General features: G+C 34.5%; 7 protein-coding genes across 7 annotated transcripts; 1 reads left to right on the top strand and 6 right to left on the bottom strand.

The window, feature by feature from the left end:
• Nucleotides 1-1019: 1019 nt before the first annotated feature.
• LOTGIDRAFT_131512 (hypothetical protein) lies at nucleotides 1020-1403 on the bottom strand (the record flags this gene model as incomplete). The annotated part of the gene is made up of 1 exon (XM_009066259.1): nucleotides 1020-1403. A coding segment is annotated over one exon (384 nt), but the record flags the coding sequence as incomplete, so codon positions are not given.
• Nucleotides 1404-5025: 3622 nt separating this feature from the next.
• On the bottom strand, nucleotides 5026-6048 carry LOTGIDRAFT_221814 (hypothetical protein). The gene has a single exon (XM_009066258.1). It carries the CDS (start codon nucleotides 5965-5967, stop codon nucleotides 5620-5622), a length of 348 nt encoding a protein of 115 aa, XP_009064506.1. The 5' UTR covers nucleotides 5968-6048; the 3' UTR covers nucleotides 5026-5619.
• A 2330-nt stretch (nucleotides 6049-8378) lies between these two features.
• LOTGIDRAFT_196341 (hypothetical protein) lies at nucleotides 8379-19333 on the top strand. Its single transcript, XM_009066257.1, has 16 exons — nucleotides 8379-8557; nucleotides 9999-10194; nucleotides 10559-10681; nucleotides 11005-11168; nucleotides 11532-11609; nucleotides 11848-11979; nucleotides 12396-12562; nucleotides 12894-12988; nucleotides 13397-13527; nucleotides 13915-14054; nucleotides 14502-14570; nucleotides 15497-15643; nucleotides 16387-16470; nucleotides 16856-16932; nucleotides 17242-18525; nucleotides 19056-19333. Exons 1-15 carry the CDS (start codon nucleotides 8477-8479, stop codon nucleotides 17307-17309), a joined length of 1752 nt encoding a protein of 583 aa, XP_009064505.1. The 5' UTR covers nucleotides 8379-8476; the 3' UTR covers nucleotides 17310-18525; nucleotides 19056-19333.
• A 3998-nt stretch (nucleotides 19334-23331) lies between these two features.
• On the bottom strand, nucleotides 23332-34517 carry LOTGIDRAFT_236092 (hypothetical protein; the record flags this gene model as incomplete). The annotated part of the gene is made up of 16 exons (XM_009066256.1): nucleotides 34413-34517; nucleotides 30178-30298; nucleotides 29709-29887; nucleotides 29036-29269; nucleotides 28675-28884; nucleotides 28047-28160; nucleotides 27594-27739; nucleotides 27157-27352; nucleotides 26892-27014; nucleotides 26423-26583; nucleotides 25872-26055; nucleotides 25270-25395; nucleotides 24660-25001; nucleotides 24251-24428; nucleotides 23758-23830; nucleotides 23332-23487 (listed from the first exon to the last, which is right to left on the bottom strand). Exons 2-16 carry the CDS (start codon nucleotides 30267-30269, stop codon nucleotides 23332-23334), a joined length of 2514 nt encoding a protein of 837 aa, XP_009064504.1. The 5' UTR covers nucleotides 30270-30298; nucleotides 34413-34517.
• Nucleotides 34518-37574: 3057 nt separating this feature from the next.
• LOTGIDRAFT_168377 (hypothetical protein) lies at nucleotides 37575-54205 on the bottom strand (the record flags this gene model as incomplete). Its single annotated transcript, XM_009066255.1, has 3 exons — nucleotides 37575-37665; nucleotides 39475-39742; nucleotides 54046-54205. The coding sequence occupies 3 exons, from the start codon at nucleotides 54203-54205 to the stop codon at nucleotides 37575-37577; spliced, it is 519 nt and encodes a 172-aa protein (XP_009064503.1).
• Nucleotides 54206-63175: 8970 nt separating this feature from the next.
• On the bottom strand, nucleotides 63176-85771 carry LOTGIDRAFT_221805 (hypothetical protein). Its single transcript, XM_009066254.1, has 25 exons — nucleotides 85672-85771; nucleotides 80915-80989; nucleotides 79899-79964; nucleotides 79370-79447; nucleotides 79114-79166; nucleotides 78596-78701; nucleotides 77877-77987; nucleotides 77546-77612; nucleotides 76931-77066; nucleotides 76048-76126; nucleotides 72992-73090; nucleotides 72449-72612; nucleotides 72024-72114; nucleotides 71356-71493; nucleotides 70798-70887; nucleotides 70257-70415; nucleotides 69755-69838; nucleotides 69298-69359; nucleotides 68787-68880; nucleotides 68275-68367; nucleotides 66096-66140; nucleotides 65513-65704; nucleotides 64920-64991; nucleotides 64688-64774; nucleotides 63176-64386 (listed from the first exon to the last, which is right to left on the bottom strand). The coding sequence occupies exons 1-25, from the start codon at nucleotides 85744-85746 to the stop codon at nucleotides 64273-64275; spliced, it is 2430 nt and encodes an 809-aa protein (XP_009064502.1). The 5' UTR covers nucleotides 85747-85771; the 3' UTR covers nucleotides 63176-64272.
• A 2604-nt stretch (nucleotides 85772-88375) lies between these two features.
• Nucleotides 88376-108820, bottom strand: LOTGIDRAFT_204683 (hypothetical protein). Its single transcript, XM_009066253.1, has 6 exons — nucleotides 108746-108820; nucleotides 97695-97734; nucleotides 92182-92325; nucleotides 90803-91045; nucleotides 89838-89967; nucleotides 88376-88445 (listed from the first exon to the last, which is right to left on the bottom strand). The coding sequence occupies exons 1-5, from the start codon at nucleotides 108746-108748 to the stop codon at nucleotides 89939-89941; spliced, it is 459 nt and encodes a 152-aa protein (XP_009064501.1). The 5' UTR covers nucleotides 108749-108820; the 3' UTR covers nucleotides 88376-88445; nucleotides 89838-89938.
• Nucleotides 108821-124572: the final 15752 nt, after the last annotated feature.

Genomic DNA, 124572 nt, shown 5'->3' with positions numbered 1-124572 from the left:
AGGAACTTGAGAGGACCGAGAACTGAACCTTGAGGCACACCATTTTGAATGATTTTTAGGTCGGAATTTATAACAACAGCCTGGTTTCGGTTGCCGAGGTAACTGCTGAGGAGCGAATGAAACTGGCCTCTTATACCAAGTTGGTACATTTCATATAAAAGACCTTTGTGCCAGACGCGATCAAAGGCCCTGCTGATATCACAGAATATTGCCTTAACCTCAGTTCCATCGTCAAGATTTCTCAGGATATAGTCACTGATGTCAATCAGTTGATAGATGGTAGAGTCATTAGGTCTGAAACCAGATTGGAACGATGTTAAGATGTTGTTTTCACACAAGAAATTGTAGATGTACTTAAACATGCATTTCCTCGCTTTCTCGCTTTATCGCTTTTTTCCTCGCTTTCTCGCCTTTTTTTATTTTGCATTTTGTATTTAAAATCGGTATCCATGTCGGTCGGTCCGTTCAAATTATTGGTAATCGAATGAGAATCTGGCATTAAATCGATTTTTTTTATTAAAGAATAAAAATTGTATATAAATGTTTACGAAATGGCATGGGCAACAAACAAATGCGTCTCATTTCTATTATGTAACTATGGTCCTTGGATTCGATATATCAGTGAAATAAATATTCATTTATAATGAAATATTGAATATGCCTATCAATTGACGTCTTATGCCATGTTAAACATGATCTGGAATTTAGTTTTCAACCAATTATAAATCTTAGGAAGTATAGGTTGTAATTTGGTACTAATGACATAGTTACGAAAGCACAGGCACAGTTCTTATAACTTAGTGTGTAATTTGAAAGGCAAGAGTATTTATAGTGTTATCGAATATCGCCTTTTTCCTCACTTTCTCGCCTTTTTCCTCGCCTTTTTCCTCGCCTTTTTTACCCTCGCTTTCTCGCCTTTTTCCTCGCTTTCTCGTCTCTCGACTTCTCGTAATATGGCCGCAGCCGGCTTCCATACAAAACGACACAGAAAGAGGAGGTACAGAGCCCTTGACGAACGACTAAATGTACTTAAAGCCAAACTCCTCAATAACTCCTGTACAGTATGGCGATGAAGTTGGTGATAATAATACCCTAACTCCTGTACAGTATGGCGATGAAGTTGGTGATAATAATACCCTAACTCCTGTACAGTATGGCGATGAAGTTGGTGATAATAATACCCTAACTCCTGTACAGTATGGCGATGAAGTTGGTGATAATAATACCCTAACTCCTGTATAGTATGGTGATGAAGTTGGTGATAATAATACCCTAACTCCTGTACAGTATGGCGATGAAGTTGGTGATAATAATACCCTAACTCCTGTACAGTATGGCGATGAAGTTGGTGATAATAATACCCTAACTCCTGTATTGTATGGCGATGAAGTTGGTGATAATAATACCCTAACTCCTGTTCAGTATGGCGATGAAGTTGGTGATACAGAACTTTAACATTGTAAGCTATTTTGTAGTATATTAAAATATATTAAACATACATTTACCGAGTTTGTTTTTATGTTATATAGGAAATAGACTATAGTTTTAATCCTATTGTTTACCGGATCATCATGCTTCAGTAGGTTTAATACTAGAACAATAGCGATCAGCGAAGTGAGAACCCGCCATCGTACATTCCTTGTAACAATATTAAGTAGTTAACATTACTACAAATAATTGTAAAATCACAGAATGATGCTTAAGACAAAATACAGTAAACAATTTATAGTGAAAATTAAATCATTCGGGGATATATTCCTTCATCTCGGTTGGTACCTTTTTATGTGAATTGCTTCTTTTAATTTGTTTCTAAGGTCTTAATATTTTGCTAATTCACTTTGTGTTGACGGTGTTTGGGAACAGTTGCAAAACATCTAGACCTGATTGTTATCCATAAAGACTTATCTTCTATTTTGTGTCAATCACTAAATGCCTATCAAACAGTAAAACCAACCTGGTTTTAATTTTTATCTCCATTTTAACATTATGGAGTTATAGTTATCACAGTGTGTAAAGTGGCGAGGCAAGCATACCGGGCCTGGGTGTGGGGTGGTTGTGGGGCAGAGACAGACTGAACGAGGGTACAAGTACCGTCGAAGTTGATATTAAAAATTCGGCAACTCCGAGGAAGTGATTTTTTATGAAATGCGATGGGATACAATTGGGGGCTAAAACTCTTCTTTAGCACTCCACCCCCCTCCTTATATTGCTACCTGAGTATCACTCTGTTAAATCTCTGGAAATGCTTTGTTGTTTTGACATGAGCTTGAAAACAATCTGCACCTGGATGTTAATCACAATTGGAGAGTTGTGGAGCCTATCTTGCGCATGTCACGTTGCTATGAATTTCATCTGTATATAACAGATTAGTTACCATAATGAGATTTCTAAAATACAAAATGTCTTACCTAGAAATATGAAACATTGCCACATGTTTGATTACCCGTCAAACTATGGTTGGTTTGTAAACATTCGCTTCCAGCTGAAGATGATACCACAGACTTGGGAGTTGCTGGTAGATGACAAGTTTACGTCCGCTTCCAGCAGAAACTGTTATCACTATTTGCTGGTAGATGATATATATTAATGTCTGCTCTCAGCTGAAGATGATATTACAGACAAGGTAGTTGATAGTGAATGACAAGTTAACGTCCTCGTCCAGCTAACTGATATTACAGACTAGGTAGTTGTTCGAAGTTAACAAACTAACGTCCGCTTCCAGCAACTGATTTGGCAGACTATCCGAAACCTTACATCATAGACAGCTTTATATAGTAAAGATAATTGATACACACATTAGAATCGTTTTGATTTTATCGATCGAGATAAATACATGTATAACATTTTTAATCATTAACCAATTTATCCAGATGGAATGTCATTCCGTTCTGGTTACTTTACCTTGTTTCTTGGTTTATTATTGATAGAACATCAATTAAAAAAGAATTGTCTCAAACCAGTGACGTTTTGTCAAAAAAAGAATGTGTGGCCCCTCACTGATGTTTTCTAGAAACGCCACTGTCTCAGATTATGTATGGTGGTATCTGGTCGCTGATAACATAAAGCCAAGATATATAGAAAACAACTAATTAAACTCGCGCCTTCAATCTCAGACTTCATAACTCACTTAAAGCTGTAATCCCATGCCAAAAATGTAGGTATAATTCCCTGTTCCCATACGTTATTCATCATCTTCACAATGTTAAACTCGTACTAGGCTGCAATAGTCACCTTTCTTGTATCATGGAAGCTAGTACATGAAGCAATTTGATTGGATTGGAAGCAAGCAAATACAGCCAATCAGACAAAGCGATAAAAGTTTGTGAACACAGCGCCATAATGTTTTCATCCTTTCTGGCACGGGCTCGAATTCTGCAAATTGTAATGAAAAGTTAATAAAAACGTAACAGGGCAATATAAACAATTTGAAATGGGAAATGGTTCTTGTTCTACAACCTGCGCAAAAACAAAGGAGTTTACAATATTCAGTTGCAGCTCTATAAATGAGGTCCAGGTACATTGTATAGACGCGATTTGCTTCCTCTATAATACTGTATTGATAATCTGGCACCTTGTACTTAACTTGGACGCACTGACCTGTCTGTTTGCGCCTTTAGTGTACTCGAGACATTCAATGACCCTTGAACAAAAGACGTTCTTAGAATTTTAAGATAATGCCGTTTTAATAATCTCTATGATTAAGCGATTTACCAAGACTTGTGGGGAATTCGAAGCATCCAAAATAGAACATCGTCTTATTCGGTACATTTATGTATTCTTTGGATGGCGAAATTAAAACGTCAATCACGCCATCATAACATTTTGAATAATCGTCAAGCAAAGATTCACATTCGAGTCCCAATAAAAAATTGCACAGAGCAGTCCACTTTGTATTGAGGTAGCGTAAGTAGTAATTGACAGAATAGGTCAAGCTTGTTTAGTTTCAATTTCTATTCATTCTACCCATAAGTAAGTGGGCTGCTCGTATTACTATTTTGCATTGAACCATGGTGTGCCAAATATCTTTGCTAGAAAATACGTCGACACTTTTCCTTGATGAGAATCTCAATTCGGCAATCCTCGGCAGTTTTCGTATATCGTATAAGTATTCGTATATCGTGAATCTATTGCAGAGCGCTAGAAGAACTTTCATGGTAGACCGTTTGGATATCTGGTGCTTCATTTCCATTACTTTGACTTAATGACCTTAAGGTCGTTTTATGCTCATGTTTTTGTTCATCTATTCGATAAATCAAATGCATTTTCAATGTAACTTTGCATTGCATTTCCGAGATTAAAAACTTTTGACAGTAATTATCGATCTCCTGGGAGTATATTATTATTACAAAAAGTAAAAATATACCTTTGTTTAAAATCATTCATGATAGACTTTATTAATAAGATTTTTTTGCTATAGGGTCTCTTGAGTTCATTTGGTTTGTGGGTTTAAACATTGATGTATTGTGGCTGTCTTGTTATTTGGTCTCATGAGTATTTAGGGATTTCCGTGCTGTCGGTGATTGTCTTGAGATTGGATCTTGTTGCTTGGGGCCGCCTCCATGGCCCTTTAACAACGGTAAATATTATCCGAATGTGGAAAATGGTCGACTCGTTGGATTGTTTTTTTTTATCATGGGTTTATTGGAACTGTCTTTCTTATGAGTGTCTTGTTGTGTCTTGTAACGTTAACCTAAAGCTTGATAAAGACAGTTTTATTTCAACCAAGACGTCAAATCACATTTCAAGCTATTTCTATACTTTTAAACGTGATTTGAAGGCTTAGTTGAACTATTAAAGCCTAATTGAAAATTCGATTTATTAAATCCAAAAAGTGATTCAAAATGGTTGTGAACTACGTTCGTGTGTGTTTCATGTATATACATGTAAGAACCATACGTAGTATCGTTTGAATACCTGTGCTGGCTTTTATGAATTCTTGTAAGAATTACTGTACAAACGATACATGTCTATACCCCTATAACCACATGAACAAGTTAATACACGCTTATTTTAAGAGAAAAACAATAACATTTTCAACATATTATATTATTATTCATTCAATTCCACATCGTTGAAGATAAGCTATAAGCTTTGTAAAAAAAATCCAAAAATTAAACGGTAAACAAGAAAATCAATTATCTTTTTTATTTATCATTATAATTATTATGCACTAGGCTACTCTCTAGTTTGCATTCCATACACTTAAACGAATACTATCTCTCTCAGAATGGACATGGAATTTTTAGTCTCAAACTTGGTCAATAAGAGATAATTCTTGACACACGTGGATTTGAAGGCTCAAACTTCGATGGTGAGCTGTGAACACTATTAATTAGCTTAGCTAAACAATTCCAATTTCTGTAACTAAGGTACAATTGGTCAAAAAAATGGCACAACTGTCCTTTTAAAGTATGAACCATTTGAGAGTCTCGAATTTAGTAGCTAAGCATATCACATGTAATTACTCAAATTTAACATAAAATCCGCAAAAAAAAAAAAAAAAAAAAATACAATCATATACCGGTATATAATTTAAGACAATATTACATATTTGTGTCTATTACAGGAATCCATTCTGAAATATCACTGTTTGGTTGTGTTTAGAATAATGTTCATAACTCATAAGCGTCCTATTTTCTGTAAAATTTTGTTTTGTTTCATACAACTTTGTCTATTTTCCATTTGTTTTTCCACAATCACATTTAAATCTGCTACGGTGAAATATTGGGCAGCGTATTCTCGTATATTCTCAGGTCGTTTGGTCAAAACGTCACTTAAAAATCCATCGAGCATACACTCTATTTCAGGGTGTTCCCTCATGTACGCTTCGTTTCCTACGCGAGTCTTTATCTTGAATGAGTTCAATTTTTCCTGTTGCTCTTTACTTAAAGCACCCAGTTCTGTAGGCCCGGACAAATCATATGGTTCCATTCCATGGGCAGTCGTGTGCTGTGGTGTATCAGCCATAATTTTTTTCTTCAAAAATGTGTCCAAATGGTCTCAAAATGATCAACATTCAACGACGCTGTCCTCACTTCTTTATTATTGTGATAGTTTTGACAGGTATCTGTTTACATTAGTTACAATAAACAAATCTTCAAAACGAAAGAGCACTGTGTAATAAGGGGCGCAACTGGTAATAGATAGTAGACCTTACTTCAGACAACAACTAGATCAATTCGATTTCAGTCAGAGCCGTATATATACGGCTCTGGATTTCAGTTTTAAATAGCATAAGGTAGAGGGTTAAAAGCAGATGTTTACGTAGCTCTGTCTGTATTTGCTTACTTAAACTAGTTAAAGTTTATAGCAAAAGAAGCAAATTATCTGCTTTGTATGGCGTATGATGGCTGATTGTGGCCACTCTGCTTCTTCGCATGGTATTCACTCAATGAAATAAATAATTTTACAAAACAAAGATGCGAAATTCCATATCTTCAACTTTTTATTTCTTTGGAGCATATAAAGATGCAGCGACAGTGAAAGTTTTGGGATATTTGCTTTGGAAATTATTCATTTCTTATCACCTGGAACAGTTTGTCAAAGCTATTTCAATTCCCTTTATCTTTAATACTTTTCAAAATGTCTACACACAATACGTCTACAATTAGATAAAAACGTAAAATGACTCAACTATAGTTTAATAGTCCGACAAGCATTACCCTTGTATAGTGCAAACGTTATCCATAATAAATGATCTGGAAAGTTTCTCATATGTACATAAACTTACACGGTTTTATGAAGTAACTAAATTCTATGACAAATTAAATTTTTGCAATTCTGTCGGAATCTAACCCACTTTTTTGTAAAATGTCTTCGTATTGAATTAATTTTGAATCAAACTTAACCTGAATTTCATGCGTCTTAAAATCTGGTGACACAAAATAAGATTGGGGGAAAACATATACGACCATACAGAGTTATAATAAGACTAATTTTTTCAGAGCCGTATATAGAGTCTGGCCAACTTGTGATCTCGCCGCGCTGAACCATGATTGGCGCAGAGCGGTCACGTGATTGAAGGCCGCCATATTGTTACCCTTCCCGCGACGTTTAGGCGTAGGAGCCTGGGTATTCTTTACGTTGTTTAAGCCTAATTCCTGGTCTTGTCTGGCAACAGAATGCCTCAAATTGTGTTAGGTTCAGGTCTAAAAACTGGATATAATAGATATGGAAACTTTGTGAGAGGGTTTCTTTCCACGCACTGGCTATCTAAGCCTAGGCCTAGACGAGGAGCATGCACTATGTCTATGGCTTCTGAGACACTGTCAACATTTCTGATAGGCCTACACTTAATCGATCGATTTATGTTTTTCTATAAATGTGAAATTCTAAGACTATTTACTTATTTAGTATTGTTTACTTCCAATCACCAAAACAAACAGTATAATTTAAAGGTGTGCTCCATATTGGTGCTTGTACGGTGAGGCAAGGGGCCATGGCTCCTAATATTTGTGATGGTCCTGATTTTCAACACCCCCCCCCCCCCCACCACCACCATCCTTCTCCCTATCAATATCATTGATTTCCTAAATGCCTATCAGTATTACCCCACCCCCTTTAGAGATCAAATGAAACGCCACCATTGTGTATGTTATTTCATTATTGACATTCGCAGAAAAATATGGAAGGGCAATGTAGACTGTGGGTCTAGACTATAATGTGAACACTAAGTCTTTTGGGCTAGACACTTGTGTAAATTTTGTTTTCTCTTCCAGAATCACTTCGACGACAGTCAAAGAGAAACTTTCTGTTGATAACGATTTATAGTGCACATCTTGCTTTGAGCAATTTTCATGATGACTAAATTTCTTCGGCAAAGATGGAGTTCAGTCCTTTATACTAACTTCACTATATTCTAAAGCTTTATGTAACAAAACTCATTGGTTATAGTTTATGCACCGTTTTGACAGTAGTCAGGCACACGGGCCTATTGATCAAAAACAATATGAATTATATTATACATTATATTACTTATAAATATGTTGCATAAACTATAACTAGTGATTAGCCTATTGTTCCATATAGCTGTAGAATATACAGCTAGGCCCTAGCTATTTTAATATGGAAGATTACAGGTTTAATATTTCGGTGATTAATATTTGGAAAGTGCTAAAATTCAAAATTTGTCTTCTTTTTGTGTTTTTGTATAGACATACCAAATTTTATCAAAATCGGTTAAAAACTGTAAATTCTAGAGAGTTTACGAGGGATAACGTCGGCCGCCTTGTAGCTAAGAGAGGGTAACAAGATGGGGCCTTGTGACGTAATTGGCCAGACTCTCTCTATATACGGCTCTGAATTTTTTTATAGTAGTTATCTGTGGTCATAATTTTGAAGAGTTACGTACCCTGAATTCCGTCTACGTGGCCAATGGAGGCAGCCATTTTTGTTCACTAACTGGGTCGTCAAGTGTCTGAAAATCCACTTTTATCGCAATTTAGCCCAACCATCGAGAAGTGCATACTGCATTAAAATGTTCCAGAAACATTTAAGATTTTGTCTCCTGGTTCTAGTTTTGGTTTATGGTGCCGGTGGGGACGAACATACGCATATTGTAAGTATCAGTTTTGAATAAATTCAGTTTTAGGAATTTCGGCTGGCAAAATGTAAACATTGAATATGAGCAACCAATTTTTTTCCCTCCGTTAATCTAATGCATTTTATCATGTATTGGATAGGTGTTACATTGCTCAAGTTGTTAATCTTCAAATGTAGGTATCGGGTATGTAAAGGTAGATAGGTTGATCTACTTACTCCCCGATTTTGGTTTGGCCTTGTGCATCGAACTTTTACACTTTCTCGTTTCCGCTTTTCGTTAACTTTTTTTGTAGGTCCTATGTGAGATTCATGTAATGTCAACTCAAATGTGTAATCTAAATGAGTATTGATACTCTTACAATAAAGCAGTTTAGTATCTTATCTCAAATATCAAACTAAATTTGAGACATTCTACTTGGTTGGATTATGTTTGTATTTGTTGAACGTAAAGTCAGTGTTATACTCTCAGTCTAAAACTTTTCAGTAAATCAATAAAAGCTTACCGAAACTAATTCTTTAAGAAGACCTTGTACTGGTATTTCAAATGTTATAGAAGTTGAAATCACATTCTCAATTATTAAACCAATTTTTGAGAGATAACAACAGTGCAGACACGAAACAACATTTGATTATTACATGAATGTAGTTAACAACTATTTTGAATCTCTTTTTAGACATTAGTCGAATTTGAAAAAGGTTGTAATATTCAACGAAGCCTTCAAATTACATTTAAAGCCATTTCTAAACCTTTTTATGGTTGTGAATTATGCTTGTGTGTGTTATTTCTGTTTAAGAACCAAACATAGTCTCCTTTTTCATTAGATTTGGCTTTGGCCTGGAAGCCATGTCTTCACTTGCAAAGCAACTTTTGCACTTAATCTTTACCAACAAAGAAATAACTTTATGCCATATTTACGGTTCTGAATGCCTGAATAAAAGATGTCAGGCTCTCGTGTTTCCATTCAATGGAACATGGGATAATTTTGACCACGAGACATCTTGACCCTGCATGTGTATTGAGACCATTGTATAGATAACATTGTCTTACATTTATCAGTTTCATATAGCTAGTATTGTATGCACAAGTCAAAAAGGGTACATTACATCTGTCATCTGCTACCACTTGTTCATATTGATCAATTTCATCCGCAAACATTCATGATTGAGTACATTATATATTTCTATTTCACAAGTGATAACAATAAGTGTCAAAAAAACGTGTTTCAGTAATGTCACAAACACTTTTTTGTGTGAATCCAACAAAACTCAGACGATAGTGAAATTCTAAAACTGGCCTGATATTTACGGCCTGCTGTACTGGTGTTTGACCCTAGATTTATAACCGTATGATAGGCCTTTAAAGCTTTTAACCTGAAGTTTAATTACTATTTTTCAAATAAATTCTATAAGTTTCACAATCAACCAGTATTTTGATGGTCTATTTGGTGTATTTTCAGTATAAAGATGCTGAAGAAGTGGTGTTATGGATGAATACAGTTGGACCTTACCATAACAGACAGGAAACTTATGAATATTTCTCTCTACCATTCTGTCGAGGGTCAAAAGAAAGTATCGGCCATTATCATGAAACTCTGGGAGAAGCTCTGTTGGGTGTTGAGTTAGAGTTCAGTGGAATAGATATTGATTTTAAAGGTGGGTGTTCATTATGGGTAATTAAATGGGTGTTGCATGTTGAGTTTTTCTGACCCAAGAAACTTTTAGATAAGCTTATGCCTATTCCAAATTTTTTCTCCAGAGGAAGTTTTGAGGATTGTCTTATCTTAAAAAGCTTTTAAGAATCAACTTAAAAAAGAAATCCATGAACCAATTTGCTGTGTTTTAAATAAATGAAGTTTTGCTAAAATCTCAATGATGACCTTAAGGCTTGACTTCACTGTTTGAAATTCATAGTTGTATATATAAAATATGGTTTGATTTGTGACATTGGAACCAGAGGAAGAGAATAAACATTGTAATGTTTCTACCTTTTTAACATTGTATTTTATATAAATTACAGGTGATATGAGTAAAACAGAGTACTGTAGTGTAGAATTAAATGAAGATAAACTACAGGCGTTCGTGTATGCTGTTCAGAATCATTATTGGTATCAGATGTATATTGATGATTTACCTATCTGGGGTAGGTAATCAATGGACACCTTGACAATTGGCTTTTTTTTTTATTCATGAATTTATGGAATATTTTGTATCTTATCATTTAAAAACTCTATTTCTGATTAAAGGAATCAATAATTCAAAACTTGAAGAGATTAAAATCGGCAATGTCATTTGTTTGTTCATCGAATTGTCTCAAATTTGCTAAAAAATGAAAGTATGCCGGAACACCAATACTTTCATAGTTTGATCATTCTTTTTCTGCCATACACAATTCTAAAGATTAAGTTCAATGTTGAGATGTTAACAAGAGCTTTTGATAATTCTTCATGTTTCTCATCATTACAGGTATAGTTGGTGAAATTGATGAAAATAATGGAAAAGAATACTACATCTGGAGCCACAAAAAGTTTGATATTGGTTATAATGGTAGGCAGATAGTTGATGTCAATTTAACTAGCGAAGTTAAAGTAAAACTAGAAATGAATGCTAAAATACCATTTACATATGAGGTAAACTGGCTTAAAGTATTATTTCTGTGTACAATTTTACATGGCTTTAAGAGAAGAGAATATTTTATGACAGCTGATAGAGCTAAGGTTTTACAAGTATGACAGATAGCATTTCATAATCTTATGTCTTGTACGGGTTAAATTCATTTAAATCTTTTGACACAAGCTGAGAATATTTTATACTGGTTTATGGAAGTGGAGTTTTCATGTATACATAGCACTTTAATTCCTACAATGAGTAGGAGAACAATTCTAAAGACAATTTAGTGACAATTGTCTAAGTGATAAGAATTTTAATAATTGTCTTCCAAGCAGAAATTGTTGCTTAAAAATTTATATATGAAATATGTCTGTTTATTACAGATTAAATGGCATACATCTAAAATCCGATATGAAGACCGATTTGATAAATATTTAGACCCCAATTTCTTCCAACATAGAGTAAGTATTATTCTTCCACTATATTTATTATGTGTTCAATGGCAGAACAAATATTTCCTAATCAGAATTATATCTCAATTGGAAAAATCTTGTCTTTTAAAGAGGCCCTGTGTGTTATATGTACCCCAGCATTTCAGGGTCAATCCCCTTCTGATAGATAAATTTAGATATCTGAAACAATTTTTTAGCCTCTTCAGCCTAGAATCCTATTCTACCATGAATATTATTATGTTTTTAGATTCACTGGTTCAGTATATTTAATTCGTTTATGATGGTAATATTTCTGGTTGGTCTAGTCTCTATGATATTAATGAGAACCCTACGTAAAGATTATGCTAGATATAGTAAAGAAGAGGACTTAGATGATATGGTAGGATATAACTTTCTATATTCATTTTCGGGGTGCTTTTTTGAATATTTTTCTAATCGAAAAATCGCACACTGCATGATGTTGCCTGTCTTCATTAGTCCAGAAGGTGCTGCTCTTTTTCGATTTCCAACTGTTGAGGGATCTTTAACGTGCACATAAAATAAACCGATGCACATGGGCCTCGGTTTATCGTCCCATCTGAATGACTAGAGATTAGAAATGAAATAAAGTGTATGGAGTCTTACTTTACCGTACGCCATGAACGAAAAGAGTAGTCTTAAGCTGAAAATTCTCATTTTTGCTGTCTTGAGGCAACAACTGTAGTTGTGAAATAAATATTTATCAAAAAGAAGTATATATATTAGATTTTTTCAGTGACACCTACAACTGATTAAAACCTTATTTTAATATTACAGGAGAAAGATCTAGGTGATGAGTATGGTTGGAAACAAGTTCATGGTGATGTATTTAGACCAGCCTCCCATCCTCTGTTATTCTCAGCCCTAATAGGTACTGGTTACCATATTGGAACTGTATCACTCTGTGTTATATTGTTTGCTATAGTTGGTGAATTATATACTGAGTAAGTAGGCTTTCTTTGACTTTAGTAATAAATCTGGCCAAAATGTTTAACTAAATTGTGGATAAGATACTCTTAGGTGATAAACCCAGTTGTATAGTGGAATTATGAGGAAGCATAACTATTTTGTTATTAAACCAAATCTTAGCTATGCTGGTTATGACATGATTTGTGAGGAATTATATATTAGCCTTTATCAAACCATGTACTATGAGTTTTATTTTAACAATCGTCAATAAGTTATTGCTTTTATTATATATATCTAAAATTGGTTTGCTCAGTCTTGTCCAGTACACCTGTTTAATGATTATTATTAACTTTTGTGTTTATTCAGACGTGGATCGTTATTAAGTACGTCTATATTTGTGTATGCTGCTACAGCTCCTGTCAATGGATACTTTGGAGGTGGACTATATTCTAGAATGGGAGGTATGATATATTAACTTACATTGTTGATTGTGTATATATTGGTGGGCTCCTATTTACATATACTGGACACATAAATCAAGATTTCAAAAGGGTACATGTTCCTCTAAGTTGTTGAAAGAAATAATTTTATAATCATTTGACATTCTGATGTGTTTGTGGAAAGTTCCCATTGTGATAATTATTTTTGATATTAGTGAAGTAGACTGTTTATATTTATAGGCCCTGCCCTGCCCTGCCCTGCCCTGCCCTGCCCTGCCCTGCCCTGCCCTGCCCTGCCCTGCCCTGCCCTTATAATCTTAAGTTAAAAAATATCTTCATTCAACTATATTATACAGTGAGAAAATCCACCAAATTCTCACTTCTTATTTTATGAAAGTATAAACTCTAAAGATCTTTTCTTTCTTGCAGGTAAACTATGGATAAAACAGATGATGGCTAGTGCATTTTTGATGCCAGCATTAACCTGTGGGTTGGCTTTCTTTGTTAATTTTATAGCTATTTATTACCATGCCTCTAGAGCCATACCCTTCGGTACTATGGTAAGTTTACATGTAATTTAAAGCTGTTCAAAACATGAACTTGAATTTGAGGTACAAATGGACATTATCGAGGATGGAGTTATAGATGAAAAACTGGTTACTATTCTGTAATACATGTACCAGGATTATTATCTTGGTTCACAAGGATCCTTTCTACCAGCTGATCTTTGGTCAGACCTCCTGGCATGGATCTTTCTTTGAGAATGTGTACCTAATTATAGCTTGATCATTGGAGGAAAGATGAATTATTCAAGGTCGCCAGACTTTCATACACCAAATTTTAAACCTTCGACCACAATTCAGACATCCCATTGCTACCACAATGTCAAAACTAATGTTGTACTAACTCTGAAGAGTTCTAGTATAAGATATTATTATATATTGTAGGTTGCTGTAACTTGTATCTGTATATTTGTTATCCTGCCTTTAACTCTAGTGGGAACTGTATTGGGTAGAAATCTGGCAGGCCAACCTAACTACCCCTGTAGAATCAATGCTGTACCCAGACCTATACCAGAGAAAAAATGGTACGAAGTTTAAAATTCTTATCTTATTAGTGGAAACTATTGATATTGTCATATTTTGCCCTATTTGGGATTTATTCCTTCTTATTCCAATCACAGTCCAGCTCCTGTGGAAAATAACTGACTGTTTCTCAGGCGTTTTAAACTGTGTATATAATATGATCATCTTTTTACAATCTATTAGTTTATTATAACTTCTAGAAGAGAACTGAGGGCCTACACATTTTCATTGATTAAGGATCTCCTTTGGCTCAGTGAGTCAAATGCTTGCCTTATTTTATAAAACAAAGTGTAAGATGTTCGTCTAAAAGCATTTTCAAGCTTGATGTATAAAACTCGTTAACCTAAAGGTCCAGGGATTGACCCTCGCATAATCAAGATAATGTTTTCAGAATTTTCAACCTTCAACAGATGAAGAAATTTAACTCAATTTTATTTTCAATATTACAGGTTTATGGAGCCAGCTGTGATAGTTGTATTGGGTGGTATTTTACCTTTTGGTTCTATCTTCATTGAAATGTAAGTACTGTTAATCCTTTTCTACTTCATATCTTACTTAAAATTACTTGTACTCAAAATATGTTAAATGAAAAAAATAAGAACCATCACAGTCCAGCTCCTGAGGAAAATAACTGACTGTTTCTCAGGCGTTTTAAACTGTGTATATAATATGATCATCTTTTTACAATCTATTTGTTTATTATAACTTCTAGAAGAGAACTGATGAACTACACTATAGACAAAATTTCAAGCCTTGTTATACATTCAAGGAATGATAAGAGATTTTTCTTTTATTCATCAATAGAGAAATAAATCTTATTATTCCTTGAATGAAGGAATGCCCAACTCTCTAGGGTCAAACCTAAGGACTTTGGAGTCTATTCTTGGCATAATTTAATGATAGAATTCTCTACACTATCAAAACAACTAAGACATTTTTGACACATCAGTATGATATTACCAACAGTAAATTGATATCCCATGTGTTAAAGATAAAAATGTGTAAATTTGAAATTTTCTTCATTTCATTCTGCATGGTAATTTCCTCTTCATCAGCCCAATTTAGAGCATTTATTATGAATACGGGTTTTGACATGGTTTTATTAACCTGTATTAAACTAAATCCACTTCACTTTGTTTTGGGGGCAAACAAATGAAATTGGTGGCATTTAAATCTGACCAATCAGATCGATAGAACAGAGGTCTTGTAAACAAAGCGTCATAACGAGTGATTTGTTTTGATCGGCTGATATTTTGCTACCATTACAGTAGGGCCAATTTTGATTGGACAATATTTAGCTATGAATATGTAATTTTTCTCATTTGTGTTACCACGGCCCGGCCATGAGGAAGTATGACGAGCAAAAAGTAGGATGTAAAATTTCGGTTCATTCCCATTTAGTCATTTATTTATTGGTTTATGATTAATTTTTCCTCTATTTCAGGTATTTCATCTTCACATCATTCTGGGCATATAAAATCTACTATGTTTATGGTTTTATGTTACTGGTGTTTGTTATATTAGCTATTGTTACTGTCTGTGTTACTATTGTGTGTACTTATTTCTTACTGAATGCTGAGGACTATCGCTGGTACGTATCCTTTTATTATACACCCACATGAAATGCCGTCCACAATTGCTCGTAAACACTCTACAAGACACAATTCTCGACGGATTTTGATAAAACTTGGTATGAGTGTTCGTAATCACCCAAGGATGAACCCTATTGAAAATCAAAAGAATCGAAAAATGTTTATAAGTCATTAGTATTGTCAAGTAGAGTGGGTGAGATATTTGCTCTACGAGTATGAATGAAGAGATCACGTGGTTGATTCATTGCTCATGTAAGATGCATTATAGTAGGATTTCAAACAAGTTTAATAACTTGTAGACTCCTTATGATAAATACATATATAATATTATACCATCACAGTCCAGCTCCTGAGGAAAATAACTGACTGTTTCTCAGGCGTTTTAAACTGTGTATATAATATGATCATCTTTTTACAATCTATTAGTTTATTATAACTTCTAGAAGAGAACTGAAGGTCTACACATAAATTGGTTTCACTGTGGCATTTTTTCTGGTTTAGAAGCCTTGTTTTCGATCCCTTCATTTGAAAGGTTAACTGCTGTCATTTCAAGCCTGTTAACATTCTTGCATCAGAAAAGACCAAAGATTCCTAAATGGTTATATCTGCGCTTTAGAATAGTAAGACAGTTATCTGATTAATCAAAATCAGGCTTGACGGTCAGATTAAATAAAACTTGACAAAATTTGTCCAAAACTTTACTTCTTCACTGTTTAACCAGACAAATATTGTATAATTACAGGCAATGGACAAGTTTTCTAGCTGCTGCCTCTACATCAGGATACGTCTATCTCTATTCATTTTATTATTTCTTCTTTAAAACAAAGTAAGTATATGTTTTTATCTTTTAATTCAAGTAATACAGTTGTAGAGAGAGAGACAAAAATACAATCTCTTTTGAGAACAATTGTTAATTGGTGCTAGTACTGGATACAGCCATTAGTGTAGAAAAGCTCCTTTACGAAAAAATAAAAAACCTTAAGACTAGGATTCTTCATGATCATTGGTGTTTTCACTGAGCACTGATTAATCTTTTACTTAAATTGATCGAAAATTTATTTCTCATAATGGCTGTATATTTTGAAAATAGGACTCGTGTACATATCAGTAAGACATCAAATCTTTATTATAGAACATCTGTTACTCTTGTTAAATGTATAGATTTGACATTGAGACAAGTTTTATAAGGTAAATACTGTATTTTATTTCAGAATGTATGGATTTTTCCAGACTTCGTTTTATTTTGGTTATATGGCTTTATTTAGTGCTGCTCTAGGAATAATGTGTGGTAGGTGTCCTTATTTTAATCTTCTATGTCTGTAGCTAGTAATTTTTTACTCCCAAGGGGGGGGGGAGAGTAAGTTTCAACTTTATGAAATCAAAAATTCTTTTTCCCAGTAATTATTCATATGAGTTTTGTTTATTCCATGTTTATTCTTGGGGATATTTTAGAACAGGTTTATATTTATATATATATATACTTTGCTTTTGCCCATTTAGTAAGAATAAAAAACACAATAAAACTCACCACAGATAGTAGGAAAGAACCTGCTGATAAATTGGTTCTAATTTCAAATCTTTCCCAATCTTGTTTCAGGTACGTTTGGTTACATGGGAACTAGCATGTTTATTCGTAAAATCTACTCCACAGTCAAAATTGACTAAAAATATGGTTGAATCTGGATATCTGAGACTATTTACTGAGGGACTTGATAAATGTGACTATCTTACTTTTTATGTGAACTAATATTATGAATCTTAAGTGGTGAAAGACTGAACCAATGCAGGAGAGAGTATGTCTAGATATATCTGTGGTTATAGTGTTGATACAAGTGACATTGAATACAGTGAGCATTCCAATGTTTAGAAAACATCCTCAAGTCGCCTTGCTGTAAGCCTGTGATAAGGTTGAGATGCAACTGTACAGAAAATGAAAGAAAATGTTTTATGATTTTATTACAATAACAAATAGTCTTGCTGCTGAATTTCAAACTTTTGAAACATCTTGCAATAATCAGACAGTAGTATTACCTATAAATAAACAACTTCTGATGTCTGGTGTACAAATATTGACTCAAAAACAGACCAACACGATATCACCTAGAAAACACAGATTTGATATCTGTTGACTCCTAAGTTGCTTGCTTCTTGGATTTTGTGTTCTTTTGAAATATCGACCTTGATTTCAGTGTTTTGATGTATATCAATTTTCTCTGAGTGATGAATGGCCCTCATAGGTTATCAAGTTCAGGAATAAAGATGAGTGTCTTACTCCTCTCAGATTGAATGGTTCTATCTCTCCTGCATTGTAAACATGGTGTGATATAGAATAAAAGTGTAAGTAAATGGACCAGAATATGATTCTGAAGGAAAGAGGATGTTTGAATTTATTTACAAGTGTTCACTCTACAGTCATGTTACATAATCCAATTTATTGAATATTGATGATTGTTTCACTTCAGTGAAGCGTAGTATAAATCCAATGAAATGTATTTGGACTTGCCTCTTCAAATATCCAGCAGATCCAATAAGCATGAAGCTTTTCTAAAATGAATATATATATATATATATATAGCAGAAAATTTGAAGAAAAATGAGAAACCATAAATTGAAACAGCCAGGTAATTTGAGGCCTATGAAAATAAATAATTTGTTATTTACCAGTATATCGTATCAAATTGGATCATGTGCCAGCAGGTTGTAGTGTTTATTAAATAAAGTTATTTTAAATGTAAATTATTCTACTGAGGTTAAGAGTAGAACTGTGGGATGTAGACGTTTAAACTGTATATATATAGAAACCTGGAACAAATGATGTTTGTGATAAATCTTATCACTGCATCACATTTTGGTTATTTTAATGTATTTTGTGAGTACTAGAGTGAATGGAATTGTAATGTGTGAGATTGTTGAGCAGATTTTCCCTGGATTTATTTGTTAAGTCCTGCAAGATATGTTTTTCTCTGATTATAAACATGACCAAGGACAGTCCTATATTTTGAAGTAGAATAGTTCAAAGCCAATATTGCATGTGCATTGTGTTCATTACCACTTAATCAACCTAACAGTTACGTGTTGATATTTGAACTTTGACTTGAATGCACTAATATTTTTGTTTGACAACACAAGGATAGTTTATTGCATCATCACCTGGTAAAATGTTAACTCGTCCAGGGTTGGTTTCATCATGAAAGTCAAAATATGCTGTCTAGCTTCAATGCTTGGGTATAATAATCTTAAGATTTCTTCATTTGTTGTGATTTTGGGTCAAAGGAAATAAAGAAAGCAAAACCTTATTCTCAAAAATTTCACTAAGATAAAATCAAGATTTTAAGGAACACAGTAATCTGATTATAGAATAATTGAATTTAAAATCGATTTTAGTGATCGACCAATTAGATGACTGGAAAAGTAAAATCATCTTCAGTGAAGTTTTCAAGAATAAGGCCCATGAGCGTTTCTCAGTGAAAATTTAAAACATTATGTGGTGAAGTTTGTAGGAATATAATTACTGAGTGATAAATTATAATAATTACAATTTTCTATTTGATATGGTTTTTACTGGTGTTTATTTTGGTATAGTTGAGTAAAGAATATGTTCTTATCTCAGAACGATTCAAAATATGATCTGTCCACTTATTTTTAGGTGGAAGTAATGTTGATTTGAAAACGGACAACATTCAAAATTCTTAATTTTATGGGTAATTTTTGCGTCATGTGGATATTTCATGTGCTGAAGGAAAACTTTGTGGAAGAGATTACTACTTGTTACAGTGCAACAATGACATATAATCGATTATGAAATTTGATAATCGTTAATCGAAGTTATAAATTCCATGTCAACGATAATTGATTATTTCGATCATTTTACCCAACCCTAATGGATATAAACTGCTGTTTATTATATACAGGTAACCTTATCACTTGAGAACGTTACCTGTATGTGTAATTAAACATTGTGTTTAAATGATAAATAGAATTTTATATCCATAAAACTGTTGTTTCTTAAATTTACTTAGGCTGTATAAATTAACTGTTTATTGGACATAATTAGTTTAACACTTATTACATGTAGTACATTCCAAATAGCTTAAAATATCACTATCACCAGTTAGTTCCAAAGATATTTCAAATCCTGCCTTATATCAATGTTTTATTAAAGCTGAAGTTGTTGCTTCTGTATGTTTACTGTATGTTTACTGTATGTTTACTTAACTCCAGGCATAGATGCTTGTTGCTTTTGTTTTAATAAAGCTCAAGTCATTGCTTCTGTACTTGACTCAAGGCATAGTTTTATACAAACTTTTTTGTGAATCACGTTTGCTATTATCAGTTAGAGATATATAATGTATATTGCCCAGGTTAGTTGTTATAGTATCCTATAGTAGATGTTCCTTATTTTCTCATACCACTTTCATTATATTTCAATTAATTTATTCATATGTTAAAATTGCTATTGGAACAGGAAACTCATAATTTGTTGAATGACAGGAACCACATATGCCTTTCAGGAAATATAAATGTTGGAATTTGAAGCTCTATGGGTTCCTGGTACACATACAAAGGCAAGAGAACTTATTATTTGAATCTGTAATAATGTAAATGAATTGAATTTAAAACAGTTGAGGTCAATAATAGGTTGAAGTGATAGCTAACTAGGCTATAATTCTGTGTAATATATATATTAGTATGAATGTGATAGGGATGTATGAATGGTTGTAATATTATATTGTATATACCAAGGGTGTAAAATTATTAATATATTTACTGTAAATTATCATTGTCATTTCAAAATTATTTATTTCCAGAGTGTTATTGATGTCATTTTTTGCACTTCAACATATAAAAAAGATTCACTTCAATAGGTAACCTAAGTTAATTAGTCAGATCTAAAACTCCATTTCATTACATCTAACTTGGTAAAATTAAGCTCAGCTTTTACTGAGCCATGAAAGCTTTATGAAAAGGAAACATCATCCAGGCATATGCTTTATGTGCTTACGTTATCACAAACGCTAATATACCAGTTTCCATCATGTCATAGAGGCTCATCAAGAAAATTACATTTGATAATTAGATTAAGACTTCACAGTTTGTCAACTCTTTATTTCATGATACCAAGATAGTCCCCATCTGGTGAAACATCCAGTCCTAGTCTATGGTAATTAAGCAACAGTTTATTTATTAATAAATTTTGGACTTCATAAATAATGTAAACAAGAATTGTTATCTTTGGAAACTATTATCATGCTTGTTGGTTGTTTTAGGGACAGATAACTGTTTATTATTATTTGTAACGTACTGTAAGTCATGTATTGTATTATCTGAGGGTAAATCCTATTGTGTATAAGATTATTATTATATTTTATTATATGGGTTATGTATATACAGATTCATTTGTAAATAAACTTGTTTCAAATATCACCATGCTGTTATGATAGATGCAGATAGATATACTATAGACAGATAGACGCAAATATTTTTCATTTCCGGAGAAGCAAAAAGGAAGTCCATTTTGATATCAGGATTGATGTTACATGTGTGCATATACTGAACAATAGTAGTCATAGACTGGACTGGGCTGATCAAAATAAGGCAGGAACTGATCAATTCGAGCCATGGTCTGATCAACATGAGTCATGAACTGACCAATGCGAGTCAAGGACTGAGCGATATGAGTTTAAATTGATACAATCCTATGAGTCATGGACTGATCAATACAGGTTATTGGCTGATCCATTGGGGTCATAGATCAATATGAGTCTGAACTTATCATAGTTATGGACGATTCTATCGGAGTGTTTGCTGATCAAAATGAGTCATGGACTGATCAATACGAGTCATGGACTGATCCATTTAAGTTATAGACTGATCAATTTGAACCCATCAACATGAGTCATGGACTTATCAAAATTAGACCAGGACTGATCGATATGATTCAATGACTGATTAACTTGAATTATGATCTGATCAATATAAGTAATGTACTGATCAATTCGACTCACAAACTGATTAATTTGATGGGTCATTGCCTTATCAAGATGAGTAATGTGCCGATAGACTGATCAATACGAGCCATGGTCTGATCAACATGAGTCATGAACTGACCAATGCTAGTCAAGGACTGACCGATAGGAGTTGAAATCAATACAATCCTATGAGTCGTGGACTGATCAATATAGGTTATTGGCTGATCCATTGGTCAAATAGTGTCATAAACTGATCAATAGGAGTCATGAACTTATCATAGTTATGGACTATACTGTCGGAGTGTTTGCTGATCCAAATGAGTTATGGATTGATCAAAATGAATCATGTACTGATCAATACGAGTCATGGACTGGTCAATACGAGTCATGGACTGATCAATATGAGTTATGGACTGATCAATATGAGTCATGGACTGATCAATATGAGTCATGGACTGATCAATATGAGTCATGGACTGATCAATATGAGTCACAATTTGAAGAAGTATTTGACTGTTTATTGGATTTGAAATACTGTAAAAAGTTAAAACTACATTTCCTTTCAATTCTACACTAATTCTACAATGTTTGACTGTTAATATTATCAAGAAATATACTGTACAATAGAGAGTAATATATAAATTATTAAACAGTATTTACAAATAAAGATAAAGATAATGACAGAACAGATTATAAAATACACTACGACTATCTCCTCAAATCAATTTTAAGAAGACATTGGTTTATAGATGAAAATACGTAAAATGTAAGCTATTACTTCACGATACACAAAAGTTGAGTCGAAATACAATAAAATATCTAAACCAAACTAAAAATTTAGAATTTGGCTATAAATGATAATATTAAAATGATAATTTCATGCTTATATAATTCAAGATATCATTATGATGAAATATCCCACGAGAATTAACAACCAAGATGGAGCAGTTTAAAGGATTTTACCACCATCATAAGATTTTAATCAGCGATGTATGATCTTATCTTGACTTTAGAAATTATGAGCCCTCGGGTCCATTGTCGACTCACCCAATTCTTTAGATACATGAAAAGATAAAGCGCATTGACTAGATTTATAAAAAGATAAAAAGATTTTAGAAATAAGAGTAATAGATATCAGTAAAAGATAACTAAGCTAAAAACTTTAAAACTACAAAACTACAGTCTACAGTGTCGATACTTTACAATTAGATAACTTCATATCAAAAGATAAAAAAACAATATTTACAAATACATAGAAGTCAACTTAAAAACATATTGATTGGTTAAACATTTCACAACTTTTGTTTCCAAAGTGGTTCCCGCACACACTCAGATCCTGCTGCCAACTCTTTCATGTTGAGACAAAAACATAGGCGTCCGTAGTACTTAAAAACCAAATGCTTTTGAGTTAATGAGATATTTTTATAGCATTTGTGGGCTTACATGTACGCCTGTGTTCAGCTCGGGTTGAGTACGGATCATTTTAGGATATATTTAATAACAGATTACGACCCTGCCTTTATTATATAATAACCACACTGATTGGCTCTCACATTCAAACAATCTGTAAGCTCAACAGTGATTGGTCAATATCCTCCACAATGTACATCTTGGGATACCTTCTGACGAGTAACGCAACACTCGGTAAACACAATAAATAGAAACAGCTCACACTATGGAGTCACTGAGTCAATGAGTCAATGTGTCACGGAGTCATGCTAATTGAACTCGGTGTCCAGCTCCTTTAAATCGTAGTCAATTTGGGCTGGATGAGCAAGACTATAGACAGCATGGAATCCCTTCCAGTTAATCGTATCGTCTGATTTGAAACGAATCATCAAATATTCTGTTGAGGAGATGATTTCTTTAGGAGCCTGGAAGTACAAAAAATAATTACATATAGAATGAAAAGTTTTATGAGTGTGAGTGAACGGGTTAGTTTGGAAATATAAAAACTTTGTGAAAATAGGCAGATTCATAAAACTCCTCAAATCTACTGAAAATGTCTACATCGTCATGCCTATGTTTAAATCGACCAACAAATCATTTTCACTACCCCCAAAGGGCGACCACTTATCTCATTTAACCTCTTGTCATTACTGAATTCACACTCTGATTGAAAGATGAAATCTGTTATAACTTACCGCACTACCACAGTAACGACCTAATACTGTACTGTCATCTTTTATACCATCTCTTATTTCTACCAGATCATACCTGAAAATAATCAAATGATTGTAGAATATGCAATGGCGAGATGCTTTGGAACCGACTATCTCAGTAATGATGGATTTTGTGTACAATTAAAGAAAAGGGTGACCCATGGAATCTATACATCAGCATCGTGTATATCACCAGGATGAGCAGCACTATCAACTGAAATTTATGGAACATAACTCATTCAAAGGGTGACTCAATATGGCAAACACCTGATAGTTGGGTAGTTTCTAGGGGTGGTTTATAGTCAAGAAAGGTGATTCACTGTCGTACCGTTGCAAACTTAGTAACTTTTTTTTTAAATCTATAAGGCAAATGTCAGATTTTTTTTCTTTTTGTGATTTGGATGGATCAAGAGTTCCACCCCCTTAATTCGTTAGATAATATCATATATTAATATCTCACAAGAATTTCACTCACGAGCAATCTGTTTCGTCTTCTATCTCAAAAGCTGTAAATTTGAGATGTATCCTGAATCCTTCTTTAGCTTGAAGTGTCCATTCACATTTAGCTCTATTATCATAGTTCTGATCACCATATTTAGAATGAGAGTAGACGTCTTGTAGATTTTCTGTGGCAACCAGGTGACTTCCACAAACTGAAACAGAGGCATTTGATTTTTTTCTTAGTTCATATTTATATGAACTCCATTCACCGAGGGTAATAAGCGTCTTTGATCTTCTTCATTAATGGTACTAGAAAGGTAACGGAGGTAGGCCTATTGACAAATCTGAATAATATGTCAATAACACAACAGATACACCCAATCAACAGCACCGTCAGCACCGGTCCTAACCAGAAAGCACTTGATGAATTTGGCTTTACTCACCTGAATCGTGCTTGGCATGGAATCCCTTCCTCTGTACAGAAGCATCAGAATAGAAGACCATATACATTCTATTACCACTAGAGATAATTGGTTCAGGTTTATCTCCACCACAGAATCTTCCCAAAGATCTGGCACTATTGTCATCACCGTCAAAGACAATGATATGATCGTACGTACATTCCTGATGGGGTTCCAGTTCAAAGTCCTCAAACTCGAGCTTAACTCTGTGGCCAGGTTTGGTGGTGAAGTGCCACACGCAGTCTTTACGACTGGGGTAAAATTGCGGCCAGTTGGGACTACTGATCTCTCCTGATGGCACAGTAATCTCATGTTGGCATCCACCTGAAACAGTTCACAATAAAAAAAAAATTACGATCAATAATTACTTTTGAATACTAATCGAAATAGATTTATCTGTGTTAAAAATTCAATTGGACATTCGTTGATACATGCTTGGAAGAAGCTAGTACAGTTTTCTTGAATTATGGACGAACCTGAAAAATGCATACAAGCTGAATATGAGCTATCAGCAACTGAACATCAAAGCAAGTCCATCCGGAACATACCACAAATAGTCGGTGACTCACAAAGAAATCGAACGATTACATACCTTCCTTGCAGTCGAGTTTATTTTCATGCAGTGTATAGCCATTATCACAGGCACATTCAAAACTACCGATATTATTCTTACAGATATGTTGACAACCACCATTTTCTTCTGCACATTCATCTTTATCTAAAAAGAGAAAGAAGGGAGTTTTACGTCTCATTATTCAGCATCCTAAGGTGTCTGGCGATGGTCTCTGAAAACAACCCCACGGCAAAGTATTCAGAACATTATAGGGTAATCGTTTGTAATACATATGGGCTCTTAACATAATGAAATGGGGATAGCTGCCCTAATGTTCAACAACAGGAAGGGTGTATGATGATGCCCTCCAAAAGACCCACAGAAGCATGGATTGAAGGATATTTTTAATGGGTACAGGATTTGTATACTACTGATCCAAAGTAAAGCAGAAAAGTAGAACGTAAAACTACATTCATTTCTTTTCATTTTTACTGTTCCAAAGCAGATTTGACTGATTAAGAGGGTTAGCTCTGTCAGTTCTTCTCCTGTTTGTCGATTTATGTATCAGCTGATAGACCTTTGTTGTCCCCACATCAATCAATATATACGAGAAAAATCTAAAGATGGATTCAGGTGCTTACCAGTCATGAACATGGATTTAAAACCAGTTTTCTGGACAGAGTTGTCTGAGTTGAACTCTATTCTAAGAACGTTGCCTTCTGAGGTTACTGGTGTAGGTAGAGTGGAACCACAGAATACACCATGTAGAGTAGAATCTTTACCAGTTCCACTACTAACTCTGACTGAATCATACTCACAGTCTTGCTGCAATGGAAACAATATCTATTCAGAACAACTGCAGCTGCGTTGCACTGGTGAGACCGGGGATGGTTTGAAGTATTTAAAATCTAACACTTTTGAGTGAACGGAACTAATTTGTTCTATTAGGGATCATGTTTAACTGATTTCTGGACCATTAATATGAATACAGTTTATGGTGTCCACAATTTGTATAGTTTCTCTCAGAATTTTCAGGTGCATTGATACTGTTGGGAACGATGCGAATGCTGCTACAGAAATATACATAATTTTGCATGAAGTCACTGTCCGACAAAGTTCGCGAATTTTAGAAAGTACAAACATCGTCAACATAATTTTCAAGATAATCTTGGTAATAAAAATATCTACTTACATTGCTACCTTCCAGATCAAAGTGTGTAAAATTGAGCATAATTCTGTATTGATGCAAGGCTACAATTTGCCAGACACAATTTTTGTTGGGTGGGTAAAGATCTGGGAACGAGGGGCTCTGTAGAGATCCATTTTGGGCTTTAATATAACCACCACACGCATCTACAACAAAATAACTTCAATGAATAACAACGATCAGCATTGCCATTAATTGATAACTAGAAACAAATCATGAACACGGGCACCGTTTAAGGTAGTTGGTGGTGAAGTTGAAAAGTAGAAAGGTTTTAAGAAGAAAATTTAGATGAGTTGTTCACTCATATTTAAGTTAATCCAAATGGCTTGAAGTCCATTGCTTGAAGTCCAGTTGTTGAAACTTCTTCATCTAGTCTTTGGGGGTTTACTTCTCCCTCCCAGTCAATCTAAGCTATGATTATGTTAAACGGAGTCAATGTATAAATATCACGTACCTTCACATCGTTTGCCATCAGAATGTAGTTCAAAGCCAATATTGCACGTACATTTAAAACTACCGAGAGTATTTTCACAATTATGATCACAACCATGGAGATCTGTCTTACATTCATCATATTCTGGAATAGATTTTTACATTAAACAATTTCACAAGTCCATTTAAAATTTTAATATTGGTCATAAATTGGTAAATAAAGCAGCAGGCTAAATAATGATGATATGCGTTCAAATAGTTCTAAAACTCATTAAAAGAGAACCAACCTTTAACGAAGGAAGCAGCAAAACCAGCTTTTTGTACTGAACCATCGGAGACAAATTTAACATAAAGTTTATTTCCGGTAGATTTAATATCTTCTGGAATTTTGTATCCACAGAATTTACCGATCAGGGGTGAGGAATCTTCATGTCCATCTCTTACTTCGAGATAATCATAGACACAATTATCATGGTTCTCGATCTGAAAGAATTAAGGGTACATTAATAATATACCAAGGTCTCATAGGGGGAGGAGGGGGGGGGGGGTGAAATCTATACAAAGTCTGCGCCTGTATAGTGCGATTGCGGTTCACTCATTTCCCATACACTTAAAACACTGGCCTGTACTATGTGAAATAGCCTATCAGTGTTTGTCCTGATGTGTATCGTTGGAATTTTCATCGCTGTTCTAAATGCTACAAATTTCGTATATCTGAACTTACCTCAAAAGATTGGAATTTGAGAGCGACTGAGTATTTTTCAGGAACTGTTATTTTCCATTCACATTCTTTATTAGGTCTGTATTCATCTGGGTAGTTAGGTGATGTCAGGTGTCCCGTGTCTTTTACAATTTCACCACCACAGATAGCTGTAAAGAGATCGATTTCAGATGTGAAGCAAATAAATGACTTAATGAAGCCACCTTATTGAAGGACAGAACTTTAAAAATAGAAGAATCTTGAAATTATGATTTTGCTCCATGATCTTAAAAGTCATTTGTCATTTGTATAGGTACATCACGTGCTTTCGGATTAATTTGCTCTATTCTGAATACATCAACCCCACTCTGGATAAGTGTGTACAAGAGCGTTGAACGATTTCAACTCATTAACGCCAAAAGCCAGGATTAGCTCAAAATACCAAAACTAAGTCAATAGCACAGGTCTTTATCATACCTTCATATTCAGCAACAAAACCTTTTCCTAGACCATTATTAGTTCTATATTCTATCCACATTCTAGTATCTGTTGATACCATAGTTTCTGGTATTTTATCTCCACAGAATCGTCCTGAAAATGCAGAAATAAACATATTAACACACAAACACAGAATTGATGACAAATCGAAAGGAGGCCTATAGAGATAGTCAGTCTAAAATCTCCACACTGATGGCATATTGAGCTCACCATACTTCATATTTGTCTGTCTGTGAGGCAGCTATATTGCGAGGAAGCATACCAATTGATAACATAAAAAGGTTATATAATAACTATCTTTGAGATTAAAATACAGTAAAGAATGCACATGGAATACTAACCTAATTATTGGCGATTTGATATAATAACCATCCCTAACTTCAATATAATATGTTTGACATTTACATAAGAGAGTGCACGTGCATATTGAATACTAACCTGATATAATAAACTCTATGAATTCTGCTTCACACTTATAGCTTGAGAAAGCACGTGCATATTGAATACTAACCTAATAATGGTGATTTGATATAATAACCATCTCTAACTTCTATATAATGAGTTTGAAATTTACAGTAGAGAATGTACGTGCATATTAAACACTAACCTAATAATGGTGATTTGATATAATAGCCATCTCTAACTTCTATATAATCAGTTTGACAGTTATAGGATACTGGTAGTTCTAGTCTTGTTATATTTAGTACAATTTTTTCACCATGAGTAGCTGATATTCTCCATTGACAGACCTCTCCCAGTCCTGTTTTAGGATCATGACGGAATCGTCCTGCTGATTCTTGTAATGTTCGTCCACAGGCTGAAACAAGAGAAGTGTTAATAAAGAGATGGACAACTATCGCTATTTCTTGATTCATAATGGTGTATTGCGGAGAGCAACATTTACCTAAGAGGTTAGGAGACACAGAGGTACAGAGGTTGATTTACCATGTGTTTATAACTATACTTACTTGGACATCTATAAAGTTTTTTAGCTTGACGGATATCACCGGGACTAAGTTGTATTCTCTGTCCAATATCTGGTCTGACCAGTACTCCTGGTTTACGACGGGGTAGAATGGTATCCAAAAAGGTGTTCCTGGCGAAGGTATTGCGAGCATAGTGCATAATACTACCATAATCGTATTCTTCGCCTAAACTATTTACATCATTTGATGTTAATTTATTAAAATTGTATTCTTGACCTAGAACAAGAAATCATGAATTCTGTAATGTAAGACAATTTTCACAATAAAGATGTTTGTTAAAACTTTTGGCAAGTTATTATGGTACAAGAGATCGCGAGCATTGCTGGGCCTAGCTTCAAATCAGAATGTGATCTAATGATGTAATGCTCTGCCGATTTTGATAGTTATTGCTGCTGACTAGTATCTTACTTGTAATACCGATTAGCAGAGTTTCAGCTACAACTCACACTATGGTTCAACTCCTTGACATTCAAAACTGAGAGGTTTTTTTGAATGCTTAATTTTATTACCTGAGTAACCATTACATATTTATGCAGGTATACTTTAGAAATATCTTTACCTCCGACGGGACCCCACCCGTTCCCCTAACAAAAAATATGATAACACTCTTGTAGTCCAGTCTACTTGGTATATGCACAATACAACTAAAAATTACCTGGCATGATATTCTTGTATACAATCTGAACATGGTCATCTCTATCAGTTCTCGTATGTTCATGCCAAAATCCTATCACGTGACCAAGTTCATGAACAACAATACCGAATTTATCACAGTTTTTACCAATAGAAATAGCCTGAGCTCCGTTACCTCGTTTACCAACAAATGAACAACAACTGTAACAGAGACAGGTATCATAATAAACATTTGATTTATTATTGACGATGGCGAGACGATCTTTGGTGATAAAGACAAAAGAAATAAGGATTGTCTTGCTGCAGCTGATTATTGGTGCCAATAAGAACTGATGGCTCAGGCATTGGTGAGACAACAGTTGCTTCTGTTGACCTGATGAGGACAATGTAACTTGTTGAAACGTTGTGTAGAATAACAAATTAGGTGTAGAATACCATAAAATTGCGTTATGTTATTTGAAGTGTAATACCAGTATAAAACATGGACCTACCCACAAGGTCTTTCAGTGAAAACAATATAGTTCTGATCTTCAGGTTTCTTCTCCACAAATATAACACAAGTATGGTTCTCCCAATGTCTCATAGCTAGTTTAAACAGGGCTTTATTCGCACCTACAATAATACAATACAAATATATAACATACGAAAGGCGGGGTGTGTCTGGGACAATCGACTGTGACATGCAATACAGATTTTCCATTTTGGTAATGTATTCAAGTTGAATCTCTTGTTAAAGTGATATCTTACTTTTACTGTATGAAAGGTTAGGAACATAGGGTTAGTTCTTCGGGTGCTTGTTAGGGTCCTTTCACGGAAAATAAGGTTTGACAAATGAAAACATTAGTCTGTTTGTGATGGTAATATTGACTTTCTGATATACTTTATATCGTTTTCAGTCTTTATAATGTAGCCACATAAGATTCCGAAAAACAGTATACGCAAATTTAAATTTGGTTTAACTGAGTTAATTTAATCAAGTATTGGGTTTTGAAGATTATTTGTTTGATATATTCGTCTAATTTTCTCAATTTTCTCAAAAATATTTTCAGTTTGTGAATATCTTATTAGAATATTTTCGGCTGAGTATGCAAATTTTTTAAAATCTATGTCGGTTGTCTGGATATAAATTCCTTTATTCAAAACAAGTTTTATGTATTATGCAGGACACACATGTGGTGGTAAGAAAATCTATACAGACATCTGAAAACTTTCAAAAAATACCGTCTACAAATTGTCAAATTCTTATGTTTTAAGTTACAATATTTATGTGTGTACTGCAGATGGTGTACTTTTATTCTTAACGACAAGTCTAACGACCCAGGCTATGAACTAAGCTTGCAATTTATATTTCTTATTGTTACTCCCAAGTCTATGAAATTTGGATAATGGGACTGAGATCACAAGGAGGAGTTTAACATTTGTGAAACAATACAGCATTATGTATTATTATCTGGAGTATACCCAGAGTTATGTGATGCCTTCTTTGAGTTCATGATAGTACCACATGAACCACGTTCTGGAGTTACAGGGAATGTGATGCCTTGTATAAGCTAACTATACTCTATTATAGTGTATAGTTGACCGTTTTCGGGAATATAGTCCAGTCTTAAATGTTGTCTTACAACAGGGCAACAGGGCAACAGTTGGCAACTCTCTAGAATCTATGCTAAAGTTTAGCTGTAGTACAACCATAGTACAACAGTGGGATCAATCCGGAGATTAGAAGATGTCTGGCGTTCCAGAAAGATTTAGAAGTTACTTCTGTCTATGTGATATGTAAATAAGTACACATTGGTAAGTGTACTTTCAATTGACATGGCTTCAATAAAATCACAACACTGTGAAATATAAAAAATTTTGATTATTTTACCAAATTCTGATCTTAGACCTAATTCAACAGACATAAATATTTAAAATATAATGTATAACATCATTACTTGTATATTTCACATATAAACATAGATTATGAATCAGAAAAAGTTTTAATCGAATTTCCTACACTTGAAGGTTTTCTTGATAGAGAACCATGGTCGTGATAAACAGATCAGACATACCCCGAGGTGCCAACAGGTTCGAATCCTCTAATCGCAACAAGTCGAATAATGCTTTCTTGAAGTTTTCTTTTCCTGACCAGATACGCCAACTTGAATTTGGTGGTATAAAGCCGCGCATAGACGAGATACGGTGTCCAGTATGGGATTATCCATACAGAATACATGGGCAATAAAAGAAGCCAATACTCGAGGTGCGGGTCCGATTCTCTTCTACAATTACTGTATCGATAGTCTCAAACCGTGCACCGTACCAGACACATTGGTGCAACGTACAGTTTGCGGCTTTAAACTGTCGAAAAGAAACATGGAAATGCAAAATGCAATTTACAGACTACAACACAATTGACGCGTGCATTGAAAACAAACATGTTTATCGTCGAGTGGGATGCTGTCAAAATGGAATCGACAGAAATGAAAACAAGAAGAGAAACTCTAGAAGTTCATTCATATTAAAACTTGAAGGTCGGTCGGGGTTGTGAAAGTAATTAGTAATTTGAACCAAGTGTTGGTTAACATTTTTTAATTAAAAGTGAAGTTAATTAGATAAGATATGATAAACATGTTAATTAGGTAGATGATGATGATGGAATAATAACCGCCCTGTTTATACCATGTTATTACAGGTTGGTCTGACCTAGTGCCAGATATATCCTCTACTATACTGCTTCTACATGTTATAATAAACATAGGCATATCAAACAGGAGCGGTGGTCCATTGATGTATGCCGCTTTCAGTTTAAGAATTGGCGTTGAAAATGATCTGATAGTGGTCACTTTGTTACAATGATAAAAGAAGGGAGATCAATTTGAATTTTAAAGCAGAGTGGCCCATTGTTAGATGTTGTGTTTCATTCAAGAATTTTTAGGTAAAAATATACTGACATCAATTGATCTCATTTTTAGAAAATAAAATAGTCAATTTGGGTATTACATGCTTAAAATGTCTAATGTGGTAGCATAATTATTGAGATTCCCAATGCATACGATACTATTTGCGTGACGAATTAAACCAGAGGCCCAACAAGATTCCACAGCAACCGCCCAACCAACCAATCGTACCAAATGGTCCAATAGAATCAACTGGGTAACCGGAACGTAACAATTGCACTAAAGTTGGCAATGTTTACATTTTAGAAAACTGTTTGATTTAAAGAACTAATCTATGATGTAAAATCTATTTTTTTTAATGTTAATTAACTTTTCTAAATTAGTTAATTTAAGTCTGCTATATGAAAATCATCACTTTTTTGTCTACTTCCGGAGCAGGGTTAAATTTAGATTGAAAGATTTGATAAGGAATTTATCATAACAAATTTTAGTTTTGGCTAACGGAGTTAAATTTTGATTGGCATTTCTTAAAAATTTGGTAGAAATTTTTAATGGTCCAGTTGCAAACATTCAAATATACAATTTGATTTGATTCGCAGATTGTCGAAATGTTAGTTTTGGCTAATAGAATGAAATATCGGATCGCAAAACGAGTCATTTTGACTCGCAAACTGCGATGCGATTCCGTACAAATTTGAATCCTGTTCCATAAATAACTGAAATCTGCACTCTGTCCTGTTTTTGTTTCATCAACTTTTTCTTATGATAGTAAAGTTAAATTTATATTAAGCAACGAATGATAAAAAAGTGTCGCTTACTGAAAGTGGTAACTTACTGATGAGTCCTTAGTCTAACTCTTTAAGAGCCTAGTGATATAATATTAAGAGCTTAGTGGTATATTATTAAGAGCCTAGTGGTATAATATTAAGAGCCTAGTGGTATATTGTTAAGAGCCTAGTGGTATATTATTAAGAGCCCATTGGTATATTATTAAGAGCCTTATGGTATATTGTTAGGAGCCCATTGGTATATTTTTAAGAGCCTATTGGTATATTTTTAAGAGCCTATTGGTATATTATTAAGAGCCTAGTGGTATATTGTTAAGAGCCTAGTGTTATATTATTAAGAGCCTAGTTGTATATTATTAAGAGCCTAGTGGTATATTATTAAGAGCCTAGTGGTATATTATTAAGAACCCATTGGTATATTATTAAGAGCCTAGTGGTATATTATTAAGAGCCTACTGGTATATTGTTGAGAGCCTAGTGGTATATTATTAAGAGCCTAGTGGTATATTATTAAGAGCCTACTGGTATATTGTTTAGAGCCTAGTGGTATATTATTAAGAGCTTAGAGGTATATTATTAAGAGCCTAGTGGTATAATATTAAGATTCTGGTGGTATATTATTAAGAGCCTACTGGTATATTATTAAGAGCCTACTGGTATATTGTTGAGAGCCTAGTGGTATATTATTAAGAGCCTAGTGGTATATTATTAAGAGCCTAGAGGTATATTATCAAGGGCCTACTGGTATATCATTAAGAGCCTAGAGGTATATTATTAGGATTCTAGTGGTATATTATTAAGAGCCTTTTGGTATATTATTAAGAGCCTTTTGGTATATTATTAAGAGCATAGTTGTATATTATTAAGAGCCTAGTTGTATATTATTAAGAGCCTAGTGGTATATTATTAAGAGCCTAGTGGTATATTATTAAGCAGGCGATCAGGGGAATGTATGGATTGGCCCATACTGAAGGTGATTCATAAATGAAAACCCAGATCTCAACTCCACAGGATACAGGATACAGTTTGTATGATATGATGCAAGATTTTACTTACCAGTAAAGTTCAGCTCTATTTCATACGGTATAACAGCATAATCCCACAGTCTCTCTGGTCTGGCAGTAGCAGCTCGCCTTGTTCTCTTTAATTTCTTCGATAATTTCTTCATTTTATGACTCACATTTGTTTTCTTATGAAGTTTTTGTCTTTTTGTTTTATTCTTGGTTTTGCCTTTGACTGTTTGATCGGTTACTCGTTTATTGTGTTCTCTCTTTGCACGAATTGACTGTCGTAATTTTCGTAATTTTATTCTTAAGCTTTTTATTTCATCTTTGGCTTGTCTTCTCTGCATTCGACACTTTTTCCTGAAAATATACAAAATTGTGGGTTAGTCATGGGACTTATGGATGAAGTATAGTTGAAATTGGAGGTCATTTGTACAACAGTGAAACATAATCTGAAAGAAATGCTGGCATAGGTCATGAAAGGTAATTGAAAATTTAGTCCTGACTTTTCGATGCAACCATAGAACAGAAAAACCTAGACAATTTCCAAGTCAAAATTCTATGTTTTTCCTTCCGTCTAGTGATCATTCTTTGTTATTGCTTTTGAATATAACACTCTTCCAAACATCCAGTTGCATCAATGAAGAATGTTTCGGATTACATGTATTTGTTATTAAGAATGAACGCGTCTCTGGCAAACAGAACTATTCACCAATTTAAAGATTAGGTTCAGGTTTAACGAAAACCAGATTTAAACTCGAAGTAGATTAGAAAAATAAATAAATTAAAATCTCCTCCATTAAAATTAAATTTAAACAGAATTTTAAATCCACTTAAATCAATCAATCTTTTAGTAAAAAATATATTTAAATGAACGATTCACTGAATGTGCCCAAGATTTTATTGGAAATTTAATTTAAGGTCCAGACAAGAAAGCAAAATTTATAAACCTTGATCTTTATCTGAAGGTCATTTTAATAAGTCAGATCTGGCTGCATTTCATCAATGGGGGAGTGGGAAATTTAGGAGACCATGACTGTGCTCCCTGTATTGTGCTCAGAATATTGAAATGTGACAATACCATGCATACGAAATTTTGACCAAACAGCGTGTGTGGTCTACAATTTTTTCTGTGGCTCGACAAGATGGTAATATTTTTTTCAACGTATGCTCTCCTGCATTCTGAAGATTTCTGGGAGTGGGCCCGTGGACTTTGTTCAACCAGTCCCTATGGTAGTTAAGTCACTGCTCTTTGTGAATTTCCAACTTTCACCGACCGAAATTGAATAAAGTAACTTCAGGTTAACAAGTAAGCGTCTAACTCACTAAGCTACTGCGCTGCGGCCCTAATAAAGTTCATCAAGGTTGGTGCTGACGTCAAAGGCGATTCTCGTTCTTGCTGGTACAAGAGTTAAAGATAACTCGCAACGACAAAACATTTTTTTTCACCCTTTCTGAACGACTGATCAACTCAACATTTTTCAGCTTCTACGAGCCTTATTACTGATAAGTACAAATGGCTTTCGACCTTGCTAATTGGTCTAACACCACACACATTCATTGAAACCTTTCAAAGAAATACATGAAAGAATCAACTTGGCAATAAAAACCAGTAAATAAGAAAAACACTGACTGTTTCTAACTGTCCAGTTGTACTGAAAGATATCTCATTAATACATATTGCTTTAATAGATCTAACATTGTTTATGGATGTTTTGGGTTGTTTACAGATATCAGTTAAATGACGAACTGTTAAAAGATATAGATCTATTCTCAGGTATTCCTGTGGTCAAAATAACATGTACCGAGTCTTTGATGATGACCATGGTCTCTTTAAAACCATTTAGTATGTTTGGTGTTTTAACTATGTTTACCAACAATATCGTATTCAAAAGTACTGTTACTGACTAGAATTTGGCCTCTGAGCCACACATGATTTAAACTTTTATTAAGATCATTGGACACATTGCTTATAAACTGTGTATGAATCATAACATCCAGATATACTGATCATTTCATAATGCTCTGCCATTATAATAATAATAATTTCATTAGGTACCCAGTTGCACAAGGCAATCTTCCCTGGCATCTTTCTACATACAACTACAATAACATATTTACGAAATGATAAACACTGGGTTTGTCAACATATCCCTGATTGATTTTTACTTTGCTAATGATATCATTTGGGTACGTTTTAATTCAAATTTTGTGTTTCATGTAAGGTAGCGCCAAAGAGTCAGACCAACGCCTCATATTTTTAATTTTGATCCCATCTGCTTGAAATTGAAACATTGCTATTTTGTCCAGTAAACGGTGGCAAGTCTTAAATCACTCCCTACTTGCCAAATTCAAACCGAAAATCATTGTGGCATTACCATCTTTTAGGTTAACTCGTAATGGTTGCTGAAAACACTTCAAAACCTCCAATCTGTGGGCAAGACGCTTATAATGCTAACCAAAACCATTCTGTAATTAATACTTCATTTGAATATCTCTAATAGTAATCTTAGGTATTGAACTGGTTTCTGTATTATAGATTTCAACAGGAGTAATCGTGCATCAAACCGTTTAGCAAAACGTTTTGTCATTTAAAAAATTCTAATAATAAATCTCAGGTAACGAAGAGGTTTTATACTGTAGGGGGTGGTATCTAACTATTTCAAGATTAACTGACAGATGAGAGTTGTTATCTGTCATTATAACATGTGTAAAGGTTCTAGATCTATCATCGTCAAGATAGTTGATAGTCTGGGATGGTAGTTGGTGATGAAATACGGTTGTGTGGTGAAACTATTGTTCGTGGGGAGTCAATAGGTTTGTTCATTGTACATGGAGCTCTATGCGATCTCTTGTTCTTGTACAGACAATGCCATGGTGGACATTGAATGAACTCGTCTTTTCCGTAAGAAATCAACCATCTTCCCCCTAGTAAACGGAATTTTCCCTTGGTTTTTATATTGAGTCATTGAGCTAAGAAAGGCGAGGATGGACTTTGTACACGTTTTTTTGGGTGGCCGATCTATATCGTGTATTTTCTTTATTTTTCATTTTATGAAATATTGGTAGAACTAGCTTCAACTAGCAGTTAAATAATAGTGCAATACAAACTGTCGAGTGTTAATCTCATGTTTAAATTAGTTTCTTAGAACAACATGCTTCTTCTCTTAAAGAAAAATAAACACATATTTCATACTAATTACAAGACCATCCATCATAATATATTCAAGTCTAATAGGTAGAGGAATGGTGAAATAAATTTAAAACCAACGGGAACCTGTCTTGTGTAAACTACTGTTTGAAATCTGAAATATTTATGCATTAAGATTGTCGGTTCAGATATAGAGATGCTATACATGATATCTTCTTTCATACATTTTACACCAAAATATTCTACATCCTTATACTATAGTCTGTTTTCTATAACTGTCAATGCGGGGAATTAGAAGTGGACAACTTAAAATGTTTTTGCGAATTCTTTCAAACGTCAAAAATGCAGCAATGAACATCCAGGTACGTGGAACGTCGACACGAGCAACAATCGCCGTGATATCGATATAATATAATAAATACATTGTCGATATAATAATTATAACTCTATGTAGCAAAATGTTTCAAATGTTTTATTACAAAGTGATGGGCGATAAGACCTTGCACAAGTGCAGAATTTAATCTTTTTGATTTGACAAGTATGACCTCTTGAATGCGTCTCTGAGATGCTAGCTTGTTTGCTTGTGCAGTTCAGTACATTATCCAAAAAAACGCTTCCTTATTCTTTTGACACCTCAATTAGAAATTCATTTCCACTTTGGATAATCCAAGATGATTATTTTCCGATACTCTTTATTGATTTCGTAGGAATCCGAACTGTGAATTTTGAATTGCTATTAAGATAGGTACATAAAGACTTTTCTCATTGTGATAGACATTGTTGATCAACAATTGGTATTTTATTGATTTCAGTTTTACGTAACAGAATAATTATGTTTACCGACAAATCTCCAGTATAATCGGTTTTAAAGTGTAAATTGAAGATTTATTCACTCAATTTAAACTAAGAACAAGTTTTTACTTAACGAAAAGGATGAGATTGTAAAATTGCCAAAATAATTATGTATGATAATCACATTGTGCAAGCCTTTTTGCATTTTCTAAATTCATTCGGTACAATAGGTGGGGCTTTCTCCACGATTAAGTATTTTAGGTAATTGTCAATGTGTCATTCTCATAAAATTTTCCAAAACTACACATATCTGTTCAAACTCGTTATGCAAGGTATCTTTACATACAATTTCAGTGAGTTATAACACTGAGTAATAAAATCCTGCTATTATAACATGTTTATCATACACAATACATGTTCAGTGAGTTAATAATACTGCATAAAACATACTGTTATTAAAGTATGTACATATCGCTAGACAATTAGTATTTTGAAATTCGTACTTTAATGTAATGACATTGTAAACCAAACTCATTTAAAAAACCAAACCACGCCCATTACGAAAAACAAGAATAAGGGTATGCAAGCTTATAATTATAATATTTGTAAAATGTATTTCCTAATGATGATTATGTAATTGAATAGTTTGACATTTCTATTACTAATATTTATCAGTGTATATCAAACAAGTAATTACTGATAAAGACCTCGCCCATACGATAGAAGGTACAGTTCTCATCAATTTCTTTAACGATACATAAATAAGACAATTATATGGATATATACTTCTGGAATATCTATTACTTCAACGTTTCAATGTGGTTCTCACACCGTCATCAGGAATACAATGATAGTTCTCATCAATTTCTTTAACGACTACGTCTGAATGGACTAGGCAATTTGACAGCATCACTTTCACCTACCCACAACTGAAAACGGAACTTGACAATCATCACAACATATTTTGCTTTGCATCCCTAGATGGAAATCTGTACAATCCGGATCAAATCCAGAATGTGTATGAAAATGATTTGTATATTGCAGGCATTAAGTAAGCTAAACCTTGTATATATCTGTTGGTAGAGAATCTACAGTCCTCTGTTCCCTTCTTTCTTTATACTTTATATAACAACAAAGTTTGGAAAATAATACAACGAAAGCTTCAACTTACCCCTTCTTACATAAAGATTTTAAATTTTGTTTTTTCTCTTTTAAAATTTTCCTAAGATATTTTTTCTTTTTCACATCTAGTTCTGACATGGGAAGTTTTTTAAGAGTATTTTCTGGTTGACCTGAGTATTTGGAAGGTTTTCTACCAATATAGGTGGTTCTAGGGTCCTCTACTTGTAATTCAAACATTGTATTGTTCATCTGTTGAAGATATTTCCTCTCTCGTTTAAATTCTTCTTCTGATAGAGCTATATCTCCCATAAATCCAGCTGAAATATACAAAATGTATAAGTATTAATTTACAAGCATATTTTACAAAGATAACAACTTAGATTCCTAATTAAGTTACTACCAGCTGGTCTGTGGACAAGCATTGATTGTTCAAAATTTTCGGTACACATTGAACTGCATGTGGTGAATATTTTTCAAGGCCATCATGAAAGGATTTCTATTCTTTGTATTTATATGGTGTGGTGCACCCTGTAAAAACTTTTCCACGGTGGAGCATCCGAAAAACGTTGAATATCCATAGATTATGGCATGATAAAAGGATATTTGTGCTGTACCATTGCTGCTCTGTACTTGGCAGCGGACTTTTATACCGTCCACAAAGCAAATGATATTTATTGCAAGATTTAAAGATAGGGTTGTTTAGTCTAAACCATGGAACAATAATGTCTAGTGAAGACATCTGTATGTTTGTAGATATGTAAACGACTCCCACCCTTGAAAACAATTACAATATTGTTTTTAGACAATACCCAATAGGTTAATTATGAAGCGTGGAACCGTATTGTGACCCGTCTGTCATTTTCAATTGACTTGTACCAAAACACCACATATCAATTATTTTTCCAAGTGCCTGTTTGTAAATGGAATTGAAATTGTTGTTTTATGAGATTTCTTTGAACTTATTGTCACGAAGAGAATCTTAAATATACATATTAATATCATTTGAGAATTTTAAACAAAGATCTTCTTTATAATCAGTCAACATTCAACAACCCTCTTCTCTTTAAGATAAGGAAGTGTATTTCCCAAAATAGCGAGCACAACTTTCATCTGTCTGTTTGAATGCCCTTCGAAGACATATATAAAGAACATACAAGCGTACTATAAACACCTCAGAGACTCCATTAAGGTGCGGGCACACGAGATTTTTGTGCCCAATTAGAGTCTTGAGAAAAATATTAAGTGATTGGTAATTATCGCCGATAGTTTTATCGTTGGCAAGACAGACCGTCATCATCCAATCAGATTCATTTTCCTTTCCATTGCATGCTCCACACGTGATTAAACGACAGACTGGAGATTTTTGCCTCCTCGTGTGCCCGTGCCAGTCGTTGAAACTAAAGAAAAGACTCTAATCGGCGACAAATGTCTCCGACCAAGACCTCTCGTGTGCCCAGACCTTTAACGGTGCATAAAGACCATATCTGGGCCATAAACGAAGTCGACAATAGAACGATAATGTTACGATTCATATTGTACTAAAACGATGGTATTGTGTTATGGTTTTAGGGCTTTACTTCACTTAAATACACTTATGGTAATGCCAATGAACTCACAAGCTGCCCACGTTACCAATATATAATACAGATTTATTTTGAAGAGGACCAATATCGTAACTTATAGTTAGAGTATTTTTTAATTTACAGCAGAAATATCTCTAATTTGTAGCAGAGCTGCCGAGTCATTCATTAGACTGTCTGTATTGAAAGCTCTGTCATTATCTTGTCGACTGATGGCTTCAAGACAAGACCAAGTTCACGATCTGCTACAAGTTAAAGTCGGTCTGTAAACCATCAGGGTTCAGTCTGTAGAGATCTGGTATTTCTCCATCACTAATAGATAACTAATTTATAAGTTCTACTGATTTATAGATATAGCTCTTAATATAATGCTGCTTTACGTTTCACTTTACTCAATATGTATTGCAGTATGAAAGATGCTATGATATGCAATTTCATGTCCTACCCTACTCTCATATAAGTTGATATACAAGATGATTTCGAATATTACGAATCTAAAAATATATTGAAGCAGCGTTTTATAAAAGATTTTGAATCAAAACCATACACCGCCTGACCTTAACCTCTTAAATAATCTACGTAATGATGTAGTTCCTGACGATGTTACCTATGATATAGTATATTCACAAGACTATAATAAATATAATCTCTACTATTTTCTACGCCTCGTGGATCGGAATTCATAACAGAAAACTAATGTCATCGTACTCGGCTACCTTCTTCATTGTAAATTTGTCTACCTTCTGTCGTACAATGAGTACAGGATTTACTCCAAACGACTCAGATACGACCATAGCTGGCATACCTATTAGATTGAAAATTTTACCATTACTGGAACTATTGTTACTGAAAATATTTTAATATTGGTCTTTACTGACTACACACTGAAACCTACGTATTAAGAGTTCAGGTACACTTCCTTAGATTTTCCTCGAAAACTATCATATTGTGAATTAAACTTTATTTTAAAACGGCTATCTTCTGAAACTATCGTGTGGTGAATTCAGAAACTATTTGTATAAAACTTATATACCGACAGAAATTAACGAGAATTGAATGACGTTTTCTTGTAACTACCCTTTAAAACTATCGCGAATATATTGTGAAAATAGATTCACTCTCGAACAACGTTTCACTTCAAAATATCTTTTTTAGTGCCACTAATGTACCCCAAAAGACTTGGTCGTGTCCATAATTCAGAATATCCACAGGAATGACTTGTTGAATTTTCCTGACATACCGTCCAGTTATTAAGAGGGTAGAAGACCAGGCAAGCGGAATAATGTCATCTAATTGAGTGGTCCACTGTACATTGATATTACTATTAATCATTCACTTGACTAACCTCAGATTACTATACGGTTAACCTCTCTGAATGGACAGGCTAATTAACTCCCTTTATAGCCAGGCATCAGTATAACCTCTATGACTTCACTAACTCAATACCTCTTGTACTAATCATCAATGCGTCAGCACTTAGCTGATACTGGCAAGCACGGGATAGTAAAGAAGTCTTCTAAAAATCAGTATTCAAGCATCCCTAGGAAAATTGATAATACAAAAGAAATCCATCCCATGGTTTTAATGTCCATCAATGTTAATCGTACATCAGTGGATTACCTGGATTACCGCCATATCTGAATCCTGAGATTCTGACACAACCCAATGATTGAGTAGATATTTCTTACTTACAATGAAGTATCGCTTCAAAAACCAATTGAGATGGTAAAAACATGCTCATCAGATTAATGAGTACCATGATGTAATCCCTGGTGTCCAGTTAACATTCTGATGATCTGGTAATCAACTCCTTGGTGTATTATAGCAGACAAAGAGCCAAGAAACTGTATCATTATCATGGGCAGAATCAAAGAGTATCAAAGGTGTGAAATGAAAAAAGTTTTACGCCCTACATTTTTGAAGGGTCGAGACTTGGGGCCCGTGGTTTAGAAAGTTGACTTTAGTTAGTGATGATTAAATTCTGGAGTTAGAACCTTGCCGGGGATGGATTGTTGTCTGTTTGGCTCAAAGCTGGCTCAAATTGAACTGGACCTTTTTTCTAGGATTGGTTGCTCTGATAAAACCTCTTTCAGTTGTAGGGGAACTTAAGAATGGAAGAGTAATATAACTTTCCTTTCCATAAACCTAGTTAAGTTGTTCGAGTGGATCAACTAAAAAGGTTGGATCTGCTGGGACAACTTACCGACGGACGCAGGAGGAATTTACAACCAATTTTCTAACCCCCGATTCACGGCGAAGTGGTAGGTAAAAGATAGCTTGCCAGGCAAGGTAATATACGCCCACTGAAAGCTTTGATTTTGAATAAAAATATTTAGCAGTACCGTAAGAATCACCAGTATGAAATATTCATCCTTCAGTCATACACTTCTTCTGAACTCTTTAGGGCGATACTGAATAATATTGAGTATGAGTTATTGCCCTTGTTCTTGAAATGTGTTCAATTTTGCCGATACAATATTTAATCCATCCATTGACAAACAAAATCAAAATCAAAAGAACCTGTAAAGAATTGTCGCCTGTGGATTTAACACGAGTTGCACAATATAGCTAATAGAGTGAAACGTCAAGTCAGACACGATATTTCGGTGAAAAATTATCCGATCATCACCCATCTTATGTGTGGGCGTATAAAAAGTACATAACAAATGATACCATAACCTAATAAATTTACAATATCTACACAGAGAACAAATAACACGGCTTTTATCGCGTTTTTATATCGTGTTTTTCATTTTCTTTTACATTATTTTCATCTTCTGCTCCCCTACAGATTTATCTATCAACGTGAAATTACTTCCCCAGATGTTTTCACTATCTTCAAACTTTCTATATTTTTATTCTCCCATTTACACGATTTTTATGTGTTAATTCTTATTTCAAGGCCGAGATTAAAACTAGAACTTCAGCTAGTTTGGAGAAGCTTTATAGTAGAGTACTTCTCTGGCTAGTGCAACCTAGAGCTAAGATCGTTTTGAGAATACGCGGTCCGTAACTACAGGGGATATAAATCAAATCGACTTGGATTTCGGGAAAGGGATCGATTGAACGGTTGAAGAACAGAACTGGTCTGAAATAGTACTTACATATTATAATATTATAATCGTCAAAATGTTGGAGCCAAAACATTCCTAGTAATGAACCAAGGTCCATTCTCAAAATTATCTTAAACAGGAATGAATTCAGTACGTTGTCCAGTGTGGTGTTTGGTATGGTATTGTCGATACAGTCCGGTGCCGCAATTGGCGTATTCGTTTCTTCTATGTTCTACTGTCTCGGAAAGCTCAGAGCGATACAAAGTACCGTTGCCATAACTTTGCCCATGGACTCAATAAACGTTCTTACAGTTTCTGCCTTTAAACCTAACGAAAATATCGCACACTTGTTCATGATGGCATCAGCATGGCTTCAGGAGAGATATATGGAATGCAGAAATTACACAGTCAGGTCTTTGTTGTTATAATTCATTCAGTATGTTCTGAATCAAATTGTAACAAACGGCTGGGTCAATGGTCGTTTCCTGTTCGACATGTTTCTAGATGGCAACCATATCTGATACCTGATAATTACATGTGCAGAATATACGTTTTTCATGTGCATTTTAACAATACTGAAAACAGTAAAATATGTTCTAATTAATATCGTTATGGTTTTTGTCCTACGTTCTGAAATCTCTTTGAGAATTTGGGTATCGTGAGCAAATCACAAAGAACAGAATCACGAATACGACCTTTCGTGCGCTCAGTAATTCGTTCGTATTCTCGGTCAAGGCTTTTCAACAATTTTAAACAATTCAATCAGATCGTAACCAATCTTGTGAGAAGGTTAATATTAGCACGGTTGTGCCGTAACTGTTGTAATGGATATTCTGATATCTGATGTCGATCTACAAGATGGTTTGAAAGATGAAAGACTAAACAACCTGTGTGTATGATAACGATACGATATATTTATTATTCTTATTATCTATATTACATACATACATCATCTATATATAACACGTGAATAACATGTGCGCTCTGTCATTAAATAGGTTAAGTGTAGAGATTAATCAAAAAGATACTTCCTCGATACTTTATCAATAAACCAAGAAACTTTAGATTTCCTATACCTGCTATATATAAAACCACCATAAAGAAGTAAGTTTCTAAGACTTGTACAAATATATACCTAAAAGGCGCTCATTAGTGTTCTGTCTGGTTTACCAACAAACCACGAATTGGTAGATTAGGAATTGCAATTGACCACCTGTTATATCCACTATTTCCTTACCGAGATATTCAGCAAGTTAAAAAAATGACACAAAAGTAATTTGAAGCATCAAGCTGCTCGAGAGTTTGTGAAGACCTGTAAAATATTGTATTATTGTCTTCAATTAGCCCAAGTGGGTGCGGAAGTATAGGTCGTTACACTCCATTCATTTCATATTAAATATTGTATTAAAGGCTCTTTTAATCCGTATATAGCTTAAAGGGACAAGTTCGCCAGTGTGGGGTTCATTTTAGTCTTGACAATATGTAAATAGTCTTCAGGCCCCCGTTTCACTTAGGTGCGTAAGTATAAAACTCACGTAAATGTAAATACTTACGTACCTTAGTGAAACGTGGCCAGAAGGTAGAAATGTACGAAAATCGCATAATTCTTTAAAAATACTTCAAACTAGAAATTTTACTCAACATTTCTTTATTTGTCTTTTCTATAAATCACAAAGTTTCTTAAAATAACTAGTCGGCATTTTAACATTCCAACGCAGATATTTTTTGACACACATGGATTTGAAGACTCAAATGGTGAGCTGTGAACACTGTTACTGATTGGCTTGGTTCTGAGACTAAAGTATGATTGGTCAAAAAGAATGGCGCACATGTTCCTTAGTACACGAAGATTGTGCTTTAGCTTCTTGAATACTTTGACAAACTCAGCAAATACCCATTTAAAATTGTAGTCCTTAAAGCAAGCGAAGTTGGGTTAATCTTGACCGTAGACAATCCCGAAAACCACAAGGCTTGAAATCTCTATTTATCATGTATCATGTCCCATCAGTAGTAAAGGATCGAAAGTATTATCATTCGATAAAGCCCCTTTAGACACTTTATCTACCACAGGCTTGGTTTGAGTGTGAATCTATATACTTATTGAAAATTTTCAAAGTGAAATCTGTGAATTAAAGAGTGCAATTAATCTACTTCAAGGTTTAAATACTTCCGTTTTGCATACTTTTCTTGAATTAAATACGTAAATGTCTTTGATGGGGAAATTTTTGTACAGGTCAGCGACAGTTTAATTCAACGGTTTAATTCGGTCAAGGGTTCCCACTTGAAATTTATCAGGTTAAGAGGAAATGAATAATGAACTGCGTGACGTCATAATTATGTTAAAATTGTTCATGGTTTCTGAAAAAAATATCACAAATTAAATTTTATGTTTGGACATACTTATTGGTATGACCAACTGTTCGGGAAATTTTATGGTACTCTTTACAAGCTCCTTCACACTTACAGTTGTTTCTACGGTTTATGTAACTTGCAGGCATGCTAAACTTTCCAGAACACTGATTACATTGGATGTCATTGACTTATGTGCTTTTTCAACATGAACATTGCGATTGCGTTAGTGTTGATATATAAATTAACAAAACTCCTCTCTTGCTCATCTTCACAATATCAAGCTGTTACGAACTTCGTATTTCCTATACCTTGGCTACGATATCGACCAGGGAAGTTTGTGCAGCCTTTCTGTAGAGTCCTCTTATAAGCTTTAATTACTGACGTACAATTCAATCCAATCAAATCGCTGCATTCCGTGATACAAGAATAGTGGCCATTGCAATCAAGGTATCAGAAAGAAGTTCGTAATTTAGCTTGACATTGTGAAGATGCTTCTTGATATGTTTTAACGTTACAGTAGACGGTAAGGAGATAACTATCTATGTTAATGATACTTGACAAGTTTCAAATTGACAATTCAAGTCAAATTAGGGAGTAAGTGTTAGTAACTCTAGATTAAATAATAAACTGGTATTCGTGAGAAAATGCAAGAATCTGGGCAGATTTCAACATATAATTAGATGATACGATTCTTTATGCATTGTACATGAAGTATATTAAAGATGCATCGCCCTTCATTAACTTCGCTTTTAGTCGTCCAATGTCGTTTTTAATGAAGGTAATGGACAATAACAACATAAGGATTCTTTAATCACGACATGAAAGCTTTTACATGATTAAAATCAGTAAGATTTGGGTTATTACTGTCAGAGAGCTGTAACAAGCTGTAGATATGAGACCAGTCTCTTGGTTATTAGTTACGGGAAACACTTTGTCGCTAACTGACCTATGACCTCTTGGCAAGAACATGTAAGAGAGTTCGTGGTTACCTACAAGCTGTAACACACCCCTTAAAAATTGACTGTAACCTAGCTCTTGGATACAATAAGTAAGAGGTTTCTTAGCTGCTGGTTGAGATCACTCTTAAAACACTCTTGATAAGGGAACGTTCGTTTTCTCTGATGCGTAAAGCTGAAAGTAGCCTACACCCGAATTTGGTGCAACCCAACTTGAAATCAAAACCAACTGTTTAGATTGAGTCATCACTTCATTCATAAAACATTCTCAATTCATTTTAAATACTTCGAAAAAAAAAATATAAAAAAGGAGCAAGTGGTTTTATAATAGACTCGTTTAACTAGTTTGAAAAGATCAACCTGCCTTTACTCATTCACTCTGACTATCGTGTGACATTTTGTATTTAATATTTGCTCTAAGTCTAAAGCAGGGTAGTTAAACACAATGGATATCACATCCCATCCGCCCTTTATACAGCATAGAAGAGTAATGAAACATATTCGGTTTGCTTATCCTCTCAGATTGACTTACAAACTAAAAACTAGAAATAAAGAGTATCAATGGTGTGCCTAGAGCAGTGGTTCCCAACCCTTTTCAGCCTTCACACCCCTGGAGCAATCACCGGGACCTTTCACACCCCCAAAAATTTGTTTCATCCACATTTCCAGAATGTGATGAAGTGAGGTGGTCTCTCAATGCAAAATAAATTCTTCTCCTACACCAGTTGGCCACACCCCTGACACCCCAGACCCACACCCCCAGGGGATGAAAACACCCCCACGTTGGGAACCAGGGGCCTAGAGCATAGAGTAGAGAACTTCATGGCCTAGACATATAGATATACATTCATAAGCAACAGTGATATTGTGCTTACTCCCTCTGAAACACCAAGCTAAGTGATCAATCCAGATGGAACACGTTGCACATTCTATTTAAAAATATGTAAATACTTGCGACTTAAGTCATGATTAAAACTAACAACAATTTACAACCCAGCACATTGCTGCCATAAATGCTTAAGAACAATCCAATAAACTATACTATGGAACGCATTTTGGAGTAATCCCAGTCTTCTGACGAACCACCAGAAAGGCTTTGTAGAATGTATGAAAGGGTAAGGGCATCAGATCCGTAAATTGACGACTTTTCATTGTTCCTGCCATAGACTAAGTCTGCGGTTCTATATTTAGCCTCTCATATGGTTTTCATTTATTTAAATGCATTAATCGTGAAAATTTCAAGAGAAACGAGAACATTGACATGAATTCTGCAACAGGTTATTTCAAACCGGATATGAGTGTCCAATGTTTTAAAGAATGGTTTATTATGATAAGAGATTGTGGTTGTAGGCGATCAGAAAAAATTGAAACATCTTTCAAAATTAATTTAAATTCTGAACTCGATCTACTTCATATTATGTCAAACATAATATATCTATTAATATACAGAACATCAAATTGTGTCTCATTTACTTCAGGTTGGCTGGAACAATAAGAAAACACGAGCCATTTAAAGGGATTGTAAAGAGGTTTTCTAAATGTATTATATTATCGGGGACACTGATAGCAACAACTTGCACCATTCCAATTCCAATGTTAGATGACGTCACTAATCGCGATAAAGTGATAAAGCATATTTTCCTATCATTTTTGTGGAATTGCAGGAACCACAGACGTAGTAGTAAAAATTAAAATGGTGCAAATTGAGGCTATCAGTGTCCCTGATTCATATTAAAAGTTTAGAAAAACCTATTTACGATCCCTTTAAGGTTACCTTAGGTTCGAGTACACAAACAGGGATAAATACCTGAACCGCATTATCACGTAACTCGAATAATGACTCTATGAAGCTTCAACCATTCTGACTGATAGAGCTACATCCCCCTCTATTTCAGACAATATCAAATCGTTTAAAACATGAGTTTGATTTAAATTGGTCAAGCGTAAAATTTGTGGACAATTAAATTTAGGTCGTTCTATTCAGTCAGATTGCATTGAAGGCCGAAGAGAAAATCACGAAATAGTGAGAGGGAAAGTGTTAATACAACCGACAAAGGACCCTGAAAGGGGTGATAGACATAAAAAGGTTGAAAAACCCTAAAATCCATATATTCGTGTACGTGCGTCGCTGCTTTAACAAATACCTTAATACCAAAAACGTCACAACGAAAGCAGCGCACTTATATGCAATCAACTTTGGCACGTGTCAATAGATTTCTGCATAAAATATGTACAGAAAAACCTGTTAAAACTTGCATGGAAGAGAAACAATATTTACATTACAGTTCGATAGCCTTTATTGATAACTGATATTATACCATGAATACACAGTGCAGAAGATCTACAGACAAACAGCACGTGTCTGACAATGGCCTACTACGACTCGGCAGATAAAAAAAATGTCCAATAAATAAATGTATTGATATCATTAGACAGAACATGTTAATTGAAAATCAGACTTTTATGATGTGATGTACAGACAATAGCCGACATTGATTCGGTCTAATTCCAGATAACAGATTAAAGTTATTGTTTGGGTATGATGTTTTCTTACATGATGCAAAAGGGTATTAACGGTACAGGTTTTGCTTCGGTACCATAAGCAACGATCATGCTGTACATTGATGTACTACACTGTACTTGAGCGTGACGAACGTACTCTACTTGATAGAAATGTTTCGTTCAAGTCCAAATCTAAATAAGAATATTGCAACGGTCTCATGTACTCTGTACGTGAAGCTATGACAATGTATATGCAAATACTGCAATCTACATGAAAGCCCTGGTCCTTATAAAGAAGCAATAGTATAAAACAAAGGAGCAATTCATGGTTCACGACAGTATGTTGGTGATACAGAACAGTTCAAACCCAGAGAAAATCAATTGAAATTCTACAATAAAAAATATTAGTAAACCCAAACCACAACTTTAATTTTCAGCATCAAGATATTGTTGAGTGAAATCAGTGTATTAAAAATAAAACAATAAAATGTCAACTCATCAATATATCAATATTAGATTCTATTCTGAGTGGTTTTTATCATGTACAATTCTCAATGACTGTTCGTTTCTATAAAAAGAGGTCAAGAGATAGACCAATGTGCTGAGTCAAGGAAATTCCATTCCGGAAACTAGACTAATAGTCACAAATTGGCCATGTTCATAGTGCATTGTACACATTTTAACACAATACCTGATTCCCCATCTGCTAATGTTAGTAGAGTCAAGAATGTGGCAAGAAGAAAGATATAGCAAAGTGCCCTCAGGTATTGCGCGAGGGGTGCTATTACGGTTGCTCCCTTGGCTCCAGTAATGATCACGATAAAAACTTAAATTTGGACGAGGAATTACGAAATACACATAAATTATTAAATCTATAGCTATGCCTGTTAGAAACAGGTGTATATTTTGAAGACAGGTTTTTTGCTTCAAAGGTATAATCCAATTAAAAAAATTCCAGAAGATTAACACGAGAAGTGGGCTGGAACAAGATTCTGAAGACGATGGCAATGACCTACTTTTCAATTTCTCAGCAGTCATAACTTCCGGTGTGAACGGAAGTGACTGGTCGCCATACTGAAGTAGTGAAGAAGGTTGTTCCGTTATAGCTAATGACTGATGAGTCAACGATCGCTTTGATAAATTTTCTACAGTCTATGTAATGATATATACTAACCACAATGTCACATGAAATATAGCATTCTTTGTTGTATCGAGAATACAAGTTTCTGATACAGACTGTACACGTTCGACCTCAACATCTCTTGGGTGTTTGATTGAAACGAAATTGTCTTTCTACCTAGATGTGCATTGAAATGATCCATTTCATTTCAGATTATTTCCACAGTCCATAATGCATCAGGTATAGAAATGGAATCTGAGCTTGCAACACCTAGCAGCTTCCGAGAGAAAAACCCAAAAAGTAATTTTAGAAACTTATATTGGATAATTGAAGCATTCCAAATCTATGCTTCTCATATAAAAATAGCAGGGCAAACGACCAGGAGTGGGTGAAACAGGGTTAGTTGTCTCTAGTTCAAGTTCTTTCTGACAGTCCTAACTTACAAGACAAGAGTCATCGTACCATCGATTAATAGGGGAAATCATTTACAGATTCATCATTTGATTTCTATAAACCTCTTTATTATCTCCCTTGCCTGTCAGCCTAGACAAAATATATGTCGGTAAGGGAGACAGAAACTCAGAAAATAACAATCTGGTGAATGTTTATAGGCGTATTTGACTTGGTAAACAATACAATTGTCATTTCAAACAAACAGATAAACATACTAACGAGATACTATTTTCGAGGGCGTAGACACTAACCTTTTTCTACGATAACGACACGAAGGGCCCTCTTTGCCTGAACTTCATATCTTCTCACTATCATGAATTGCCAAAGTTTCAGAATTTTATGGCCAATTACCTACCAAACGTGCTTCTTAAGTCTTCATAAAGAGAATACAGACAAGAACAGTGTTCTGAAAAAGGTTCCAGCAAGTTGCATTCCGTTTGTTTGATACAATGACCTATGTCCATGTTCACTCATGGGTTGCATTTGTGCCGTTTAACTGAGCAACAGAATTTAAAATATTCCATATTTCGTTTGATAAAAGAAATTTGTAGAAGTATTTAATGAATGAGGTTTGGACTAGAATATCCATTCAAAATCAGTTGGGAGATTCTTACGAGTTATTCGCCGGGCAGCTGCTCACCAAAGAAGTGGGACAACTGCAGTGAATATTCAATATTCAATGAGCACTACATGTTGACTGATACTGCGTCAAAACTCATGAGCAACTAACCGCCTACTTACCACAGCTCTAGCAATGAATACAAGATAGAAACAGACAGTAAACTTAGCCATCCACTAGTGTTTTATTTTATCGTTAAACTGCATGTTTGTTGTGATATATAATATCCACTCAATGTGCAGATAAAACCCTGGATCTTATCAATATACCTTCAGCCAGGTGTTAGCTACATGTCTATCATACTGATAACACAAACGAGGAGTGACATTGGGTGTAAATAATTGTTAGATCAAATTTCTAATTAACTTCTTAATTAAGAGTGAGTATAAATTATTATGGTTATCACGAACAAACTGCATGATGCTACCATATACTACAGTTCTACAGGTGTATTAATATCTCGTATGCAACTATCAAACTAGAATAACTTTGGTGCTGAGCGGTCCAATTGCATCAAAGTTATATAAATCATGATATCGTATGCAGCTGTCAAACTAAATAAAACCCACTGAAGATGACACTTGTATGGCAGGATCTAGAACTGATATTTGTATTACCAAACCGTTCCAGTAGAGGCCAATCCAGATCAATGAGATCATGTATGCAGCTATCAAACCTCAACCTACCAGACCTCATTCTTATATTTTCAAACCATTCAAATGTTTCAAAATTGAATGAATTACCAATCTCTTAAAAGGTATTAATCTGAAACAGGTACAAAATACCTAAATTTATCAAGATCTTGTATGTTGCTTTTAACTTAGCCCGCCAGCCTCTTTTCGCATATTGTTGTCAAGACTCTATTCCCTTTCCGACTGGTATTCGTCAAAATATTAGTATGTAGGTAGAGTTTCGGCTTTTCTCCCTCTACATAATATTGATCTACATATTGGTCATTAGACGATACAGAATTAATCGACTGACAGTAAGAGACTAATGACAGTAAACATTGTATTCTACAAATGTCACAGACGACAGACGGGGGTGATGGAGGATAATCGCCATCAAATACTATTCATATAAAAATACGTCTTGTCTCCGTCGACTTCGGATGATCCTACTGCCAATCTACTGAATTACTACTGAAATAAATACAATAGGCATTCCGACTAACAGTTGTGAAATTTACGTGGCCTGCAGTATCTTTCATCCTCCGATTCAGAGGAATTGTTCAAACTTCCGATTTTACTTAAAGATGGGTTCTCTTATTTTCTTTTATGAGAATGAAATACTTATATGAATAGAAAGTGTTGTAATGACTTGGAAAAAGTTTGTCTCACATGTCCATAATTAATTCATTTTAAGTGAAATAAGAAGAGAATTACCAACAGAATTACAATGAGTGACCGATCCAGAAAGGTCAAAATGTCTTTTTTTGTTTATCCAGATTGTACATTCATGGACATTTATGAATGTCTCCTTATTATATGCAATAATAACATAATGATATGATAAGAATACATGATAATTCATTAGAAACACCAACTAATCAAATAGTTTGCTTAATTTGACACTTAAAATAAGGAAAACCACCTTTAAACCCTTTACCAGAATAGTAGCTTTTAGCCTCTTTTCAACCAGTCAGTAAGGAAGTAACTTATGACTGTGCAATCGATCAAACTTGTATTATGCTGCGACGTGCTCTTTAGATTTTATATAAATCATATTTTGAAGAAGTCAGACTCAAAGGAACCAAATACACAACAGCAGAGACAGTCTATACAACCTGCTACTGTAACGTGGCTAATTTTACTTTTAAAAATAAACCATCGTAAAGTATTGGCTGGTATCTGCAGTGCTCGCCATTCACCTCCAAATTTTGTAATATCGTTCTATTGAATACAACTGGCAGGGTTTTGAAAAAGAGTTGACTGCCGAATGGTTTTGTCACAAGAAACGTGGAGAAAATTCAGAAAGAAACTTACCAGCCTTACAGGGATCCATATATACATCGTTAGAAGTTCTATGGGGGACTAGTTGAGCATATGTTAACCCCCTGCCACCGTCACGTGAGGGCAATAACACAGATATATCACAGAGAAATGTAATAAAAAGTATAACACACTGGGTTATATGAGGCAACATGTTGAAAAGGTTCTCAATGCTAAACACTTGTATTTTCCTTAATAATAACCTCTACACGGAGTAGGCCACGATTTCACTGAGTACAATAATACACAGACTGACGTTTCTTAAAGTTCACTGATATGGCATACAATCTAGCTAGGCTAATTTCTTCTATCCAGTATCAGCCTTTTTCTATTAAATTTCTAACAGCAATTCTTTATAATGATATAAGTTCTATAAAAATTAAAATACTTCAATTTAAATACATCAAAATGATAAAATCACAATATCCTACTGTATTCAAATAAATAATTTTAGTATTTAAACTTCGACGAACTCTACTGAGAGTTTTTAACTATTAAGTTGTCGATCTGTTAAGCGATAAACCCTTCAAACACAATTCGTTAAACTTAATTCACAGTCATATAATTGATGTGAACCACAGTTATATATTTAAATAAACTCACATAAGTTTTTTTTAACATCCATTCACAATAACGACTGCAGTTTTTATTGACGCCGATTCACTTATATACGTTTACACAAGTTTTAGTATAGGCCTGTTGGTTTATGATATATACTTATATATCTCTCATATACTCTTCAAGACGCACTTGCAGGAACTCTAACACAAAATAGTCTTCTACTGAGAAGTCTTTAAACACAGACAAATGTTGGAGGATTGAAGTAAGTTTAATAAAAGTTTTAACTTATATTTACAATAATATGCGCGGGAGAAGAATAATAAATCGTTGCATCAGTCGCTAGTATTTTCAAATTCTGAATAAATTCCAAATTCTATATTCCACTGTTATTGCAGTTAGTCTCTTATATTTATTAATATATTCCACAGACACGTGTATCTTGAACTTCAATTGGTATATTGAGTAATCGTCATATTGTTCGTGTTAATATTGAATCCCAACACCCACGACTGGCCCACTTTTTAAATTGTCATATCCTAGAATTTAACACGTATCCATTATATATCACTACACATACAAACACGTATTTTATTGTCAAAATATAGCGTATTTTGCAAACAGGGCACCTTAAAGACCGACAAGCCAGACCGTTTTGTACCCGTGACATACAAGAACTTTACAGCACTCGTTGCAACTTACTGTAACACAGCTACGGACGGAGGTTTAGTCATTCTCGTCTCTATCACAAATCACAGCAGGGTTCCACTACAACTCATTAACCACCGTCTTGTATCGTTCCAAATTGTTCCTGATACTCTACAAGCCGTTCCTGGCTAATTTCTGGCTTTTCAATTCATTCCCCAGCAGACGAAATCACTTTGTTGAAGATTGAAGTCAGCTGGAACAGATTACAACCTGTCAATAACTATTACTTTAAACCAATCAAATGTCAATAAATATTACCAACAGCCAATCAAATGTCGTTAAAGGCGTTCCATATATCGTCTTGGTTCTAGCGTATGATAGATATAAATTGCCCCACGGTCTCTCGGCCATATTACAGCCCAATTGAGATTGCAATGGATTCCAGCAATTGGTGTAATCAAGCAGCTAAAACTTTTTAATAAAAAAAATACTGAAACTGAATTGATTGCTCAGAGTTAGCTCCCCTTTTCAAACGAGAATTTCGCAATAAGCACCATCTGATTAAAGTCCAGATTTGTATTTTTTGTTTTGTGTTTTGTTTTTATGTCGGTTACTACACTTCTTATTCTTGATCTGACGAAATTCTTCTCAAAATCGTGTTCTGTGGAATGATGATCCCAATAACATCAAAAGTCAGCATAGTGTATGATAAAATTGTTGAAATTGACAATGAAAGTCAGTGATTTAACGCTAAATGTCTAAAAGTTTCTAACATACAGTGACGAAAATCTTTCATTGAACGAAGCATTTGATTGGTTAAGTATTAAATGATTCGGGTTTATGAGATGCATATTGTAAGATCATCGATGGTAAACGATCTCAACGACAGTCAGAACACGAAACGAATCATTCCGATTCGCATTTTAATTAAATCGTTGTAGACAGGTATTGTGATGATCATTTAATCAACTAAATCAGGTCGTACGGTGGAATAGTTGTCCAAATTGTTAAACGGACAGATTCGCCATTTTCGGGGGTTGATTTGGGTCTTGAATATGCATGTATATAAATAGTCTTCTAATGTACCAGAATTGTACGAAAATCAAAGATACTTCAAACTAAGAATTTTACTGCCTATTTCTATATGTGTGTTTTCTATATATCACAGAGTATTTTAAAATGACGAGTCGTCTTTTTAACTTTTAAAAGCGGATAATTCTTTACACACATGGATTTGAAGGCTCAAATTTCGACGGTGGGCTGTGAACACGTTTACTGATTAGCTCAACTAAAAAAATATCCAGTTTGTGTAACTGAGGTACGATAGGTAAAAAAAAAAAGTGTGTCTGTGCCTTTAAAGTTTAGTGTTGTTCAAATATATAATGAATAATATTAACATAAGTCTTTGATATTGACAAGGAAGGTAATCTAACTAACCGTCGATAGACAAGAAATTAAAACTTGTTAGCATACTGGTTAATCAATTTACTTTTTACTTGAAGTCTCGCTTGACCAGACGTTATTACAATTAAACACGGTTCATTGACTATTATTAACCTCTATCAATAATATAAGTCTGGTTATCCGAGATGCCTTATTAGGTTAGTCGCGGTTGATTGGGTTTGTTATTGATCTCTATTAATTATTAGTAAAACAATAACAAGTGGAAGAATTAATGAAGAAATATAATAAAGATCAAGCTTTCTTTATCGACCATCAGACTTTACATTGTTGTCACAAGATCATAGGTTTTTTATGGCACAGAATATCAAACAAAAATTCAAAAACTAACGGTACATGCTATCGTAATCTTTATTAAAATAAGTTTCCTTTTTGTTTTCTAATACTTATTGTCTCAATAGTAATCTAACACTGGCGTTATATTTAACCAATGAAAGCGTGTCAAATAGAACCGTCTCTTCATAACTTAATGAGTAGCGGGATAGCGAAATCCAAAGAAGTGACATTTGATAGCCATTTTTGTTTAGGTTATCCTACAATTCGTCATCCATATAAGAAACGGGTTGCAGCTCTCTATGAGTATCACGGGACCCTGAAAGTTTCTATTTGCACCATTTCACTAATCGATTTCTATATTTCCAGGAGACCCAGAGAATTTTAGACTTTTACGTCAGTATCGCAAGTGCTCTTAAAACTAAATGGTGTCGCCAGAATCAAGTTTTTTTCTCGAATAACAGGAACTCTTACAGGAAATAGAAATAGTATAGATAGAAGGATATAACGTATATATAATATAACATGTAGGCCTATGCTAGAAAACCATTTTTGAGCCTACGACTTTCAAAAAAAGTTCTAAAAGATTAACGAATTATTCAAGATTTTTTTCAGTGTAAAGATGCATTAACGTTTCAACGATTTAGATATATTCTCTCGACCTATGAGGCTTTTGAAGTCCGAATGGTCAAATCCCCTTCATAATGGACCAAAGTGACCGATATATCTGTACATGCCTTTGTGACCAACATTTGACCGATGAAGTGTCGGTGGGAAGGGTGAAGATTGTTTAGTCTAAGATGAAACGTTTTAACGTTAGACACCTCATTACAGACTGGTCGTTAAGACACAATGGCTGACATCAAGGCTAATATTGACTAGGTGATCTTAGGACTTTCTTATCTATTGTAGACCATCACATAGATAGAGAGGCGAGTTGAATAGAGGACCAACTAATCCTCACCGCCAATATTTACCCAGCTTCACCATTGAAAGAAAAATCAGTGTGATTAAGATGACGAGCTTGATAATCAAGACTTTGACATGCAGTCGAGATTAACAAGTTGTGTACATTTAATTAAGACCAGTCCAGTGAATAATTATCATGAAGTGTAAAGCGAGGAAATCTTTAATTATTTTTCACCCTTTCATCCTGGGTGTTTAATACAGTTGATGTTGATCAATTGTCGTGAAATGTACGTGTATATAATTATATATATTATCACTATAATTACCACAACTCGCTTGATTGACTAAGATACATAAAGATGTTAGCGAGAGCTTGGTAAAATGAGAAGTGAGAATATTTCTGCCTCTGTATTACTGTACGGGTTTTAGTTTCATCTTCTACAATTTCTATATATAGTTACTTACTCGACCAATGCTGATTGTTTTATGAATTATAGCCACGTGTATGTTAATAAAATGCTTTCCCCATTTTACGAGGACTAGTTTTACTATTTTGTAAAGGACCGGGGTTATCTACAATTCCAAGATATGTATTACATCCAACAGAACAACTCTCAACGATCCGTATCAAGAGTCACGAATCTTATCCTATTCTTACCGATTTACCGAAATACAGATCTTTTGAACATTTCACTAATGTAACATTTTATGCCCAGTCCAAAATCTAATATCAATAACCTTTTCATTCCCAGTCTTCATAAACTTAATGATCAAAGTTCGGTTAGTATTTAGTAGAAATTTGCACTTTTTGATACACGAATGATGTAAGAGTTTAGGTTGAGACGATAAACTTTACATTTAAATTTGAGAGAATTTCTCCTTATTGAACATGTAGCGCTCTACAATCTCATTGAAGCTGGGTTTTATTTTACTTGGAGCAAAGTTCACTCATATTAACTTTTAAATTGGCATCATAAATGTCATTTTATTCTTTATCTGTTGAAATTGAAAAGAAAAGGGCACCAAACAGATGTTAGTTAGAACGCAGAAAAACAACACAAATTTCAATGACGTCATTCAAACAGGTGCCCGTTGTCCGGTATCTCAGATGACAAATTGTGATGACGTCATGTGTATTAAATGTTTATCGGCAATGATCACGTTTCTTTGAAAAATGTAATTTCTGATGCTAAACAATAATTGGCGTGGTTTTATTTTAATTACTGGGCGTATACAATTTGAACATTTTCCTAAATCTTATCAAATTTGATCACGAAATGTCACCTCTCACTGGGTATTTAAGAATTTTGAAAGGTCTTTGTTTACGTTTAATATCTGTAATTATGTCTTAAGACTAAAACAATCTTATCATTCTGTTTGTCTTGCTGTCACTTGTAACTGTTCTTAAGATTTTACACAAACATTGTCATCAATGGGAAACTTAAAAGTTATTAAAATTCTGCATTTTCATGAACAAGTCAAGGTTTCGTTTCTTGTAATAGAGGCCTATTGCGAAAATGATCAAATTTATCAAAACACAGATAGTTTATTGGTGAGACAATCGTTAAAAATAGTATAACATTTGGTCAATTCAAGATCTTGAACCCTCTCATACGCTCAATACATCTATGCACTTTTCGGAGTTGTCGAATTTTGAATCTCAACCGTTGGCAGTTGTCCCCTATATATTACCTTGGGAGGCTGGTACCACCACTGCTTCCTAGTCTGATTATTATGCAGACCCTGTCATCATCTTGAGCATACCATGTCAGAGTCCAATAATTGACAATGGGACTTAATAATAGAATAACGCAATGAAAAATTAATAAATAACCCAGCAGTTTGATGACTGTATAGACAATAATATGAAGCGATGTATGGAAGGGGATTTAAATCACAAACAAAATTGTTGATTACTCCCCATTCTCAACTATTTTTTTTTTATAAACAATATTTTATTAATACATTAAATGGATTGGGGAACAGGCTTATGCCTATATAACTATTCTCAACTATTTTACAAGCCACTATACTAATAACTTGATATACTGGTATTATTTTATTATTACCACTAGGTCTGCTTGTCCCGGGGAGGCAACTTTCAAACTAAGAGCGTTATCTTATGTGAAACAGTTTACCTAATCTACTGAAAGCTTGCCTCCATTCTAAACCCCGTTAGTAATGATTCTCTCTATTATAAAATAAAATGCAGACTCCCACTAGATGAGGGATAGCTTACAAGAAGCTGAAAAGACTTCTATATCTCTACCACACGATAGTTGTTATTATGATAGACGATATGACTTGAAAGTATAGTTGTACGGATTTTCCATAATATTACAATAATATTTTCACAGGTAAGCAATTGCAGGGCGAGAGCGATAGACATGCTATCATTAAAACAATTTTATAGTGTATATTGTTGCTTCTTAATGCTATACAGTGGCACGAATGCCCCGCCATAATGATACGATCATTAAAACAATGGTATATATTGATAGCCCCAGTGGGAGGTGAAGAAGGTCAATAGAACTGCTCTGATAATCTTCTAATCTCATATTTCAATTAAACCCACAGTATTGATCAGATAAACCATGATACTGCATTCAGATACCTTGTGGTCATTGATTTTGTCTGGGTAGATAGACGTTCAGGGAAATGCCAAGGCTAATTTGAAATGTTTTTTACTGTGTGTCTGACACCAATTACAACCTAGACTTTTCGTATTTTTAAAGGGATATAGTGGTTTACATATATTGCAACTCTCTGTAATTCAAATTACAGTCACGTCTAGGGCGTTATTACCAATTCTGAGTGAATGTATTTCCGATATTATGACATCGCCGATATCACTGCCATTGAGGAAATAAATATCACCACACCACACTACAATCTGTTCTGATCAATGACATCCGCACCAAACCTTGGTGTTTTTTAATTGCGAGAGAATGTAAATTGCGAAATTAGTTACGGTACCTTATCAGCAACTAAAACAAAATTCTAGACTTCTATATCCCTTTAAATATTTTTGTATATCATAGGTACCATTTGCATGCTCTTCAAGTATAAGATCCATGTCAATGACAGGTGTTTCTGGTTTGGCAATATAATAGTTGATTCTAGTACTCAGAATGAAACGGTATGGGATCTGGTTATATCAAATAATATTTTATGGTTAGTAGAATACATGATTTATGGAGGTGTTTTTATTATAGAATCTGACGAAACGAAATCAGATGTTGTAAGTTTTCAGACCGACTTTTTATGATTTATGTAATGTATTTCTTTTCCTGGCTTTTCTATTAACCGATTATTGAAAACTAATTGAAATCATTTCACTTTTCTTTTTTTTGTGAAAGGGGCAGTCTTACCAGTTTACAAGTGCATATTTTGTTTATCATACATATACGCGATAGGAAGAGTTACATACAGCTAAACTTTGAAAATCTGTTGTTAAAATGTGTGTAACCAATGATTATAGACATCAATGAGAAAACCAAAATTTACTTATCATTCTTCTTGGAGAGGGGAGATAGGACACAATGTAATAACTTTGATGATGAATTCTTAAGTCTTATTAACCTGTTTTTAAACTATGATATACATGTAAATATTTCAAAATATAACTTTTAGATATGCCATAACAACAACTTCTACCATGTCGTGTCCTTTACCCCACCTACAGTCGTGGCTTCTGTATTCAACCATTCTTTTAATGATGTTTCAAGGCATCGAAGTTATTCCACGAAACCGACTTTACACTATGACGTCAATATACTAGCACTCGATTTTCACTCAATGAATTCACAGATAATTGAACAAGTTGATTGCGTACAATTCATTTTCTTCGTCAAAACTTTGAAATTTGAACCAAAATACAAACTTGTAAGATTATCAAGACGTAAATAACATCAACTTTGTTGAAATGATAAGAAGGACTTGATAATCGTAATATGTTATAATATGAAGATTGACGTCATAATGTTAATTTACGATTATGTCGACCTTTGTGCGATGTTTTTGTGTTTAATGAAATTTTATGATAATATGAACTTTGATTTATTCCAACGGTACATCGATTTAAAGAAATCTACCCGAAACCGCATGTTAGGAAACATCATCGATGTTCTGTGTTTCCATAACCCGAGGTAAATAATGCATCTATTAACTGTACAATAATGCACTATGCTGAAGAATATAAGCTAAATAAGGGGATATCATTTGTTACTTATCATATTTACTGTGTTTCTTTTGGCATATCGATATTACCGTCACTACAGGCCCCTTTGTGCTCCCCGTGTCTTTTCCCCAATATCAGCAAATGCAGCCGATATAATGAATTTATAAAATAAACTGTGTTTGGAATGTTGCAGTGTACACACACGTATGTTCTGGCCATTGCTAATCTCTGGAAGCTATGCGAATGAACTCGAGGTATTACCGATTACGCTCACGGAGTATAGCAGAGGACGGGTAATGGTCACGTCACACCATCCCAGTAGGTTGAACTCCCAGAATCCGTGACGCACCTTTTAAAAAGCAATTTGGCCGGACGTTTTAACTATACTATGTGATGTTTTTTTTTCTCTTTATCTATTTTCTGTTTTATCAGTTATCTTTATAGTAATAATTTTGTGAAGTGCCGTGAGACGCCGCAGACATCAATATATATTATTATTGTTATTAGCATAAAGCTGACAGGTTGAAAAATGAACTGGAAAACACAGTTATGTTCAATCACCAGTCTTGCGATGGAGTATAAAGCCAAGCTAAGAACAATGAGTTTTTCAGATTATTATTTAGCTGCTAGATTCCTATGCTGTTTGTAGTGCTAGTTTAGAGTATTATGGATTATTTTCATGATTATTGTACCAAGTTTGGTTGTGTTCACTTTTGTGCTATAACAAAGACTGGATTTCATTTATTTGTGCTAAAAAGATCCACTTTGTTATTTGCCAATACCCAATTCTCATATCTAACTTAGAGATTTATTTGAAGTATATTTTGAAGGGGTTTATGTGTTTTCTAATAAAAGCTGACTAATATTCACGAGATGTCAGATTCAATCGAAAAATATAATCTTGACATAAACTGACAATGGGTAAGGTACACTTACTCGTGGCGCAAATTGATGCTTTCATTGTCCCAGATGCACATACAAAATTTAGAAAACCTCTTTACAATCCCTTTAACTAGTTTCATGACCCTTCGGATTCACCAAGTTTTCTAAATCTCGGTATAAAAGAGAATATCTAAAGAGACACAAACGCTTGGGCAAAGAAGAATAAACGTTTTAATAAAGCTAACAAGATAATATATAAATAGAAAAATATGAAAATTCAACGGCGTGCAAAAAGAAAAGATTAACAATAAAATGTTTCAAAAGAGCTTGAGATGAAATATCCATATTTAATTGCAAAGTATCTTAAGGTTTTAAAAACGGTAAATATAAAACTTCGAAGTAAACACGTTTGCTTTGTGGTTGCATAAACAAACGCATTCATCCACATTGCAAAAAACAAAAGTCAAATTCTAATAACATGCATTTTAGTGATTATAATAATACAGTGTATTATAATTATATACATCACAGCACTCTGAGCCAAGTAATATAAGTAATAATATAAAGATCCTATTAAGGTCTGTTAAAAATATACAATTTAAAATAGAAAGCAAACACCTCTTAAAAAGATTAGGGCTTTCGTCTCCATAAGAGATTAACCAGGCTCTACATTGTTATCTAGTAGGTCGTTATAACTTTAAGGTCGTTATAATTTTAAGTTATCCGTAAGACCTTATTAGACATGTAGATGATAAAGTCGCAAAGGGTCGTTGAAATCAATTAGTATACTAGTAATTGAAAACTTCCATATACAATGAACATCGGAATATTAGAAAAACATAAAAAAAAAACACAGGCACTACAATGAGAAATTCTAAGTTTAAAAAATTAAGATCCTGGAAGACATAATACTCATGTAACACTGTCATAAGAATATCAAGACGTATCATATCCAATAAAGCACCATATGTCTTGGAAAAATCTACTCTTAGGAAGACGAGGAATAAACGATGGGAATGCGATAAAGTATTTGTTCTGTGTACCATACAGTTTATGTATAGCACAGAGGTAGATAAAGAATTTGACCAAAAACAATTGAAAAAGGCTAATTGTGCGTCAAGGTATTTTCAAGTAAAAATAACAAATATTATTCATTGTGCCGAAAATAAATATCCCTTTCCCCGTGGATGGCACCAGGTAATTTTGATAACCACAAACGTCAATAAATGACCATCAGATAGCATGCCTCTGACTATAAAAATGTATGAATCTCTCAGTAAACCACATTGCAACTATATATTCTTCCACCTTTAAAATAGTCCCACTTGTTTTTTCATTGCGGTTCGCTTCCATTGTGGTTTTGCTAAATACTCTTCTCGTGACATTTTAAAAACCAACTTAAAATCATCATCTGATAGATGGGCCTGGAACAAAGAATGAAACAGTTAATTGTATTTGCCGTTTGCAACTGTTTGCAGTTTGCAGTACACTTTCATCAGGTTTCGATAGTTTCGCTTCATGTGCTTAGTTTCCCATTTAACCAAAATATAAAACACTTATCACTTATAGCTGAATAAAATAAAAGCAGGCATTAGATATGACTAATCGTTCTCAAGGCAACCTGTTTTTACAATGGCTGAATAGGATATGTTATAAGTGTTTCATTTGTATATGAATAAAAAGAAATGTTGTCTCAGGATTTTGATATTTACAATATTTACTGACCTCTTTCTCTGTAGGATCAACACCAGGTGGTGGGGTTCTCTTCAGTAATTCATCGTAACTATATGCTTTAGAAAAATTGGCCAATTCCTAAAAGTATATAAAAATGATCTTGTCTATATTGCGAAGAATATCAAATATTAATTTTTCTTAAAAAACATGTTACTTCATGACTTAATTTAATACAAAGTTAAATGTCAAATTAAAAAAAAATTAATAATCATAAACCACTCACCTCTTCTACTGTTGTAGTTGCTACATTTTCCTCTCCCAGTTCTTTCTTCAGCTCTTCATACGTTTTACCATGCTGTTAATATAAAATTATATATGTACATTGATTATATAATGATCCAAGAAAACCAGAAATACCCCATGAACAAATTATGGTAGTTAAGGGATGTAAAGAGGTTTTCTAGCAATGTGCATTGAAGCTATTTTCAAGGATTATATTTGCATCATTTCATTCAGGAATCACAGACATCTACAGTGTCCCGGATACCCATAAAAACTTTAGACAATCTCTTTACAATCCATTAAAACAGCTTACTGAAGACTGACCTCATCAAATATGTACATGTATTTTTTTTAGGACACGGCTTTATGGAACAACAATCACTGGTTAAAGTTTTATGCAACGTTTCGACGTGTTTCCCCCGTCGGCCTCAGGCACAGAAGGTCAAAATGGTTGGTAGTCTATATATTGGTCAAATCAAGATCAAAAACAACCAGAATTCTAACTGCTTATAAATGCTTTCTATGAATGCTTGAGGTCAACAAGGTACATTGAAAATAGTATGACTGTAAGAGTCTATATAAAACATGACTTACACTCCATTTCTCAGGGTCCCAAGCATGGAAATGTCCAGTGAAATTGGGAGGTTCAAATCCTTGTTTAATTTGTACTATTTGAGTATTATCTGATGTTCTACCAGCAGGGTCTGTTCTAATATACTCTAGAGCAGCAGTTAAACTGGCTTTCTTCTCTTGATGATTAGCTCCCCTTCCTACCCACACAAATATCTGAAAAATAGTTTTAAAAAAGTAGAAAGGATAAATAAATAACTGTTTTTGATCATTCAGTAGTTTTCCTTTAAATAAATACCTCATAGTCTTAAAATTCATATAGCGTACGATTGAAATTCTCAGAAATATCGCGGGAATATGCTTGAGTTAGCTTCATGTTAGCTGAAATCAACTGATAGTATGTATGAAAAAAAAAACACTTAAATAATTCAAAATTATAACTTGGTAATATTTGTTTTTAATCTGAAATTTAAACGAAATGTTTCTGTGTCAATGTCCTTCCATACATTTAACACAGTAAACTGTCAATATACCTAGCACAAACAGCTAGTCCAATAACCTCTTGTGTGGATATGGAGTGTCAATGAAATAAAATATGAATAGTTACCGCATCGCTGGCATCTAATAACATTACATCATCTTCTACAAGATCCTATAATATACAATACATATTAATATACAATTAATATCACTATACATAACATACAGATATACATTTTACACAACTATACAATATACAATGCACGTAAATATGCAATTAACATTACTATACGATGCACGTAAATATGCAATTAACATTACTATACAATACACATAAATATACAATTAATATCACTATACATAACATACAGATATAGATTTTAAACAACTATACAATATACAATACACATAAATATATACAATTAACATTACTTTACATAACACATAAATATACAATACATAATATCACAATGTACATTATTAAATACTACATATAAATATACAATACACAATATCACAATGTACATTATTAAATACTACATATAAATATACAATACATAATATCACAATGTACATTATTAAATACTACATATAAATATACAATACACAATATCACAATGTACATTATTAAATACTACATATAAATATACAATACATAATATCACAATGTACATTATTAAATACTACATATAAATATACAATACATAATATCACAATGTACACTACATATAAATATACAATACATAATATCACAATATACATTATTAAATACTACATATAAATATACAATACATAATATCACAATGTACATTATTAAATACTACATATAAATATACAATACACAATATCACAATGTACATTATTAAATACTACATATAAATATACAATACACAATATCACAATGTACATTATTAAATACTACATATAACTATACAATACACAATATCACAATGTACATTATTAAATACTACATATAAATATACAATACACAATATCACAATGTACATTATTAAATACTACATATAAATATACAATACACAATATCACAATGTACATTATTAAATACTACATATAAATATACAATACACAATATCACAATGTACATTATTAAATACTACATATAAATATACAATACACAATATCACAATGTACATTATTAAATACTACATATGAATATACAATACATAATATCACAATGTACATTATTAAATACTACATATAAATATACAATGCTACATATTTCAGTACATTACACCTAAAAATACAGGTTTATTATTACAATAGATTGTTACACATTACGCGTTCATTGATTTGAATCTAGGCCATTGAAGAATTTCTGTAAAATGGCGTTAACTATTGTTCAAATGGAACTCGTCAGTAGTTTGAACTGAACGGAGAATCAAAATGCACACTTTAAGTTCTGAAGGACTCGACAACACGAGTCTTTCTATAAATTAAGAGAATATTTACATAACGTATATTTTGACATAAACTTTACTTTTCAATCTCTTTCATAGAAAAAAAACCTTTCAAAACATATGGAAATATTTATCCGTTTAATATTCTAATTATATAAAGTAGAATTTATGAAACTTTTGTTTAAAAACACAGTGTGTGGTCTGTTTTGCTAATGATATAATTAGTAACATGCACGCGCATCAATCACACACCTGTAATGTACGGACTTTATTGTAAATAATTATTAACTTTAATGTTATCCAGTACAATGTCTGTTAAAATGATCAGTTCAAATATTTTCTAATGAATGGACCACTGAAAATTTTATACAAACATTGAGAAATTGCGTTAGTATTTTTTGTACATCTTGTTTAAAATATGAAATTAGATAATTCGGTTACATAAGGAGTAAAAGTACATGATGTAATGACGTAGGAGTTAGTTCCTGATGTTGTAATAGCATTAAAGAGCACATCGTATCCGGGTTCAATACAGGATTGGAGTCCGATTGGAACTAAACTCACGTAACATCTGATAAACCAAATTATTTCCAAACGAAGTCCAAAGTCCAATTTTATTCACCAGTTTTCAAAATAGGTCACAACTCGTATTCAATTACCATACCAGTATAATATAGTTAGAACAACGTTAAAATACGATTTCACTATCTACAAGATCAATGAGTCCACTCCCTCCCTATTCGTTTTACGCCATGCCATTGTACATGATGTGAGGCGATGTCAAAGTGAGACATAGTTCTGCTGAATTTTTTAAACTACCATAGAAGAGGAAATACATCAGGGAATCAAATGAAGACTGTTCCTTTAAAAATAATATCAACCTCTTACCTCTTGATCAAAGTTGATAATTTCTTCTAGTTTAAACTTTCCGGAGGCATTGGAGCATTGGAACAATCGGCTTGGTAAACCATTTTGAGCACTCTGAAATGTAAAAGGTATGTATCTACAGCACAAGCATTTCCGATCCAATGTATGCTGTTAAAACAGCGTTAAACTTCTCTACAACTTTCGGACCTATGCTTTTTGTCGATGACACGGGAGGGGGTATTTTTGTGCATAGAGGGAACATTGCAAATACAAAAAACTTGATGAAAATCTACTGTATCTTCATCAAATTGGTACGGCTTAGAATGGGTGTTTCACTCCCTAGAGTTTATATATGAATATCGCACGTTCCCAGTGGCGAGGCCAATGGGGGAGGGGAAGACGGGGTAGCCGCCCCTCACAGCCCCGAATGCCCAAGTTGTTCGGGCATGCCTCCCACCCTCGGACGTCAACCTGGCTCCGTCACTGCACGTTCCTTCCCCTTCCAATAAACCACAGTGAACGATTGTACTAACCTCAAGTCGTGGACCTGTAGCGTACTCTTCCTTCTCACCAACAATTCCCCAGAATTCTTCAGTTTCTTCTCCTTCCTTGACATCAGTTACCTCTCTACAAGTAATAAAGTGTATTGTAAGGTATGTGGACGCTTGGAAATGATGCCGAACTTTACATCTACATTCTGTTTTTCACCAAACTGAATATAATGCAAATAAGGATGTCTCCTTAAAGTATAGTTCTTACACAAAAACTACTTGAAACGTACCATCTAGATTTGAATCTCAATATAGACTCTCAATCATTCAACCTAAAGGAACAGAACACATTTGCTGCCTTTTGTGAAATACACAGATGTTTGGTGGAATGCATGGCACATAAACATGTTCCATACAACAACAGGTTCATTCGTTTAGTAAAAAAAATAGTAGTGGTGGAAAGGACAACAGTCTTGGACTCCATAAACGCCCAATGCACTAAAGACAATGGGAGACAATATCTTAATAATAATATCACTTTCAGATACTGTACCTATTAGGACAAATAAACTGGACAACATTTCTGGCTACCGATACTTCGTCGTCACTGGCTCCCTACAACAAAAATAACGATATGAAGAATATTACCTTACCTAACATGGTATTTTGATTAGACATTGGTAGAGTTTATATTTCTTGTTATGTGAACAATAAAAATCTGTACAAGCAAGACATTTCCGTCAATCAAAAACCTCGTCATAAGAATGACCACATCGGGAGTAAAAGTTGCATAGTAGTGGAATCCTCCAAAGAGAAGTACCATCAGGTGTTTAACCATAACGCTCGTGGTTTTTGAAATCGCACAATGATTCAATGTCCAAAAGAAAGCGACAATGCTGTGTCTTTCTATTGGTATATTTTGTGACGGGTTTACAAGTTTTGTGGATTTTGTTGACTTTATAAAGGTCACCATGTTTCATACCAATAAATAATATTTTAAGAAACCATACCTTTCCAATCCAGACAAATAACTTGGAATCATCATGAACAACAAATACATCGTTAGAATTGAGAGAAGCACAGCGACATGGCACCTAAAATATGGATTGTATTTAGATCAACGTAATCAAACCGAATGCACTAAACATATGCCCAAAAGGTGCTGATCTATCTAACCAATGTTTGAGATCAGCAACTGAAAATGTTTATCTGTTATAGATAGTCTTTTGGAAATCAAAAGATGGATTCAAGACGGACAGTATGTTAACAAACGACTGTCCAACCATTTATAACTAAGGGTAGCCTGACAAATTCGGCCTTACACGTTCCTCGGGAGTGATATCGCATCCGTTTATTACACCCTAGGAACGGGTAGGGCCATACGTAATTTCGTATGGGGTAGAGCTAGTTTTGACGGACTAAAGTGAGGGTTAATGTTTTGAATACCAACTATTAAGTCTGAATATGTTATTACTAGAAGAAAATCACAAATTCAGAGCATTGACAACTCACCTGAACAGCACGTGTATTGACATCATTTGTACCTCGGATATGAAACATTTTGAGTGGTGTTTCTTCAATAACATTGTTAATACCTCCCATTAGTATCAACATCTTTCCTTTGAATAACCTCAGGAAGTGTTCCGGTTCTCTCCCTTGTACGACACGAATCTGTAAAGATACACTATTATATAAGTCAACATCTACAAATTGATATCTTTCTAAATCCACTGCTAAAGTTTAAATTTGCCATGGTGATGCCAAAGCATACACTGACACAGTGGAGTGTATAAACTATTCTAACCACAGAATATTTGATCGCGACTAATATCTGCTTGATGAGAACAATACATCATGTGGGTATATAGTGTGATAAGTGGAAAAAAAAATGGAAACGTAATTTTCTACAAATGCTACATGGAACATAAAAACGTCAAAATATGTACTGAGAAACTCTCAACAAGGGATGTAGACTCTGCAATCCTATCCCACAATGATATCAATCCTGAAGGACGAGCATGCCCCGTGTTTTTGTTTGTTAAGAACAGCCTACCTGAACTGCAGCACCATCTAATTCTGTATCGTCAAGGTTCTGAGCCAGTAGAGCTGAAGCTCCACGTTCATCAATAGTACTTTTATTACCCTGTTTATGAAAACAATAAAGAAATATGGATATAAACTTCTATTTATTAATATTTAAACACAACGTTTCATTACCAATACAGGCATCGTATCCCGAATATGGGTACCGTCCATGACACGCTGCTTTCGTTTTGTTTAAGTTCGCGAACACAGCGTCATAACGAGTGGTTTAATTTGATTGGTTGTGATTTCCTACAAAGATTCCAGGGCCAATTTTGATTGGACAATATTTATCTATGAATACGTAATTTTCCTCACGAGAATTACCACGACCCCAGGGAAGTATGGCGAATGGGGGTGTGGTTTGGACACGATGCCATTCAGGTAACGTTCTAAAGTTACCTGTATGTGTAATGAAACGTCCGCAATTAATTTTATTAATATTCTCTAAATTCGGTTATTAATTAAATTTTGCATCCTAATTTTTCAAATCATGTCAAAATCAATAAAAGTAATTCCTTGTGCTTACCTGCCAAAAGTAGATTATGTAATGATCTCGGTTTGATTTTTGATATGTATATAACAGAATATAACAGTCACCGGAATAGAATACACCATAGGTATCTTCTGGTACAGCCACTCGTTCTCTGTTCTCTATTCTCCAGATCTACATGACAAGAAAGATAGATCAATATCACTGGCAATAATAGTAATATTGACTCTCCAAAAGATATATGGAGTTGACAATCTTTGTAGCACAAGTATCCTTAAGTTGATATACATGCGTCCAAATTCCCGATGGAAAAGGCACAGATTGGTGTAGATAGATACTTTGGGATTCCCATCAAAGGGATAAAAGGCATAATCTTATTTCAATAGCCCGAAAGCTTGTTTTATCTTATATCTTTTAATGATATGTGATAACAAAACCAATCCGAAGCATACATGAGAACAGGGGTAGATAACCGCCTGGAAGATAACCCAGAATTTGGTTGCGTCTGGTACTTTCTATAAACTGACAATATAGTTAAACAGTGGATCACCAAGATAATATAATCTGAATATGTGATGCCTGGGGTTTTCAAAAGCCACAATAAGTACAACAGTAATTATGCCCATGCCTGTTGGTGTTTATATTAGCTAAGAACAAGACAACAGTGAACCACCCACTGGGATATGGGCCATTGAATAACGCACCTTTACAGTCCCAGATCCATCATCAGGCATGAAGCCATCACATTTGGGAGCAGGATGAGAATGGAGTTCAGAGACATCAAACTGTTCATCACTTTGTTCTGAAAATGAATTAGGAATTAAACGATTATTCTTAACCTCTGTATGTCTATCAGGATCACTAATAGCTTTCACCGATGCAACTAAGGTTCAAGAGCTGGTACTTGGACAAACTTGTTAGTATTGATCTTTCCCGTTTTCAGATGGGTCGTCTTGAATAATGAGGATATACGACTTCTGGAAGGTTAACAAACTTTCACACGCAGGCCCAGATTAGAACCCATGATGATTACGTATCTGGGGTGTCTTTATGTAGAAAAGGATCCAAAGGTTGGATATGTAGTGCAATGAAGCTTATTGACGAGTTAACCAAGATATTAGAAGTCTACCTACTCGCTATATTACTGCCTTCGTCAGGGGATACATGGCTGAAATCAGTCAATTTCTCAGTTTCCCATGAAGAGAAATATTGTTTAAATAGTGGTGTTTCAGCTCCCTCTACCAGGGAACTGATTGGTGTCCATTTCGGATAACCTCTTTGATTTAAAAACTCCTGAAATTTCGAAGCAAATAACGAATAACATAAATGGAAGTCATGAAAATAGTGGGTTAGTGGGTTCCCTTGTCCAATAGATCCAAGCCCGTATTAACTGAAGGTCCCGGAATTATCTATTTGAATCGACAGGTCAATCAAAGAATACAGCATCGCATAACCTGTGTCTTCGATTATATGATTGTAATTAATCATGGGGTCTGTGCCAATCTCTTAGATACAGGCCTGAATGGATTTAATTTATATTTTGCGGCTGCAATGTCCTTGAGTGTGTATTTAATCTCCTGTTATTCGATCAACATGTTTTACAATCTCCAGTTACCAAATAATAATCAATTTTTGTTAAATTATTGTGTACTCTGTGACCTTATGAACTTACCAGAGCATTTTGCCACGCTGAATTCTTTTCGTTTTTAGTACAGTTTTTACCAACCCAGACAAAGATACCACTGGGTCCAGAATCCAGGATAAAACAGTCCTGAAATAAAGGATCCCTATATTATAATTAACATAGACCTTATTTAAAGTGTGAATATCCAATGTATATTTATAAGCAAGATCGTTAGTAGCAAAAAAAAATTCCTTTGTTTCAGACATTCTTGAGACAGGTCTTTTATAATAATATGACGTTTGCAAGTAAAATCTTAAGAACCGTAAATGTCTAAGCTATGCATTTGTTTTTAAATTGTTGTGTGAATGTTGGATATTTTCGAGTACAAATCAATGATAGTAAATCGTTTCTTTCTGTGTTAAAGCTGCGATAAAAAATATGTACATATGTACGCAAACTCAAGATCGAAACGTTATTATATGAGTGCGTTCGATGATTCCGCAAAACCTTTAATGTATACAGAGAAATCGAGTGGTATTAGTTCTGGAAATAGATGATAAGATGTCATAAAGGGGATTCCTACATTTTTGGCACCTTGCAGACGAAAAACATCGCTCCCGTAGCCATCCGTTGCGCTTACGGAGGTGTTGAGTTTGAGTTTGAGGACACAGAGAGAAATTGGATTTGCTAAGGATTTGGATAGGATTTGCTCTTGTCTTTTTTTATTAAGTATGTTTGAGTTTGCGTTTAACTCATCAACAACTGTGCCCAGGATCACATTCAAAATTTACGTTGAAAAAAATACTGTTTATAACCTAAAAAAGCAGGTCGAAAATTATATCGTATTCATTATGTCTGGAATTGACACATCGCTTATTCTATCATTTTCGGCATTTTCCATAATACATGACGCATCTACGACTAGACATTCAAATTGTCATAAAAATAATTACTCACTAATTCATTTAGAGATTGAAAATGAGAATATTTTCCTGTTATACCAGATTCATTCAAGATTATAAAACAAAAATCATGTTTGACATTTAACATCAAATAGTCCAATAGCCATAATTGTTCATTTGTGGTCGGAGTTTCCTGGATGACTCGACACTAGGCAGGCTGGGTTTGGTCATAATTATTGTGTCCTTCTGTCAATGAATATGTTGTATAGAGTACCTGTCTACAGGTCGTGTGGGGGATTGACAGAAACTATCAAATGGATTAAATGGAGTTTTACATCCTACTTTTCTGTAAGATCGGAAGAGTGATTCGGGTGTAAGAATTTGAAATTACATCTCGACCCATGCATAGATTGAACCGCAGACATCCAATTAGGATCTAGAGTAGGGAGTGGTACGGGTATGAACAAGTCGAGCGTTTGGTTGGGAAGGACATTTGTGATGTTTCTATTTATAGGCGCTATCTTTTTTTCACCACAGGTTTAATACAAAACGCACTACGATTGTACACAAATCTTCATTTTTTTTAGGAATCTAATCAATAGCGAGAGAAATGACTTTTGCGTCCTTTTTTCTTCAGGGAAGTAGTGAGATTAATGTTTGTTTTATGAACATTACGTTTATCTTATAACTTTGTTCCAAAACAGGTCGATTTTCAAAATGTTTGCACCATTTAAACTCTTCTCATATTATGATAAGAGTCAAATCCCGGCCAGAAAAGTCGCTAGAACAGACGTTTATGTAATTAAACATAAGGATATTATAAATTAAATAATCAATCTGATAAATTCATCTATATATTTTCTGTATGATTATTTTCTATAGGCTCCTTCACTCATTCCAAAACATTTATTTTGCTTCATCATGTCAGGTGAGTCACACCAGCAAGTGACTCATTGAAGTTCTGTACAAGATAAGGATCGGCTACAGACCACGGTAATGAAGGCGATTAACATTACAGACATGAAATTAAGTACACACAGACTTGCTACAAGTTATCTTTTACTAGTTAACTAATCTCTCGGCAGGTGGCGTCTCACTTTATTTGAATATTAGCCAAATGTGATTAAGCTATTAACAGTTAATTTCGTTTCTTCACATCAGGGGGGCAGCACTGATATAAAAACCAGTTCCGCACTTAATTATGTAGCCTTGATCCTGTTTTCGAAGTGTAATAGAGTGGCGCATGTAATTGCTGGCTAATCTTGTACGTGAATATAAAACAGTGTGACGTCATGACAATGTGTAACATGAGCCAGAATACAGAAGCAAAATATCTAAGTGATACTTTATTTTGTACAGAACTCGTGGTTTCGTTGCACAGAGTGGTTGAAGTGGTAAGGCGTTGGTTTAGTGAAAATCTTTTTTGAGAATAATTATGATCCGTATCTGCAATCAAAGTATTCTCTTTGAGGCAATCGTACAGGTTTTCTGGTCTTTACTTTGTAGTGTGATACGCTAATTCACTAAACTCACATAAACTCAAACATCTGATTCAATCTGGATTTTTTTATCAGTTCATGCACGCATAACTACTTTAAAAAAAATAGGAGGGGAAGGCGAGTATGGGCACCATGATTTTCATCTGTTACGACAAATATTTTACAAATACATAGAATGATGTCACAACTGTCAATAGACCGAAACATCTTTCTCTATTCCAGCCCCTTATAGCTATTTGAACAGATGTCAGCTGGTGTATAGACAGAAATAATAAGCCCTGTTAAATGGGGACATTCCGCACCTCTGCAAGTGCAAGGGTTTAAACCTATTTAGATACCTTGGATCTGCAAAACCCAGGTATATTTGGAAAGATGAATATTTTTGTAGTTCAGCCATACCATCATTGTCTCCGTAAACCATTTATTTCATGTCTCCGGTTCCATCAAAGTTTTATTTGGCGAAACTGATCTAACAAAACGAAAGTTACGATGATGCCCAACACTAATTTACAATCATCTTAAAGGTAATTCAATATTATGTTAGAGAAAAACGCATCTTTGGAGGTGTGGAAAATCCTGATTAACAGTCTTTTTCTTCTGACTCTTCTCCAGCTGTCAAAATATCCATCAGAGGCTAGAATAGGGGTAGATGTTTCAGACTAAACTGTCAATTAAATCTTATTGAAAATTCTAAAAGACTTACATTTGAATCTAGATCAGTTCGTTTCAATGGTTTACTGCCCTTTTCTTCTATTTCTAGTTGACCAGAAGCATCAGATACTCTGTAAAAACAAGAACCAAGTGAATAATCTTTGACTGTGAATTGTGGTTAATGGCTAGAATATTGGTTTAATTGAGGCTAATCTCATTTTCATATCTTGATCGGAACTTACTACCAAATCACATACATAAAACGATAGAATTTAATTTGACTTCATACAATCCTTGTTAGGTATAGCAAGTGTCAGATTATGATCTTTGTTTTGATCATTTCGATTTATCAAGGCTTCACTGACCGATAAGATGAATTTAATGCATGATGTAGATAGACTCTGGCGCCTAAACTATACCTGTCTATAAACAGGATATAGTCGTGGAGTGTTCATTGAAATTGCTGTTATATTTTATGGAGCAAAAAATTAAAATTTGAAGACATTGGTCATAATAACTGAAGTATTGTAATTAATTTTCCCCCATTACCAAAACGGAAGTGGATTTTCAAACCAATCAGACTAAATAACCAATAGAGCCTCGTTCAATTACAAAGATATTAAACAAACCAGTCCAGGCCCTCTTTTGTCCAAGCTGTGCGTAGACAAAGAGGGACTGGATGACAGAGGTCATGGTGTAGGTCTTCAGATTGGACAATGTCTCAACCAATTCGTGGAAACAAAGCATTCCTCCAAATTGACTTTGAAGTCACCAATTCTTGCTGGCAAATATATGATACTATTATCATTTGGCAGATTTGAAAAATGTGCCCGTTGTATTATTGGCAAGACATTGTTATCCATCTTCGGTATTATCAAAATGAATTAAGATTTTTGTCCGTCATTCATTCAATCAGAATGGAGATAGTTGCATACCTCATCAATTTCACATTTTCCTGTTCCATTCTTTCAAACTCGCGATCATCACCACCATTTTCTTCATTTTTGATACTGATCTCGCCTTCTGAACCAAGAGCTTTAAAAAACTTCTCATCCGAATCCCATTTCTCATCTGGAATCAAATGATGTTTCATATCTTATTTTTTGCACCTTGGGCTGATGTACATAAGCATCACCTTGCAGTGTGTGGTGAGGGAAATTTTGACAGGACTCTTGGATGAAGCAGTATATACTCTCATAAAAAAATATTAAAATGCTGATTATGCATATTTAGGTTAACGATCTGAACACTTACTCTTATTCAGTGAGGTCGCTGTTTGTTTGTTATATGTGTGAACTGGTATAAAAAGGTCAAGTAGAATCCTAGATAAAATTGCTCAGATTTTGATTTCTCTCTTGAAGTTATTTTGAGAATGCTCTAAGCTAAAGGGGTTTGACGCATGATATTATCCATTGAGGAACACAGTTGACCACAAAACTTGAGACCCACTTGCATTAATGCGTTGTAGTCTTGTACACAAAACTGTAAGTACAACATGTATTCTGGAGTTATGTCCCATTATGTGGGGAACATTACCTGAAATAGCTTACCTATAATGTATATCTGAGCCTTTCCACCTCGTTCTTCATCTTTGATTCTTTTAGCCACCTCGGCTCCCTGGAATTACGTAAGATATTTGAAAGTGTTCATCGATAATCGGTCAATTAATGAAAATGAAAACTTGAAACTTTTTGACACATGAGCATCGTTATAACGTTAATAACCTAGGTTCCAAGGATGCTATTTTATCAATGATCTTTGCAAGCTCACGCATAATCATAGAAATATTCTGAAATATTAGAATCAGCTTGAAGCGGACGTTAACTTGCCATCTACCAACCAAGAACAACTATCAACCAGAAAATGGAACAATAAAAATACCTTGATTTTCTCCATCATACTGCTACTAGGACCATTCCAGATATAAATAGTGAGACCAGCGTCCAGTATAAATACATCACCTTGATTCAGTGAGCTTACATCACATTTCACCTGTAATATAGTCAGACAATGCAGGGGTGACCTTTGACAGTCTGAATTCATCTTTATGGTTTAGCATCCCCGAATTGGATGATGAGTACCCTCTTACTACAAATTTGAACCAAACTCTTGTAGATGACTTGAACTTTCTGAGCAATTCCATGTATTTCTATTTAAAATATGACTTTACATTTTTTAAATAAATACCTTACACCAAGGTCTCAACTGGCGGCGCGCGCGCCATTTCTGGCACATCAGCGGATGGCGCGCGACGGAATAAGAAAAAAAAAGGTTTTTCGCCACATTAGTATTCTAGTACGAAGAGTTTAGAAAATAAAGAATCGAGATTTCTTAGTTCAGGGCCTACCAACTACAACAAGTGCTTTTCACGGTCAACATCGTATGAGCATGAGCATATCGTCCAGTGTCCGTGGCGCTTTAGAAATTCCAAACAATGGAAGTGGCACTTCAGCTTATTTACTTGAAAAACCCCCCTCTACAACTTTCATATGAAAACTTGTCCGTGCATTTTACTGACATATTATCATTATTGATATACTGTTGACATTGTTGGCATAACCAACGATAGCTTACAAAACGTCTATGTCAATCTTCCTTACCTGTCTCACTCGGACATTACGTCTACCTTTAATATGTAATAACCTAGTTTCATACACATCTCTTTCAACTTTCTTAAAACCCGACTCTATACCACCTTCTAAATATCTGGAAAATATCAACAACTTTCTTGATACTACAATCTAGTGGTGGAAAGGGAGGGGGTGCATGGTCCAACATAAAACAAGCTGGCCCGGTCTCCCCACTTTCAAATTTTTCATCATTTTACATAGTGAAAGAATAGCCTGCGCCCCGCCCCCTGGACAATTTTGTGGCCCCTGCTCGGCCCCCTCACCTCATGTTCCATAGAAATGCCACTGAATATACTTCAAAGGAAGTCCTTCCAAAATTAGGGTAGTGAAGACAAACATATATCTACAATGATAGAATTATAAGTTCAGGTTCAGGTATACCAGTTGGTCCGTGGCCATACCTCTTGCATTCAGCTTTCATGGATCATCCGTTCCCATTTACAGCCGGTTCGATTCCAATGCTCTAACCGCCAATGAAAACTACTTACTTAATGCCTTTCTTGAAGTAGGACATAAACAATTTACTTTCATGATCTTGTACCTGGAAAGTTCAAACATCCAAAAATACATCTCAAGTAGTTTTTAATCTTTTTTATTTATTATAAGTCACGCAGCAAGGTTCACATTGCATCAGAATTGTGATCGGGAATTATGTCATATTATTTATGCACCTGATTCTTTATGCCCATGAATACATGGGGCTAATTGTGTCATTTACTATTTATGTTTTCAGGAAAAAGTTACCTCTCGATGTTGTACTGGTGCTCCTCCTAAATAATCATCTAATTCGACAGTTTTATAGGCTGCTATACCTTGTTCATCCTATAATATAATTACAATTAAGCTGTTGGTTCTATATTCCGTAACGCACTTTTGGTACCAAACCCCATGAAACTAGATTATTCGGTAAAGCCTTGTATGTAGATTTGTAAAATGAAGTCTTGTGCAATGATGAATCCATCAGCAACATCTTGTAACTAATGTTTTATTCAAAGAGAGAAATTACACTGTAATTTATGGAAAGGTGCTTCCTTTTATAATAACTTAAGGAAAAAAGTTGTCTCATACAATAGATCCGGAGAGTTCTTATTGACTTCTAGGGCCACTTATGATTGTACAGTTATCACCAACCGTATCAGCTAATGTACGCTATAAGCTACTGTACAAGAGCCGTTGTACAGCACTTTAAGCTAATGTGCCAAGAGCTGTTGTACAACGCTATAAGTTACCGTACAGAATCACTGTACAACAATTATATTGATAACCATCTTACGTGGGTTGTGGTGCTGCCTAGCCAGAAATGTATATCCCATTCCAATCTCGTTCCATTCTTCTTTGTCTGCAAAGGTAGAAGGATATTTTGTAATTGATGATCAAAGCAGTCTTGGCAAAGACGAGCTTGTTATGTTTTGTGTAAAACACTCAGAATATAATCTGTTATATAGAAATCTTTACAAATACCACAGTAAAAGAACATTCTAATGGTGATTGTCCTTGGAAAACCGTTTAAACATTAACAAAACCCAATTTTGTTGAAAAAAAATGTATTTTCGAAAAGATAAAGCATAAATCGAGTTTGGCTAGAATTTTGCATAGCTGGGTCGGGGGCCCGGGGACGTTTCTCAAAGTTTCTATTTGGCTACCACAGTCTGTGGAAACTGCAACTGTGATTTTAATCAAATTATAGTTACAAATAAAATATGCTTGACTCGTTATAATGTGAGTTTTATAGGACAACATTATTCAGAGTATATGTATATTCGACACTTTCAGCTAGATGGAGATAACTGAATAATGTGTATATTAATATAGATATTATATACATTATAATTACATTGTAGAACCAGTCAGCCGCAGCATTCCTATAGACCTAGTCAGCTTTGATATATTTGATAATACCTACAAAAATTTCATCCCTAGTCGGCCGTTTTGTCATTACTATATGTTTTCAGTATTGACGTAATGACGTAATAAATATTCACGAGGTCATGTGATTTTCAAAAGGGCCACTGAACACCCCACTATGTATCCATTTAAAATGTGAAAACAGGTACGAATCTCATAAATAACATAAAAATTTAATTCTATAGTACGAAGCTATTTTGGATAGAGTGAACCACAGTCCCATCTATTATTGATAAAGGGGCGTGGTCTAAAACTAAAAGACAATGCCGCAACATCCGTTCCATAGTTCTTACTTACAAAACAGTACCATTAGGATATCAATTCATCATCTGAACTCAGTATAATTCAAATCCCCACCAAATAATTCAATTGAAGCACGCTTACCTTGAGTACGATATAGGAGTCCCCGGAATAAAATACACCAAATGTTGTTGGTTCTTGAGGCACCACTTTCAATTTCTGAAATAGATACATTCAATTTTTCTGGAAGATGGTTGGGTTTTTAAAGCTACCATGAAGGCTACAGAATAGTAGACAAACAGAGAAAAAGAATTTATCTAGCTTGATATTGGTTTTTTCATTCAGATCCAATAAGTACCTACGAAAAACTGCAAAAAAGCGGCGAACGTTTAAAATATATAGAGGTCTAAATATTTGCTTTATCGACTGGTAGTATCTGCTACACTCAAGAGTTTCCGTAATGAAAATTTGATGTCTGATTTGTCTATAATTAAGGGATTTCTGCAAAAGCGTAGACTAGCGTTGACAAACTGGGGTTTGGAATTTCTATTCTAACAAGTCATGTAGATAATTGAAACATAGCAGAAAAATGTCTAAAACAAGTTAGACGACTCTGTTTGAATTGAAATTAATGCTTATTTTAGAACTATTCGATATGGATTTACAAATTAAATAAATTTCATTTTATGAAATGTCGTGTGGGATACGTTTTCACCTTCATGACAGCTTTAAAAGATTACAGGAATAAGAAGTGTTCAAGAATAAGGATTCTAAACTACGAGGTAAATTGTAGAAGCATTCAAAGTGGAAATTGAGTCATAACTTTCGTTCTAAAGGGCGAATGGCACTTTATTAATTTTTAGAAATATGTTTTTCTGAATAATCAGTACGTAATTGCCATTGACCCTCTAAATGCATTGAAACGATGCTTGCCTCGTTCTGATCGGTACTAAGTTTAAAAAGCAATTTAATGATTCTGTAATATATATCTTTTCTTTCATTTTCCTCATTGTCCACGTAATATTTCTGTAACAAAAATTGGGTAAGTGAGGTGGGGTGGGACAGAGTTTCTACAATTATGTGCTGAAAAAAAGATGGTGCAGAAGTGGAAATCAGTTTAGAATGGGTTTCTCAACCCATTTATAAAAAAATAAATAAACGGAACTATTGACTTGATGTAGTAGCTTAAATTATTCTGAGGAATGGATCTAAAATAAAAATTTAATTTTCACTGTTTGGGATAAGATTTGTCAACTTCATCATGGCTTGATTACAGTAATAGGAAACGTAACATAATAAGGATTCTAAACTACAAATGTTATTCCAATGTTCGTAGTTGATTGGCCTGCAGCATATCTCTAGTAATATGTCAACAATATGTCCTAAGTCAGTTGAAAATATATTACAATATGTATCATGTTATGATAAATATGTCTACAATATGTCTCATGTTAGTGGTCAATATGTCTACAATATGTCCCATGTAAGTGGTCAATATATCTACAATATGTCCCATGTTTGTGGTCAATATGTCTACAATATGTCCCATGTTAGAAGTCAATATGTCTACAATATGTCCCTTGTTAGTGGTCAATATGTCTACAATATGCCCCCTGTTAATGGTCAATATGTCTACAATATGCCCCATGTTAGTGGTCAATATGTTTACAATATGTCCCATGTTAGTGGTCACAATGTCTACAATATGTCCCATGTAAGTCAATATGTCTACAATATGTCCAATGTTAGAAGTCAATATGTCTGAAATATGTCTCATGTCAGTGGTCAATATGTCTACAATATGCCCCATGTTAGTGGTCAATAAATCTACAATATGTCTGATGTTAGTGGTCAACATGTCTACAATATGTCCGATGCTAGTAGTCAATATGTCTGAAAAATGTCTCATGAGTAGTCAATATGTCTACAATATGCCTCATGTTAGTGGTCAATATGTTTACAATATGTCCCATGTTAGTGGTCAATATGTCTACATTATATCCAATGCTAGAAGTCAATATGTCTGAAATATGTCTCATGAGTAGTCAATATGTCTACAATATGTCCCATGTTAGTGGTCAATATGTCTACAATATGTCCTATATAACAGGTCAAAATTCCTGAAATATATCCATGTCGAATAAATAAAGTGTTATTATAATTTAACTATGAATTGTATGAATTTACAGTCATTGAACATTTATGAACAATAACCTGAATAACTTGACATTCATTATTTCAAGTTTATGTATGAATTTTATATTTGAATTTAAACTATACAACATTCTACGTTTAAGTGTAAATCTTTGCCTCAGTAAAATTGTAACACAATAGCAGTTAGTCCGACAAAAGTATCTGGCCCTACACCCAATTCCTCCCCTGTGATATTCGGATGGGATATCGGAACTGGGTTTAGGGCAAGATTTTCATGTGAGTTGCTCCAACCCATTTTTGGGTCGGTACATTTGGGGAATTTTGGGTGTCTAAATAAAGCTGAATGAGTCCATAAAGATATTTCAGATCCTCCACAATCCGTATTGAGGCTGCGACGCGAACGAGGCTGGATATACTCAACTTAATGCCAATCTGCCTGGGTGTTTCAACTGGGCATCCCTTAGCACTAGACAAATTTGTTAACGAAGTTAATTTGGTACATCCTACTGTCTTACAAATTCTTATATGATCTGCATTTTCCAGGCATATGTATGATCAAACATGGCTAATATAGACATGCCACGCCAGTAAAATTATCTGCTGCTTCTCTGTATCATTTAAGAAATATTTGTATACACAATATCATATTCAAATAAGCAATGTTTCAGGTCGGTAGCAAATTATCCTAAGTAGTTGGGAACATGTTTATCATGCTACATAGGTTATGAAATATGTATTTTTCAAAACAATTGCAGTCAATTACTGTCCAATTAATTTGTCGACAAACGTCAGTATTGAAATTAATAAATTGATATATAGATATATAGTGGAGCATCAACTGCTGTTGATAACTCAGTCTCTATTCAAACAACCTTGATGATATATTTTGCAATTTTCTAAACGTGTTGACAGCGACTGAGCGTTATCTTATATCATTATCATGCACCGTTCATTAAAATGAAATAAAATAAACTATACACATCTTTTCTAGCCCTTTCCATACACACAGACAGACTGTATGAGGAGATTAAATTTGATTTGACCAATGAGGCGTAGATATTGTTTAACTTTCTTTTATTGTCTCCCTACTGGTGCATCCTGTTGTATTTTATCAGCTCAACAATGTTCGTTTTACATTGATTCATGTATCTGGTTTATAGCAGAACGAAGTCACCTGGTGTCAATTTGCTTCAAGTACTAAGCGAATACTTTCAAATAATATCAATGCAATCATTCAAAACATAAATTGCTGAGCATGATAAATAATTGACCTAGTTCGTGTGGAGAGTTGGTGAACAGAACGCAATGAAAATTATTGATTTCATTCAATTAGTCATTTATATTGTTTATCTTGTGTGATATTTATTACCATGTTTATGAAAGTCAAAAGCGATCCGGTGCAAAATATACGCGTTCTATCGTAGGCCTTCAAATCTTGCTTATATTTCACTACATCATAGAATATATTCGAGTCTTTCATTTTCAAGCTCAGAAAATGTCATATAGGTCAAAATGCAGCTCTATAGATATACAGGACCTTTTGTTTAATTTCTGTTCTCCGGGCTCCTCATGTCATACCAGACCTGAAAACACCCTTCCTTAAATCAGACTTGACTCGATGACCTGATCGACGTTATGAAAACTTGAACATACAGTACGACAATGTGCTACGCTGGACATTTTAGAATCGTTTACGGTGATGCTTATACTGAATACACCTGAAAGCCAGATCAAACCTAGGCTTGCTTAGATTTTTTAAATCTGTAGAATTCTTATAGGTACAGAAGTGGTGAAACCGTTATTGATTTTTATTCTTCAAATTTATTACTTATCATTCAATAGACTTCATTCATTTCCAATTCTTATTCAATAGAACTATTTCTAATGTAAACGGGCACCTGTTATAGTGCTATAATAGTTAATGATCAGTAGGTATAATGAATACCATATAGTAGAATATATAGGTCATATAACGTGGCACATCTCACATGGCTTCTTTTAATTTCCAAAAATCACTAGACCTTTTAAGGTTGAGTTCCTCTATTTTATTTTTACTTAAGAAACAGTAGTGTGGGGTGGCAGTGCCCACAGTATTACCCAAAATTTGAAAGTATATTTTATTGACTAAATACGGCAGCATTAGTAAAATGAACAATTTCAACAATTTTGCAAATTTTTAGATGTTATCATTACTAGCAGTCACCCCTTTACATCTTAAAAATTGCAATTATTTTTTCCATCTAAGAAAGAGTAGAAACAGAAGTATACAATCTGGTCGACAATAACCCAAAGATTCAGTCACAGATCTCGACGAACATCCGATATTTATGTACATTTTTCTGCGTACCATAGGCTTTTTTTTCACTTCCACAAAATATAGTACATTCGAACTGAAGGCAAATTAGGATATCTATGTAATATCTGTATCTGGCGAAATTACGATATGAAATACAATGTAATCGGGATATTGGAAATATTTCGATAATTTGAGCAATGGTGTTTAACTTAATACTTGAGCTGTATTCATTCTTAAAATACTATTGTTGAAGGTTGAAATAAATAGTAAAATAAAATCTAGAATAGTATACAGTCTATAATAGTCAATCTAGAGAAACTAAAATACTAAACGCCGTCATTAGTTGCCGACTCCAATACAATATGTTACATGTTTAAATTACTTTTAGCTAATCAATAATTTGATAAATATCTGCCCGTATTTAGATTTATAATAAATCTAAACTTCTTACCTCAATTCTCCAAATTTCTAGCCCTTCAGTTTGACCGGCATTCACAAATGCTGGGTCTACGTTCGTCGTCGCCATTTTGCCACACGAGTAACAATAAAATGGAATTGAAATAGTAATTACAGACCCAGCGATTTGCGTTTAGAAAATCGACAATTTGAGACCATCTGTTGCCTATAATGGAACGCATCGCTAATTTGCATATTCTATATAGTCGCTTAGAATTCTATACACTGTAAAATAATAATGTTTGTTTTACATTTTTGAAAGTTAATTAGCAACTTTTAGGAGTTTAAAAAGCAAATTTCGTATTTTTTTAGTGAATTAACCAAGAACAAACGAAGCGAAACCCCAAAACGAAACCGGAAATCCCAAACAAAATATTGGCATAGCAGCCAATGAACTTTTCAAAGAGTTTATTTGATGGAATCGAGGCCTTGCTTGAGTTTCATCCAGTTGCTCATCGCATATTCTTTGATCATTGTGTATCATCTAGATAAATACACCTCTTGTATCAATTAAAGATATTAATTCTATTTGAGATACGATGGATAAGAAAACCAGAATAAAATTTGAGATGGCGAAAGAAGATGTTTCTGTTGTATATTTCTAAACTGAGAGGACAATAAGAAGAAAATTATGAGAATTACCATCTCGCAAAAGCACTCTATAAAGTTCTTGTGATAGCCCGGAAAAAATCGATAAATAAATGATTTATTATTAACCATCAACATTTTTAAATGTCGAGAGAGCAATACACATTCCTAACGTCTCAAGTAAAACTGTGTATGGTATTGCCACCTCAGGCCAATGTGAAAGCACCAGAACATTTCAAGTAAGACATAATGATTTATATATTTTTATACAGTTCACCGTTATTCGTTATTGTGCTATCTACTGTTTGTTATTTATCAAATTGACCATTCAGCGATCGTTTATAGTTTATATGTAACATTAGTGTAGGCTAGTTTAAACTAGTGTTTGTTACTATATTATTATATTACTATATGATATAAATTATACTGAGCAGAAAAACGGAAATCGCATTTGTTTGGTTTTCTGACAATTTTTTTCGTTTGCATATTGATATTTGAATAAACAGTTCACTAATTTCTGCACAATGCGACATTTCTTTCTGTTCAGTATATAAACTTAATATGTTTAACGGTCGGTGAATGTTCAGACTGATTGATAATCACCACTATCACTGCTTCACTTTCTTTATCACTTTATCATGAAATGTTCAGTGGTAATATACTCGTATACTTTGTATATCGAAACGAAAGTTAGATGCAATTGATCTACATATTTTACTGATGTATTTTACAGTGTGAGAATGTGGTTGGGAATATTATTATATACATATAGTGAGGTATTTCATCACATTGATCAAATTAACATAATTTTATGATTTCGAATTCCATCTATGGAAAGGATTGTCTAAAAATCTCAAATATTTATTATATATATGTTTATGTATTTTCAATTTTTTTGCAATGATATCAAAATAAAAGTCTTTGAATGACATTTAGCAATTGTGAGTACGATATATAGACACAGCTTTATGGAACAACAAGAACTTTAACCAGTGATTGTTGTTCCACAAAGCTGTGTCTATATATGATATCAAAATTACTCCCATAAAACAAGACCTAGTTTGTTTCTAACTCTACTTCAGTTAATATCTATCAGAAGCTGGAATAGAGACGGATGTTTCGGACCAGGGGTGCTAAAGCCCAAAATTACATTTGCTAGTATTCTGGGGTTTGGCTTTGACCTGACTCACAGTGTAGCTGCTCTATAGTCAGGAGAAATATCATATTGTTTGGCCTTAGTTTGATGATGGCAAATAGTAACATTCCTCGTGTGCAACGTTCATTAGCTGCTATCAATGTTTGACCAAGATGATGTTTAGGATTCCAGGTTTCGTTTAGCGGTTTGAATCGTGAGTACACTTGTTAGATTGCATTTAATCTGTAATCTGTTTTCAATGTAAGGTAGAGCATGCCTACTCTTATTGTCTTATGAGGCTGTAACATTCCCTAAAAAGGTATAGTGGGATAAAATAATAATAATAAATCTTTATTATCACAATGGATAAGTTTCTCAGTTTTCTTAATAAACTGGCTTTCAAATATTGCGTTTAATGATTTACATTGCGATCTAGTTAATTTGCTGCATATGTTGACAATTTTAGAAAGCTTGTTATAGTTAGATAGTTACGTTAGTTACGATAAGGTGGTAGCGAGTTGGATTATCGTCGTGTTTGATATATCTACATTGAATACAAATAATCCCTTAAGCCAGGGAAGCACTTGCCGATCTTTTGATGGGACACCGTAGGAATTTTACTTTGACAGCATATTTTGACGTTTCGTCAGAACACATTTGCCGACTTTTTATCGAGACTCAGGCTCTCTTGCGTATGCTTTCCTTATACATGTATTTATTGGTTGCGTTTTGAATTGGTTAGGATTAGGATCATTAGGATTAGGATCGATTAGGATACTAGTCGTCGAGGCACATCAGATATGCATATTCATTATGTCGTAAAATTTCGTGGATCACCGAGCACTAACCGTTTAATCCCCGAAGATATGCCCTTGTGCGCCATTGTGCGTCAACCTAATGCTCATTTGTCATAAAAAATGTGGAATAAGCTTTGAACCAACCTAGGCTACATCAGTTTAAAAAGTTAAAACAGAATCGTTTACAAATAATTTATTCCATTGATGTACAATACAAGACATTTCTAAAAACATCAGTTTTAAATAAAAATGGACAAAATGTCTTCTGTATAAATATTATTCAAATTAGATTAAGTTATACTGAATATACAAACAAAAAAATCTTCCTCCAATCAACAACGTCATATCAGGTCAAGGTCGTCAAAGAAAGTCCTTGAACTTCACACATGCTGTTCTTAATCCAACCAAAGTTGAAAGGTTAAATTCAGCCCAAACACGTTAAGGATGAAGAGAAAGAAAGAAACACAATATTTCGGTGTAAGTTGTGAAATTAAAGATGTTAGTAGAAAATTAAAAATGAAGGCAGCATGAAAATTGTGTTAAAGGTGCAAATACAATCAAGTTATCCCCCTTGAAAAAGCTGAAATATAACAAACAGAACGTTAAAATAAAATGCAATGCTGTTAGGTGTATAAACAGAGAACATATTTAATAGAACAAAGTTAGCGCCAGTTGCTGTTCAATACAATGTTAAATTTCACCATTACATTGGTCTGAAAAATAAACCAGTTACCTCCCTTGATAAAGATTGCCAGCTTTCTCAGGTTTATGAATTTTTAACTGTTCAAATCCGATTTCGTTCACAGTTTTTCAAGTTATACAAAACAAACTCAGACTAATTTCAATGTGTCTAAATTCTTCTTGGTTCTCTGATGGTCCTATGATGGTTCTGTGGCAATTGTTTTCGGCTGTTTAGAGTATCGGCGTTACACACAGTTTAATTGCGTCTGTAGCAAGGTCTGAATCTACGTTTGGAGCATATGAAAGGGAGGTAACTGATAATCATAGACCGTTTCACAGTTGAACACAATAATTAAACTTGTACAATGTTTACACAAATTGTGAGCAATAAAATCATTCAAATTAAACAACACAAACATTACAATAGTGAAGATTGCTGGTTATTACAAGCCATGGTTACAAAATGGCGGTGCAAACAAGAATCAACGTTAATATTAGATCAAATTAAAGCCATCAGTTGTGTTAGGATCGAGAAAGACTGAAATTTGAGAATCTAATTTCTATTCTAGATACTGGACATCGGTCTGTTGAAGTTTCATCTTCGTAAAGCAAGGATAAAAGGCGTCATGATTTAAAAAGGTTAACCCATCATCAGCTTTGAAAACTCTGTAAACGATAGAAGAGAAAAGAATGAGCTCATAGACAAACAACAGAAACAAACAAACCGATAAACAAGAATAAGACAGGATAGACACAAAACAAACCGATAAACCATTAAGATAGACATGACAAACAAACAGGTTCTTAAATAAATAGACGGAGAGGACAAGACAAACATGCAGCGAGTATTTACAGTCAAGCAGTGTGCGTCGTGCAAAGTTAATGCGCACGCGCATTGTAAACAGGAACAAGAAGGAATGGTGGGTGATAAATATGGCGGCGTGAAGATAGTGTGATCAAATGGACAAAATGGAGGCAGTGTGTGATCGAGACTTTCTTTGGCGTATAGCAAACATCCAGGTTAGCTGAGTGCTATCGCAGGAAATCTGAGGCAACATTCTTTATGCTGACGTCATCAAAGCTTTAAATTCTGCAAATAAAGGAAACATTAAACTTGATTGTAACCATGGAAACAAGGCTGGGTGAAAATCCACACTTTGGTGATGAAAATGTAAGCAACTGTGACGGCCTGATTTGCAATTTGTGGAACAAACGTCTCATTTAGTAATCTGCTAATTGTTAAGCGAACAAACACAAAAACTGGGCTTTAGGTCTTGATATTACTTTCACGATTTCCGTTTTTCTCCATCGGATCCTAAATATATTATATCATACTAACCTTCTTGGCAAACCTGGTGGTTGGAATCGCAAGAGAAAAACGCAATCGTATTATCATTTTATTATAAATACAGAAATAGTTTAAGAGTTCACACCCTACACGAAGAAGACCGCAATGTATATTCTAGAAGTCCATTTCAAGCCGGATCAAGACCTAAAGCCCTTCACACACACATGTACCGTATCGGCATGTCTTAGCATTGATATAAAATGGTCTCCATTACTGACGGTACCATTGCTCTTCCGTATTCCATGCTAGGTTCAGACAGGATTGATGTTCATACTAATTCAAGTCACTCGACCACTCCGGGAGAGATTTGGCATTCAAAGGGAGAGAATCTATGGCCGCACTATGGTCTACGAGGTATCTTTAAATATTGACCAAATTTGCTGCTACTTTTAATTTGGCATAAGGACCACTGAATTACAGAAACCTATGACAGATGATACTCCATAATAGTCACAAAAATGCATGATGGGTATTTCAAATCTTAATCACGATAGCAAAATTAAACTCAAAAACCCCTGTAATCAAACTGACAGATTCATCCAATGAAAAGCCGGTATAACATACACTGCAAACCTACCTTCATAATCTACAGTTCCACTTCCGTCAGTATCAGTTTCAATAATCATGGCCTCTATTTCCTCGTCAGTGAGATCGTCACCCAAACTTTTCAATAACCACCTTAAATCAGCCACGTCTATAACTCCCTTCTTGTTTTTATCTAAAACCCGGAATGCTTCTCTCAATTCTCGTTCGTCCTCGTCTTCTTTTAGTTTCATTTCAAAAAGAGGAAGGAATTGTTCGAATGTGATTTCTCCGGTAGCTGAAATATAAATCCATAGATAATTATTGTCTGAAATGAACAATCGAGATTACCCTCTCTGTTGCAATTTATAACCATCCCAGGTTTTGTACAAATGCTCTATATTATACGCATTGGCTATTGCAAAGTTGATATAAACACTTCTACACCAACTTTGAAACCAAACATTACCTCTTTATGATGTACAATTGCAAATGTGATCGTTGCACGATTAGATAATTCTATGGGACGTAACTCTAATTCTTCTAGAAGCGACTATATCTGACAAGTACCCAAGTAAGATCAAAATTCGGTCAACTCATATAACATGCCAATTTACTTCACAGAGTGGTTCAGGTCTGGTATTACCATTGTATAACTATTCAAATTATCTCTTGACTCATGTAATATGTGTAGAAAGGATACATACAAACCAGAGGTTCTGACGTGTGTTAATAATAATTCTAAGATAGCATAAGCACAGAACACAGTACTTTTAAAATGTTAAGAAAAGATGGTAAGTAATGGAATAGTCTATTCTCAGTCAAATTGTTAAAATACATGATGTCAAATCCTCATATAATATGAGCTTTTGTTGAAGGTCTTCTGGGCTGCGATATATTATTCCGTTGCCTCTGAATGTCGGATGGCCATCTCATTCTCGCTGTCGGCAAGCCAACAACTGTCAACAACACCTATCAGTTTCTGTGCTAGAACAAGCAAGTTTAAATAACAATCAGATACCATGCATGGGCCAGAAACCTTTTTGAGAGAAGGTATCTGCCAAACTATGCAGAATTCACCAAGTGTCTGGCCGATCATCGACTCACCAATGAGTCTACGGTACCCTGCTACTTCTGATGTTGATTCTAAATCCCACACAGTCAACCACAGCTACGAAACAAATACAAAGCTGATAAGGATGTAATTGATCATGTTTTCAAACTGACCGCTACAAAATTATTGCATGTTATGCCTTTGACTCCATAAAACAGATGAACTGGAAACTTGTTGTTGATGTTAAAGATTATAACTACAAACTCACTTTTCCAAGGTCCTTATCGTTAAAGCATGTACATCACAATCTGCGAATTTATACTTCCAGTGCCGTAGAAAATAATATTGTGTGATTGAATACCATTTCAAACTATGCTTACCTTCCTCGTCGACCTCATCTGACCAATCCTTGACTTTATCATCAGGAACATGTAAACCTAGACTTCTAAATACTTGACCTAAATGTTTAGTTAGAACCATTTTATTGCCTTTATGGTCGAACAGATGAAACGTTGTGTGTGCATCTGAAATAAAAAATAACTATTAATAAATGCATTGATCCTCTCCTTAATGCCCCCATTTCACCAGGGATTGTTTTTTTTCCATCGGCCCGATCTGTACCAGATTGCCCCGTTAATTTATTTTTTTGATGGGCCACCATGAAACGCCTCAAATCGTCCCCTTTTTTTTGACCCGATTGAGTCAATTATTATAAAGGGACGATTCACAGACGTTCCTCGAGCGATCGATTTTGCGTAGGTATACGACAAAGGCCCGGTTGAGAGCCGATTCTCACCGCAAGAGAGCGATCTCCTTACGTTGTTCGGCCGAGAGTGACCAAATGTAGACGTAGGTTGACAAAGGGAGCCACAGGAAACCGAAAGTCCGAAAGTAAAAGATCTTCGGACGGTCTTCGGTCTTCTCGAGCACTACCTTATACCTGTTGGGACGGTCTGGAGCCGAGTTTAGTAAAAGGAAGTTACTATCTTTAAACATGTTGAAAAAAGGTGGAAGAACGGCAGATAACTGCAGCTAGGCGACCGAAAGCGTCCAGTCTCGCGCAGGGATCGTCGATTTTCGGCCTGTTGTAATGTTGTACCTTCGGATACTTGCGAGCACTTTCCCGAGAAACGAGTCAATCGTGCGAGGAACGTCCGCGATTACTCCTACCGATGCCAGAGTCCATTGGTCAATATTCAATCGGGTAAAAGGGGTCGATTCATGACGATCAGATTCGATTCGGGAAGATTAGAGGTGACTTTTATAAAATGAGGCCGATCGACCAAAAATAGATCGAGTACTTGCGAAACCAGAACAATCGTCTTTAACTACATCCATTCTTTCCAGTTATCGAGGTCAATCAATCAATCTTAAAGACTTGATACAAAAGTATACGTAAAAGAAGAAAAGAGAATAATGTTTTCGGCATACCTCGCGAGCTGTTTTGACACTTTGCACAAATTTATTGTGTATTTATTGCCACGTGTTATTCGTCAGAAACGATGTGTTGTTTATTCGACTTGAGTAAATCACTTCTTAGATACTTAAACACTGCACTATCCGATACAAATGTTCTCAAGTTTCCTTATTACATAGCCTTGTTGTGCATAGTGTAGTCCTGTTCTATTAGAGTGTTTTATGGTGTATAGTGCAGTCCTGTTCTATTACAGTGTTGTATTGTGTGTTGTACTGTTCTATTACAATGTTGTATTGTGTTGTCCTGTTCTATTAGAGTGTTTTATTGCGTGTTGTCCTGTTCTATTAGAGTGTTGTATTGTGTTGTAATGTTCTATTACAGTGTTGTATTGTGTTGTAATGTTCTATTACAGTGTTGTATTGTGTTGTAATGTTCTATTGGAGTGTTGTATTGTGTTGTACTGTTCTATTGGAGTGTTGTTTTGTGTTGTCATGTTCTATTACAGTGTTGTATTGTGTTGTACTGTTCTATTACAGTGTTGTATTGTGTTGTACTGTTCTATTGGAGTGTTGTATTGTGTTGTACTGTTCTATTGGAGTGTTGTTTTGTGTTGTACTGTTCTATTGGAGTGTTTAGGGGAGTAGTGAACGTAATATATCTGTACATAATGTATGTTTTAAATAATACATTCAGACTCTTGTTCCAATTTGTCTTCTATTAAACGATAAACGTAACATAATTACATAGATCAAATAGCAGGAATTAGCCGACAAAATGATTCCATAGAGCACATCTGGCGTTATAAGTAGAGAGTCGAGTACGGGTCAGCTCTAGCCTATCTCTCATCAAAATATACCTTTCAGCTGGCTGATACAGACACAGTTACTCCCCAATATTTATAATATATACTGGTATAGGTACACACGTTACCATGACAACCTAAATATTTGTGGTTTATAAACGCTGATATATCGTACTTCGTTTCACTCTAGAATTCTAGAAGAACGAGAGATAGAACACAGCCTCGTGGACTCCTGGACACCATATTTGGTATCTATGGTGTCAGATTACGAACGGAAAACGTGTTACAAACCTACTAATATTCGAAGATTGAATTTTAATCCGTCAAATCTCTATATAATATCAATTCTCAGAATGAAATATTTGTGTATTTACATTTAGATTACTATTTCAGTTTTAAACAAGAAAATGTTTGTATTCGGCAGTATTTTTATCGGTATCTGAGAACCCGATGATAAACTTAGGATTTTAGATTACATCCCATCGTGTGAGTTGAAATGTCTTAAAGTGAGATATTCAAATTTTAGATTAAGTCAAATTTTATCCATAGTTTATTATTTAACTCAAATTATTAAGATATCTTCTGCAAAGAATAATATAATGTAAACATAGTTTTACGATAAAGCAACGATAAAGGTATATAGTCCCCGAAATATCGGCGTAACCTGTTGATAGAAGAGTAACCTGTTGATAGAAGAGTAACCTGTTGATAGAAGAGTAACCTAGACATTTTCGAAAACCATGGTCCTTGGACAAAAAGTCAAATTCAAAATTGTCCAAAAAGTATTTGAATTTTATTCGAATCAAGGAGAAATAGTAAAATACGTCCGACAAATTGTAGTCAACATCGTTATGTTAAAACGTTTTTATTCGATGTACTAAGTTAAAGATCTATCAACACTTCTCAATGCGCACTGAATGGCGTCGGCCATCTTAATCAGCCTACAGAGAAGAACGTAATCTAATTCATTTAATACAACAAACCATAGTCATATTTATATTTTGAAAAAAGTAACCGATATTTAAGTTCGTTTCTGATACTGATTGTTGAAGACTGGCATATGAAACCTCGCAATACAAGTGTGTGAATCAGCACTCTTTCTATCTGGTATCTTGATTGAAATCTCTTCTCTTGAATCATGGCTTTGTTCTGTCTATTTATAAACCAGCTACTCATAATGTTACTATTTATACTTCTCTACATTTTTATTACTTACTAAAAATAAAACAATAAAAACTGTGTTCCATTAACAGTCAAATGATTAAATCGTCAAATATTCATAGATAACAGTGTATATACCATTTTAGAAAACTAACAATGGCAATATTGTGAATAAAATCAAACCATGGATTAGTTTGAAATCTATGAAATTACAATCAATTCCATTTTAATTCACCAATACCAAACACATTTTGAAATAAAAATCTGGTTATTGTTCAATTAAAGCGTATCCTTGAAAGGAAAAGAAGAGCTGAAATATGGTTTGTTTATATGTTAAACTATTAAAGTGAACATCAGATGATTCTACCCTATCTATAAATATTATTATTGCAAATGTCTATTTCCATTCTCTTTGCGAGCTATAAAACAAGGTAAAATAAACAGACTTTATGTGCATTTTATCGTCGACAGAATAATCAAACAGAAATAAAACCTGCAAATAAAATCATTTATTTCAACTCGTGTCGTAATGGTGTATACACACATGGTTCTAGATATGAGGCAATTCTCCAAAAATTTGAATCTACCTCGTATATGAACAACTCGTTGTGTCTTCTCGTGTCTGCTATTTACTTTAACATTTTACCACGTAACACTGCATTGCGCTAGGATGTCCTAGAATCGATGTTAGAAGATAAGAACCAAGGGCATGCTAGCGCTAAGATCATTTCGAGAATACTTGACCTGGTAGATGCGACCAAGTGCCAAACTGGATTTAGTACATGTAAACATAGACACTATTAAATATGTCTTTACATCTGTTCACATTGATATCCGTAAGAAATGGTTAAAAGAAATTTGCTTTGTACATGTAGTTTCACACCGAATTGTATCTACTATTTGGTGCTAGATTATGATAAGCAATAAGCGGCGAAATGAACTGAAAACATTAAAGATTTTAGAATGACATGTAATGTCTATTTAATAGATTTAAATTAAAAACTAAGAGTACTTTTTGTATAAAAACCGTTTGTTTGAGGCAGTGTTTCGTTTCAGTATGGTTAATCATTCATGTCTGAAATAGACTAAGTATTAAGCCAGGTGGTTCGACATGAGTATTGTGGTAATTGCATGCCAATGTTCTTTAAAAAAAAGTTATTCGTAATGCATAAATTTATTTATAACTTGCTAATTGTATTTACAGAATTTCAAGTTATTATTCTCCAAATTCAATAGTTCGTTCCATAGTATGACATTCAGTAATCGATTTATCGGTAATGCTCATTTTCGCGCCATATTTACTTCCGGTCGGTTGGATTTTGCCAATCCTCTTAGTGTTGACTGCAAATCTAAAATGAATTTGAAAACAAAATTGGCCACAAAAACAAATATCACAGTCTAATTGGACGTTCAACGTACCATTATTTTGACTTTTAAACTGTTAAATATAGCTGAAATAAGGTTGATATTTATGAGTTCGAAAATGTGCAGTTATTTCAGTTTATTTGATATCACTGTAATAAATACACCTATTGATATATAAACGTGTTTTCAAAGCATTTGATGTTTTGACGACAAAACGGTTCTCTTGATCTGACTTCTTATCACGATTTTATAGATTCTAAAATTTCTTAAATGTTGCTGGCCGGATGGTAAGGGAAAATGAATTATGATATATAAACGTACTTTCAGGTGTATATTAATGTTTTGAAGATAAAGTGGTGCTATTTAGTGTTTAAGAGATTTGTTTTTAATGTTAATTTAGAGCAAGTTAGAATATGCACGTGTATCTCAGTTTGAAATCAGATATTAAAAGTTTTTAAATGTTGCTCACAAGGTGGTTACGGACAATTTATTGTGGAAAATCGTAATAAACAAGGTATTTTTTTTTTTGGTCGATTCATAGTAAAGTATGCTATAATTTTGTCGACCTATTCTCTGATCTTATCAATATCAATAGCGTAACAGATGAAGATCAGATGAAACTTCCACAAAAAAACCACTGTGTACGCCTTTTTATCTAGTAAAAGAATGCATTTGTAACTCTTTATTTGTATAGGGAACACTGATAGCATCAACGTGCATCGTTCCAATTAATCCGACGTCATTAAAAGCCACAAAAACAAAGCGTTTAGTGAATTGAATATTGAAAAGTTATATTAGGTTATTAAGCATTTCTTTAATAACAGAGACCACAGACATCTGACGGTAGAATGGAAATTACAAAAAGAAGACACGAATGGCCCTGATACACATAAAGAAAAGCTCTAAAACCTTTTACAACCCCTTTCACCAGAATAAAGGATTATTTACAGAGGTAGGATTCTAAGCAGCCTTCAGCAATACAGTTTATTATGTATTTTTTCTGGTCGTTTTATTTATATCAGTAATTGTGTTAACTGTTAAATCAAGGCAATTATAGAATAGAAAATAGAATCCAAGAGATGAGAACTGGTAAAGATTCAGCCCAATAAAAGATTTAACATTTGTTAGTTACATTAAAGTTGGCTTACCTTGGATTTGTTTTTCTGTGACCCGAAATTGTTGTTCTGTCTGAAAAAGACAAGAAAGTTATTTACCACATAGAGAAATGATTTTCATTTTGAAATAGAAACATCCAGGCTGTCCAGATGAATCGAGGCTATAAGGTGGGGTTTTTATGCTCTCTTAAATTCTTTTCTTGCTTCAACCAGTCCTTATGGTAGTTGAGCTACTGGCTGTCCAGGCTTAAATGATAGTCCAATCGTTAAATCAATAGTTTTAAATTTTAAAAATAACTTAGGATAAAAACTTTCTGTTGGAAAAGCATATATATATATATATATATATATATATATAAGAAATAATTTTTGAGAAAAAGAAATCTTATGGTGAAAAAAAATAAATTGGAGCTGATTTTTTTACGTTTCATTATATACACATCTGCACTGGATAATAAAATTAATACGTTGCTGTTGAAATGAAATGAATTGCACCATTTCAGATAAAGGCAAGTGGTACGAATATTCTCTACTGTTTTGTAATTTTTTTCCTCCCCAAGTGTTGAGAAAGAAGTTATACATTACAGACTAACAAACTGTTATCAACTCGCCAATATCAATAATCTAGATGATTCCAGGCGGGGTAGATATCTAGATTGTTCTACAATTGTTTATTTCTGTAAGTTCGATGCTGTATTGCGACCTAACACAATAACCGATAAGTCTTATTAGGATAGTCAAAAGTATTTTGGTTTAAATAAGGTCAGTTTGAACGGCCCGAGGAAGCAATACAGCATGACCCTCTCTATAGCGTTACCCCAAAAACATCCAACCATAATTTTTGTTACCCGTATCAAGTCGCGGATAGACGATGTACGGTGTCTGGTGCGATGTTCGGTGCGGGATTATTGATACAGTAGGAAACAGACCAAGTGAACTCGACGTACGGGTCCGGACATGGTGCGAACACGATTCGCTTCTACTATTTTCTACTGTATCGATAATCCCGCATCGTACACCGCACCGGACACCGTACATCGTCTATTCACACCTTAACCATGATTTTGACGATTATTGTAAAAGATTCCTTAGAGAGCTATTGTTCCTAAGTTCTTTGAGGTTCTATTGTGGGTTACTAAACAAGGTATAACAAGGAAATCACGGACTTCATGTGTATATGTTTTGTAAAAGCGTGCACCGATTGGCATTGGTACACTCATCGATATTTCGACGCAATAAATGAAAGACATATTTATCAAATTTTGGCATACTTGATCTTTACTATAGTGTAATCTTGGACCAAGAACATAATTTCTATGTTCTACTCTACGCACTTAGCTATCTTGAACTTTCTGCACCTGAATCTGATGTAAATGGTGATGTTAAAACGGAGTGCGTCCATAAAGTACGTAAAAAATACACCTTCTATATCAGTGTCATATATGTACCTATTTACCGTGAGCAATAAGGTCTTATAAGCCCATATCTCGGGTCTATCTGGTGATCAATATGAGCGGGCGTTAACACGTAGGCCATGGGCTCCGCTTTCGGTTTGACTTTACAACCGCGCGCGAGCTGGTACGCAGGCGTTACTATAAGCCGTACAAAGAAACATAACCGACGTTGGCCCTGCTTGTTGTTTGCCTGTATAACTACGAGTAATGATTTGGTTGTATATTTTGGTAGCAGTTCAAACGGAACAAACAACTGTATTCCGACTATTTATATACTAGCGTTTATTATTCTAGAATACCCAGTACTAACTTACTGCGTTATGCATGGTAATATTAGCTCGAGAAATTCCTTCCACTCTTTTCTCGATTCGATAGAAATCACATGTCCTTTCTAAATCAAAACATCCTCGTACCTGTCAAAACAAGTTTCTGTATTAATATACACCATTAGCACTACTACATCGTACTGATAAATCCTTAATACATTCGACATTCGGTTATGTAACTCGAACTACAACCCCCAAAACATAGGATATGGGAGTGCATGGAAGACAACCACTAATAATTGACTTGTTAGAAAACATTCTGGGCAACACTCTCGTTTATATAAAAGATGGGCTTTTGACAGGTATTCTATGGCGCTTGTGCCTGTTGACGTGTAGTAATGTGTTGCTTGTCCGGCAACCAATCTATGATCAGTTCTATGCCCAATCCTTTTCCTACTTTTACATGTATCAGAGTATCTCGGATTATAGTACCACGTACAGCACTGTATGACCTATTTCTATCCATACTAAGTATAGGTATGTTTTTTTCTATATCTACCTTACTGCTATAAATATTAAGTAAAAATATGGTTCTCTATTGTTTTCTTTATCTGGATTCTAATGAGAATTGCTGAATTGCAGAACGATATGGGTCAAAGCACCTGCATTCACTAACGAGGCAATTTATTTTTGATGTTTAAGCATGCAAGGAACTTTATTCATAACTGGTAAACAAACTAATTACTAAAGCTTACATCGTAAAAAATAGCAAACCTCTGATATGGAAGTTAATTTTTCCAGAATATCACGCTTTGCTATAGTGCATTTCTTTAAACTTTTAGAGATTGGCAAAAATGTCAAACAACGACTCATTAAGAATTTGTTTTACGCTGATGCACCGAATATCTTAGGCTTTACAGAGTAATTTTCATCTTTATTCACGCTGTTTTGTTTTTCATGATCCACATTATAAAAAAATAATTCTAATCAAAATAAGTTAGTCGTGAACCTAACATTTGTTTTGCAAACAAAAATGCCAACTCGATTGAATAAACCACATGGTATTTAAAGTGCATTACCGGGACAAAAAACGTAAATAATTGAGACGAAAACATGAACATAACTGAGATGCTAACGATTCTCGTGTAAACTCGATTTGTTAGCAATGATCATAAATATACACAGATACTTATATTTTTGTTATCAGAAATGCCACATAAACATTGTCAGGTATGTTGCAAGAATTACAGAGTGGCAGCAGGTGTTCTGGAATGGTGAGCATGACCTGCTTCTCTTGGTACAGAAGTAATTGCAATTGCACTTTTTGATTCTGCGTTGGCTCACATTTTTTACACCGAAATACCCCGTGCTGCGTTGTACAACCTCCAGAGTTTGATAACCTGTGTTAACTGTAAACAAGCTTATTAGCGAACGTCATTACTTTTGACAAAGGCATAGTAGTAAAATCTTCTAATCGAGGACTTGGGAAACAATACGAGGCACAATTACCATTAACTTCACTGTCTATCTGCAAAACAACCGTATGCAGAAATTTACTTATTGGTAAACTGCTGGAAGCGGACGTTAACTTGTCGTCTACCAACAACTACCTAGCCGTAGATATCAGCATCTGCTGGAAGCGGACGTTAATTTGTCATCTACCGAACACTACCCAGACTGCGATATCAGCCTCTGTCAGAAGCGGGCGTTAATCTGTCGTCTACCAACCAACCCAGGCTATCAGCCGTTAACAGACGTTAACATGACATCTCACAACTAACCTAGACTGTGATATAAGCCTCTGTCAGAAGCGGACGTTAACTTGTCATCTACCAACAAACCTAGTGTTTGACACCAGCTTCTGATGGAAGCGGGCGTTAACCTGTCATCTACCAACCAACCAAGCCTGCTGTATCAGCCTCTGTTGGAAGCGGACGTTATCATGACATCTAGCAACTAACTTAGACTGTGATATAAGCCTCTGCCATTTGTCAATTTGTCATCTACCAATCAATCTAGACTGTAACCGTTGCCAGGACACGTGTTCTCTATGTTGTAATTAAAATACATAGATGTAAAATTGTAACATAATCCGTGATTACCCCGAGAGAAACTATGTAATATAATTAATTATAGATCAGTAATTAAAAGGTGGAGGTAAAGTAAATATTTGTAAGATGCTGAACTAGAACCATATGGTATTGTTTAGTTCTGGTTTATCTCCAGATTAAAATTCAGGTTAAATGTTGAAATAACATCGTCAGGAATTATCGTAGAAATACTGATACCAGTCTGACGTTTTACTAGAAATGATAAGCTTCGACTACACACGAGTTGGTCCATGCTCAATATTCGTGTGGCTATGTAAGATAGAGACAGCACCCGATTTCAAACTGTCAGTGATGTCGGTAGAAGTTAAACTGACATGGTGAATTCGAAGGCGGCGTAAGTAACAGGCGGTGGATAAGACCCATGGCCCATTATCAAGAGTAGAAGAGGCTCTTGTGACAAAGTTATCTCAATACGTCTCAAACCATAAGTTAAAATTATTTTCTCCGGTAATTTATGGACACCACCTCTTATTTTAAGTACTGCAGTACTCTTATGTTCTGAGCATTCTATTTCACTTACTAAGTCGAAATTGTAAAGAATTATGGTGTAACTTAGGTTTGCTGCCAAAAGGAAATCAGCAATGAATAAAAAAAAAACTTGATTACTACAAAATATGATGGTAAGATATTTGAAAGACAGGTTCCACGAGTACTAAATCATCAAATCTTAGATAATGCGTTCTCCAATCCTCTATAAACATATATTAACTATTAATAAAGTTTGTGGATTTAAAGAGGATTATATTTCATCTTGTCGGTCAATAGAGTTAAGCTTCAAGTAATCACTGATTATGCCATTAAGATCATACAGAATAACCCCAAAACACGTTCCAGATTGAACTCTAGCAGAATATGTCCATTGTTAGGACCAATCCAGCACGTCCATGATGACCCTTGTGGATACGCGACAGTACCAGTGATAACTCCACTTTTGGAGCAGGATGTATCTTCTTTCGTTTAAGAGATTTCATGACACTTATAAGGTTCAGCGTATATGAAACTTGGTTGATTCTTTGGGTTCACATCATTCATGAGTAGAAAAAGTTGACCTACTTTCTTATTCGTGATAAAATTGGATAAAACTGTCAAAGAAAATACTCCATTTCGTTCAAATAAGACAATAAAATTGAGGTCCTAAAAGCTACAATATGACCATCAAGACGTATCAACAGGTGAAAATCGAAAAGAAGGAGGTTCTGACAAACGTCACTCATTGTACATTAGATAATAAGATGATAACCATTGTTGTTACATTGTAACAATACCAAGAAAACTATACTGTGATATTTCACTCCCCTGAGAGTCCTGAGGGATGAAATCTATCAGAATACGATAATAAAGATATGATAGTTGGTATATCACCTTTTCTCACCTGGTGATAGTAACACGTGTCTTAACTCTAGTCTTGATTGCAGGTGAGATATAACACCTGTGTCTGATCAATCACTTGGTTGGATCACACAGGTTGCTAGAAGTATACCTGGCCCAGTATTTGTAACATTGTTATAACACATCAACAAGGTAATATAGAGGTGCAAGGTAAATCAGAGGAATAGAAAAATACACTGCAAATGTGCAAGTTTGGGGTAAAAGAGAAAACAGACATCTTGAGCAATACGATTAATCCTTACTCTAATGAAGCCCTGGTTCTCGCCAATGTAGACCCTCCAAATGAGACATTGAGTAAACAAATCAACTTTCAGAGTGGCAAATGGTTTGTAACTTGTTAGAAACTAACACTGGTATATGAATAGAGGAACCCAATTTATCTTTATGACCTCTTTATGATAATCTGCTATTCTTGGAAAATGATTTTTGAACCATGGAAAACAAAACAGGTTCATTCAGTTTCCCAAAAATGTTGGCAATGGGAAAACTGTTGAGAAAATATGAAAAACATGATACACAAACATAATTTTGAAACTCGAGATAGTGTTAATGTATTGATGTTTCAAGAATTTAAGATGCTACTTAAAATTACCAAAAATAGATTTGATAAAAATAGTACTAACAATCTGGTAGAAGTGTGAAATGTAATTAAGGGGTAGTAATTTAACATCTTAAATATGTTTTTATCATTAAACTTTATTAAGAATTCTATATATAACTTGAGAGTAGTATTTATTATTTAGTACAATGACTCTCCTTAAAGGTTGATGGTCTAGAAATATCAGAATCAAAAATTGATTACACTATAAATCAAGTAGCTTACAATTCATTTGGGTAAGCATGAAATTAGTTGGCTATCCTGGATTTATCAAGATAATAAACTAATTAACATAAGCAACTGAATGCTCAATTTCGTGTTCTTTTTTTTTCATCCATGATCTGACGAAATTGTTCTCATGTTCTGGTTCATGTTCTTATTTCTTATCACATGTAAGGATTTTTGAGATTAACAGTAATAAAAACATTAACACTAATAAAGGTGTATCAATTAGTAAGCAGAAAATATGAAACTATTGGGTAATCAAGTAATATTTTACTGGGCATGATTTGATGGGAAATTTAGTCAGATCAAGGATGACAAAATGTAGTATAAAGGGATTGTAAAGAGGTTTTCTAAACTTTTGACCCCGATATACATAAAAATAAAAATAAAAAACCTCTTTACACGAAACAAAACACCGTCATCAGATGGTCACAATAGTTATAAATGAAAAAGCGACCGTAATGAAAAAGCGCTCCCTGTCAATGGAACAGCCAACTTTAACACTTCCTGCTTATCAATTGTTTCAATGGGTCTATATTGAGGAATTCGAACCCTGCATCCAACGACACGTACATCATTTAATTATAAATAGTAACATGTTTTGTTGCATTGGGTTATTTTAAGATGTTATCACGGAGAATGTTTTGGTTTCTATTTCCTAGGGGTAATTATTGTTTGGCTGAACCCCAAACCTTGTTTCTAACACCACATGTTTTCTCATCAACAATTACTAATGATTTCGCAAGTTTACATTTACTGGAATCCGTACACGATAGAAGAAATAACCTATGCACGAGTCCATTTATCTTACAATTAGATGGATTAACAAGTATCACAATTTTTAATTTGTGGTTTTATGAGATCTCGTAAGAAAAAAGTTTTCTCTGGCTTGATTTTGAAAGACAATAAAACAGAAGCTTTCTTAAAAAATGCGGATTGTAAGAAACTGCATCGCTGATCTAGAGACAGAATAGAAGAAAAAATGATTTTAGAATAAAGGAATATTGCGCATATTTTGTACAGCGAAAATTTTTTGAGCACAAATTTGCGAAAACTATACACCAAAATGTAAACAAACGTATCTGAAAGTTTTAACTAACAAATCCAGCCATTAATTTTTTAAAGCCAAAACTATTTAATAAGTTTACGTAAGGTTTCGTTATGCTTTTAGGAAACCTGTTGCGTGTTAAAACTGTTGATTATAGGAGAATATGGTAATAATTGCTCATATAACTTAATTCCAATTCAAACTACATTGTGTAACACAGGAGCGATTTCCCACTTGAACTAATACAGACGTATCTATTTACTTTAAAATTGTACAGGAAACTATATAAATTTACTAAACTTAATGGAATATTTGAAATGAGTCATAAGATTTATGATAGATTTACACCTACAGCTCAGCATCTGGATACAGTCGATAGGGAAGTAGCTTAATGGTAATCATATGTACAAAGACTATATATATGAAATGTTGATTGTACACTTTGGAATGTTCTGTTGTTTCATCTTCAATAAATCTTTTTAATTAAAGGAAAATAAAATGTAGGTCAAATATATAATTGTAATTTATTGAGGAAACGTCTGTCATGGTAAAGCTATGAATCATCTATAATAATCATGTTTGGCACTTCGTTAAACGTGAACGTACATGTTAAATTTAAATGTTTAAATTGTTTTACTTTCACACCTCCAAGTGAAATAAACATAATTCTCCCATTTAGAAACTGTCTACTGTAATTATTATTATGCTAATAGCAACAAAACATTCATTGTTGCTCAGTATGTTGCACCTTGATTCCTCCGAGGCAAAGCCAATGAGACTATCTATCACAGCTATGGCGACCTCTCAGTGACGATTCAAAGGAATGGGGTCATATTTGAAGATGCACAGAAATGCTTACTTCCCAAAATCAACAGATGTATTTTAACCAATTGTAAACTTTAATGAAATTATCCTGTAACTTAATAGATTCGGATTTCATCACAAAATTGACATTGACACCAACATGTTCTGTATAATTGTACTGAAGCAACAGGCCTTTACCTCACTTCTCTGACCTTTACAAAGCTATTGAAGGAATCACTAGACCTGTATAATCACTAATGAACTCTCTCTGGCCTACATAGCTACTGAGGGAACACTCCCTGATCCATAACTTTCCCTGGCCTACATAGCGACTGATGGAACTATCTCTGACCTACATAGCTACTGAGGGAACTCTCCCTAACCTATAACTCTCTCTGTCCTACATAGCTACTGAGGGAACTCTCTCTGACCTACATAGCTACTGAGGGAACTCTCTCTGACCTACATAGCTACTGAGGGAACTTTCTCTGATCTATAACTCTCTCTGGCCTACATAACTACTGATGGAACTCTCTCTGGCCTACATAGCTACTGATGGTACTCTCTCTGGCCTACATAGCTACTGATCTAATGGAACTCTCTCTGACCTACATAGCTACTGAAGATTGAACTCTCTCTGTGCTACATGGCTACTGAAGGAACCTTCTCTGACATAGCTACTGAACTCGACTAAAATAGCTAGTGAAGGAACCTTCTGACCTACAGGACAACTGAGGGCCCCTTGACCTAGAAGGTTACAGAATAAACCTCTGGCCAACATAGATACATGTCAAATAAAGCATCCCCACCTCATCTCTCTCACTGATCTAAGTACCTACCGGAGGAACCATTTCTGATCCTGATCTTTTTTGCCATTGCAGGAACATTTTCTGACCAAGGTTTCTAAAACATACGAAAATCTATACGTTTTCCTAACGTATCATAATGATATAGAAGAAATGTAAAAGATACACATGTATACAATCAGTGGAGAGTATGGTAGACGAGCTATTATATATAAATCTATGAAAAGGTGAACACAAACAAAAACAAACATGGTGGATCTGGTGCTAGTCTTAAACAGACGTAGGTCATTGGTTCAGAATAACATGTCAGGCCAGAAACAAAACGCTCAATATGAATAACAAATAATATCAAAGTACGATAATATAACATGATAATACACACCAAAGAAACATTTTAACTATTTTAACTCGTCTAATAGTACACCATCTTATTTAGCTTTAGTCCAGTGCTTAGCAAGTGATTGTCGCAGTGGAGCACGAATTGAAAAAGAAACATATATGACGTTTGTTAATAATATGTTACTGGAAAGAGGGACAATAGATCACATATTATTTCCATCCATGGATATCCTTTTAACAACATACAATAATTCCATCATTTGCCCTATCTGAATTATAAAAAAATAGTTTAAACTGTATTCGTGTCTACCAATGTGTAACAGTATCCTCTGAAATGTGCATTTTATCTTACTTACAAGGGAAAATTGAAAAAGACCAATTTACAGATTACATACAGGAGTGTAAAGAATCTGTTGGACTACGATCTGGCCTACTGTCTACTATTGGCAAATACATATGGTTATGTAGGTTTCTACGTTTTCTAACATTAAGTTTAATACACAGATCATCTTAATCAAAATCTCGTAAATAAGGTCAAAGGGCAACAATGTTTCTGAGAAAGTTATGTAGGTTGTAGACGGTCGAAGAAATTAAGACAAACAATAGGTTTTTGCAATTCGCCTTGCAATACAAAATTAAGCAGAAGACAAACATTGATATTCATTTCAATTTTTCATTTTTCACACATACGACATATTCATATCGAATGAAGTTTTGACTATTGAGTCGTCATTATTTTGTGAATAGTTTTATGTCAATGTCTTTAAGTATCAATGTTCGTTCATGGTAAAATAATTCAGAACGTAGTATTCATTACGCTGGATACATTTTGTGACATTCTTTGATTCAAAAAGGAATTAACACTACAGACAACAAAATATCCACTGGCGGTACCACTGAACACAGGGCTAAAAGTTCAAACTTAAAAGGTCAAATACAACCATCACCAGTCTCAAACATTTACAACATTCTAATTCATGTATTTTACAAGATTCTGAACAGGTGCTCTTTTTTCATGGAGTCCCATTTCCTCTTCAATAGATAACTCTTCTGATATTGTCCAAATCCTTGCTTCAGAACAAGAAGCTCACGCATCTCCTTACCGGTAAAAATAAAAAAAGAAGAAGAAAGTGTGATGGGGCATCTGGATCAGTTGTACACACAACTATAACATGCAAAACTAAATGTGAAGAATATTCACTTCGTGTGGTACGTATTAAGAGTAAGAGGTAATAAATAATATTCTTAGAGTCTAAATTGCAAAAACCAAATCCAAATGACATTCATAATATTAGAATTTAAGTGATGATGACATGACCTTTGTCAGATAGAAAATCAAAATGTTTAACAAGCTTTGCTCAATGAATTTAGATCCATAAGTTTACCTCATTATAGAAATGATGAATAGATTCGTATGTGGCATTCCTTTCTCGCATGTTCTGAATATAGAAATTGCTCGTAAAATAGGAATTTTCTAAGTAAGATTGTAAGTATGGCTTATAGTAATATTTGAATTCGTTCTATCTGCATGTAATTTGAAATCTGTCAGGTCATTACTCCTCAACTACAAAAAGCATACTTATAATAATTATACCAAGAGTAGCATGAAATGGCAAAAACTAATTTCTTTAAAGGTATTAATAAGATGAAAATATCTAATATATTGGGATGTTTTATTCTATAACTAAAGTGATAGTTAACGTGTTATAGTGTTAGTAAAATTAAAAAAAATATGGATGCTTTCAGTCTTTCCAATACAAAAAATAAAAGTTTAGAAAAACTCTTTACATTTCCTTTAACATCATTCAAGCGATATCCCCAATGAGAAAAGCAAGAAAACCAACTAGATAAGAGTTTAGATGAGATATAGATGAGGTTTGTAGACTACCGGTCGGTGCCTCTACTAGTAACCTGAGTAAATTAATACATGTACACTGTATGTACTTTTATCTTATTAAAATTATCTGGATTCAACGCGGTAAGAGCGTTGCTGAAATGCTGAATTTTGATACAGGATAAACGTTTATAATAAAGACGTACTTACCATTTTGGAAATTAAATTAAGCCTATTCTACACAAATTAAACAAATTATCTTCACTTCCAAAACCTTTCAATTCACTCCAAACCGGTGATAACACTTTAGCTATAGAGCGACTAATTATATTCCCAATGCGCAGAATCAGAACGCGATACCAACAGACACACGATATGAACTGTAGACTTGCAGGCAGACGAGATCTGCAGAACCCATTTAAGGTTCTTTATCACGTGATCAGGGCGAATGCAATAGAAGTTTTAAGAAGCAAAATATTTTAAGAACTCGGGGAAGAACGACGGCCATGTTAAATGTGTGTGTAATCGGAAAATTATGTAATTCTCCGATGTATTAATACAAGATGGCAGTAATATAATAAAATTGGTGCCATATTGTAGCATAATTGAAGAAATATAAGATGGTGAACATGTTACTATAATTAGCCTCCCTCAGGAGAGGTCTGATTGTAAATATAGGTAGTAGATTACAATGGTCTGATGGTCACCTGGATCTTATACGTAATAACCCAGTTCGTTTGCCGGGCTGAATCATAGTCCAGTCAAAATAGAACTTTACGATGCTTTTCAGAAGAGTACAACTGCTTTAAATACAATCATACATACATAAAATTCAAAAGTGGAAGAGTCTTTTAATTATCATATTCTGACCCAGGTAGAAAATGGCTAATTAAAAGTTGCTTTATTACATAGACACCCAGCAAAGTTCTCTGTGGAAACACTCCGCTGCTCTGTTGAGTTTAAGAAAAAACAGACACAATCGGAAACACCCACTTTTTGGAAAGTCTTCTCAATAGGTTGGTAGATGACACGTTACGTTCGCTTCCAGCGGATGCTGATATCATAAACTAGGTACTTGTTGGTATTCGTAGTAGTTGGTAGTTGGATTGGTTCAAATTGGATGATTTTGTGTTGTTGGTTTGGTTGTTGATACTTCGTTAGATCTGGTCGGGTCGAATGACATTGTTCATGTCAATATGTAGGGCATCAAATAAATACAGTGAATCCTGCTCATGCGACCACCTTTACTAAACATCCACAATAAAGTCTCCCCTACAACTTTTCAATATAATTAACGACTAAAAAGCTACCACCTTCATTACGCGACCAAAAACCATGTATTTACACTGCCGTGTAAGCAAAATGAATTAATTAAGCAACCATAACGGTTGTCATGATCTCCCTTGTTTAAATATCACATGGTTTCACATACAGGTGAGATTAAGAGAGAGTATTGCTTATTGGCAATTTGCTCACAAGATTAATTCAATTATTACTTACTTATATCAGTCTAAAGATATAAAATGGGCATCAAAACAAAATAATTTTGGTGTTTATTCTGAAACTATTCTCTTCTAAGAGTCATTTTCATTAAGAGACCGCTTTGGATTATTCCGTTAAGTTATCTTAATACAGGTTTCTACTGTTTCCTGTTTTTCTGTTTTAATATCCTGAAATTCCGAGACGACCCTGAAAACATTGGCTCTGCACAAGACTTATGGATTTCCTTTTCAAAAAACTAGACTTTACATCTTATTCAGCCATTGTGCTCTAAACCATGTGATAATAACTTGCCTTTTTACAGTAGAATCTTATACAGGAAACATTCATTCTATGACGTAAACAGATTTTAAGAAGAGGAAAAATGTTTCTAGTTCAAGGGAGGTAACACTATAAAAATACATTAAGACACACTCCGGTAATTCATTACCATCTGTCTCTTGTAATTTGAGAGTAAGTTAAATCTTACAATTCAACCTTCTATAACTTTTTCCAGAAATCTCGTTGAAAACTGTCCAATATGTCACATAGCCAATGCTTAATTTCTTGAAAAAATTCAATATATCATGACCATGAAAATCTTGAACTAGAACTAGCGAAACTGAAAGTAGATCATTTTATTAACATCCAAATACCAAAAATAAGTCCAAATTAGGCATGAAAAAAGGGAGGGAGAAAAAGGATTTCTAAAAATAGCACGTATACAGTCGTTAGCATCAAATGTTTTAACATTCAAACGTTACAAAATCTCGACCTTATATCCATAATTCACTTATACGAATGTAGTCCGTCGTATTTTTTTATATCTCCTTCTCTCCCCTTTTTTTCGTTTTTACATGCGTATTTTTAGTCTAAATTGGGATTTATATGTCTGAAATTTTCATTTCTTTCAGATTTTGGTAAATAAAATAAAATTTTGATGCAGAAGAATTAGTGTGAAACAGTAGTTTCCTGTAATATTATATTTATATCAGGCAGTGGTCTACTACTTTGCTTAACTCAAAATTTTCAGCTTTCATGTGACATATTGGGAAGTTTTCAATGAAATTTCCGGAGAAAGTTATCAAAGATTGAATTTCGCGATTTAACATGGAAACAGGTGGAAAATGAATTAGTGGAGTGAGTCCATTATCATACTGAAATAATATACTAAATACATTATCCAGAAGAAGATTGTAAAGGTTGGTAAGAGTGGGCCAATTTCCGTACAATAACCAGCTAGCTGATGCCAGGTGCAACGAACACTTACGCCTATACCCGAATGATGGTGTAATATATATGAGGTTAGAAGGGTCAGCAAAGCGCAGGATCTGATGTCCCTTGAAATATAAAATTTGTTTAAAGGGAGGTAAATCACTTAAATCTCACAATATTGGAAAAAGAGAAAACATTCTGATACAGATACAGTTACTTGTAAAAGTTTTGATTTACATTCGACATTCGTTCAAAATGGTGTTTCGTTCTACGGTTCGGATCGTTAGTTTCTTGGGATTTTATTATTTGTCGAAATCTAACTCCAGAGAAAAATCACACGAACTTTCAAAATATTAGGAACTTATGAATTAATGTTTTCGGTTGAAATGTAGGCAATTATTTGCGCAAATTCAATAATTTCATACCGCGATATGAGTTTGTAATATAACAATACTTTTAATTTACCAAGTATTTATTGCTCTCAACAATTGTCAGTAACATTCAGTAGTGTAGGCTATTTAAGGGGTGGTCATTAGGCCATGGCCCTCCCCTCACTCCTGTGGAAGGTCTGATTTTGAAATAAAAATTTTGCCATCTAAATGCTCAAAAAGGCAGTTGGCTTCGGCGGGCCTCTGCCCTCTGGCCTCGACGGACTTCGGCCTTAAGAGAAACTTCGTCTCGGAGAAACATCTGACTTTGAATTTTTGATAACGGAGAAAACTCACGTACTGCCTGAATTCCTCTATTGATAATATCCCATCAAACTATAAATATCTATCTATAACGGCATTTATTTTACAATGATTTGGTCCAATATGGCGACATAATATAAGTATCAACTTTATCTATTAAATCCGCATCATGTTGCAAATAATAAAATTGTTTATACGTCCAAATACGCTCACTTTGGCTTGTGGTAGCTGCAACGATTAACTTTTGAAAGTTTCCGGCCATCCTCAATTCATCCCCCAGCCCTCTCCGGTCCCCATTAGAATCGTTATTGGATATTTCTATCTATGAAAAAGGAGCATTAATACTTTTCTACATGCGAGATTACAAGGTTAATATCCAGAAAGATCTGAAATTGGAACTTGATCTTCATTTTATGATTATGTACGAAGTTTCAACAAAATCATTTAAAAAATAGTGAGCATGAACGAGCTTTAATGTGAACGAACGATCCTTTGAAATGATTGACCGACGAACATGAGTGTCGGCATTATACTTCAACATACATACATAATAACAATCTATCGTTATATCTAACACCCAGTATCATGAAAAAAGGCATAAAGTCTAGAATTCAATATTTTACTATCCAACTGTTGGTTGAAATTCGATCATTTAATGTCGAATTCAACCCTCCCAAATCTGTATAAATACAACCAGAAATTCTGATTTGGACATTGCTTTATGAAGATAAGAGTTGAGAAGCTTCTACAATTTAGCAGTTTAAAACTCTACGCTTCGTTGATCAAGTATTAGTTTGTGTATTTCTGCTGATCCTGGTTAGTGTAGCGGATGGTTCCTGTACCAGTTCTCAAAGATCAGGTCAAGTTTCGGGCCTTGCTGGAAAATTTATGATGGGCTTATTAAGACGATATTGTTCTGGCTTAGCTGTTAGTGATCCTTCTGCCGATTCACCAGGTAAATTGACTTTTTCTGAAAATAAATCAGCATTCATTCGGGCCATCTCTTTATAATGGTACCATAAAAGAAGAATCAGAGATGTGTTTAACACCATGGGTGACATCGATTGAACCTCTGTGGTCGAGCTAGAGTTGATGGACAAATGACGTAATTATCTTGCCAAGTGAGGGTCGCAATCGAATTTGATCGAGTTAGGGCATTGGCCATATATAGACATTCCATGCTACCATGTTAACTCGTTTTTGACTCTCTAAATAGTGTCGGACCCGAGCTTCTAACTAGGTCAAAAATTACGTCACACAAGTCTCAACTCGAGTCTCACACGAGTCTTAGCCGGGCTCCAATCGAAGTCACCCCATTATGTTAAAACCTTGTTGAGGTAGTAAAAACATCGCAGAGTGTCATAAGATTTAGATTAGTAATAAACAATAACCTTGCTTAAAACATCAATCCAAATAATTTGTGTTTTTGTGGAATCGTAGGAGAATATGGCGTTTGGTTTAAAGGGACAGTTGCGCCGTTTTTTTTATCCGATCGTACCTTTTTCACAGAAACTAGAATTCTAATCTAATCAGTAATAGTGCTCACAGTTCACCGTTGACATTTGTGTCTTGAAATCCAGAATATTCCAAATTAACCATCAAAAATGGCGAACTTTTCCCTTTAAACTTTATAAAATGCTCTGGATAGTTGGATAGTTGGTAAGTGAATAATTAGAGTGTATCCTTAAAAACTTACTTATCCTTCATTTTTCTTCTTTCTTTATTATTTTAAGAATTATCCAACATTTCTTGGTTGTTTTCAGTTGTAACGGAAAGTGACGCCAAATACTGAAGCACTAGCACCCACTATACCAACAAAATTAACTACTAGTTTTCCCATCGTAATAATAGAGTTGGTTCATTAATAAAGAATATGCTGTCAGCAATATACGAGGTTTTTTTTTTATCTCAGTGACCCACGTTGGAACAAGTTCACCCTACATATTTAGGGCATGTTCGCCAAAAGACAGAAAAGACTATTCATGCATTTCATTTTTCATATTCAATGAGCCTAAGATAATGTCTTGGGGTTTTTTAATCTCACCGTTAGAACATGGCTTTCCCGTGCGCCAAACAATTCTGTGATCTGCTTTTTTGGTTACCCACGCCACCGCCTCGACCGCTTACGTCAGTCCATTCCACTTGTACGAGTAAACTGAAACTTCTGTGCAAAACAATCACTCATGATGACAATTAATGTATGCTAGCCTCTAAAATTCAGCCCCTCTTTATCCACGCACATCTTCGACGAAATATGGCCTTTACTAGTTGCTTAATATATTTGTAATTGACCATGCCAATTGAAGTTTTCAACGAGATTCTGGAAAAAGATAAAGAAGGTTGAATTAACATGGAAGGAGACCCATATCATTAATTCATGCTTCGCTTTAAGTCTATTACCTCCCTTGAACCATGAGATGTATCGACACATGATGCAGATTCTAATTAAATAATCTAATGGTTTTATTTGGTGGAAATCAGAATCTTATTCACTTAATTTAGTGTTGGACTAAAGGTGTTACTAGACGTGGTATAGCTCCATTACGTCGATGTGTGATCTATATTAAAGGGACAGATGCGCGATTTTGGGGGAATAATTTGGGTCTTGAATACATGTAAATGGTCTTCAGAAGTACTAAAAATGTACGAAAATTGCCTAATTTACTCACTACTTCTATATAGAACGACGAGTCTTCATTTTAACATTCAAACGGGGATAATTCTGGACACACGTGGATTTGAGGGCTCAAATTTTGACGGTGAGTTGTGAACAATATTACTGATTGGCTTAGCTAAAAAGATTCCTGTTTCTGAGGATTGGTAAAAGAATTGCCGCAATTGTCCCTTTAATTTGACCTACGTATCCTTTATCTCAGAAGAAATATACTGCGCGTGATACCACCTCGAGGCTTGCTCTGTCCATGGTCTTGGACACATTCTATTTTGTAACATAGTAAAAGATCCAGTCTTCTCCAACCCCCCTGTATCCGGTTTCCTTACATTCGCCGTGACTATTTCAGGGATTTGAACTTTGATTGGATAGAAGATTCAGGTGGCTCTTATCATTCAGCCCTAGGATCTTTGAGAAACCTCAATATTGGTCAAAAATGTACAACACGGAAAGAAACTTTATTATTTCCAACAAGACACTATAAATAAATAAATAAATAAATAAACACTACATTGTACTTTATAATATACAAACAACTATTGCATGCACCAAATATGCAAATGATTACATGAGTTCAACCAATCATCATCGTTGTCTACATCACGTGGTATAAAATCGGGAAAGAACACATAATAAAACATGCACTGGATGATCACAGCTAGTATTTGAATCTAGAATATACGGCTACGTTTCCGTGTAGAATACAGTCGTATCCACATCATATGGTTGCAGAGACGCATGCCGAGAATAGAATAGGATAGCTTCCGTACGCCTTACATCTACAAAACCATAATATTGTGGCCGAAAGCAGGAGAAATGCGGAAGATTGTGACAGTGCGCTTATGTAGATTAGCTGTTTATGCACACCACACGGAAACGTAGCCGTTGCGACAATCGGATTAAAACTACAGATTCGACATTTCGTTATTTACACCATTACATATTGTACGAAGGTAATTCGTAGGAGTGAATTAACTCACAGAAACTTTCCGAAACGAAATAATTATTTTCTATTATTTCTGTATTTTAATCAGATTGTCGAAGCGAAAGTCTATAACGATATAAAATAAGACTATAGCTCGAGTCGGAATGAACACACAAGATTGTATTTACAACCGATTGTGAGAGAAACATTTGAGGCTTTGGGTTCACGCTAATATATACGTCATTTCAAAATGGCGGGGCCGTTCAGCTCAATCATTTTTATTCCAATTAATTCATTCTTGACTTAAATATTTGATTGCCTCGTCGACCCGAGTATAACAGATATTGACGTATTGAATTCCGAATTCTTTTAAACTTTTAAAAGAGATATCGTAACAAACGACTTCCGCCGCCGCCCCTGAGCGCCACATAAATTAGAGGGAGGTAACTGTGTTCATTACTATTCACAATGGTCATATTTCACACGGTCTGGAATTGTATTTAATCAGAACACACCTGGTACTAAAGGCAAATGTCAGCACGTGTCGCTATGGCAACAAGAATAATATGTTTACAATCGAGATCGTTGAATACAGTAGAGAATAACTAGAAAGGTTTGGGTCTCTCGCACAATCAGGGTTGCTTCCCTTTACACACAGAGCTCTTCACCATTTCGATATCATTTTGTTGAATTCTGAAAAGAGACAAAATAATAAGGAATTAGTATATAATTTGGATATTTTTATTCAAAAATTTTGAATATAATCATAGATATAAGATTTGATAATTACGTTCCTAACAAAAAGATAATACTTGCCAAATAACGACCTATAATAAAGAGAAACATGAAATAAAAGCACGAATGCTCTCTGAAGAAAAAAAAAAAGTTTGTGTAAAATGGCATCTCTATACCTTTATTATCAACCTACGCCAAACGTATTACATGGCTAACAATGTGAGTAATGATACAGAACAATATGGTTGACAGATGGAGCTGTATAGCCTACTGTATACTGTATCATACCAGGTAAATAGGTTAACAACTACACCACTACAGCTGGTTTCGTTTCTACTCTTGTGGGCTTCTATTCTTATAGCCAACAACAGATGGGTTTTAAATCCTGACCGATATGGGTGTTGTAGGGTGGTAGGGTGGTTTGGATTTGAAAACCAACCGTTCAATACAGTGGTTGAGCAAAAGCCCCCCCCCCCCCCCTCTCGCAACACCGTAAGCACGTTTTTCGGGCAAAGGGTTAGAAATTCGGGCAATCTCAGATATTTCGCCCCCCCCCCCCCCCTTCCTCCTCGGACGTAAACCTAGCTCCGCCACTGCTTCAATAACAGTTGCCTTTATGGTTGGTCGAAAAATGGTTATTGGGGTGTTATCATCCAGTAGCGATTTTTGCCTTTTTCTTATTACCACAGTTCTTGAGAACTTAAACGATACGTCGGCTTCCGCCTATTAACATTTCCCTACAAACAGTTTAAATATGTCCATTTGCAACAAGCATAAATGGATTTTTGTCATATTCAGTCACAAACATACCACTCTAGTATGCTAGTTGATTGAACCCGATATTACAAGCCTTATCACTTTTCAGAACACATTTGACCCTACAAAAATGTGAAATGTAAATTGTTGAAACTTTGTGCATGATGCAATCAATCACAGTAGAGAAGACGTAATCTATGGTTTGTTAAGGTTATTGAAAGGTTTATAATGAAGCTCTGCACAGAAATGAACCGTGCTTACTGCAAGTTACTGGAAGTGTAAATTTACTTTTATTCCAGACGCCTTGTAAAAATAAAAGTTGAAAGTTAATTTATCTGATAAACAAACTAGAAATAAAGTGCTAGCCCATCCCAACCCAAACAAAAGCATTCTGTATTCCAGCTTCAGTGTTAGACACATTCTTTTTAAAATGATGTTTATTTTACAGATTCTGTTTGTAAGAATGTAAACTTACAATATATCAGAGTCATGGAAATTTGAAGATTTAAAGAATCGTTTCCATTTAAATTGAATAAAGCTTACAGTGCAGTTCTCTCGTCAAATTACATTAACGTACAACTGCCGTGCGTTTAGTGTCTTTTTGCACTTTTAAACTAAAGAAGTCGCGCCATATCATTCTAAAAAGAGTGACAGAAGAGCTAACTGTTTGACGCAAGGCATTTTTTACGATCAACGACCTTATAAATGTATCAATTTTCCATTTCAGACTACTTGAATGCTTAAAACCCTACTTTGAGCACACCTTCGTACTTCGTATATCAAGAAACAACTGAGTAAACATAACTATGTTACTAATGTTACAGTCCCTTTCTTAAAGAGTTGATATTAATGAACTGAATGGCCGCCAACGTAACTAGGGAGTATCAGCAAACTTCCACCGTAATATAAACATAATTAAGATAAAACAGGAAGAAAGAAACGGTTTAAACTGTGTTGTTTGATGGATGGCTTTGAGTGGGTAACCGCCATAGATTTCACACCATTACGTCCTTTAAACAGTACTTTAGCATTCCCATTACCCCATTGCAGTTTCCCCCTAAAGCAGTTTCTTTTGCAAAACTTCTTGACCTTGTAAGTATTGCGTTGGAGATTTAAGGCTTTGTGAAACACAAGAAGAGAATTGCCAACTTCGACAAGCTCACAAGTTCTAGAGAGCCATTGAGTGCTTCAGGCGGACATATTCTGCTTTGAAATAGACACCACCCACTGATTTGTTTGATGGATGGTGAGGAGTGGTTTCACAACTTCACGTGCTCTAATTAGCAAGTTTATGGAACTCGAGCTTTCCCTTCCCCTATCTCCTCTGTTGTTCCTGTTATACAAGCCTTGTCTGTGAGAAAGCATTGTGGCCAATTCTAAGCACTTCTAAAAAAACAAGAAGAGAGAGACTATCCTAGTCAGACGAGCTAACAAATTACTAAGAGCCATGAGAAACACTAGTCACTGACATGTATTTGAGCATTCAAATGTCACACGCTTATGACAACTTTAAAAAAAACAGATTTCCATGGAAATCATGTTTTCAGACGGCATTTTACTATTGATCCCTATAAATAGTGGTAGTCGATTTTGTTCCATTCACATTCTTTTCATGCTTTAAAGTAATGAGAACAGACTATAAAACACGAAATCGTTAAGTTTCTTTCAGTTGGCATGGAAATTGACAGAGAAGGTGAACAGAACTTAACAACAAACACAGTTGTTTATATTGAACATTTATTGGTGAAGGGCGATAACTCCAAATTTCTGGCACAGTATCAATTCAAATAGATCTGGCACTCGACATTCCTGGGATGATTACTTTAGAATAAAACTTCAATCCTATCAAGGCAACACTTGTAACTTCTTTTACTATCATAATAGTCAGCTTCTTTATAGCTGACACGATAATATTCTCTCACCCTCAAATACACCCAAACCAATACCCACATCCACACACAACATCTCCACTTGACCTCTGACCTATTTACTAGGAAAATGTAGGCAGCTAACTAACGTCCGCTCATTTAAACATAACACTCTCTGAAAGCACACCATAAAGTGGTGTAACATAAGTCAGGAACATAAATAAATCGAGTAAGCAAGATATTTCATGTCCACATGGAACATAAATGGACTATAAAGAAGGAAGTAAAAAAACTAAGAAAAATCCTAAAGGCCCGGAAAACAGTTTCAAAAGAATAGCAAAAAATTCAACGTTTACGAGATCTTGTATACCTTGCAATTCCACTACTTTCAACTGAAATGTATCTGGAACGCTTCTCTCGAAAAGCAGCTGGATCACTGAGTTTTATAGTACCGATATAGCTCAGCCAGATTTCGCCAGTCAGTCGCTTAGAGATTGCAGGTCGAATTCACTCAACTTACTATTTCCAGCGCTGTTCAGGTCCACTTCCGGTTGAATATATTCAGTAACTTAACACTTAATATCATCACTAAATGAAATCATCACATGTATCATCATTCCACTTGTCGAGGTCTGGAACTCTTTTGTCTTGAAGTTTAAAAGACTAACCGGAAGTAACGAATTTCGATGTCTGTTATGTATCGAAAACATTGTGTTAATGTTAACATAATGTTAATCCCTAAGGGAGGTGACGATATATATCATACAACTTTACCGGAAGTTTGAATCTTCTGGAAACACAATTAGAGAAAGAAATGAGAAAGATCTGTCACTTGCAGCATCCAAGGCATTTAATATTTTTTTTTTTTTCAAAATTGGTTGTTGCGCCAATTTCTTGTTTCAGTAAAGTTCTACACACAAATTTCGATTGCAGGTGAAACGTTTCAATTTTATCAGAATTAGATCAGAGAAGATATTGACCACAAGTTAGATCAACCCGCTCTCATCAAGCAATAAAACTGCTGGCTAGTTTGAGACGATGGTAGACCTTTCTCTAAATATCTGCTAAAGCAGTTAATATCTACCCGTATCATTAGAATATTCCAACGCAGAAAACCTGAAAAAAGACGCTCAATTTAAAATTTAAAGAACGATTTATTTTTTTTTGAGATCATTAGTGATTTGAAATAGAATCATCAAGTTAAACTTTCGAAAGTATGGTTCCGAAGTTTTGATGGCAAAATAGTCCAGCCGTTGGTTGATTGAAGGTCAAACTGAAACATGTTCTTATTTAATCAGCCTTGTTACCGGAAGTGTAAAGGCTATGAAAACAAACATAGGAAGTAGATTTTAAGCCTGTACTTTGTAATTTCTAATTAATTTCAACTCAAAAAATTAAAAACTATCGTCAATGGTAGTATTTAACTCAACTTTAATTTCTGAGCTGAGGACTTACTTCAAGATGTTTCTATTTTTCTGCCAAAATATATAATTGTTAATTAAAATGATATCAATAGAAGGTTTGAGTAGGCAATTTGAAAGATATGTTGAGTCTAATTGTACTCTACCAGTTTGAACTTGGACGAACAATTTGTGTTCGCTAGTTTTTCATACCCATTGTAGAAAGAAAAATTTCTATTTCGTACAAGGAATACAATTAAATGTATCGACGAAACACATCGCGACAGTACTAATTTTAGCTGAAATTTAATAGTCTGTAGACTTGTACTCTAAACCTTTGATTCTATGCATCCTTCCTACTAGCAGATTGTTCTCTTGTCTTACAGTATATCCACGGATAACATACTTTTCTAAGGCCCAACAGATGCTTTTGATTAAACATTTGTACTTGAAATAAAACGTTCGAGTGACATTTCAAAATGAATGTAAGTAATTACACATGATTCAACCTTGTTTGAATACTTTATCCGAACATGTTTAAATGTAATCATTAAATAAAAAGCAGGAATAACAATATAAAGTCTATTTCATGCCACTCCCTGCAGTTTATTTACACTTAAAAGAACAGATTCTGCGAAAATTAATTTGAAGCACATTAAGGCCAATTGCGTGCAATTGAATTGAAGAAAGTTACTTGTCTAGCCAACAAGAACATCAAGCAGAAACACCAATCAAATATTTTTGTGCATTCAATGTCTTTTCGTACGTCAAACAGAACATTTCAAGTATAATCCGGTCGCTTGGTACAGGATCGGGTCTGTTTTTGCTCACTAGCTAAACCCCTGAGGAGAGATTCGATCCCACGGCCCATACTCGCCTAGCAGACGATCATCCAATCCGCTAACGACTGAGCTATTCCATTGTCTTAGTGAAAGAGAGGCTTCATGAATTGCTTGGCGAATCAAATATAGAACTTAACATTTTACTGCAGTTCTGTACTTTCATGAAAATATAAGTGACTGTATGAAAGAATGAGAAGTTAACGCTTGCAATGCGTACCATAAATTCGAAAAAAGTGAAATATAGCACAGCACCGGACCGGTCTGGCCAGCTGCGACCATCTGTCGATAAATCTGTAACGATTACAAAACTTGTGTGATCTCATTTTTACGCCACATGAGAACGATTAGTCCCTCTTTCCAGTCAGGATGTACGACATGAATGCTAATCCAGCATTAGAAATCCAGAGGTATTGTGTGTTTTGTATTATACTGGGATATATTACTGTACTCGACCAGCCTTCAAAGACTGACGAAACATCATTTTCTCTTGTATAGAGATAGTAGAGAAGAATGGAATTTATTATAGAATAATTTGTAATATATGCGATGACCTTCCAGATCGTCTTACCACTGTTTTAATATTATGTACAATCTTTATACTGACTTACTCCAAAAACCTGCACACCGTAATGATCAAAAAGGTGCAACTCCAAGCAAGTCAGTCTTGCGTTAGTACAATGGGGCTTGGTTTGAAAAGCAATAAATTTAAAAATACAAACAATGTTTACTAAAACCATTAGACTTGTTAAGTTTGAACGACTAATAAGATATGACTAATAACTCGGTAGAGCATAACTCGTGAGGTGTCAAGCATCCTTGTCACAAAGTTGCAGTGCAATATGTGATGTGATGGAATCGCAGCAAACAGGAGTCCTCGTTAACGGAAGAGATAATAGTTACACAAGACCTGAAAGGTTTTTAGTTTCGCCAGCTGGATTGTATGTTTTAAACATTCTCATTACTGCATCACTCAGTACAAACAATAATTACATCTTTCAGACTATAGTCGTCTTTCAATGTTTAATTATTATAAGATGATAACTTGAGTATTATTCAAAGTTCAATGCCTTCAGACCACCCTTCCCAATGTCTACCTATTTCGACGGTTTCCTGTAATTGCATATTGTCTTATTATCTTAAACGTGTCAAAAATAAAGAGATGATACCAAAGCATCTTCACAATGCAAGGCTATTACGACCTTCGTCTTATACCTTGACTGGAATAGCGACCTTTGTGTATCATGTAAATGAAGCGATTTGAATGGATTTTAAGCTAGTGAATACAACCAATCAAAGTTCTTGACGGTAAATTTTACAGGCTTTCTTTGGAGGGCTCTGATTGGCTGTATTCGCTGACGCACAATCCAATTGAATCGCTCCGTCTGAGAAGAGGGGCTGACATGGAAAAAGCGTTTAGTCGTTCGGATGGGACAATAAACCGACAGATTCCTCGACAGTTGGAAATCGAAGAGCAGGGTTATGTCCTGGCAAAATTTCCCTCATTGCACCCTGCCAACAGTGTGTTGCCCGTCTTCATTAGCCCACATGGTGCAGAAAAGTACGACGTAAAACTCCATTCATTTCATTTCCGTCTAAGAGGAAACCAAAGCATTTTTAACTCAAAATGTTAAAAACAAAATTTACAACGCTTGCACATTCGGCAAAAAACAACTCCAAGAACGTTTATGAAAAAATACCATTTTAGCAATTTGCACGTGACCCTCCAATTCTGTAAGTTCATTTTGATAACAAAAGCACTTTGTGACCAATGTTGATATATTATGAATGCTTCTGATGAGTATTTTGTCATACCGTGACCTCAGACATAAGTTTTGTAAACGTCTGAATTCCGTAAGTAGCCTAGATTATGTACAAAGATAAAGTAAGAGTCTGACTTGACATTTGGATTGCGTTGAGAGTATACCTGAGATACTCCAACATCTGGCATATATTCTATAGCACCTTTTAAAGGAAGACATTCCCATAAATATTCCATATGACGATTGGTCCAATATCACGATCAACCAGTTCGTTTATTTTCCTATACGGTAAAAATAAATAAACTAAGTACTAACGATCCGAACCGCAAAACAAAACTCGAAATCCAAAACAACATTTTGACGAAACATTGATAGCAGCTAATATAAGTCGGATTATGTGTTATTAAATCGCCATTTCCCGGCTAACGGTTACGAGGATGGACATGTTGACAACATGAATAGAGCTCATATCAGTTCTCGTTTGAGATTAGCAACTTCATCTTTGAAATTTTATTTTCGTACCCATTGCCAATAGCCTTTATTTATTCCCGAACGACTGGTGACTTTTTGCGAATGTTTTCCATTAATTTTACCTTTGAATTGACCTAGTTTTACCTGGATGATATTTATCTGTTGGTATATTGATATAGTTCACCTTGCCTCATGTGATAGCTAACATTTACAATATATTATTGGAATTTATATCTCATGCCAATACAAAGCATTCTTTGTAGCTGCTAACAGGATACAAGAACTTCCTTCCAGCAATCTGAACTCAGTTAATGGCATATCACAATATCGCTTAAATGATAGTAATTTCGCTTGAAAATAATCTGACTTGAACGTGTGCATTATGCGAACTTCATAGAATTTATCATACACTTGTTAGCTTAGTTGCCGTTACTATTGTTCCGTTCGTCTCTCTCATCGATATGCTGTATTCAGTCATTAAAATGTCAGTACGCAATCTTTTTATTTGACAATTAGCTGAAAAAATAGGCATTTTAGGCCCTACACAACCCCCCCTTCAAAGCAAACAATTTTATAACCACTATGAAATTCAATGTGTTGATCAATTTTATGCATTTTATGACCCTGTGTCTCACTGAAAAGGGGAACACAGAAGGCGTGGTTATAACATTCATATTTCCAATATCAGGTTTTGTGGCTTTAAGCACAGTGTAATTTAGGTACCACATCCCATCCTGTGACATGCTTTCTTTGGCAAAGATTGTTACATCATAACCAGCATATTCCCACCCTTCTCCATCAATATGTGTTTGGTAAAACCAAATTTATGAAATTTGATCTTTGGAATGAGAATGATTTCAACCCTAAAGATAAAAATTTATAAAAACATTAAAAAAAAACCATGGCACGTATTCAAAGTTGTAATAAGAATAGTTATGGTATACGATTATCAATGATCAGAGATGCACGCTAAACAAATATTGTCGTTCCTTATCATTTTTATAACCGAACTTTCTTTAATACTTTGAAGAACACTGGTTTTTATACGCCCACATGAAATGGGGGGCGTATATTGCCGTCACCCATGTCCGTCCGTCCGTCCATCCTACAATTGCTCGTAACCACTCTACAGGGCACAATTCTTGACAGATTTTGACAAAACTTGATGAGTGTTCGTAATCACCCAAGGATGAACCCTATAGAAAATCAGAACAATCGAAAAG

The sequence above is a fragment of the Lottia gigantea genome (genome assembly GCF_000327385.1).
Source record: "Lottia gigantea unplaced genomic scaffold LOTGIsca_74, whole genome shotgun sequence".
Taxonomy (NCBI): Eukaryota; Metazoa; Mollusca; class Gastropoda; family Lottiidae; genus Lottia; species Lottia gigantea.
Note: the sequence above shows the minus strand (reverse complement) of the source record. Positions and strands in the feature narration are given on the sequence as shown.

Excerpts from the sequence above, each read along its gene's own strand:
- LOTGIDRAFT_204683 (XM_009066253.1), bottom strand. Across the intron at positions 92,326-97,694 it reads CACAGAAAAACAAATCCAAG|ATGCACACACAACGTTTCAT; the intron begins GTAAGCCAACTT and ends TTTTTATTTCAG. Across the intron at positions 89,968-90,802 it reads TGGAACTGTAGATTATGAAG|AATTTAAAGCTTTGATGACG; the intron begins GTAGGTTTGCAG and ends CTTTATTTGCAG.
- LOTGIDRAFT_221805 (XM_009066254.1), bottom strand. The coding sequence starts at position 85,746 with ATGGCGACGACGAACGTAGACCCAGCATTTGTGAATGCCGGTCAAACT. Across the intron at positions 78,702-79,113 it reads TACTTCAAGAAAGGCATTAA|ATATTTAGAAGGTGGTATAG; the intron begins GTAAGTAGTTTT and ends GATATTTTCCAG. Across the intron at positions 65,705-66,095 it reads TATTAGATGCCAGCGATGCG|ATATTTGTGTGGGTAGGAAG; the intron begins GTAACTATTCAT and ends ACTATTTTTCAG.
- LOTGIDRAFT_196341 (XM_009066257.1), top strand. The coding sequence starts at position 8,477 with ATGTTCCAGAAACATTTAAGATTTTGTCTCCTGGTTCTAGTTTTGGTT. Across the intron at positions 11,980-12,395 it reads AAGAGGACTTAGATGATATG|GAGAAAGATCTAGGTGATGA; the intron begins GTAGGATATAAC and ends TTAATATTACAG. Across the intron at positions 13,528-13,914 it reads CCATACCCTTCGGTACTATG|GTTGCTGTAACTTGTATCTG; the intron begins GTAAGTTTACAT and ends TATATATTGTAG.
- LOTGIDRAFT_221814 (XM_009066258.1), bottom strand. The coding sequence starts at position 5,967 with ATGGCTGATACACCACAGCACACGACTGCCCATGGAATGGAACCATAT.